The sequence below is a fragment of the Salvelinus sp. IW2-2015 genome, linkage group LG30, assembly GCF_002910315.2.
Source record: "Salvelinus sp. IW2-2015 linkage group LG30, ASM291031v2, whole genome shotgun sequence".
Classification (NCBI taxonomy): Eukaryota; Metazoa; Chordata; class Actinopteri; order Salmoniformes; family Salmonidae; genus Salvelinus; species Salvelinus sp. IW2-2015.
Window position 1 is genome coordinate 19,032,202 of NC_036869.1, and position 133,458 is coordinate 19,165,659.

Consider the following 133,458-nt stretch of genomic DNA (forward strand, 5'->3'; position numbering starts at 1 on the left):
ACCTTAACGCCCACCCTAGACCCACTTCAGTTTACATACCGCCCCAACAGGTCCACAGATGACGCAATCGCCATCACACTGCATAATGCCCTATCCCATCTGGACAAAATAATACCTATGTAAGAATGCTGTTCATTGACTACAGCTCAGCATTCAACACCATAGTACCCTCCAAGCTCATCATCAAGCTGGAGGCCCTGGTCTCAACCCCTCCCTGTGCAACGGTCCTGGACTTTCTGACGGGCCGATAGAAGTAGAAACAACATCTCCACTTTGCTGACCTTCAACACTGGGGCCCCACAAGGGTGTGTTCTCAGCCCTCTCCTGTACTCCCTGTTTCACCCACGACTGCGTGGCTACGCACGCCTCCAACTCAATCATCAAGTTTGCCAGATGGACACAACAGTAGTGGCTTGATAACCAACCAACAACGACGAGACGGCCTACAGGGAGGAGGAGTGGGCCCTCGGAGTGTGGTGTCAGGAAAATAACCTCACACTCAACGTCAACAAAACAAAGGAGATGATCGTGGACTTAAGGAAACAGCAGAGGGAGCACCCCCCTATCCACATTGAYGGGACAGCAGTGGAGAAGGWGGAAAGTTTTAAGTTCCTGGGCGTACACATCACAGACCAACTGAAATGGTCCACCCACACAGACAGTGTAGTGAAGAAGGCACAACAGCGCCTCTTCAACCTCAGGAGGCTGAAGAAATTTGGCCTGTCACCCAAAACCCTGACTAACTTTTACAGATGCACAATCGAGAGCATCCTGTCGGGCTGTATCACAGCCTGGTACGGCAACTGCACCGCCATCAACCACAAGGCTCTCCAGAGGGTGGTGCGGTCTGCACAACGCATCGCCGGGGGCAAACTACCTGCCCTCGATGACACCTACAACACCCGTTGTCACAAGAAGGCCAAAAGGAGGACAAGGACATCAAGGACAACAACCACCCGAGCCACTGCCTGTTCACATCGCTATCATCCAGAAGGCGAGGTCAGTACAGGTGCATCAAAGCTGGGACTGAGAGATTGAAAAACAGCTTCTATCTCAAGGCCATCAGACTGTTAAATAGCCATCACTAACTCAGAGGAGGCTGCTGCCTACACTGAGACCCAATCATTGGATACTTTAATAAATGGATCACTAGTCACTTTAAAACAATGCCACTTTAAATAATGCCACTTTAATTATGTTTACATATCTTACTTTACTCATATCACATGTATATACTGTATTTTGTATAAAAATCTACTGCACCTTGCCTATGTCRCTYGGCCATCGCTCATCCATATATTTATATGAACATATTTTTATTCACCCCTTTAGGCATTGTGTGTAGTAGGTAGTTGTTGGGAATTGTTAGATATTACTTGTTAGATATTACTGCACTGTTGGAACTAGAAGCCCAAGCATTTCGCTACACTCGCATTTTAACACCTGCTGACCCAGTGTATGTGACCAAAACATTTTGATTTGATTTTACATGCTGACCACACCGCTCACATTACATGCACGATCGTTACAAAATAAATGTACACATACATGTTATTCAATCATTACACACACATAGCTCACGCACGTCTGCATAGCCAGGCGCAAAAATTTGGGATGCACCGATATGACATTTTTGGCCGATACAAATATCCAATATTTTCCTTGCCAAAAAAACTGATACCGATAACCGATATTAAAAATTTTAGCAGACTTTTAAGCTTTCTAGTACAGTTAAATAGTTAACACACACACACACACATGGACGCAGCGGTCTAAGGCACTGCATCTCAGTGCAAGAGACGTCACTACAGTCCCTAGTTCAAATCCAGGTTGTATCACATCCGGCCATGATTGGGAGTCCCATAGGGCGGTGCACAATTGGTCCAGTGTCGTCCGGGTTTGGCCGGGGTAGGCCGTCATTGTAAATAAGAATTTGTTCTTAACTGACTTGCCTAGTTAAATAAAGGTTACATACACACACACACACACCACACTGACCAAAAAGTTATTTTGTTGGTATTTACATACATCCCCATTACCAGTAAAACATAATCAAAACCTATTTCTTTCACTTACTTGAGTCGTTTCATTCTCAACCAGGATTTCATCATGCATGTCAAGCAGTGAAGTTTCAGCTCTGTCTGTCCGTGGCCTCCCTTCCTTTGTGCGCACTGTCACTGTGTCCGTTTCCATCTTGTCCAGCTGTGTATGTAACATTTCACGTAAACCCTGTTTCTTGTCTGYATCGAAGTAGCGGTCCTTGTACCTAGCATCGAGCATGGTGACGACACAGTAAAGAGGCTCAGAGAGAATGCCACCGAATCGCTTGTTCACAGCCTCGAGTACTTTTGTAAGTTTTAACCCAACGGTCTGTGTCGGCAGTTTTGTTGAGCAGGCGTTTCAATGCTATGACAGAGGGTATCACATCTGCTGCAGACACAGTTGAGCTTATTTCTCGAGTTAGTTGTTCGAACAGAGCTAGGAGTGTTCATGTTTCCAAGTGTCAAACATGTTCTCATTTGCCTTTGAAATGGCAGCAGCGGTATGAGAACCAGCGCATTCTTGAGCCTTCAATACCTTCTTTCCTCRGGAGGAAATTCTCRTATGATYCACTRTGCTGTCAGACTCATAATGATCATGGGRCTGATATCGCTGGTCCAAATGTCAGTTGTGAAGCTAATAGCAATGACGCTTATGGATGTGAGTTTCAACAATACTGTGTAACTCCGGTAGGGCAACATCTGAAAAATAGTGTGTACCGGGGCTCGACCAGTCGACGAAGGCCAACATCATCAAAGACAGAGGACGGTTGATTGTCAAGGGCAATGAATTCCATTATCTTGACGTTAATGGATTTCGCCTTTGAGTTSTCTCACTGAAACTTTCTTACTCTTTCAAATGACTGCTCGACTTGAACTTGTTTAGTTGTTGGAAGTGTGCGCTGAGTATCTTTCTGCTTTTGTTCTGTGTAGCGCTGTATTTTTTGTGGCGTCATTACGTTATCTACTTACGTTATATAGGTATGCACGTCAGCTTTGACATCGGTTTTGCACATCGGCGTTAAACTAGACATCGTGCCGATGCCGATGTTGGCATTTTTAGCTAATATCATCCGTTTCCGATATGCTCACCGAAATATCGTGCATCCCTAGCTAAAATAGAACTTGGTTCTATTTCAAATCAAATTCAAATCAAATKTATTTATATAGCCCTTCTCACATCAGCTGATATATCAAAGTGCTGTACAGAAACCCAGCCTAAAACCCCAAACAGCAAGCAATGCAGGTGTAGAAGCACGGTGGCTAGGAAAAACTCCCTAGAAAGGCCAAAACCTAGGACGAAACCTAGAGAGGAACCAGGCTATGAGGGGTGGCAAGTCCTCTTCTGGCTGTGCCGGGTGGAGATTATAACAGAACATGGCCAAGATGTTCAAATGTTCATAAATGACCAGCATGGTCAAATAATAGTAATCACAGTGAACAGGTCAGGGTTCCATAGCCGCAGGCAGAACAGTTGAAACTGGAGCAGCAGCACGGCCAGGTGGACTGGGGACAGCAAGGAGTCATCAGGCCAGGTAGTCCTGAGGCATGGTCCTAGGGCTCAGGTCCTCCGAGAGAAAGAAAGAATTAGAGAGAGCATACTTAAATTCACACAGGACACCAGATAAGACAGGATAAGTACTCCAGATATAACAGACTGACCCTAACCCCCCGACACATAAACTACTGCAGCATAAATACTGGAGGCCGACGATACCCCCGGACAGGGCCAAACAGACAGGATATAACCCCACCTACTATTTGTGACGCTTGACGTGCTGCAAGTCCCGCCTCTCCCATCTCCTCATTGGTTTTTAGGAGCATATACCCACGTGGGTGATTGAAAGATGAACTGAGGTCCACACTCCAGTTCAGTTGGTGGTGGTAATGCACCTTAAAGTTGGTTTCCAACAGCCATATAAAGTCCAAAGAAGAAGAAGCCTGTGGATTAATTGTCGGAGTAGAGGACCTTGTGCATTTCAGGTCAAATAATAACCCAATGATTATATCCCAGGACAAATTAGCTAGCACCAGCAAGCTAGCTAGCTAACTTGCCATAAATATTTCATGCTTATCGACCTGCCCCCAAATTAATATAGTTGGTTCAGAGTTAGTTTTGATATTTCAACCTGTATGTCCTGATCGCGTCTGGTGTGGTTGGACAAAATCAAAATGCGTGCGATGGCGCACGCGAACGCACGAGCACGAGTGGTCTGGTCAGCATGTAAATCGAAATGTTTGGCAGATAGCCAAGTAGCAACAAACAGCACAACAGCACGGAGACAAGTCCGGAAGTTGATGGCGGGAGTGATTGATTCGTGTTGGTCCACACAGAGGATGACAACAAATCCAAAAGAAYGGAGCCTTCAGAAAGTATTCATACACCTTGACCTATTCCACATTTTGTTGTCTTACAGCATAAATTCAAAATTGATTAAATATATTTTTTGTTCACCCATCTACAAACAATACCCCATAATGACAAAGTGAAAACATGTTTATAGAAAAATGTAATGCAGAAATATCTCATATTTGGCACCGATTACAGCTGTGAGTGTTTCTGGGTAAATCTACTGTATAAGAGCTTTGCACACCTGGATTGTACAATATTTCCACATGATAATTTTTTTAATTCTTCAAGCTCTGTCAAGTTGGTTGTTGATCATTGCTAGACAGACATTTTCAAGTCTTGCCATGGATTTTCAAGCCGATTTAAGTCCAAACTGTAACTAGGCCACTCAGGAACATCCAATGTTGTCTTGGTAAACAACTCCAGTGTATATTTGGCSTTATGTTTAGGTTTTTGTCCTGCTGAAAAGTGAATTTGTCTCCTAGTGTCTGTTCTAAAGCAGACTGAACCARGTTTTCCTCTAGGACTTTGCCTCTGCTTAGCTCTATTCCGTTTMTTTTTATTGTAAAMAGAACCTCCTTATTCCTTGCCRATGACAAGCATACCCACAACATGATGCAGCTCCTACCAGGCTTGAAAATTTGAAAAGWGGTACTCAGTGATGTGYTGGATTTGCCCCAAACATAACACTTTGTATTCAGGACATTAAGTTAATTTCTTTGCCACATTTTTTGCAAGCAGGATGCAGACAGAATGCATGTTTTGGAATATTTKTATTATCTACAGGCTTCCTTCTTTTCACTCTGTCATTTAGGTTAGTATTGTGGAGTAACTMAAATGTTGTTAATCCATCCTCAGCTTTTCCTATCACAGCCATTAAACTCTGTAACTGTTTTAAAGTCACCACTGGCCTCAGGGTGAAATCTCTGAGAGGTTCCCTTCCTCTCCGGCAACTGAGTTAGGAAGGACACCTGTATCTTTGTGGTGACTGGTTGTATTGATACACCATCCAAAGTGCAATTAATACCTTCACCATRCTTAAAGGGATATTCAATTCCTGCTTTTTAATTTATTTTTTACACATCTACCAATAGGTGCCCCTCCCTGGTCTTTGTGGTTGAATCTGTGTTTGAAATTCACTGCTCGACTGAGGGACGTTACGGATATGTGTATTTGTGGGGTACAGAGATGAGGTAGTCATATAAAAATCATGTTAAACACTATTACTGAAGTCCATGCAACGTATTATGTGACTTGTTAAGCAAGTCCTGAACTTATTTAGGCTTGATTACTTATTGACTAAAAACATTTMATCTTTTCATGTTTAATTCATTAGAATGGTCCAGTGAGTGTGTGTAGGGTCAGTGTAAGCGAGTCAGTGCAGATAGTTTGGGTCCCATGAATTGACTATTTAGTAGTCTTGTGGCTTGAAAGTAGAAGCTGTCTCGGAGCCTGTTGGTCCGAGAGCCGATGCTCCGGTACCGTTTGCATGAAGGTAGCAGGATAAAGAGTCTATGGCTTGGGTGGCTGGAGTTTTTGGCAATTTTTCRGCCCTTCTTCTGATTGCCTGATAAAGAGGTCCTGGATTGCTGGGAGCTTGGCCCGGTTGGCACACATGTGTCTGTGTAAAGGTTTTAGATGGCACTCCTTCAGAGTTTTCAAAGTTCTTCATAAATATAAAATGTAGAGCAGAAGTACTTCTCTGTAATGTGGAATATGGAATTATGTCTGACATCACCAGTTCTTCAGCAAGTTAGTTCGTATTCCTTTCTCTCTATTCCTTAACATCTTTCAATATAGCAATATTCACTTACGCATATGCACTATCAAGGTTTCCCTTTACTGTGGGAATTGTGATCGAATCAACACAATATTTGCCACTTTCAATGCAACCTACCGAAACAAAACAAACTATGCAAGACTTGTCGTGGCTGAATCAGATTTAGCTATGTAACATAGATAGATAAGATGTTATCAGACTTTGTATGCAAAACTAGAAATGCAATTTGCAAAGTCATCCGCGGAGAGGACGGAGGGGGTGGAGGATTGAGGAGAAGATGGAATAGACTATCCTAGGGTTAGAGGCAGAAGCTTGAAATTTAGAGTGGTAGAAAGTGGCTTTAGCAGTGGATACAGAGGAAGAGAAGCTGCCTGCAGCTAGGGCTGTGGCGGTCATGACATTTTGTCAGCTGGTGATTGTCAAGCAGATAACTGCTGATCTCACGGTAATTGACCGTTAATTAACAAACACATTTAGCATTTCCTGGCTTCCACACATAGCCTACAAGCCACTGATAAAGACCTTTGGAAGATCTACATTTTAAAACGTCTAATAAATCAATTTAATATAGCCTACACATCACAATAAATCCAATGTTTATTTTAGACAGGTCTAAAGAAACATGATACGAAGAAAATGTGGTCTATTTCAGAAGAACAGGATAGCATACTCTGAGTTGTCCTTATGTTAGGTCATGATCTGGCTGTGCCATATGGTTGTGGGCTACACTACTTCATTTAGCAGACAAGATTTGTTTAGAATTCTGTGGCATTATTTTATAGTATGAAGAATACAATTGAACATAGCTGAATAACACTTTTAATACATTCTAAGGCTGCATGACACGACTCTAATGATGATTTGAAAAAAGTTGCATTAAAATGCACGAGCTCTGCTTTGTTTCTTTATCAGGCTGCACACACTTCATCAGTCTCTCATTCACATTTTGACACTTGATAATGCCTCAAAATTCCCGGTGGCATCCCACTTGTGTGACCGTAATGCCCCCTAAAAAACTCCATGCCTTTTATAACCAGTGGCCGTTGTTCCCTTGGGCTGAATATAATCATTATAATTCCCTTCTCCCGGCTGTGTGCTCCGAAGCACTTCTCACTCACATGGCTCTCAGATATCTAAATTCTTATTAGCCAATGCCCGTCACGTGATCGGGTCCTTCTCACAGGCATCTCAGCTCCAATGTAGGCTGCAAATGAAGACAGACCCATCGGGGACACAACTGTGCGCGTCTTTCTTATCGAATTCAGAGGTGCATATAGAAGAACTGTCCACATGTAGTTTTCGTCAGCCAACAAGATGAGTAGGCCTAACRAACAGCAAAAGCACTAACTTATGTCAATCTACTCTCCCCCATAGTACAAAAGTTGATTTATTATGTGCGAGAAATAAATATTCCAAACATAGTCTTGGACAGTTTTCTGGCATCATGCCTAGGCCAGCATCCCGGRGTTGCGTCATCACTGTTGACGTTTTGACTGGTGTTTTGCGGGTACTATTTAATGAAGCTGCCAGTTGAGGACTTGTRAGGCTTCTGTTTCTCAAACTAGACACTCTAATGTATTTGTCCTCTTGCTCAGTTGTGCACCGGGGCTTCCCATTCCTCTTTCTATTCTGGTTAGAGACAGTTTGCACTGTTCTGTGAAGGGATTAGTACACAGCGTTGTACGAGATCTTCAGATTATTGACAATTTCTCGCATGGAATAGCCTTCATTTCTCAAAACAAGAATAGACTGACGAGTTTCRGAAGAAAGGTCTTTGTTTCTAGCCATTTTGAGCCTGTAATTGAACCCACAAATGCTGATGCTCCAGATACTCAACTAGTCAAAGAAGGCCAGTTTTATTGCTTCTTTAATCAGAACAACAGTTTTTAGCTGTGCTATCATAATTGCAAAATGGCTTTCTAATGATCAATTAGCCTTTTAAAGTTATAAATTGGATTAGCTAACACAACATGCCATTGAACACAGGAGTGATGGGTGCTGATAATGGGCCTCTGTACGCCTATGTAGATATTCCATTAAAAATCTGCCGTTTCGCTACAATAGTCATTTACAATTAACAATGTCTACACTGTATTTCTGATCAATTTTATGTTATTTTAATGGACAAAAAATTAGCTTTTCTTTCAAAAACAAGGACATTTCTAAGTGACCAAACTTTTGAATGGCAGTGTATGTATAAGGTATCTGTTTATTTTAATCTTTATAGATTTGCTAAAATGTAAAAAAAAAAATAATATATATACAGTGGGGGAGAACAAGTATTTGATACACTGCCGATTTTGCAGATTTTCCTACTTAAAAAGCATGTAGAGGTCTGTAATTTTTATCATAGGTACACTTCAACTGTGAGAGACGGAATCTAAAACAAAAATCCCGAAAATACATTGTATGATTTTAAGTAATTAATTAGCATTTTATTGCATGACATAAGTATTTGATACATCAGAAAGCAGAATTATATTTGGTACAGAATCCTTTGTTTGCAATTACAGAGATCATACGTTTCCTGTAGTTCTTGACCAGGTTTGCACACACTGCAGCAGGGATTTTGGCCCTCCTCCATACAGACCTTCTCCAGATCCTTCAGGTTTCGGGGCTGTCGCGGGGCAATACGGACTTTCAGCTCCCTCCAAAGATTTTCTATTGGTTCAGGTCTGGAGACTGGCTAGGCACTCCAGGACCTTGAGATACTTTTTACGGAGCCACTCCTTAGTTGCCCTGGCTGTGTGTTTCGGGTCGTTGTCATGCTGGAAGACCCAGCCACGACCATCATCAATGCTCTTACTGAGGGAAGGAGGTGTGTTGGCTAAGATCTCGCAATACATGGCCCCATCCATCCTCCCTCAATAAGCGGTGGCCGCTCGTCCTGTCCCCAGTTCTGCAGAAAAGCATCCCAAAGAATGAGTGTTTCCACCTCCATGCTTCACGGTTGGGATGGTGTTCTTGGGGTTGTACTCGCATCCCTTCTGTCTTCCTCCAAACACGGCGAGTGGCGTTTAGACAAAAGAGCTCTATTTGTTGAAATCATCAGACCACATGACCTTCTCCCATTCCTCCTCTGGATCATCCAGATGGTCATCGTGCAAACTTCAGACGGGCTGTGACATGCGCCCTGCTTGAGCAGGGGGACCTTGTGTGCGCTGCAGGATTTTAATCATGACGGCGTAGTCGGTGGTTACTACATGGTTTTCTTCTGTAGACTGGGTCCCGAGCTCTCTTCAGGTCATTGACCAAGGTCTGCGGTGTAGTTCTGGGCTGATCCCTCACCTTCCTCATGATCATTGATGCCCACGAGGGTGAGTCTTGCATGGAGCCCAGACCGGGGTGATTGACATCATCTCTGAACTTCTTCTATTTTCTTCTATTTTCTAATAATTGCGCCAACAGTTTGTTGCTTCTCACCAAGCTGCTTGCTATTGTCCTGTAGCCCATGCCAGCTTTTGTGCAGGTCTACAATTTTTATCCTGGATGTCCTTACACCAGCTCTCTGGTCTTGGCCATTGTGGAGAGGTTGCAGTCTGTTTGATTGCAGTTGTGGACAGGTGTCTTTTATACAGGTAACCGAGTTCTAACAGGTGCAGTTAATACAGGTAATGTAGTGGAGAGGAGGGCCTTCTAAAGAAAAACTAACAGGTCTGTGGAGACGCGGAATTCTTACTGGTGGTAGGTGATTAAATACTTATGTCATGCAATAACATGCAACTGAATTACTTAAAAATCATACAATGTGATTTTCTGGATTTTTGTTTTAGATTCCGTCTCTCACATGTTGAAGTGTCCTATGATAAAGAATTACAGACTCTACATGCTTTGTAAGTACGGAGGAAACCTGCAAAAATCGGCAGTGTATGAAGGTATTGTTTCTGCCCTGTATCTTAGTTTGCAGACATTGGTCATTATGGGGTATTGTGTAGATTGCTGATTCATTTTTTTGAATACTTTCCAAAGGCACTGTACCTAGGGGCGTGGCTCAGAAAATCAGTCAGCATCTGGTGTGAACACTATTTGCCTTATGCAGCGCGACATCTCCTTCGCATAGAGTTGATCAGGCTGTTGATTGTGGCTTGTGGAATGTTGTTCCACACCTCTTCAATGGCTGTGCGAAGTTGCTGGATATTGGTGGGAACTGGAACCCGCTGTCGTACACGTCGATCCAGAGCATCCAAAACATGCTCAATTGGTGACATGTCTGGTGAGTATGCAGGACATGGAAGAACTGGGACATTTTCAGCTTCCAGGAATTGTGTACAGATCGTTGCCACATTGGGCCGTGCATTATCATGCTGAAACATGAGGTGATGGCGGCGGATGAATGGCATGACAATGGGCCTCAGGATCTCATCACGGTATCAAATTGCCATTGATAAAATGCAATTGTGTTCGTTGTCCGTAGCTTATGCCTGATCATACCATAACCCCACCGCCATTTTGTGGCACTCTGTTCACAACGTTGACATCAGCAAACCGCTCGCCTATACGACACCATATACGTGGTCTGCGGTTGTGAGGCCAGTTGGACGTACTGCCAAATTCTGGCGGCTTATGGTAGAAAAAGTAGAAAAAGTAACATTCAATTCTCTGGMAACCTCTCTGGTGGACAATCCTGCAGTCAACATGCCAATTGCAYGCTAGCTCAAAATTGTTGACATCTGTGGCATTGTGTTGTGTAACAAAAACTGCACATTTTAGAGTGGCCTTTTATTGTCCCCAGCACAATGAGCACCTGTGTAATGATCATGCTGTTTAATCAGCTTCTTGATATGCCACACCTGTGAGATGGATGGATTATAATGGCAAATGAGAAATGCTCACTAACAGGGATGTAAACAAATGTGTGCACAGAAATAAGGTTTTTCTGAGTATGGAACAGTTCTGGGATCTTTCATTTCAGCACATGGGACCAACATCCTACATGTTGTGTTTATATTTTTGTTCAGTTAGATGAATCACTGTACCGAGTGTTGAAAGGGTTTCCTGACTGTGACTGAAATGGACCTGTTCCTTTAAGCATCACTCCAAGATGTGCATACCATCAATCAATAATATGAAGCTAAGAAAAAGCATTTGTATACAACCACGACAAGCAAATTACATGATAATAACATTGTTTCAAAAGTTTGTGTTCTTGGTTACCATGGATGTGAATAGTGACAGTGGAGCACATGGATGTCATAAATCAACCAAGAAGAAGACAAGGACATATATTTGTATATATAGTGTATGTGGACACTCCTTCAAATTAGTGGATTTGGCTATTTCAGCCACAGCCATTGCTGAAAGGTGTATAAAAATGAGCACAAAGCCATGCAATCTCCATTGACAAACATTGGCAGTAGAATGGCCGGTACTGAAGAGCTCAGTGACTTTCAACGTGGCACCGTCATAGGATGCCACCTTTCCAACAAGTCAGTTTGTCAAATTTCTCCCCTGCTAGAGCTGCCCCGGGTCAACTGTAAGTGCTGTTCCGGTCAACTGTAAGTGCTGTTCCGGTCAACTGTAAGTGCTGTTACTGTGAAGAGGAAACGTCTAGGAGCAACACCGATTCAGCCGCGAAGTGATAGGCCACACAAGCTCACAGAACGGAACCGCCAAGTGCTGAAGCACGTAGCGCGTAAAAATTGTCTGTCCTCGGTTGTAACAAACTACCGAGTTCCAAACTGCCTCTGGAAGCAATGTCAACACAAGAACTGTTCATCTGGAGCTTCAGGAATTGGGTTTCCATGCCCGAGCAGCCGCACACAAGCATAAGATCACCATGCGCAATGCCAAGTGTCGACTGGAGTGGTGTAAAGCTAGCCGYCATTGGACTCTGGAGCAGTGCAAACGTGTTCTCTGGAGTGTTGAATCACGCTTCACCATTTGGCAGTTCGACGGACAAATCTGGGTTTGGTCGGATGCCAGGAGAACGCTACCTGCCCCAATGCATAGTGCCAACTGATAAGTTTGGTGGAGAAGGAATAATGGTCTGGAACTGTTTTTCATGGTTCGGGCTAGGCCCCTTAATTCCAGTAAAGAGACATCTTAACACTACAGCATACAATGGCATTCTAGACGATTCTGTGCTTCCAACTTTGTGGCAACAGTTTGGGAAGGCCCTTTCCTGTTTCAGCATGACAATGCCCCAGTGCACAAAGCGAGGTCCATACAGAAATGGTTTGTCAAGATCGGTGTGGAAGAACTTGACTGGCCTGCACAGAGCCCTGACCTCAACCACATCGAACACCTTTGGGATGAATTGGAATGCCGACTGTGAGCAAGGCCTAATCGCCCAACATCAGTGCCTGACCTCGCTAATGCTCTTGTGGCTGAATGGAAGCAAGTCCCCACAGCAATGTTCCAACATCTAGTGGAAAGCCTTCCCAGAAAAGTGGAGGCTGTTATAGCCGAAGGGTGGAMCAAATCCATATTAATGCCCATGATTTTGAAATGAGATGTTTGAAGAGCAGGTGTCCACATGCTTTTGGTCATGTAGTGTATATAAAACGAAATCAGACAAGATCCTATAAGATACCAGGAGTATCTTAAGAAACAAAAAGATACCTCAAAACAAAAGAAAGTGGTGAACTGAAACCCATCTCACAACTTTCCCAGTGAGGAAAAAAAGGGGGGAAAAGGAAGCAACGGAAAATAAACCAATGTAACAGAAGATCAACTATCCAGAAAAGAGTGGTTATGGAGTCATACCTGTCAAGGAACACACCACCAAAATCACCTGAAGTCTTACAGCTACACAATGATGACCTATCTGCCTCTCAAATAACTCCAAATATATGTGATTGTTTTGGCCCACAGACCGTGATAATTCAACAAACAGAGGCAGACAAAGCACAGCCTTCCACTTCAACCTGCACAGCATGACAGCCATCTCCCAGAGCAAATCAGCCCATTGCAGACATATATGAGGGACTGATTGGAAAGTGGTGTGTTGTGAAATAGGATGAAGATCCTTACCCTGGAATTATACAAGATGTTGATGCAGAGAGCTGTGCTCTAGTCAAAAGTCATGTGGGAGCCAACCGATTATTTTGGCCAATGAGAGCGGACATTGTACAGTATGGTACCAACCAGGGAATGTGCTTGGGCTTGTCCCTGAGCCTCGTCCAGTGACAAAACGGCATGTGATGCTTGATGGCGCAGTGTGGGAGGAATTTGGTCTCGTTAAGCAATAGAGTGCATTAAGGGCAAAACCTAATCTTGCATGAGCACACACCTGTCTCATGAGTCTGAATCAATAGACTGCAGCCAGTGAACCAGTCATGTKTTTAATGTCCAGTGTTTCCAACCTTGTACGTGTATTTATGCCTAATGTATTGAATCCCAAATTGTTCTAAAATATGCMGTTTTTTGAGGTTTTGAATGGTCTGTTTTATATCTTCAATAAAATTAAGCATGTTCAACTGTGACAATGTTTAATGGAATTTTCCATCGGTTGTTTTATATGAAATGTAATTTCCACCACAGTAAGTCAGGAAAGGGTGTATTAAATTACAATTGATTTTGATGATTTTTCCCATATGTGAACCTTATATGTATGTTCTTAAGATATTTCCTAAAATAATGTAAAATATTAAGATTTTGATTAGGTAAATACATGTTTCTGAGTATCAAGGCATATATAGACATTTAGACATGACAATGATGAATACATATAATTAAAATGTACAAATAGTAAAAAAAAATATATAAAACACAAATGTCATGTGAAATGTTATATAAAACACCTTAGGCACAATTTCGGTAATTTCCTTTTCAACTAAAATAGCAAATTTTATGACGTGGAAGTAATGACATTTCCTCTCAGGTATTTGGGGAAACCAATACAAATCTTTATATTTTTTTTAAGTATGGTCTCAGCCCCTATTCTATCTTGTCTACAGACAGAGTGAAGAAAATATTCAGATAGATAAAAAGCAGTTTCAACGTTTCATTTTCTAAAGCATTTAACATCCAAAAGTGCTCGTATTTGCAAATCAACTATGTATCTGTCACTGTGGGGACAAAGACGCTAACCAAATTCCCATATCGATCAATGTGATACAATCCTTTTCCAAAGCGTCTGGTCTATACCTTAACATTAATAAATGTGAACTCATAGCTGTCAAAGATTGTGTGACACCTTCATATTATGGTATTCCAGTAAAAGAAGAACTTACATATTTAGGCATAACCATTACAAAGGATCAGAAGTCTAGAGGCTTACTAAATTTTAACCCTCTTATTAAAAATACCCAGAAGAAGCTAAATCAATGGCTACAGGGGACTTATCTTTAAAAGGTAGAGTCCTAATAACCAAGGCCGAAGGTATCTCTAGACTAACATATGGCGATCTATCTTTGTATCTTGACAGTAAAATAAGCAAGGAGATAGACCAGATGCTTTTCAACTTTCTTTGGAGAAACCATACCCATTACATTAGGAAAACTGTTGTAATGAACACTTATGAGAATGGTGGACTGAATTTTCTGGACTTTACTACTTTAAATAATACTTTTAAGATCAATTGGATAAAACAATTCCTAAGAAGACCCACTTCTATCTGGAATTTTATTCCTCATCATGTCTTCTCTACTTTTGGTGGCCTTAACTTATAATATTGACAAAATTCCAGTGAAACTTTCTGCTTTTCATCGGCAGGTTTTCTTGTCATGGTCCTTAATTTATAAACACAATTTTTCTCCACACAGATATTATATATGGAATAATCGGGATATATTGTATAAAAATACTTCTTTGTTTTTAGAATATTGGTTACACTAATGTAAATTTACTAACAAAAAAACTAATTTTCTTACCCTACAAAAATAAATTGAACTGTATTTTAAGACAGTTAAATACTCTACTAACAAAAAAGCTGTTAGAATTGTAAGTGTATGTATGTCCCTTAAGGTCCTTGTGTAATTGTAATGTGATATTGTACCCCGTAGCTCGATTGTCCATTATATATAATCTATATATACTTGTGTTCCCTTATGTACTTTCTGTATTGATTTTTTGTTAATATTTTTTTTTTACAAAAATAAAAAAAAGACTGATGTGCTAAAGTCTGTGCTAGCGAAACAGTCCTCTAATTTAGCGTTTGCTTCATCAGACCACTTCCGTATTGAGCGCGTAACTGGTACTTCCTGTTGGGGTTTTGGCTTGTAAGTGTTAATCAAATTTGACAAATGGAGGGCGAGCTTTATATTCTTCTCTCTATGTGGAGTATAATTGATCTAGAGTTTTTTCCCCCGCTGATGATAAAATGTAACAAAATTTAACTCATCTTCTGGACTGTTTTACTGATACATTTTAATCAAACGTACTTCGGCAAGTTAGTTCGTATTACTTTCTATTTATAACTTATTTGGCAATATTCAGATTCACAGCACGACTGCAAAGAAACCCACCTGGAAATCGACCATGTTTTCTTGTAGATGACGTCATGACGCCACGTCGAAGTAGCCAGCCAAAGAGGGAGTAGTCCACCACTTTGTTTAGGCGACCAAAGCTTTTGGACTTAGCTACTAACACTAATATTAACCTTGTATTATCTAGTTTACTAGTTGCTGTAGACTACTATCAAAAAACTAGATCGACAATGTCATTGGCAGACGATGTCGGATGGACATGGTCCGCAGATGAGACAAAGGCGCTGATCTCGGTATGGTCAGACGAGCAGATTCTTCTGAAGATGGAGCAAACGTACAGAAACAAACATGTTTACAGCGAGATTTCGGAGCGGCTAAAAGACCTTGGTGTCAAACGGACGTGGAAGCAGTGCCAAAACAAGATTAAGGCCTTGAAGTGGAGATACAGAGAAACACTGAGAAACCCAAGCAGTAGCCGACCGTGTCCGTTCTTTTCTGAGCTGCACGAATTTCTCGCCGCCATGCCTGACATGCCTGAGTCCAAGGAAACTGACGAGGAGGAAGATAATGGTAAGAAAATCAGGTTACATTAATAGTTTTCACTGTCAGACTTGACAATTGTTTTCTTAACTAAATGGATAGCCAATTATTTAAAGAAATGTGGCGCTATATTAATTTCAAGAATTCGCAGCCCAATTCTGCTATTTTTTTCAATGGACCAATCATAACAATCTCAAATATATATATATATTGATGTGTAAAGATCTGATGTTAATGGTCAAAAGACCAATTAGTGGAAAAAATATAAAAATTGAGCTGCCTGTGTAAACCCTGTCACACAACTCAACATAATAATCTTCAAGAGTTTAAGGCTATGTTTAGACAGGTTACACAGTTATGATATTTTTCCCACAAATTGGTGTTGACCAATCACTTCAGATCTTTTTTTTTACATCAGATCTTTTTAAGAGCTGATCTGAGTAGTTAATTTTCACAAATTAGTGAAAAAAACATCCGTATTGGGCTGTTTGTAAAGAATGTAACCTGTCCCCAGGCTTAATTGGTATCACATATAGGTTCGATATGGCAAGATGGAGCCGACAGACATGGCAGCTCTGCTTCTAGCTCCTAAGCAACTTTGCAGATTTGATTTGTTGAGCGGCTGGTGGAAATTCGTCCTCTGTCTTCCCCAAAACCCAAGACACACACACATTGAGAGGCACAGTGTGCACGCAGCACCCCTGGGTGGATTAAGTGCCTTGCTCAAAAACACAACAGMAGGGCCCGGTCGGAAAAYGTACCTCAATGCAGGGATGGGATGCACTCCAAATTTGCCCTATATCCAAACTGATACATTGAAGATTTATATACTGCTAGTTTTTATGGAAAACTGCCCTTTTCGTCCTCATGCTAGCTAGCAGTAGTCACTGCAACCATTTTGCAATGGCATTGTCAGCCAATCAGCTCCTTTGTTGATCAACATGACGTGCCATTCCTAAATGGCTGGTGTGGCTACTGCTAGCTAGCATTAAGGCGAAAAGGTACGTTTTCTGGAAAAACTAGCAGTATTTCAATCCTCTCGATGTAAGTTATCAGTTTGGATATAGATACAATTGTAGTGGCACATCCCATCCCTGCATTGAGGTACATTTTCTGACCCATATCGCACACCGGCTCCGCAATGTTTTAATCTAACCACGACTGCGTTCCGACCCCAGTGCAGTARTGTAAACAAGTGTAACGGTAGGATCAGAATTTGCAGGCTAACAAACAGCTGACTGAATTACTACAATGCAGCAGCACACAGGAATATAACCTCTAACCCTGCAATAATTTCAAGTTTTAGGGTGAGTTCATAAATCCAGATTCAGAGCGTTTTGCTGAAGCACCAACGCTACCTGGCTAAAGTTGGCTAGCTTGCTACTTTCAGACATAAGAGAGAACATCTCACTCTGACCATTTTACTTGGCCTAGCAGAGCTGGTTGRGCTGTTTTCATGTTATCTAGAGCATTGGTGACTAACTGTGCTGCTGGCAACAATTTCATAGTTTTTTTGCAGACGTTTACTGACACCGGTCATGTTCAACGGTTGTTGCACATTTGTAAATTCATCCGTTATTCTGCACACTGAAATCAGAGTAGATGGCCAAAGGGGTTTTACGAACGCACCCTTAAAATCACATGCACAATTACAGTGAAAAATGCCTTTCTTGCAAGCTCTAACCCCAACAGTGCAGTAATCATAACAATGTAATACAAAAATAGCAAGCTAGAACAAAACACGCAATATATAGAAATAAGAACACGATAAAGTAAGCAKACTATATACAGGGTCAGTTCCAGTACCATATTTACAATGTGAAGGGATACCGCATTGATAGAGGTAGATAGAGGGGTAAGGTGACTAGGCTAGGCATCCGGATATATGATCAACAGAGGAGCAGCAGCGTATATGATGATAGTCAGTATAAATGTGTGTGTGTGTGTGTGTGTGTGAGCAAATGATGGAGTAAGTGTTTGTATATAGAATGTTCATTCAAATTATGTTAACTAATGCGGCTCATGCAATGGAATATATATATATATATATATGCAATGGAATATATACTTTTTTTTGTAATGTCAGTGGAGTTGAATCCAGAAATCGCAGCACATATTTTACTTCCTGCTTTGCTGCTCTGGGTACACTCGCAATGGCCGCCAGTCCACCATCATTGAATTGAATGTGGACGTCCATTGTATTTCTATGGCAGCACATGCAGTCAGGAGCAGAGGAGAGGACAAAATATGGGTCAACGTTTTTTGAACCGTTATTATGGTGACCTCGGTCATTTGGCTGTCCAATTACAGTCTTCCAAAATTCCATGACAGTCACAGCCCTAATTGGATTAAATGTTGGGTATTTCAAAACTGAAAAATAAGATTCTCATCCTCCGAATACGGATTTGGTAATCCAGTCTGACCTTTATTCAGGATTAGGTTAGGTTGGTTTTAAATGCAGAAAATCCATATAATCTTGATCCCACTGGAAAGGTGGATTTAGAAAGTAGAAAGGCACTACTGTGATATTTCTTGGTAATTAAGGTGGGGAGGCTTAAAAAACGTTCTTACATCTGAAAACCAAAGCTTCATTATGTTCAATTGATTGCAGTATAGGTCAGTTGTTATATTGAGAAGTGTCAAATAAATGCATGTAGGCTACTTATAAGTGAAATGCAGGCTCTATTATTTGTAATCTTAGTTGCCTTCATTCATGTAGTTAACTAATTTCTGTTTCATTATGCCAGTGTAGAAGTAGGAACATAACCTGTCCAGTAGATAGCTAGCCTCTAGGCTACTGCCACCCACATTTAGCTACGCAGCAGCAAAACCACTCCATGACGTGTACAATCTGATAATCTGTATGTGGCAATTGCAATAAAAGATGGCCTGGAACGTCAACAAATGTTTTCTTTCCTACCAGGTCTTCCTCTGTCGTCTCTGCGTCTTTTGGTTCCTCCACTGCGGCTGGTGTCGGCAGCTCTATGGCAAGTTGTTCAGCGGAGAGACACAATGGACTACGGGTTGGTGGAGGAGTTTGTCACCACTGTGTTGGAGATGATCCCTGATCTGATGAGTTACAGAGAGAAAGTACAACTCATCATGGGKCTGCGAGCACAGGTGAGAGATGGAGGGGTATGACTGAAGTAGAACGTRGGGTGACATTTGTGTGCATGCAGGGCTCCCTTGAGAAAGAGACCTTGGGCTCAATGGGACTCCTGGTAAAAGTAATGGTAAAATAAAACAAATCCGGTTACACTTTACTATAAGGTTCCACTTGTAAAGAGGTTATAATTATGTTTTTAACATTTCATCATTTGTAAATGCATTATAAATCATGAACAAATAGTTATATCGCATTGGTCAAAATAGTGCAATAACTGGTCTGTGTTTGCCAAATAGTGAGCCAATATTTACATCTAGTTATTAACAATGTTTAAATGCACTTAACAAATGCTATAAGATTAATTCTTATGTACCATCATGCAGCCTTCTATTCAATAGTTGCACAGTTGAACAATTAGTTATTTGCATTGGTGCTCTGTCCCAGGAACAGAAGAGGTTGGTTTTYATGATGTCTTGACCCACATTTGAAACCGTGGCCAAATTTACATTCATATTACATATTACCGCTTACCAGATTATATCAACACACTTACCACTTCTCTGTGATAGTCCAAGTATGGGGAAYGCTCTGGTGTGAAATGGTAACCGTAATACTTTTGTTTGGTGAAACAGTGGAGGTATCTTCTCACAATGCTTAATGTTTTGATCTTCATACCCACCATTCATTGACTGAACAAGTTTAGTGTCATCTTCTCTCATGTACGGTACCAGTCAAAAGTTTGGACACACCTACCCAGGGTTTTTCTATTTTCTATTTTCTACTTTGTAGAATAATAGTGAAGACATGAAAACTATGAAATAACACATATGGATTCATGTAGTATCTGCAAAAGTGTTAAACAAATCAAAATATCTCTTGGCTTTCTCTCAACCAGCTTCATGAAAATGCATTTCAATTAACAGGTGTGCCTTGTTMATTTGTGGAATTTCTTTCCTTCTAAATAATCAACAGGATTTCTGTATCCGAAAGTGAAACAAATTGTGTAGAGAATGTACCCTCTGAAATGTTTTTTCTTGTGAACGTTACTTTCGCGCAATCTCTTCTTTCTGGCCTTTGCACGCTTTTCATAGCCATGTCCATCCTGATTCTTCACGACGCACTATGGGTGCAATGCACTATGGGTCACATTATGGGTGCGTTCGTAAATTCACTCTGGAKTGCCAGAGAGAGCTCAGAGTGTGCTCTGGGCGTTCGTAAATTCGGAGTGTTTCGCTCTCGGAGCGTTTAGAGCACACAATGGTCGCTCTGGCCTAGGAGAAGGGTTGATCCAAGAGTTCTGACCTCACAAAGGCAGTCAAGCTAACGTTGGCTAGCTTGCTAGCTACTTCCAGACATAAATGAGAGARCACCTCACTGACCATTTTACTTGCCCTAGCAGAGCTGGTTAAGCTGTTTTCATGTTATCCAGAGCATTGSAAACTGTRCTGCTGGCAACAATTTAATCAAGCTTTTTCCCCGATGTTTACTGACACCGGCCATATTCAACGGGTGTCGAGCGTTTGGTAAATTCATCAGTTATTCTGCCCTCTGGCACACAGACGAGAGTGCTCGGAAATCGGGGAGWTMGCCAGAGTGAATTTACGAACGTGTCAACACACAATTCTGGGCACGTTCTAGGTCGTCTTTATTTCAAGCMCGTTTCACAGATGTGCACATCTCACAAAGTCATGGGAATTTCTCCGAAACCAGCAAACCACACCAATAATATGGCTTGAGATCTTCAGAGGAGGCTTTCATCCCTGGAATAAATAAGTGTACCAATTAATCATCAAGGTTTCAAATGTGGGGCTATTGGTCTGAAAACAAACCATATGGGTGATCTGTGAGGAATGAGGATTCAGTAATGTCCTGGATGTAAATTTGACCAGGGCGTCGGGGTTTCAAAGGTGGGTCAAGACACGTTATGAAAACCAACCTCTTCTRTTCCTRGGACAGAGAAACAATGCAATCACACCCAAAAGTGAGAAAATAACTATTGTTTAACTGTGCAACCATTGAAAAATAAGGTTGCATGATGATACATAAAGGTTCAATATTATACGCRTTTGTAAGTGCATTTACATACTRTGTAACACTTACWTTAACRTTCTTATACCATACTCACTGCCAGATTGGTTTGCATCTAAAATGCCTCRGTGTTACCTGTTTGTTGTTGACAGCTGGTTCTGGAGTTGTGTCGCTCTGATAGTTCAGCCGACCCRGAGACCATCCAGCCACACCTGAGCAGGATGAGGACCTGCATCATCACTCATAGAGAAAAGGAGGTGMGTGCCACTCAAGTGATCAAGCCTTGTAACTCTGTTGGCTAGGTTCACTTACTAACTGTGTTATGTATACTTGCTGTAGATAGATACAGAGGTGGAGGCATCGGAATCCAACTTCTTGGAACTCGTCCAAACTCTTCTCGATGACCCAATTGAGAGGGACCACTTCTTCCAGGTTGGTGTGAGAACAATGTTTCTGCTGAACAGACATTTAAATCAGAGGTGAACTGTACAGCAGTGTGTGTACAATCTGTTCCACATCTTATTCCATGGAAGTCCTCGTTACTGGCTTACTCAGTAATGCTGAACCCCAACCTGCATTAGCTAATATTGAGTTGWMTAGCTACTAATGATGTCAATAGGATGCCTCACACTCAATTAAGGYATTCGTTTAATCTGTTTTACACCACTCAGGTGCACTTTAATGTTTCCTCTAGGATGTTTTTCCAGAAGAATTCGGGCCCAGGTATGACGCAGCACTGCAGACTCTGATGTGGGAGTTCCTCATCAGGCTGGAGAAGTTGCTTCCAATGCCAACCTTTCAACAGGTAGATGCAATTTGGGAAGAGCCAATAGTGGCAACCTTGGCCGATTTTGAGTTGTTGTTATATTGCGGAGTCTACCATACCTTACTTTTGTCATTTGGTCAATTTAATTTGTTGCTAATTTTAAACCACCTCCCCTTCAGACTGTATCATGGCTCAGACCTGCCCCCTCTGTGCTGAAGGAGTGTGCACATTCTGTGACTCAACCTCAGCCTTTGAAGACTCTTCTTCAGCACAACAGATGCCATGGCCATTTGTTCACTAATGGTAGGCTTTTTCCCAGCTCTGTTTTCATACAGTGGCAAATAAGTTTTTCATGGCGTTTTTAAATGTAACGAGACTAACAGGCTGCTACACTGGACGTGTAACTGTTGTAGAGACGCTCCCATTTGTTTTGAAAGGAATCGTGGGCGTAAGCAGCGAGGCCTCTGGGGGAATTTATGCTTTGTTTCTATTTTCAAGATATTGATTTAGTAAACATCTGAGGGATGGAGTTGGAAAAATGTAACCACTCTCATATTCACAGACAAAGCTATGGATACAAGGACTGACCATCCATACCAACATTTTAGTTTTAACCATGATTTGAGGCTATAAAGTAAAACAAACGTATATTTTCATTTTGATAGGCTACGGCAGTTGAACTAAGCTCATGAGGCATTTACTAGTTATATTCTTCAAGAATCATATATCATCATAGCATATATCATTTAAATCCAAAAATGTATGTAGCAATCACAGGCAGACTAAATATTGATMTTTTTCCCAATGTTTCAGCTCCTTCATCTGGTGCCGACGATCGTATCCTCTCTTCACTGTCTCACTCGCTCTCAGAGAGGATAGAAATGGACATTGATGAAGCACGCTCGCATAGCCAGTCTTTATCCACATGTGCATCCAGAAAGGAAAGGGACACTTTGATAGAGCAAGTTAATGTAGAGAAGGAGCTGGGGATGAGTTTGGACACGGTTCAGAAGGCAGCGGAAATGGTGGATGGAAGAACAGAGGAATGGGGAGAGAACGACTATGAGGAGAGACTGCGACATGACTTGGCTTATGATGTTTTAAAGGTAGAGATTGTAGATGGAGAAGACATGTCCTCGACATCATCGATGACAGCAGACGACGTCGGATGGACCTGCTGGACACCTGAGGAGACAAAGTCGCTCATCTCTGTATGGTCGGATGAACAGATTCTTCATAAGATGGAGCAAAGCTATAGAAAAAAACATGTTTACAGTGAGATATCGGAGTGTCTAAAGGAGCTTGGTATCAGAAAGACAACCAAGCAGTGCCACAATAAGATAAAAGCCTTGAAGTGGAGATACAGAGAAACACTGAGGAACCCAAGCAGCCGACCGTGTCCTTTCTTTTCTAAACTGCACAAATTTCTTGCCGCGGTGCCTGATATGCCTGGGTCCAAGGAAACTGGCAAGGTTTCAGATGGAGGAGTCATGTCTTTGGATCGGGATGAAGGGCCTTCTGTGGCTGCCGAGTTGGCGCCTCAACGTGAGAAAATGGTTTCCAGAAAAGTGAAAGGCAAGACACTCCCCGGAGAGCAAACCAAAGAGAAAAATGAGGATGAAACATTTTGCATCACTCAAAGTGACAGCAAGATGAAAAGCCCCCCCAAAAAACATTGTCGCAAACAGATGGTTGAAGACATGTCTTCTACAACATCGGCAGACAATGACACACGGACCTGGACCCTGGAGGGGACGAAAGCACTGATCTCCGTGTGGTCAAACAAACAGGTTCTTCAGATGATGGAGCAGAGTTACCGAAAGAAACATGCGTACAGTGAAGTTTCAGAGCGGCTAAAGAACATCGGCATCAAAAGGACGTGGAAGCAGTGCCAATCAAAGATGAAGCACATGAAGCACAGCTACAGACAAGCACTGAGGAACCCAAGCAGTAGTGGCCGAGCAACCTGTCCGTTCTTTTCTGAACTGCACACGTTTCTCGCCAACATGCCTGATATGCCTGATTCCAAGGGAACTGGCAAGGTTTCAGATGGCGAAGTCGTGTCTTCGGATCAGGATGAAGGGCCTTCTGTGGAGTTGGATCATCGACATGAGAAAAGGGCGTCTAGAAAAGTGGAAGTCAAGGCACTTCCCGGAGAGCAAACAGACGAGAGAAAAGGGGATGAAAGTGACAGCAGAATGAATAGTGGAAGAAAACAACAGGTGGTTGAAGACGTGTCTGATTTAGAACTTCAGCCCGTAGTGCTGCTGACCCAACTTGATGACAACAGTCATATGACAGGTGAGTAAAACATAATTAAAGAAAATATTTATATATTTTTGACATGTATGGAAGGTGTGTTTGTGTATAATTCATTCCAAGATTTAAGTTAGTGGTGTGTGTGTGTGTGTGTAGAAAATGTATTCCAAGGCTCAAGTTAGGGGTGAGAGTGACATCTGTAACCTTCTAACAATGGTACTTCTCTCTTCCAACACCAGTTGGCGCTCCTGGTCCTGTTTCCCATACCACAGAGCAGTCTCCTAAAAGAAGCAAGCGTGCCAAAACGTGCTCCTTATGTGGGAAGAGTTTTGTTGAAGCGAAGGATTTGACAACGCACATGCGAACTCACACTGAGCAGAGCCCTCACCAGTGCACCCAGTGTGGGGAAGGCTTTGACCATCAGGACGACTTACAAAAACATCAGCAGCAGGAGTGTGAGGAGATGATGAAACGACAGGAGGTCAATGAACACCAGCATGGAAAGAATGACAGGATATCRGGACAGTCCAGTAATGCAAGTAGTGATCCCAAAACATGCCATCTATGCCATAAGACTTTTGAATTTCAATATATGTTGAGAAGTCATCTTATCATATTTCACAAAGGCAAAATACTTTTTAAGTGTCCTCTTTGTCTGAAGGGTTTTGCCTTCCTCYGTGATTTGAAGAAACACCAGAGTAACAAAAGAGGTTGTCCTACAAGTGAAGCCGTCAAAAAAAGGAAGGAGCTAAGATCAAAAAGCCCTTCTGCTCGCATCATTCCAGAACTTTCCTTAAATGCAAATAATKCCAAAACATGCCCCGTATGCCATGCAACGTTTTCACAAACGTCTMGTTTGAAAAGCCACTTTCTTCACCATCACGCCTCMGACAAAAGCCGCTTTAAGTGTCCCAGTGCTTTGAAGGCTTTTGTATCCCACAGTCAAAGGAAGAGACACCAGCAGAGCARAAGAGGTTGTCGGTTAGAGAGAAGTCACAAACATGGGACTAAGCCAGCATGGTCACTGGCTCCAAGCGGAAAGAAAAATGACATTCCTCAGCCTTCCAGTACAGCAACCCAGGAACCACCGATCTCTCAAGCCCCCACCACTACAGCACAGTCCTCTAATAARAAGACAATTCCTAAAGCATGTCCTCTATGCCATAAGACTTTTAAATTTGAAGCTACGATGGTAAGGCACATTGCTTCACACCAAAAGGAAAGTCTCAACAAGTGCCCTGACGTCTTGAAGTGCACATTTTGTGACGAGATCTTTTCTCAGGGCATGGACCTGAAGAGCCACTACAGTCGTACTCATCAATTTACGGGACCGTTCCCCTGTCCTTCTTGTCAGAAGACTTTTGTTTCGTTAACTGAGCTGCGCTTACATCAGAGAAATGAGTCCACTCCTTACCAGTGCTCAGTGTGCCAGCGACTATTCCGAACACAGTACACYCTGACTATTCACGAGCGAATTCACACAGGGGAGAAACCATTCCTCTGCGCTGAGTGTGGAAAGGGTTTCCGGAGTGAAAAACTACTGCAATCACACTCTAAGAGTCATGTCGAGGGAAAACCCCACGCTTGCTCCACTTGTGGGAAAAGGTTCCAGAGAAAAGAGCTATTGAAACAACACATGTTGCATCACACAGATGCTGCTTTCATCTGCCCAGACTGTGGGAAGAAGTTTTTCCAGTTGGTATGGTTAAGAAGGCATATGTTAATGCACACTGGCGAGAGACCGTTCCTCTGTGACCTCTGTGGAAAGGGTTTCAAATCTACGGCTGAATTGAGGATACACACCCGGACACACACTGGAGAACGGCCATTCAAGTGTCCAGAATGTGGCAAAGGTTGTAGGCAGAAGAGTGAGCTGCAGGAGCATCTGCGGAGGCACACAGGGGAGCGGCCGTATCCATGCACAGTGTGCGATAAACGCTTTTATGTCAGCAAAGATAGAAAACGACATATGCTCATACATACTGGAGAGAAGCCGTTCAAATGTCAAGCATGTGGCATGGCTTTCAACCGTAAAGCACTTTTGAGGGTACACCAAAAAAACAAGTCGTGTTTATATAGCCACACAAGTCCCCTACATTACACTCCCCTACATTACACATCATTGTAATATTTGGGGATTTGTGTGGCGTGATCAGTGTTGGAATTCATTACTTAGAAARGTAATCTATTGTTACAGTTAAGAAAATTAATCTTGTCAAGTTACGATATTGTTGCATGAAAAGTAATATATTACATATTACTTGTTGTGATTGTGTTTCTTTTCTTCCGCTGTCCATTCAATACCACGAAGCTCCACTATAGRCCTACCTGTATCAGATGAGCAAAGCCACACCTAAGGCGCTATCCTAGGTGCTGAATCCTTCATTCACAATTACAATTGATAGCCTGATTGTCACCCATCAGACTTGTGAATTTAATCTGGTCTTTAGACTGCATCTATTGTTATTATGTGTGAAATTATGTTCAATATAGTTTAGGTGTAGTTTTGATTGGCCGTTAGTCAAYTGTCGGGTGAAGGAAGGGCAGCGTGGGGGAAAAAAATACATGTCTTCCTTAAAGTGCTTAGAACACACTCTTGATTGTAATATCGAAATTMTAACTTCAGTCAGTGTGTTAAATAGACTTATTTAGGAAAGGTCAAGGACAGAGGAGGTATGACTTTATTACRATGCATTTTGTGTAGGGTTTATATGACACGGTTTGCATTCACCTTCAGCAGGTTAATGCGCCGGTTATTTGAAGTCATCCTTGTTGTCACTTGATAGCCTGTATTTAGTGGCTTTAATGTACATTTCGTTTCGTAAAGCTGCCTAAATGTTTATGGCCAATAGGCCTATTCCTTTGTATATTAAAATATWATTTTGTTGTGATCAAACATTGGATTTATCAGACATTTTGATTCTTTATATGGACATTTTGTAAGAACACTTGGAAATATTGTTTAGGCATGTGCATCTTTTGTTTATTATCTTAATGCCTATAGATTTCTCCTCTTTCACGCATTTCTGGAACTTAGGCTTCCAGCTGTTGTGCCTTTCTGCCTGACCTCCAGATGCTATTTCAGATTTGATGTGGTCGAAGAGATCAATGCTTGCTGCCTGTGCAGAGTTTGCATTTGACTAAAACGTTGTCCTCTTTCTCTTCGACTAAGTAAAAGTAATGGGAGTATTTTCACAAGGAAAAGGATAAGCAGGGTAACAACACAGCTGCCATCTATCTATATATATATATATATCTATGTATATCTCAGCAAAAAAAGAAACGTCCTCTCACTGTCAACTGCGTTTATTTTCAGCAAATTAACATGTAAATATTTGTATGAACATAAGATTCAACAACTGAGACATAAACTGAACAAGTTCCACAGACATGTGACTAACAGAAATKGAATAATGTGTCCCTGAACAAAGGGGGTCAAAATCAAAAGTAACAGTCAGTATCTGGTGTGGCCACCAGCTGCATTAAGGACTGCAGTGCATCTCATGGACTGCACCAGATTTGCCAGTTCTTGCTGTGAGATGTTACCCCACTCTTCCACCAAAGCACCTGCAAGTTCCCGGACATTTCTGGGGGGGAATAGCCCTCACCCTCCGATTATACAGGTCCCAGACATCCTCAATGGGATTGAGATCCGGGCTCTTCGCTGGCCATGGTAGAACACTGACATTCCTGTCTTGCAGGAAATCATGCACAGAACGAGCAGTATGACTGGTGGCATTGTCATGCTGGAGGCTCATGTCAGGATGAGCCTGCAGTAAGGGTACCACATGAGGGAGGAGGATGTCTTCCCTGTGACGCACAGYGTTGAGATTGCCTGCAATGACGACAAGCTCAGTCCGATGATGCTGTGACACAYYGCCCCAGACCATGAYRGACCCTCCACCTCCAAATCGATCCCGCTCCAGAGTACAGSCCTCGGTGTAATGCTCATTCCTTCGACGATAAAAGCGAATCTGACCATCACCCCTGGTGAGCCAAAACCGCGACTCATCAGTGAAGAGCACTTTTTTGCCGTTCCTGTCTGGTCCAGCGACGGTGGGTTTGTGCCCATAGGCGACGTCGTTGCCGGTGATGTCTGGTGAGGCCCTGCCTTCCAACAGGCCTACAAGCCCTCAGTCCAGCCTCTCTGAGTTTATATACTGAGTATACCAAACATTAGGAACACCTTTAATTTGTAAGGGAATGAACTGTACAAGGTGTCGAAAACATTCCACAGGGATCCTGGCCCATGCTGACTCTAATGCTTCTCACAGTTGTCGAATTGACTGGATGTCCTTTGGGTGGTGGACCATTCTTGACGGGAAACTGTTGAGCTTGAAAACCCCAGCAGCGTTGCGGTTCTTGACAAAAACCGGTGTGCCTGGCACCTACTGCCATACCACAGGTTTTCAAGTCCGGAGACTAAGATGACCATTGCAAAAKGGCTTTCAAAGGCACTTCAATCTTTTGTCTTGCCCATTCACCCTCTGAATGGTACACATACACAATCCATGCCTCAATTGTCTCAAGGCTTAAAAATCCTTCTTTAACCTGTCTCCTCTTTATCTACACTGATTTGAAGTGGATTTAACAAGTGACATCAATAAGGGATCCTAGACTGACCAGGTGAATGCTATTTCATGGGAAGAACATGTTTTGTACACAATGTATAACACACAGAGATATGATGAAAGTAAAGGACTTGTTACTTGAAAAAAGTAACTATTGCTATATTTGAAGACAACTCGTTATATTACTCCGTTACGCACAAAAGTAATATATTACGGTAACACGTTACCTCCAACACTGGCCTTGATGAGCATTAGCTTGATGTTTTTATAGCATTAATGTCTTGTCTTTATTGAAGATAGCATCATTGTTGTTATTCCAAGATAAATCACTCTGTGATGTTGGAAGGGTTTCCTGTCTGTGACCGAACTGACCCTGCATTTCTTTTTTGGGTACCTAAATAAAAATGTAATAAAGGATTATTCTTGTTATTGGGAGGTGGGGAATATGATTAAATGGTTTATAAGCATAGCCTATATCCTGTAAGCGTAGGGCAAACAGCTAGTATAATCAARGCTCAGGAGCAATTCAAACTACAGTGGGGTCTGAAATTGACGCCTTTTGATAAAGATGAGCAATAACGACTGTTTAAAATAAATCATTTAAATACTGAGCTATAGTGTGCACATTGTTTGGTTGAAAAATTATATTTTATACTAATACAATTGCTCAGGTAAAGCCATTTTGTTTAACAAGTAAAACATGTTTTCTCAAAGGTAGGGGTCAAAATGATTGTGAGGATAACGACACTGAACATTTTTCTAAAATGTTTTATGAGTTGGAGAACACATTGGGAGGGACAACGGGGGGAAAAGGTGATTAGAAATTATGCAATCAATTAAATTGATAGAATTAGGAATTAGAATGGAACAAATCTTATGATGGTCCAAAGGTCAGCCATTTTGGTCAGGGAGKTGGTCAACCGTGGTTTGCCAGTGCTGTGATAAGATATTGTGTAAAACAATGGATGTGAAGAATTTATCTGCACTGTATCAGTTTTAGAGGAATGATTCCATTAATTTATTTAACTGCCAATATGCCAAAWTTATATTCAAACTATTCAGTCAATCCACAGCCATACACTGGCTGAAATCAGTTGATAGTACTTAGACAAGTTGTAAATGCAACAAGTACTAATATTGTATTATATAATAGCACTCTCAGCTTTCCAAGAAAACAAAATCTGAGACATTTATCGTCTGTTTTCATATTTTTGTTGGCTATTTACACAGAAAATGTGTATAAAAGCCGTATAAACTGTATTTATAATCAGGACAATATTTTAGGTTGACCTTATTTCCGTTAAATACGTGTCTGATACATCACATGCTTTACTTTTATTTTCCTGCATAATAAAAGCAGGAAATGCATCACCTATGCCTCTACTGCAGCGTTTCCTAAACTCGGTCCTCTGGACCCTAAGGGGTGCACATTTTTGTTTTTGCCTTAACACTTCACAGCTGATTCAAATGATCAAAGCTTGATGATTAGTTGATTATTTGAATCAGCTGTGTAGTGCTAKGGCAAAAACCAAAACGTGCACCCCTTGGGGTCCTGAGGGCCGAGTTTGTGAAACCCTGTTCTACTGCCATTCATTCTATTTAGACTGGTTTTGGATTTCTCCCTGACCAAGATTACTTCCATTTTGGCCCCATTATGGAACTTTGATRGATTATGACAGCTCTCTGGTAATATAATATGATTTCTAAGGATAGAACCCACAATCTATCTGCAATATTAAAGCTGATCTGCTTATTTGTGGATTTTGATGTGTGCTTGGGGTTATTGTCTTGCTGGAAGATCCACTTGTGGCCAAGTTTCAGCATCCTGGTAGAGGCTAAAATGACCTGTTACTGGGTGAAGTTCATGATGCCGTTGAAGTTTTATCAAAAACGACGGACTTCAGCACACAAAATAAAGATTGCCATTACACAGGACAAACATTGGTACGAGGTAGGCATTAAATAATGTATTTTTTTATATTTTTTACAAGTATCAACTAGTTGATGCTGTGGCGATTTTAGCATGCCAATCTTGGTGGGACAACAAAAAAAAGTGGGATGAATGCCAGCAAAGCCACAACACTAAACAATACACTAATTGCACTATAGCGGTGACAAACGGTACCCACAAACTGTTAGGGTCTACATAAAGCTGTCCCAACACCTTACCACTGCTACACCTGGCTATCAGCGGAGCTTTGTCTGGCAGCGAAACAGTTCATTCTGCCTCATTTACTGCCTTTAAAAAAAACATGGCTGACTTGCTTAAACAAATGTGGTTTATGCTGACAATAGAGATGTACAARCTATGGCATAAGGGGACAACAAGCAGATAAGTGKCAATCCGTAATTTYGATTAAGACATTAATGAGCSAGCCAGGACAGACGTAGTCAATAYAATYATTTGTTCAGCACTTTTGAAATGTACAGCRACAGAATTCAGAACATGGGCCGTTCTTACAGTGTTCTCCCTGTACACCAAGTCAGAACCATAGGATAAATAAAGGGGGCATAAAATCAGACATTGAAAGCTCTTACAAAATTCAATGATTACATTTCTCAAATACAGGTTATAGGCTACATGTGCACCACCAAGTCAGAACAGTAGGCRAAATTAAAAGGTAAAAATAGACCAAATTMTTACGGTGAGGCACATGGGCTACTAACAGCTTACTACACAACATACACTTAGTATTACTTTCTTAGCTACAGTATACATATCTCCCTGGSATATTACATAATTTATGCAGCAGCATACAAGACATTTTTGGACTCACCTTGTGCTGTACTCACTTGAACAGGAAGGTGGCGCGGCGGGGCTTCGTGGGCAAATTTTGTCATCAAACTTTGTCAACAAAGTCTGTCATTCTCTGGACTTATGGCCCGTTCAAGACAACTGGGAACTCGAGAGAGAGAAAAAAAGGTTGAATCATGATGATGTCAGTGATCTTCAGGTCGTAGCTCAAGAAACAGGCCCAAGTTCTGAATTTACAATTCYGAGTTGGATGAACGTTCAAAACGTATTTTCCCAGTCGTAGCTCATTTTCCCCAAGTTCCCAGTTGTCTTGAACTCACTAAAGTCAGATTTTTCAGTTCTGAGTTAAGTTGTTTTGCGCGTGGCACACATCATGTGCTGTCTCTTATACACATCTAGATGTGTATAAGAGACAGAATCAAAGCTAATGTAGAAATAACTGCCAATGACCTTGAGCCTTCTTGGATGGGCACTTCTAATCTAACTCTATGGCAGCACCCAAGGGGCTTGAATATTCGAGCTTAGACTTTGCGGTACCCTTAGAGTACCCTTAGACTTGGCGGTGACGCTGTGTCCCCATGAGTGACAGAACACTGAGTCAATCACGGCGCAACGCTCTGTATTTTCAACTGGCTTGCCACACCACCACAGAAAGCACTGCGCTAGGCTGAAACACCTGCATTTTGGAGCTGCCTTACTCAAGAAAACAAAAAAGAGACCATGTTTGTATGCAGCTTTATTAACTCAATGATATATATATTTTTACATTGTTTGCAAACTGATATGTGACACGTGTAACAGTATAACTTTAGACCGTCCCCTCGCCCGAACCAGGGACCCTTTGCACTCATCAACAACAGTCACCCACGAAGCATCGTTACCCATCGCTCCACAAAAGCCACGGCCCTTGCAGAGCAAGGGAAACCACTACTTCTAGGTTTCAGAGAAAGTGACGTAACTGATTGAAACGCTTTTAGCGCATACCCGCTAACTAGCTAGCCATTTCACATCCGTTACACTCACCCCCCTTTCAACCTCCTCCTTTTCCGCAGCAACCAGTGATCCGGGTCAACAGCATCAATGTAACAGTATAACTTTAGACCGTCCCCTCACCCCGACACGGGCACGAACCAGGGACCCTCTGCACACATCAACAACTGACACCCACGAAGCGTCGTTACCCATCGCTCCACAAAGGCCGCGGCCCTTGCAGAGCAAGGGGAACCACTACTTCTAGGTTTCAGAGCAAGTGACGTAACCGACTGAAAGGCTGCTAGCTCGCACCACCGCTAACTAGCTAGCCATTTCACATCCGTTACACACGTATTAATGCCAAAATAACATGCAAAACAGGAAATGTGCTAAAAATGTGGGGCTCAAAACCCCCACCTGCCTTGAACGACGGGTTGCCACTGAGTGGCGGAACACTCTTGTAGCCGCATCACGCTAGAACCCTGTATAAAAAGTTAAAGTAAGTGATGCCTGGCTTGCTAGCAGAAAAAATGTTGCAAACGATTAAAGTGTGGCTGTTGGTAGAATATAGTCAGCTTATGATTCTGTAACCTTTTTCGTCCAATTCCGAACAGGAAGACAATTGTCTAGAGACAAAAATACCTTTCCAAACTGTAAGCATGATGCATGGACATTATGTAGTTAGTCAGTGTAGTGTTCTCCCAGGTAGGGGCCTGCTCCCGCCATTCAAATAGATCAGTCCTGGGAGAGATCCTTTTGTGCCACCTAGTGGCGTAATGGTGAATGCCTATCAAGCAAAGTTGGCTAGGCGATTAAAAAGCTTTGCAATTGATTTAGGCAGGCTACCAAATGTGACACTGCTGCGCCACCTATTTCTCTCTGGAGTTGTGCCTTTGCTCTCCATAATAGCCAAAACTAACTGGCTGGCTAACACATAATACAGAGCAGATAAATTATTCACATTCATTGTTTTACACAATATCTTATCACAGCACTGGCAAACCATGGTTGACCAACTCCCTGACCAAAATGGCTGACCTTTGGACCATCATAAGATTCATGACCATTCTAGTATTCTAATTCCATCAATTTAATTGTTTGCATTATTTCTAATCCTCCTTATTTGGAAATCAATCATGTTGTCTTTCTTTACTATTATTCTGCCTTTTTACAGTGAGATTAGATTGGGGGGAGGTATACAGGTCTTAACAGAGAGAAAAAGACAAAGGACATGTGGATATCAAAAGACAACTATAATACCAAACAAGTTGGTTAACATGACAAAAAAATGACCTATCATATTCATTTGAAAAACATAGAAGATTGGAGAAAATAGGAGGGAAATTCATTCAACATGGGCCAATCTAGGGGTTGTCATTGGTAACAATATTAATTTCCCCCTATGTTCCAGCTTGATCCCTTTCCCACCCTCTGCCTCTTTGTTTCTCCTTAGTCCCCCCCTTTCCCCCCTCAATATACACTACCGGTGAAAAGTTTATTCAAGGGTTTTTCTTTATTTTTTACTATTTTCTACATTGTAGAATTAAAGCGAAGACATCAAAACTATGAAATAACACATATGGAATCATGTACTGTAGTAACCAAAAAAGTGTTAAACAAAGTGTTATGATTTTTATGAATAATGACTAAATGATGTATACATTTAACATTGAACTATAACTAACAGAATTCTACCCTGTCACTGTATGATTGTATGACATATATTAGAATCATAAATCTAAATCTGATGTGTGTAGTTTTAGTCAGAATTAGAACAAGGACTTTTTGTTCCTTTTTAGTATGTAAGCAGGGTGCAAGTGTGAAACAAATGATAAGAGGAGCTATCGACAGACAAGCTGGACTACTGTGTTCCTTACAGGACATTCTGTCTCCACCCAGGGAGGGGAGAGACCTTGGGCTTGTAGTAGATTGTATAACAGGTGGCAGACAATGTATGAGAAGGAGAAGACTTGTGAACTATATTGTCATTGTTTCTGAGAGGAGGAGGGACATTTATGATGAAATGTGGGGTATATAGACCAATGTACAGGAAATGATAAGCAGAGCTCTCTTAAATAAACATGCTGACTATTGTAGACTGGCCTCTGTCTGTTTCATTTCAATAAGAACCTTACAAATTCTTAGTAACAGACAGAGTAGTTTAATTGAAGTTCAGTTTATGAACATTGAGAACAAAATTCTCATGACACAAATCAAAATATATTTTATATTTGAAATACTTCAAAAAAGCTACCCTTTGCCTTGATGACAGCTTTGCATTCTCTCAACCAGCTTCAAGGTAGTCACCTGGAATGCATTTCAATTAAAAGGTGTGCCTTCTTAAAAGTTMATTTGTGGAATTTCTTTCCTTAATACGTTTGAGCAAATCAGTTGTGTTGTGACAAGGTAAGGGGGTATACAGAAGATAGCCCTATTTGGTAAAATACCAAATCCACATTGTGGCAAGAACAGCTCAAATAAGCAAAGAGATATGACAGTCCATCATTACTTTAAGACATGAAGATCAGTCAATACGGAACATTTCAAGAACTTTGAAAGTTTCTTCAAGTGCAGTCGCAAAAACCATCAAGCGCTACGATGAAACTGGCTCTCATGAGGACCGCCACAGGAATGGACAACCCAGAGTTACCTCTGCTGCAGAGAATAAGTTCTTTAGAGTTAACTGCACCTCAGAAATTGCAGCCCAAATAAATACTTCACAGAGTTCAAGTAACAGACACATCTCAACATCAACTGTTCAGAGGAGACTGTGAATCAGGCCTTCACGGTYGAATTGCTGCAAAGAAACCACTACTAAAGGACACCAATAATAAGAAGAGACTTGCTTGGGCCAAGAAACACGAGCAATGGTGGAAGTTTTGAGATTTTGGGTTCCAACCGCCATAGCTTTGTGAGATGCGGTGTGGGTGAACAGATGAGCTCCGCATGTGTTTTTCCCACCGTAAAGCATGGAGGAGGAGGTTAGTGGTTAGTGGGACTATCATATGTTTTTCAACAGGACAATGACCCAACACACCTCCAGGCTGTGTAAGGGCTATTTTACCAAGAAAGAGAGTGATGGAGAGCTGCATCAGATGACCTGGCCTCCACAATCCCTCAAACTCAACCAAATTGAGATGGTTTGGGTTGAGTCGGACCGCAGACTGAAAGAAAAGCAGCCAACAAGTGCTTAGCATATGTGTAAACTCCTTCAAGACTATAGAAAAGGATTCCAGGTGAAGCTGGTTGAGATAATGCCAAGAGAGTGCAAAGCTGTCATCAAGGCAAAGGGTGGCTATTTGAAGAATCTCAAACATATTTTGATTCGTTTAACACTTTTTTGGTTACTACATGATATCATATGTGTTATTTCATAGTTTTGATGTCTTCACTATTATTCTACAATGTAGAAAATATAAAAAATAAAGAAAAACGCTTGAATGAATAGGTGTTCTAAAACTTTTGACCGGTAGTGTATTAGAGAAGTCCATACAGTCCATAAGCCCTCTGGGATAGCACATACATTGGACTTTGAAGGGAAAACACACTTACAAATGGGGGGTGAAGAGAGACAAAAAAGAGAGTTGGAGAAAGTGCCAACAACAGAATAGAATAGATACTTTATTGTCCATTTTACATCAGACATTTATCGATTTGCTGTCACAATACCAAACCTGACACACCAACACACACCCACAATGTCCAGAGCAGCACAGCGTCAGCCACAGAGCAGCGCCGCCAGAGCAATTGTAGGGGTTAAGTACCTTGCTCAAGGACACAACGGCAGAGAGCGACGTGAAGAAAGAAGAGGGAGAGGCACTGTGCCAACGTCTACAAGAGCATGGTGGTTTTGGATGGAAGGCATCGGTAAGAAGAGAGGGATGAAGAAGAGGAGGAGTAGAGGGAATTGAGGGTGGATTTGGCTTCATTCTGGTATCTCATCTTGCGCTTGTTATCCGTCCCTGAAGAGACCAGCTCAATAATAGAAATACACTGCAGGGAGAAGATGAGAAAGAGACCATGTAAGTATCACAGAGTAAACAGTTGTTTCCTACTTTGGACATCAGACTACTAGGCTACAGCAAAACAAAATGACATGCGCATGTGTTTCACAATTTCACAAAACTGTCTAAAAACATTTTCCCATATGTTGTTTTGTGTGAGAATCGAGTGAAGCAGACTTCGTCTGTGAGTGAAAATGTAGATATATATGGTACTTACAGAAGACAACTCCAACGCATATGACTCCTAAGATTGCCATTATAATCATCATCTGAAAAAACAATATAAAGCCTTCAAATATACTGAAATAGCAACCTTCAAATATCTAAAACCACTTCCATATTCTCTCTAACACATTTCAATATTAAACACATTTAATAGCAAATAGCAAATGTATATACTGTACTCTATACCATCTACTGCATCTTGCCATCTTGATGTAATACATGTATCACTAGCCACTTTTATATGTTTACATACCCTACATTACTCATCTCATATGTATATACTGTACTCTATACCATCTACTGCATCTTGCCTATGCCGTTCTGTACCATCACTCATTCATATATTTTTATGTACATATTATTCATTCCTTTATACTTGTGTGTATAAGGTAGTTGTTGTGAAATTGTTAGGTTAGATTACTCGTTGGTTATTACTGCATTGTCGGAACTAGAAGCACAAGCATTTCGCTACACTCGCATTAACATCTGCTAACCATGTGTATGTGACAAATAAAATTTGATTTGATTCTTAATCAATTATTGTTTTTAATTTGGAGAGAGCTGAATCTAAAATCCATTCAACATTACTCTCTCATCATGACAGCTGTAACCTCGCTCTTTACATATATACTACCGTTCAAAAGTTTGGGGTCACTTAGAAATGTCCTTGTTTTTGAAAGAGAAGCACATTTTTTGTCCATTAAAATAACATAACATTTATCTGAAATACAGTGTAAACATTGTGCAGATTTTAATGGAATATCTATATAGGCGTACAGAGGCCCATTGTCAGCAACCATCACTCCTGTGTTCCAATGGCATGTTGGGCTAGCTAATCCAAGTTTATAATTTTAAAAGGCTAATTGATCATTAGAAAACCATTTTGCAATTATGTTAGCACAGCTGAAAACTCTTGTTCTGATTAAAGAAGCATTAAAACGGGCCTTCTTTAGACTAGTTGAGTATCTGGAGCATCAGCATGTGTGTTCGATTACAGGCTCAAAATGTCCAGAAACAAAGAACTTTCTTCTGAAACTCGTCAGTCTATTCTTGTTCTGACAAATTAAGGCTATTCCTTGCGAGAAACTGAAGATCCTGTWCAACGCTGTGTACTACTCCCGTCACAGAACAGTGCAAACTGTCTCTAACCAGAATAGAAAGAGGAGTGAGAGGCCCCGGTGCACAACTGAGAAAGAGGACAAGTACATTACAGTGTCTAGTTTGAGAAACAGACGCCTCACAAGTCCTCAACTGGCAGCTTCATTAAATAGTACCTGCAAAACACGTCTCAACGTCAACAGTGAAGARGCGACTCCGGGATGCTGGCCTTCTAGGCAGAGTTGCATAGAAAAAGCCATATCTCAGACTGGCCAATAAAAATAAAYGATTAAGATGGGMAAAAAAAAACAGACACTGGACAGAGGAACTCTGCCTARAAGGCCAGCATCCCGTAGTCGCCTCTTCACTGTTGACGTTGAGACTGGTGTTTTGCAACTTCACRCACCCATTCCACAGGGCACAGTCAACAGCCTGATCAACTCTATGCAAAGGAAATGTGTCAAATGGTGGTCACACCAGATACTGACTGCTTTTCTGATCCACACCCCTACCTTTTTTTTTAAGGTATCCGTGACCAACAGATGCATATCTGTATTCCCAGTCATGTGAAATCCGTAGATTAGGGCCTAATTAATTTATTTCAATTGACTGATTTCCTTATATGAACTGTAACTAAGTAAAATCTTTGAAATTGTTGCATGTTGCTTTTATATTTTTGTTCAGTGTATATTGCTCTCAGTTGCTTCTCTCACTCCCACCATTATTTACAATGTACAGTAAGTAGATGCAAAAAGGGCTTTATAAATAGATTTCATTGATTGATCGATAGATACCGATCGATAGATACCGATCATTAACAGATCAAACTGTCGTGCGTAGGCTGGGATTCAAGCCAAGGCGCGCGTTATAGAACAGCCCACTGGAAATGTCACGGATTCCTCCGGAACGTTCATAATGCACACCTGTCCCCGATTCCCACTGATTAGCATTTGTATATATGTGCCCTTTGGTTTCCATGGTGCTGTCGATTATTGTTACTATGTCCGTTGGTGCGTGTGAGTACCTGTGCTGTGCGTTTTGGCTYTCGTGCCCTTGTGGAWTGCGCAGATGATTACGGGTCTCGTCCCGTTTGTTAATCATGGTGTGCTTGTGTTATTTATTCGAGGTACTCCTCGCTCTTTTGTTTGGGTTTCAACCCTGTGTGTTGTATACKTGTTTGGTCCTCATCCCCGTGCCTGTACACGGCACGCTGTAATTTSGGTAAAGAAATAAAAAACTATATTACGCATTCCTGCGCCTGTCTCCCATTCATACCAACGTGACAGGAAAGCCAACAATGCACCTTTTTTAAAGGCAATTTCCCCAATATTCGCACCCGGTAAACAGATGCACATGTCGGTTCAAGCGTAAATTACCTTAAAAATACTGATCTATAACACCCCTTTGGAATCACGTCCATAGTATCAACAAATAGCACTAATGTGATACTGCTGCAGTACGTCACATGGGTTATGTGCCAAGAGGGTGTAAGCATGACTATGACACCACTGCAAGCCAATGACCTAAACAGGCACACCTGGGTGATGTAGTTTATGCCTGTATGGCAAAGAATGATTTGATTTCAGAGAGAGACGTTAGCCGTGATGAATATTATATTAGAGCCGGCTCTGTAGAGCATAAGAGGGGAAAGAAATACAAATCAACTACGGGGCTGCAGATCAGATGACTGAGATTAGGAGAGAAACAAGTGGAGTGAGAGTGAGAGATGGAGGGAGTGAGGAAGGGTGGGAGAGTGCATGACAGGAAGAGAGGAATAGAGGAAGCATTAGAGTGAGAGGAAGAGAGGGATGAGCTGTAGGKGTTACATCACGAGTCGAGCCACAGCTGGGTTTTGGGTTTTTAATCTTGCATCACACTGTAATCCAGATTGGGATTTCTAACCCCTCCCCCTCCTCAACGGACACACATGAATGGACTGACAACGGGACAGCCATCTGTGCTCAAAAGCAGAGGCGGGAGGGGGAGAGCGGGGTTTGGGGGTTGGTTGAAGGTTTATAAATTCATGCTGTGAGAAAGATGGATTGAAGGAAAGTTGGATAGAAGGATCTACATTTTKTATATAGYAAGRGCTCTATTCAATCCRTATCGCGGAAGTTCRGCGTGATTGAAATGTAAAGGCAATGTTCCTGCGTTAGCGACTGCATTTGCGATGAAAAACGTTGCAATTGTCGGCCCAATCGGAAATWACCTTCACATTTCTATTGCGCAATCTGTAACGCTTCAGCGATCCAGATTGAATAGAGCCTKAAGTGAGGTCACAGGAGAACAGAGCAAACAAAGGGCTAAAATGGTAGTTGTAAGTACGAAGAGTCACAGACTGGCAGAGTTATTCCTCCATGTACAGGGACATCATGTGTATAAATTGTCTGAGCACTGTGGAAATACCCCAACGCCTTGTCATAATATACAGCTAGTGTGTGACTGCCATGGTGTGGYGGCCTGCACTATGGAAGCCTAAGCATAAAACAGCAAACTCACTTTATAATTAGAGTGACCCGTGTAAAGGTTGTATTACAAATAACTCTTGCTTGTGTGAAGAGTTGCCTGAGACCTGAAGACTTGTGTTAGCCCCGTGAGCTAAAGCCTAGGCTTTTACTAAGAGGGTTAACACAGACATGTGGCGTGTAGGAGAACCGGGTTTGAACCCACTCGGTTACATACACAGACATACAGACAGACAGACACACAAACCTTGAGGTTTTTCCACCARTACTTGTTCTTAAGCTTGGCAGCGCTGCTCTCAAACTGTGAGGCCCCAGCCTGCAAAGCATCGGCCCTGTCGTCCAGCTCCGACAGTCTCTGATCCCTCTCCAACACCTTGTCCACGTTCACACGCATGATGTCTACTACCTGTAGGGGACAGGGGTGGAGTGGAGAGGAGAGGACAGTCAACATTGTATTCTTGTTCATGAAGAAACCTACAGGTAATTGCCAAAATAAAGGAAACACCAACATAAAGTGTTTTAATAGGGCGTTGTGCCACCACGAGACAGAACAGCTTCAATGCACCTTGATCATACATTCTACAAGTGTCTGGAACTCTATTTGAAGGATGAGACACCATTTTCCCACGTAAATTCCATCATTTGGTGTTTTGTTGATGGAAAACACTGTCTCAGGTGCCGCTCCAGAATCTCCCTTAAGTGTTCAATTGGGTTGAGAACTGATAACTGAGAYGGCCATGGCATATGGTTTACATCGTTTTCATGCTCATCAAACCATTCAATGACCACTCATACCCTGTGGATGGGGGCATTGTCATCCTGTGGGGGCGTAGTCAAGGCAACCAAAATAATAGCCTGCCCAGCAATTTTATGTATGACCCTAAGCATGATGGGATTTTAATTGCTTAATTAACTCAGGAACCACACCTGTGTGGAAGCACCTGCTTTCAAAATACTTTGTACCCTTCACTTACTCAAGTGTTTCCATTATTTTGGCAGCTCCCTATAGAACATCTGCAGTGGAGGCTAGCATTGCMCCTAACAGTCGAGAAATCAATTCTTACTCAATATAAATAATGTGAACTTTTAACTGCCAATGTCACTAATGTACAGTAGACGGCCAGGAAGGGACAGAGTCGGCATTGCCCAATGAGAAGGTAATCAATCACGTCTTTTCAGAATGTAAATATCAATGTCACAGAGAGTTGAGGACAGTCAGCATTAGTTACCCAATGGTCAAGGAATCAATTGACTGAGTAGAAATGATGTGAGCCTCCACTACAATTGTTGATGCCACAGGTGGTGAGGATAGTCAGCATTCCTGAATGAACGGTCAAGAAGTGAGTTATTTCAAAACTAGTGCACCCACATCCAACAAACAGGTGYGGCGTATAAACAATGCCATAGGAAAAATAAGAATACCTGCATAGCACACGCTGGTTGAATGATCCGGTATTTCATTAGCAAAGTGTTTACCTCTGTGGGCCCTCTTCATCCTCAGTATGAGTGATTAGAAAGGATGTGTAAATCTCATACAGATGGCCAGAGAATATTCCAGGGGGTCTCTCTCTGTGATCAATGTTTAGGCCCTTGTAAACTCTCACTGACTCATCCCTCTTTTCTTCGATCATTCTTCCTTTTACGGACCACTCATCCTTTATTCCCTTCCTGCCTCCCATCACCTTGCCCATCTCCTCCACTTAGGACCCCGCCCTCCCATCGTTCTTGACTTTGATTCTCTCAGGAACAATTTTCATCTTTCGCCACACAGCAATAAAGAAAACGCAGTATCGTTTATCCCTTCATTCTTTCCTCTCTTCTTTCCCCTGGCTTTATCCTTTCATCCACCCCATCATTATTGTTTCACCCTGACCTTCCACACGGTCTTTATAATTGTTCACTTCACATATACGCATTCTGTACATTTTTGMCAAATAAAGGTTGTTTACGCGACTGCCTAAATGAGTAATCGCACTGACGTATCAAAAGAACAACACTTCAAAAACGGTCCTCTTCTCTGAGTCTTACCTCGTCCACCTGTGCCTGCGTCTGCTGCAGTCGTCGGTTACTGGTGAGGTTGGGGGCTGGGGCTGGGGGGCCCCCTTCTCCCTCAGGGGCCCCCGGGGTTCCTGCATCTGTGGTCGACCTATGTAGAGAGAGGCATTAACTTACTAACAACAACTACCAAAACCCCACCAAAACTGGTAAGGAAAATTTATGATAAAAGTATGTATTATGTATTATTTGTGTATCTGTTTGAAATGTTATTGCATTGTCAGGAGCTAGTAACATAAGCATTTCCCTGCACCCGCATAGACTTTGATTTGATTTTGATTTGATCTTGCTAAGCCATACAGTATAGTAAGTAGGCAATACTAGCAATGGTGTCTAAGTGAAGAATAACTTAACTGCTGAAGTAGCCCTCTTCAAACACTAAGGACTAATAAGCACACAGACTGAATGAATACGAAATATATCGGCTATGGTAGAAAATGATACATGGGATGTTTAAACTACAAAAGCCAATCATAGAGGCCTGTTCTCTCATCATGTCTGAGCCACATCCTGAGCAAACAACCACTCTGGTTTGATTTGGTACAGAGTCTGTATTAGACAGGCTTGATTTCCACGAGCAAAATGGAGAGAGATTCGAGGGAAATAGCCGTGAAGGCTGCTCTTTTCAAAGATGGATGCATTTTGCTCCAGATAAACAAGCCAGGCAAGGTGCTGTACCCTAATTATTGAGTAGATAACAAAAAAAACTATAAAACAGATATTTTTTTAAATATTACAACAGCTAGCTTCATAAAGAAGATGGATGATGAATATTGACTGAGTCATTGTGAAGGAGTCATTCTACTGTTGATATGGTGAGACTGAGAGACATGTAGCCTAATATTAATTTGCAATAGGCCTACTTTCTGTGATATATTTTACGTTTGGGTAAACTATTCGAATCCTAAAATGAATATATAAGAGCAATTAACTATTTCAACAGATGTTTAGTRTAGCAGTAAAACAATCCATAATTGCAATTAGTTGACATCGCTAAAACAATACAATTACTCTAACATCCTTAAATAAGTATTCAAAACGCTGTAGTCTATATCTCTATCGGACACATATTATCATATACATTTAGCTGAACTAAAAAACTGGATACAATTCCGTTTACTCACATGTCGATGGTAGCTGCTTTATAATATTCCGCGGTCAAGGGGGAGTAGGGAGTGGGGGCACGAAAAAGACAGAGAGAGATATAGCTACAGTATATTTGAGAAAGTAGTACTATCCACAGGCAAGGGAACGACTGTTTCAATACTCCGTAGAAATCCAGCCGGTTTCTGTCACTTTTGTCCAATTTCTTACAAACTCTCTGCGAGCCGACGCCTGTGGAAAATGTCGACGCGTCTTTGACGCACAACTCGCAGTCTACACAGCGATGGATGTAACGGTCCCAATCATGGTTGCAAAAAAATATTCKGTATATTTTTTATATATATTATTTTTTACAACCATATGCAGTACCAGTCAAAAGTTTGGACACACTTACTCATTCAAGGGTTTTTCTTTATTTTTTACTATTTTCTACATTATAGAATAGTAGTGACCACATCACAAGAATGAAATAACACATATKGAATCATGTAGTAAYCAAAAAAGCGTTAAACAAAATATATTTTAGATTTTAGATTCTTCAAAGTTGCCACCATTWGCCTTGATGACAGCTTTGCACACTCTTGAAATTCTCTCAACCAGCTTCATGAGGTAGTCACCTGGAATGCTTTACCAACAGACTTGAAGGAGTTCCCACATATGCTGAGCACTTGTTGGCKGCTTTTCCTTCACTCTGCGGTCCATCCTCATCTCAATTGGGTTGAGGTTGGGTGATTGTGGAGAACAGGTCAGCTGATGCAGCACTCCATCACTCTCCTTCTTGGTCAAATAGCCCTTACACAGCCTGCAGGTGTGTTTTGGGTCACCATCAAAGCACCCCCACACCATCYTACCTCCTCCTCCATGCTTCACGGTGGGAACCACACATGCAGAGATCATCCGTTCACCTACTCTGTGTCTCATAAAGACACGGCGGTTGGAACGAAAAATCTCTAATTTGGACTCGTCAGACAAAAGGACAGATTTCCAAAGGTCTAATGTCCATTGCTCGTGTTTCTTGGCCGAAGCAAGTCTCTTCTTATTATTGGTGTCCTTTAGTAGTGGTTTCTTTGCAGCAATTTGACCATGAAGGCCTGATTCACGCAGTCTCCTCTGAACAGTTGATGTTGAGATGTATCTGTTACTTGAACTCTGTGAAGCATTTATTTGGGAGGTACAGTTAATTGCCGATTTCTGAGGATGGTAACRCTAATGAACTTATCCTTTGCAGCAGAGGTAACTCTGGGTCTTCCTTTCCTGTGGCGGTCCTCATAAGAGCCAGTTTCATCATAGCGCTTGTGTCACGCCCTGACCATAGAGAGCCTTTTTATTCTCTATTTAGGTTAGATCGGGGTGTGACTAGGGGGGGTGTTCCTATTTTATTTCTATGTTGGCCTGGTATAGGTCCCAATCAGAGGCAGCTGTTTATCGTTGTCTCTGATTGGGGATCATATTTAGGCAGCCATTTCCCCWCTGTGTTTTGTGGGATCTTGTTTTTGTGTAGATGCCTGTGAGCACTCCAGAACGTCACGTTTCGTTTATTCTTTATTGTTTTTTTTGTGTGGTTCACTTCAATAAAATATGTGGAACCCAGATCCTGCTGCATGTTGGTCCGAGTATGCGTCCAACGACGTTCGTGACAGAAGATCCCACCACAACAGGACCAAGCAGCGTGCCCAGGAGGAGAGGGTATCCTGGACTTGGGAGGAGATATTGGATGGGAAGGGATCCTGGACTTGGGAGAAAATCCTGGCAGGACAGGATCGCCTTCCTTGGCGGGAGACGCAAGGGGAGAAGGAAGGACAGCGACAATGCCGGGGTTCGTGACCACAGAGAAAGCCCAAAACACAGCTCAATTTTTTAGGGGGGGGAACACGGGGTGGGTGCCGGAGCTAGCGGTCGAGCAGCGGAGAGGGCCAGAGCCTGTGTGGGAGTTGATAAAGGAAGGTAATGAGAGATACCGGAGAGAGGTTTAGGCAAGGAGTATGCTGCAGCGCAGGCGCGCTGRACAGTGCCTTCTCAGCCCGGCACCATCTGTGCCAGCTCCACGCACCAGGTCTCCAGTGCGCCTCCACAGCCCAGTACGTCCTGTGCTAGCTCCCCGCACTCACCGTGCGGAGTGTGTCATCGTTCCGGTACAATTTGTGCCGGCTCCACACACTAGACCTCAAGTGCGCCTTCCCAGTCCGGTACGTCCTGTGTCTCCTCCTCGCACTTGCCCTGAWGTGCGTGTCACCAGTCCGGTGCCACCTGTGCCGGCTCCACGCACCAGGCTTCCGGCGACAATCCCCAGTCCAGAGSTTCTGGCGACGGTCCCCAGTCCAGACCTTCCGGCGACGGTCCACGGTCCGGAACCTCCTGCGACGGTCCACGGTCCAGAAGCTCCAGGGYAGGAGCCTTCCTCTGCGCCGGTGCCCAGCCCAGGCACGGCGGCCAGTCTCGCTCCATGGCAGGAGCCTTCCTCTGCGCCGATGTCCAGTCCAGGCACGGCGTCCAGTCCCGCTCCATGGCAGGARCCTTCCTCTGCGCCGGTGCCCAGTCCAGGCACGGCGTCCAGTCCCGCTCCAAGGCAGGAGCCTTCCTCTGCGCCGGTGCCCAGTCCAGGCACGGCGGCCAACTCAGCTCCATGGCCGGAGCCTTCCTCGGCGCCGGTGCCCAGTACGGAAAGTTCTTGAAACTGACCTTCRTGTCTTAAAGTAATGAAGGACTGTCATTTCTCTTTGCTTATTTGAGCTGTCCTTGCCATATTATGGACTTGGTCTTTTATCAAATAGGGATATCTTCTGTATACCAACCCTACCTTGTCACAACACAACTGATTGGCTCAAACACATTAAGAAGGAAATAAATTCCACAAATTAACTTTTAAGAAGTCACACCTGTTAATAGAAATGCATTCCAGGTGACTACCTCATGAAAATGGTTGAGAGAATGCCAAGAGTGTGCAAAGCTGTCATCAAGGCAAAGGGTATCTATTTGAAGAATCTCAAATATAAAATATATTTAGATTTGTTTAACACTTTTTTGGTTACTACATGATTCCATGTGTTACTTCATGGTTTTGATGTCTTCACTATTATTTTCACTATTATTCTACAATGTAGAAAATAGTAAAAATAAAGAAAAAACCTTGAATGAGTAGGTGTGTCCAAACTATTGACTTTTGACTACTGTATATATTTTACAACCATATATTTTTATATATATTATTTTAAAAACAAAACTTTTTAGAACCAAGGTTTTGGAGCTACAGTATATTGTCGACTATTGCAAAAATATAGTGAACGAAAATGGAAGCGATCACTTGCTTGTCGCCAGAAGAAACGTGCGGTCTCTCTCTCAGAAATGATAATTCCATTAAAAAAGACGACAGTTGCTCTGACTTGCCTTTGTGAACCTCAAGGGATAGCCTACTGCTTTGTTTTGTTTTTCTCGGATCAATAACRCTTGAAAGTAAACCATGTCAGTGTCTAAGTAAATCCACTGCAAAACASAAATGGAGCTCAACATAAAGTGTTTGTGGGTGTCTGTGTTCGTGGGTCTACTGGCCGCTTCAAGCTCATGCAGAAGCAAGAAATACAGTGTAGGCAKCAGATCATGATGAAGTTGAGCTCAGCTGCTGCAGAGGCCACTTAGCAGACATGCTTTCGAGCAATGTCTCCTCGGAGTCCACAATGACTTCAAAGTTCACAATACAACAGTTTTCTTTTCAGCCAGAGGGCACAAAGGGTTACTGGTACAGTGTTTAAATGCGTTGAACTGGTAAATGAATGTTTTTGCAATGGGATTGTTCTCTGTTTTAGTGCTGTTTTAGTGCTCACTCGTTGATTTGCTTTGGTGCTTCCTCCTTTTTACATCATTTCATTCTTTTAGGAAAGTCTAAATGGAAGTCTAAATGGAAGTCTAAATGGAAAGCGAATTATGAAATCATTAGGGAGTGTGCCTAAGGAAAACAAATGACTGCCATAGAAATGAATGGAAACAAATAAAACTCCAGGGACCACAGTCTCCTTCAAGATATTTTATTCTGTACACCACTTCCATTAATACATAGATTGTTTTCCTATTGTTTCCAGATTCCTGGAGGTTGTGATGTTACACAGATACATTGTATACACAGTCCCAGATTAATTATATTGGTCTCAACAGAGTACAAGTCTTTTTTTTGCAACCACTTAATCATTATAACGTCTCTATACAATGCTGCTGTTTGACAAATTCATATTTGTAAGTCACCTGCATTTCAATCATGTTGACCGATATACACTGAGTGTACAAAACATGAAGAACACCTGCTCTTTCCATTACATAGACTGACCAGTCAGGGGTGGGCAATTCCAGTCCTCGAGGGCCTGATTGGTGTCACAGTTTTGCCCCATCTAACACACCTGACTCCAATAATCACATAATCATGATCTTCAGTTTAGAATACAATTTGATTAATCAGCTGTGTTTGCTAGGGATGGAGAAAAAGTGTGACACCAATCAGGCCCCCGAGGACTGGAGTTGCCCACCTCTGCGTGAACGCTATGATCCCTTATTGATGTCACTTATTAAATCCACTTCAAATCAGTGTAGATGAAGGGGAGGTGACAGGTTAAAGAAGGCTTTTTAAGCCTTGAGACAATTGCGAMATGGATTGTGTATGTGTGCCATTCAGAGGGTGAACGGGCAAGACAAAAGATTTAAGTGCCTTTGAACGGGGTATGGTAGTAGGTGCTAGGCTCACTGCTTTGTGTCAAGAACTGCAATGCTGCTGTTTTTTWAACGCTCAACAGTTTCCCGTCAAGAATGGTCCACCACCCAAAGGACATCCAGCCAACCTGACACAACTGTSGGAAGCATTGGAGTCAACATGGGCCAGAATCCCTGTGGAACGCTTTCGACACCTTGTGGAGTCCATTCCCCGACGAATTGAGGCTGTTTCAATATTAGGAAGTTGTTCCTAATGTTTTGGTATACTCCGTGTATATCATTTGAGACTGGAAATGTAATGTTCAACTCTTTCACCACATATAATCGTAATTCTTACACAGCTGTTGCTAATATTCATATTTCAACATTGACGTTTTCAAAAGTTTACTTGCTGAGCTTCTGTACACAGTTGCATGACGAGGTATGGTAGTCTATTGATGGCTATGGCGATGCAAGTTTTAAGACTGCTTTTGGTGTTGTTGTTTTCTTCTGTACATTCTTCTGTGTTTACTCTTTTGCGGTAAAGATGAGAGAATTTACTAGGCAGACATTCAAGTTTTATAATATGACAGATATGTTTTGAATCCCCAGAGAGGCGAACAAGTAAACTCTGAAACATTCTTGCAATACAAGACCGACAGCACTAGACAGAGGTACATGCACACCAACAAAGCTGGTCTTAGAACACCCAAAGACACTCCCTATACAATGGCCACCGTTTCATTCATACTGTCTGAAATCGCTTTCTGAAATCTCACATGCATTCCTGGCTTCTCTTACATGGATTTGTCTTCTCAGTGTACATTGACATGTTATTTACATTCAGTAACAGCTAGTACAGGTGTTATATGTTTGCATTTTTTATACAGTGTTTCCCATTACTGTTGAATATAGATCCTTTTGTGCAACTTATATGTGGAGATGTACAAACTGTACAATATAGAAGGGGGGGGGGGTATTTACAATAGGCTTTCAGACATCAATAAACAAAGGAGCGGCTCGATTCAATCCGGAGCGCGGACAATCTGTGTTGTAGTGTGATTGAAATGTAAAGGTCATTTCTGATTGAGCCGACACATGCAGCGTTTACCGTGAATGGAGTCTCCGCGAAYGCGGAGACATTGCTTTTAAATGTCAACGCTGATCTTCTGCGCCACTGATTTGAATCRAGCCCTAGATATGATTGTTGTTTACGTTTTCTCCAACTGTAAACACTGAGCATGTTCAAGTGCAACGAAACTGTGCAACATCCAGACACAAAACCACAGATCTCACAAAGCAGACGGTTAAACACACTAGGTGGTGTGCCCGTGTTCAGATAATGAAGGTCTCACGTGCTACATCAAACATGTCACAGTTTGAGTGTCCTTGAATGAGCTCCTAAAGACGTTATTCACCTGCTAGCAGTATGTTAGATTGTCCTGAACAGGACCAACATCTACTGCAGCCTACTTGTYCCTTTGTCCACAGCCTTTAAACTCATACCTCCTTGGCTGTCCATTTGAAAAGTGCACCAAGATGCCAGTCTGATTCGCCGTTGATTGATCAGAGAGCTTTTTTWAAGTTCAAGATAAAGTCACTGCTGGCTGGGGTTTGATACGCTAGCATTGAGCRTGTGCTTTTGTAGGACTTGTTTRTGTGGGTTGTGATATCAACACTATCCATGGGTCTAATGCAGTATGCTTCTATGTTTGCTTATAGTTTGGAATCACAGCAATGTGCACGACAGTGCAAAGCTAACGGTACCAATTTTTTACTTTTAACTCTAAACTTTATAGCAATGGCTTTTGTGAATTATCTTTGCGAAACTACATAATATTATCCCCTGCATTTCATATTAAAAAAATCTATCAACTATCATACTTTCTTTATAGTGATTTTAATATAAAATAAATACATAGCTATCTGAATTTCAATGACGACTGAAAAAGGGCTGAAATAAATGAATCAAGTATGTATGAATATGTAATCAAATAAAGTAAATAATAATAAATTCAACATAAATACAAATGTTGTGAGCTTCTGTTAATAACATGTTGTGTATATACGAATGTTGTGAACTTCTGTTAATAACATGTTGTGTATATACGAATGTTGTGAGATTGAAGGATGTAAAGCCTTTTTAAGCAATCTTTCTACAGGTTTCCTAGAAGTGGTATCCATACTTTTAAAAAGGGAAAATAGATCATGAGAAGGACATTAATTATAAAGAAAATACATTTTCATAGATGGCTATCAACAGCTAGGTCCTTTCGCTTTTGCAAATTGCAAATGCTCATTTTGTTTGACTGCAACAGACTACTAGATAATTACTTATCCTGTGCAAGTAGTTTGCWAATTTTTTTGTTTGCCTTCAAAAAGTCAGCTGTGGTTTCAAATCTGTAACTGCAATGTAACATAAGGCATTTATTCCACAAAAACTGTGTGCAAATAGTTTTTGGTTGGACCTTGCTACGAACAGCAAGATCAATGTGCAAACTTAACAAAAATGTATATATTTTGATCGTTCATATCATATAAGAAGAGATATAAATAGCACAATGTTAAGAAATTCATTGAAATGTTTTTAAGTGCCATTTAGTCCTATCCTCAGATTAGGTGTTTTAATAACCTGAACCACAAGAGGGCAGTGGTGACATATGGCCCTGGAAAGAGTCTGCCGGTTTTACATAATTGATGGGAAAAATGTAAACAACAGCACTATCCAGACTATGGTACATCTACAGGGTATCATCAGTAAGGGTTAGGACTTCCTCCATGGTAAGTGAGGGACCGTACCACTATTAACCTGTGTTTCACAGTAGGGTTCATCACTTTCAGAGTCTGCGGGTGGGGACGCCTTTTTCCACTCCTTCTCTCCATCATCAGAGTCTTCCATTGCCGCAGTAACGAGAGGGGGAGATTTCCTGAAAGGGAGACAGAGAGGTGGAGTCAATACAACAGGCAATGAATGTCCTCGAGACAAGATGACTCAACGGTCCGTATTCATAGCCTGGTCCCAAATCTGTTGAGCCGTCTTGCCAACTCCTATGGTCATTGGAGTAATAATGACCATAGGAGATGGCAAAACAGCACAAACTAATCTGGSACCAGGCTACCATACTCACAGACGGGTCAATGTAACGATAGTACAGTGAGGTACAGTGTGGCTAATGACAGTACCTGTATTCTCCATTGTGTATACCTGTCTACAATCTTGTGTGTTTATCGCTGCCATTGTATGATGTACTTATCCCTCTGGCATAGTGAAATAGAATATTGTGCTTCTGTCACTAGCATTTCTGTCTGTCTAGTATTGCATAGACAGACCTACATCCACGTCTCTTTAATATACTGTATGAAATCTATCAGTACAGTTGGGAGAATTAAAGAGTTAACCTGAGTGCCAAATCTAGGTCAAAAAGGCTCATTAGCTTCTACCCCCAAGCCATAAGACTGCTGAACAATTAATCAAATGGCTACCCGGACTATTTGTATTGACCCCCCCCCCCCCGTTTATTATCCATGCATAGTTCCTTTACCCCTACCTACATGTACATATTACCTCGACTAACCTGTACCCCCGACTCGGTACCGTGCCAATGTGACCACAGACAGTGTGGTGAAGAAGGCACAACAGCGTCTCTTCAACCTCAGGAGGCTGAAGAAATTTGGCTTGTTACCTAAAACCCTCACAAACTTTTACAGGATACCTATGGCACCCATCCTGCCGGGCTGCATCATCGCCTGGTACGGCAACTGCACCGCCCATAACCGCAGRSCTCTCCAGAGGGTAGTGAGGTCTGCACAATGCATCACTGGGGACAAACTACCTGCCCTCCTGGACACCTACGGCACCCAATGTCACAGGAGGCCAAAAAGATCATCAAGGRCAACAACCACCYGAGCCACTGCTTGKTCACCCCGCTACCATCCAGAAGGCGAGGTCAGTACAGGTKCATCAAAGCTGGGGCCGAGAGACTGAAAAATTGCTTTTTTCTCAAGGCCATCAGACTGTTAAACAGCCATCACTAACACAGTGAGGCTGCTGTCTACATAGAGACTTGAAATCATTGGCCACTTTAATAAATGGATCACTAGTCACTTTAATAATGCCACTTTAATAATGTTTACATATCGTGCATTACTCATCGCATATGTTTATACTGTATTTTATACCGTCTATTGCATCTTGCCTATGCCGCTTGGTCATTACTCATCCATATATTTATATGTATATATTMTTATTCCATTCCTTTACTTAGATCTGTGTGTATTAGGTAGTTGTTGTGGAATTGTTAGATAACTTGTTAGATATTGCTGCACTGTCGGAACTAGAAGCACAAGCATTTCGCTGCACTCGCAATAACATCTGCTAACCATGTGTATGTGACCAATAAAATKRGATTTGATTTGATASCGGTACCCCCTGTATACAGCTTCGTTATTGTTATTTTATTGTGTTACTTTTTTTACTTTAGTTTATTTAGTMAATMTTTTCTTAACTCTTATTTTCTTAAAACTGCATTGTTGGTTAAGGGCWTGTAAGTAAACATTTCACGGTAAAGCCTACACCTGTYGTATTCGGCACGTGACAAATTAACATTTGATTTGATTTTGATTTGACATCTTGCTATCTTTTACCTCTTTCTGGTATCAAATACCAGGGTATCTCTAGGTATCGCTAGGGTATCTCTAGGTATCTCTAGGGTATGTCTAGGTATCTCTAGGGTATCTCTAGGGTATCTCTAGGGTATTTCTAGGTATCTCTAGGGTATCTCTTTGACCGATTGGATATCTCATACAGGTATCTCATACCTAGGATATCTTTTTGAGCGTTTAGGGTGAGTGTTCAGCACCATGTGGAGGTGTCTGATACCTGTCTCCACTCTGGGTGATGAGTCTCCTGCACGTCTCCATCTGCACGTCCAGGCCTCGCTTCATGGAACACATCTCCATGTACTCGTGCAGGTGTCTGTTCATGTCACTCTTAGCCGTGGCCAGCTCCAACTGTGGAGACGTAACGTAAGACAATCCATACTGTAAGTTTGCTTTCTGGTTTAAAGTGTCACCACAAAAATGTTGGAGTGGTGAGGGGCAGGATCTTTGCAAAACCAAAAGGCTTCAGTCGTTTGCATAAATCTGACTTGTTTATTTCCATAATTTAATCATCCCCGGGAAACGTCTATGTATTTATGGCTCTGTTTACATCTCTGCAGGCGTATAAATAGCCTTATCCTGCAGCAAAGTCCTCATTTGTACAAACTGCAGGCGGACAACTGTGGTACTTATAGAGAAGGGCTTTGTATGTTTGAGTGTGTCTCACCTCGATCTGGTCGATTGTCTCCTGATATTCCTTCTCTCTAGTCTGGAAGAGGGACTCTGTGTCCTTTATCACCTTCTCTATGGACTCCTCCTGCTGCGTGGTGTGTGTGCGTGTGTATGTGTGTGTGCGCGTGCGTGTGAGAGAGAGAGAAAGAGAACACATTGTTTTGTGCTTATTTGCCTAATATACATGAGATAAAAGGAACGTCAATCAGTATATGGAAATGCAATATACTGCCAATCCATTGCATAAGTACAGCTCAATTCCAAAGTGTCTCTATTGCCCTGCCTCTCTCTGTGTGTGTGTGTGTGTGTGTGTGTGTGTGTGTGTGTGTGTGTGTGTGTGTGTGTGTGTGTGTTTGTACCAGCGTATCTAATTTACACTGTGATCACGGATTCAGGACATGCCAATGTCACAGTCGTACATGCAATGTGTAAAGTAGGACACAGACACACAGATATGGCAGTCCAACCATAAGAATGATTGACAAGCAGGAAGTACAGTGGCTTTGGTTAAAACATGCCCTTTAACACAGTTCTGGGATCAGCTTACCCTAGCCAGCTCCTAACATTAACCATTACAGTGGTAAATACAAAACTTAGATCAGCCAGTGACTAGTGGCAGGTATAGTGGCTTACCTCTCCCTGGGTCTCCACTGCTCCCAGAGTGTATCCTGGAAAATCCTCCCACAGCAGCAGAGTCTCCTCAGTCTCCTCCCAGGCCAGGCTGTCACAGTCGTCCTCAAACTCACACTCCCTCCTGCAATAGTATGGCTTACTAGTTGTACATCTATTTATATACTAAACAAAAATATAAATGCAACATGTAAAGTGATGGTCCCATGTTTCATGAGCTGAAAWAAAAGATCCCAGAAATGTTCCATACGCACRAAAAGCTTATWTCTCAGATTTTTCCTGCTAGTGARAATKTCTCCTTTGCCAAGATAATCCATCCACCTGACAGGTRTGGCATATCAAGAAGCTGATTAAACAGCATKAYCATTACACAGGTGCACCTTGTGCTGGGGACAATAAAATGCCAGTCTAAAATKTGCAGTTTTGTCACACAACACAATGCCACAGGTGTCTCAAGTTTTTAGGGAGYRTGCAATTGGCATGCTGACTGCWGGAATACCAGAGCTGTTGCCAGAGAATTGAATGTTMATTTCTCTACCATAAGCCGCCTGCAACATCGTTTTAGAGAACTTGGCATTARATCCAACYGGCCTCATAACYGCAGACCACGTGTAACCACRCCAGCCAAGGCCCTCCACATCTGGCTTCTTCACCTGCGGGATGGTCTGAGATGAGACACCCGGWMGGCTGATGAAACTGGGTTTTCACAACCAAAGAATGTCTCCACAAACTGTCAGAAACCGTYTCAGGGAAAGCTCAACTGCGTGCTCGTCGTCCTCACCAGGGTCCTGACCTGACTGCAGTTCGGCATCGAAATCAATTTCAGTGGGCAAATGCTCACCTTCGATGGCCACTGGCACGCTGGAGAAGTGTGCTCTTCACAGATGAATCCCGGTTTCAACTGTACTGGGCAGATGGCAGACAGCGTGTATGGCGCTGTGTGGGCGAGCGGTTTGCTGATGTCAAAGTTTTCAACAGAGTGCTCCATGGTGGYAGTGGGGTTATGGTATTGGCAAGSATAAGCTATGGCCAACGAACGCAATTGTAKTTTATCGATGGCAATTTGAATGCACAGAGATACCGTGACGAGATCCTCAGGCCCATTGTCGTGCCATTCATCCACCGCCATCACCTCATATTTCAGCATGATAATGCACGGCCCCATGTCGCAAGGATCTGTACATAATTCCTGGAAGCTGAAAATGTSCCAGTTCTTCCATGCCCTGCATACATTGAACATGTTTGGGCTGCTCTGGATCGACGTGTACGACAGTGTGTTCCAGCTTCACCAATATTGAGCAACTTCACACAGCCATTGAAGAGGAGTGGGACAACATGCCACAGACCACAATCAACAGCCTGATCAACTTAATGCAAATGAGATGTGTTGCGCTGCATGAGGCAAATGGTGGTCACACCAGATACTGACTGGTTTTCTGATCCACAYCGCTACCTTTTTTTTTAAGGTATCTGTGACCAACAGATGCATATCTGTATTCCCAGTCATGTGAAATCCATAGATTAGGGCCTAATTWATTWATTTAAATTGACTGATTTCCTTATATGAACTGTAACTCAGTAAAATCTTTGAAATTGTTGCGTGTTGCATTTCAATTTTTGTTCAGTGTAGTTTACTGGCCGACTCTGGTCCGCTCATTGCTTACAAGTGACAGACTCTAGTCCTGGTGATGAGCAGTGTGCAAGCTTTTTATCCAGACACACTCTTAACAGTCCTGATTCAAATAATCATGGTCTGAAATTTAGAGTGGCTCCCCAGTTGTGGTGTTTGAGACTTTATCAGACCTCGATCGCTGACCATTTCCACATAGTTAGGACTCACAGCTGGTTCAGCATCCTCTGCATCTCCTCGTTGATCTGATTGGCTGACGTGCTACACGACTCCTCATCCTTGCCCCTCTCGCTCTCAGAGATGCTGGTTGGTTCATCCCCATCACCGCCTTTAACCGACTGGGCCGCCTGCTTTCGGGGCCGGCGAGTCAGAGTGGAAGGAGGTGTGGCCATCTGCTAGATAAAGGTGGAATAACAGTGTAATAGCAGTGTAATAAAGGTGTAATTAACATGAGTTGCCCTAGAAGATATGAGTGGACTTGCTTCCACAGAATCGGTCATGCTGTARTTATACCAATCGACGATTGCTCCAACAGATCTAGAATCAGCTTACCTTGGGAAAATCCTACACTTACCCATTATGGTGGTAAATGCTAAACTGATCTCATATCAGTTTGTAGGGGCTACCTAACATATAGTTAGGTGTATAGTTGCCTATAAGCAGTCCTGACCTGGAAGATCTGGATCATGTCCTCACAGTTCCTCTGCTGGGCCACATCACACAGGCGAGCCGTGATGTCGATGCGTCTACAGATGTCCATGTCCACCTTCATGGCCTTCTCCTGGATCTTACTGTCCAGATCCGACAGGTTCTGATAGAGAGAGAGAAGGAGAGGAGAGTGAGTGACCCCCGCCAAAGGAAATATGTGTTCCCAAATCTTATTTGTATTTTAAAATACATTTTTGAAGTAAACCGCACCAATGAGTTACCAATTAGAGATGTTCTACAATTTTATAACTCAAAAGTGAGTTGGGCAAAATTCCTATTCTAAGCCATCTCTCATGGGTCTACTTTTGAGGTATACAAAATCTCAACAACTTGAGTGAGCTATTCCAACGTTGCTATGAGGGACTCACGTTGCTCATTAGGCCTTTGAAGAGGACCAACTCAGCTTTCAGCTGTTTCACCTCGAGGGCCAGCTCATCCTGACACACCTCACTCTCCTGGAGATCCTGTCCACACACACACCACACACACACACACACACACACACACACACACACACACACACACACACACACACACACACACACACACACACACACACACACACACACACACACCACACAACAACACACACACACACACACACACACACACACACACACACACACACACACACACACCTTATTTGCATTGCATGTATGACAGAACATAACTGATTATAAGTATGCATAATAAATAGAATGGGTGGTGTATTGAACAGTTCATTTGTAGTTCTTTCCAGCTCAAGTTACACAACACACTCTCTACCTCTCTACTACTGCTTTCCAATCAACCCAGCTGATCTGAGGTGGAATCATAATGTTCGTGTGATGTGAAATATTAAAAGGGGTAACCTGCAGTTCAAACAATAACAAAGCAGTCGCCCACTTCTATTTTGGGTTCTGAGGGGGTTTGACTGTTGAACTAAGCTCACGAGGCATTTATATACGTTTTGTTTTTCAAGAATCAATGGCCATATATCATTGATTAAAACATGTATGTAGCAATCGCAGATTGCCCTTTATCATTGACACAGCTAAGGGCTTACCTCCTCCAGCTCAGCCACTTTCTCCTGGAGGTCCACTCTGAATGTATACTCTTCCTCCCATCTGTTGAAACACACACACACACACACACACACACACACACACACACACACACACAGTGATCATATAGATGAGAATGGAGATGGATGAGGAAGTCATCACCACAACATCGCACTATCATCACTGTCTCTTCTGGGGACACAACTTCCAATTACACACCCAATTTTAGCAGTTCAATCCCACAATCACCATTATTTTCTATTTAGGCTATTCTAGTACCTCAATTTTCCCGACCATCTGTGACTGAGGGTAGATAACGTTGTCAAAGGCCAAAATGTCTCACAAATAGTATAATAGTAACACTGGATCGAATCCCCAAGCTGACAAGGTAAAAATATGTYGTTCTGCCCCTGAACAAGGCAGTTAACCCACTGTACCCTGGTAGGCCGTCATTGTAAATAAGAATTTGTTCTTAACTGACTTGCCTAGTTAAATAATTGTTAAATAAAAAATAAATGTAAAAAAGTTACAAATAACAGATAGAAACCAGGCAGATAGCCAAATACCATTTCCTATAGGCTACAGTGTTGTGCTAATGCGGTTCAAWTAACCAATAAGGCCCGAGGGTGTGTGGTATATGGCCAATATACCACAGCTAAGGGCTGTTCTTCTGCACGATGCATTGCAGAGTGCCTGAACATAGCCCTTAGCCGTGGTATATTGGCCATATATCATAAACCCCAGAGGTGCCTTATTGCTATTATAAACTAGTTGCCAACCAGTGGAGGCTACTGAGGGGAGAATGGCTCATAATAATGGCTGGAACAGCACAAATGGAATGGCATCAAACACCTGGAAACCATGTGTTTGGTGTATTCAATACCCTTCCACTGATTCCGCTCCAGTCATTACCACGAGCCCATTCTCCCCAATTAAGCTGCCACCAACTTCCTGTATTACCAAAATAATTAGACCAGTAAAAATACATGTTTTGTCATACCCATGGTATACGGTCTGATATACCACAGCTGTGAGCCAATCAGCATGCAGGGCTCGAACCACCCAGTTCATTCTGAAGTTTGATGGAGTTTGTATATCCACGTTGTGTGCCTAATCTCCCTTACTCAGCTGTGTTACGGAACAGGACACCACGCAGTATGCATATAGAGCATCCTGCTGCAACACCTACTGAAGGTGAAGTGGCCTAACCCAGGAGGGCGCATTGTGCCATAGTCCACGTTGCCTATACACACTGTTATCAGTCTGCTCAAGTGTGGATGCAGTGTATAGGCCTACAGTAGCCTGTTGTTAACAGTATACTTGGGTAGCCTATGCTGTAAGTTCAACCTGGTCTCATAGCATTTTGTATTATTCCCTACGTAAATCCGAGACACTCCATTTAGTATGATATGTTATGTTTCGCATGGCATGTATTACATTGCGGATGTCCATCACTCATTTCGTATAATATGTTACGAATTACAATACGTACTATATGTTACGAATTTGCAAAATTATATAATATGTTAAACTTTGGGTAGACGATCGCATTATATGCCCACCCATCCACCCAGACCAACTACTCTTTTATCCCACAGGCCATAAACTTTTTAAAATCTGCACATCAAATTAAATAATGTATATTTATTGCTGCATTTTTACACAATGAACTTAATCCTAGTAAAGATTCCCTGTCAGTTATGCCACTTTATTTTAAGAATGTGAAATGTCAAAATAATTGTAGAGAGAATGATTTATTTCAGCTTTTATTTCTTTCATCACATTCCCAGTGGGTCGGAAGTTTACATACACTCAATTAGTATTTGGTAGCATTGCCTTTAAATTGTTTAACTTGGGTCAAACATTTCAGGTAGCCTTCCACAAGCTTCCCACAATAAGTTGGGTGAATTTTGGCCATTCCTCCTGACAGAGCTGGTGTAACTGAGTCAGGTTTGTAGGCCGCCTTGCTCGCACACGCTTTTTCAAGTTTCTGCCCACACATTTTCTATAGAGATTGAGGTCAGGGCTTTGTGATGGCCACTCCAATACTTTGATTTTGTTGTCCTTAAGCCATTTTTCCACACACTTTGGAAGTATGCTTGGGGTCATTGCCCATTTGGAAGACCAATTTGTGACAAAGCTTTAACTTCCTGACTGATGTCTTGAGATGTGCTTCAATATATCCACATAATTTTTCCTGCCTCATGATGCCATCTATTTTGTGAAGTGCACCAGTCCCTCCTGCAGCAAAGCACCCCCACAACATGATGCTGCCACCCCTCTTCACGGTTGGAAGATGTTCTTGTCTTGCAAGCCTCCCCCTTTTTCCTCCAAAACATAATGATGGTCATTATGGCAAACAGTTCTATTTTTGATTCATCAGACCAAGAGGACATTTCTCCAAAAAGTACGATCTTTGTCCCCAGTGCAGTTGCAAACTGTAGTGTGGCTTTTTTATGGCGGTTTTGGAAGCAGTGGCTTCTTCCTTGCTGAAGCGCTTTCTTTAGGTTATGTCGATATAGGACTCGTTTTTACTGTGGATATATTTGATTTTTTTTGTTTCTAAACCCCTGTTTTTTTTCTTCCCAGCATCCTTTCCACAAGGTCCTTTGCTGTTGTTCTGGGATTGATTTGCACTTTTCGCACCAAAGTACGTTCATCTCTAGGAGACAGAACACGCTCTCCTTCTGAAGCGGTATGAGGCTGCGTGGTCCCATGGTGTGTTATACTTGCGTACTATTGTTTGTACAGTATAAACGTGGTACCTTCAGCATTTGGAAATTGCTCCCAAGGATGAACCAAGACTTGTGAGGTCTATTTTTGGCTGATTTCTTTGATTTTCCCATGATGTCAAGCAAAGAGGCACTGAGTTGAGAGTAGGCCTTGAAATATCCACAGGTACACCTCCAATTGACTCAAAGTTGTCAATTAGCCTATCAGAAAGCTTCTAAAGCCATGACATAATTTTCTGGAATTTCCCAGAGTTTAAAGGCACATCAACTTAGTGTAAGTAAACTTCTGCCCCACTGGAAATTGTGATACAGTGAATTATAAGTGAAATAATCTGTCTGTCACAATTGAAAAAAGTACTTTGTCATGCACAAAGTAGATGTCCTAGATCGTTGTAACTATAGTTTGTTTACAAGAAATTTGTGGAGTGGTTGAAAAACGAGTTTAATGACTCCAACCTAAGTGTATGTAAACTTCCGACTCCTGTTTTGTTGTCACTGTTTTTAATGTTGTTGTTTTTTATTGTTGAACCCTGACTGCACAACAAATTTCCCAATTGGGACAATAAAGATAACTTGAACCCTACTTTCGGTTTTGCCTTAGGTATACACTGTATAAGTTGAATGGAAAATGAGGTTACATTCTATTCTAGCTTCCCACAGCCCCCTGGAGACTTATTACACAAAAATTAATTGTATGTTATTGTATTTGTCACGACTTCCACCGAAGGTGGCTCCTCTCCCTGTTCGGGCGGCGCTCGGCGGTCTTCGTCGCCGGCCTACTAGCTGCCACCGATCTCTTTTCTTTTTCGTTTGGTTTTGTCTGTCTTGTGTTCACCTGTGTCTAGTTTAGGCTAATCAGTGGGGTATTTAATCTCGCCCTACCCGCTAGGTTTTGTGCGGGATTGTTTGTGTTACTGTCGTTGGCTTGGGTTGCGGTTTTCCCAGTTAAGCAGGTTTATTTTCACGGGACTGTTTTTCCCGCACGTTAGTTTAGTAGAGGAGTGTGTTCCTCCGTTTCGACTAGACTGTGTTCCTGTTTTCTAGTGGCTGCTTTTGTGGTCCTGTACCTGTTTTGTTGGTGGACCAGTAAATAAAACGCTCTTCTTGAAATTCTTGCTCTCCTGCAGCTGACTCCACACCCACCTCTCAGGATACTGACAGTATTGTTATGAGACAGATCACATGAAAAACAACTAAGGCAGATGATTGGAAATGTTCCCATGTTGAACAATTTGACCTTCTCAATAAAAGAGAATTAGATGAAGGTGTTTCGATGAAGGCAAGGCATAGAGGCTGTTAAACAGAGAGTTGTCTTGTTGCCATTAACATTCAGACAGTGGACGATAGACTGTAGCGAAGGTTACTGGTGTCATTTAGTGATGTCAGCGTCTTCTCACAGATGCTGCAGAAGGCGAGTGCTCGTATGCGAGGGGTGAGAGAGAGAGAGAGAGAGAGAGAGAGAGCGAAAGAGAGAGGAACAGGGAGTTTGTGAGTGTAAGAGAGAAATCGAGTGGGAGAGGGTTCAAGTGAAAAAAGAGAGGGAGTGATAGAGTGTGAGAGGAAGAGAAAGTGGGAGCGAGAAAAAGAGAGAATGATGTGAACAGCCGCTAGTGGCACCACTAGCGGTCACAGGTTTCAGTACAGTGCTGCATTGCAGGTGGTGAGACGAAACGCAGATGGGCGGGAGAGGGAGCGCGAGAGAGAGAGAGATAGAGGCCATGTGAGAGAGAGAACCCAGTGTACTGTTGAGTTCTCCCCAGCCAATTCAGCCCTCTCTAGATAATCCTCCTATTGGATAAGAGATTGGCCAGTGCTGTTCTTTTAAACGCTGTGATTAACCATGTTTGAACTATGATCCCCGACCAGCCTATAGCGAAGCCTTGTAACGGCATATCACTTGGGAAGTACAGGGGCAATTTGAAGACAAAAAGTAGAGTGGCTGAAACACTTCAAGATTTCCAGAGTAACCGGAAGCCATCATATGGAGGAGGATGATGATGATGATGATGATGATGATGATGATGATGATGACAAAAACAACAACAGAACAGATGCCTAATTTCAACTCAGTTGTAAGATAGTAGTATTTTGGCAGCATGATCATAAGCTGGACAACCATACAGCCTGTAATATAGCGCTGCCTTATATTTCAAGATGCGTACGCAAATCATGTAGACCTTGCATGATTATGTAATGTTCTTTTCTTGTGTTCTGGGGTGTAATTTGGTATGAAGAAAGCAAAAACACACTACGGTTGATTAGGCTCATATCAGGCTACTGTTAGTTCAGATACATTCCACCCCACATTTGTAACAGGAGAACCCACTGTAARTTGATACAAACCTTAATAGACAATATGTCTAACTCAACGTTTTTGATTGTTTTCTATGACAAGACCACTTTTATAATCCTATTCTGACAAGACTTCGGCAGAAGGACACAGGTGTTATGGTATCTGTAACTATAAAAAGGATCACTGATTAGTAGAATCCGGTGTGTAATTAGAGCAGGGCTGGGGGGGGGAAGCCTGCACACCCCTTCACTCTCCAGGAGGAGGGTTGGTCAATCCTGGGGTAGGGGTGTTGCCCTAATAATGGTGGGATATAGAGACAATAAATGACATCACACATCAGGCCTACAGTTGACAATAACATAGGCTTAAAGCCCCAGGCCTTTAACTATAATGGTTAGACCGCTTCATCCATACCTGCGTTTATACTCATCCCTCTCTCGTTTCACCTTGCCCAACACGTTGTACAGGGCCCGTATCTCAGGGGTGATGGTGTCGATTTGTACACCTACTCCGTCCGTTTGGGCACAAGGCACACCCATGTCTGTAACGCGCGACTCCCTCCCCGCGCCAAACCTGCGGTCGTGGTTGTAGGACCAAACGGTGCCGGGAAGGAACCGGGGAGGCGGGTTAGTAGACATACCAGTCCCAAAACGGACATATTTCTCGTTAATGTTGGATATAGTCTCGAAAGGATCAGTAGGGGTTAATAAAGGACTGATGGAAATATGTGGAGTGAGTTGGTTGGAATTGAGGTTGCAATTCGAGTCAGTCAGAGTCGAGTTCCTAAATAGTGATTTGCTGTTGGACTCAAAGACGGGAGTTGTAGGTCTGTTGAGTGATGGAGAGAGAAGCCCTCCGGGCAGGTATGCAGAATTATTGACGTTCTGGAGGGGGATATGTCCAGGCCTAACTGCGATGGRCCCTACGAAACCAGTCTGGACTCCCATTTCCTTAGTCAATGGCTTTTTCCTGTGTCCTTCTCCTGAATTGTCCTCGTTATTTTCCAAAGCCTGCTGAAGCTGTTTCTCTAAAGCTTTATTCCGACGCTCTAGCTCATGAACTTTAGCCAAAAAGCAACGGAAGCGCAAATTCAAGGTCTTGAGAACACTGATGTTGGAGCCCAAGTCGTTACGCAGGGCCATCGCTGCGGGGGGCGGCGGCGCACGGTGCATGTTGTTCAGGTGCAGATACGCGAGTCCCGAAGGTGGCAGCGCACTAAATTCCAGGCCAGATAGCCCATCTTGTCCAAAGCCAGTGTGCTCACCCAAGATGAAGCCTGAGTCAGATGCACCGTATGAGTCTAGGCCTGTCATGGAAGAATCCAAATTGCTGCCCATCTGGTTATGCTGCTGTTGCTGAACCAGGTACGCGTTCTCTCCCAATAACGGATTCATGCTTGAGTATGAAAACCTGAAATGTTCAAAATCCGGCATGAAAACAGWCTTCTTAATTTAGCTTGAAAGCTAACTCCTGATGCAAATAATAGCCTTACTTGCTCTATCCCTAATAGCCTTGCCCTGTGAAGACTTAGCCTATGCGTCCTACCAAGACAGAATAAGATAACTGAACTAAATAAAATAATTKATAGGCTATTGAACAAGTAGAATATTCCACGTCTTAAAATTACACCCGTCRGTGACTGAAAAAGCCGCAGCAATCAAGCGGTGAAGGCTACCTGGCTGGCCGCAGCGCAACTACTAACTTTGGCGTAGGGATGGATGTCTGCCGAAGTAACAGTACAGTCAAGACCATGGCCAGGCAGAAATAAACAAGCTACTGCGGGTTTTAACTACCGCCATGACTAGAGTAAACGCGCAATCACCTACTGSTTGGCTTGAGTAAATTCTCGACACGTTTCATTAATATCACATTGTGTGTTTATTTTACCCTACACGTRAGTAATATCAATGGCATTATTGTCTGTAAGTCTAACTTTGTCACCMTTATTTCAATCAATGTTGGCTCACGATTTAGGAGTTTTACGGCACCCTCAGCAACCCTTGGGGACGTCAGAGAGAGCCCATATTGACGTTGCCTGTAAGGTTCTCTGCTCATAATGTCTAGAAACTATGGGCTACTGGCTTACTGAAACTTTTGGACTGTGCTTTGTGCAAAAGTAGGCCTACACCTAGTTGAAATGTATGCTACACATGCTCCATTACACAATTTCCTGTTGTTTGATCGAGGAGGGCTGAAATATGGTAAAATACATTTGATTTTATTTGACAACCTTATTTGACACATACATAAAACAATAGAGAACATACTCAAAAAAAAGTTGAATGTTGTCAATTGGATCAGTGGAGAGAAAGGCTAAACAGACTTGAATTTATGGATGTTGGTATCTTCTCAGTGGTTGTATTCTGCATTCTGGTAGCATAAGGAAGGGCATAAATCAAAGATGTAGTTGGTCTCTTCTCAATAGTAGCTATGTTACCATGGTCCTGTCCTGAGCGAGTGAAAGGACAGAAACAATCAACTTAAAGAGATCGTTTTCTACAGAAAGCCCTGTGAAGTAAACAATGCATAGAATGCGTTTGCCACGCTTCTCTAAAAACATCCCAAAATACCTTGTCGATACTTAAATCAGACTTCTATTGCCACAATATCCCTCCAGGAGATCTGTGTTCATCTACGTGTATGGAACATAACTTTTCCCAAAGATTTTTAGTATATGTTTTTACTCCCAAGCCATACATAGTTTACTTCATWGGGCTTTCTGTAGAGCCTGTATTTTAAACAAGTCGTCTGTATTTKAAATAAGTTAGAACACAAACCAATTAGGATTGCAGTAAAAACCCAGAAAGCTATCCCTTTAAGTCGTAGTTAAAGGTATGTATATTAATTAAAGGTGAACTCATCTTCCACAGTGACAATGTCAATCTGACCTACCTGTGTTAGTAAAGTAGACAGAGGCAGTTAGAGAGCTGGAATGGAGGAAAGTGTTTTTTCCTCAACATCTTTCTCCTCAACATGCCACGGTTTTGTCTTTGCACTGACTTGTGGATGTGGCACTGGTAGGAACAACTGTAGTCGGACTGGAATAGGTTTTCCCAACATGATAATCCTCCTCTATGAGACAGAGGAAGATAGAAAAGTAGAGCGAGAGATGGGGCAGGGAAACCCATTTAGCCTTCAAATTTAAAGCCACAATCTGTAACTTTGGCAGCAAGATGAAGACAAAGTACTTGCTCTCACTTCGAAAGCACTTTCACCCATTTTATGTAGCCTAATATTTAAGACTTCACCAAATGGTAAATAAGAGATTGCGAGGACCGTTTTAACAAGTTACAACAAATATATATTTTGAAGAAATGCAAATATGKAAATAAAAAATGTTATATTATAGCCTTAAATATTGGTTTGGGATTGCCACAAAACTGCACCTCACCTCWATTATTTTGTAGTGCCTTTATAAGGCTAATGGGCCCTCTCAAATTGTCCAAAGGTAAATAAAAGTAGGTATTTCAGGGCCTCCCAAGTGGCGCAGCTCTTCTTGAGTTGTCTGGCTCACGTCACCTGTTTTTCCTCTTCCAAGGAACCAAAAATAAGTTCATTCTTCTTCTTTAGAAGTCAATGCACCACTGTACATTTCTTGTTGCCCTGGGAATGGTTGCTCTAAGCAGAAGGGTTGCTTCACAAAAACAGTTACACCCATGTGTAAAAGTGATATCTCAAGAACAAGAGATTCTGGATGACAGTTAAAATGACTCAGCAACTGCTACCTTTCACTACCTAKCTGTCAGTGATGGTCAGTACCGTTTCACGAGAATGGCCTTATTTCTATTACAGCATGTTGGATGACTCATTCAAAAACAGAAATATACAAACAAGAGTAAATAAACCTAACAGACAGGGGTATTACAAATCGAGATACATTTTCAATCTGTCAAAAACTTTAATGGTGCGTATTTCTTTTTTGTTTTTACATTTAATGATCATTTCAAAATAATATTTRAATTCTATCTTCAACAATGTGAAGAGGGGTTTGTTCTCTGCCCACTTCATTTGATGGATAAAGAATCTTCCATGAAAGATAAACAAACTAACAACGAAAGTTAAATCAGGGTCCATATCATTTGGATCAAAATTAACATTAATAGTCRTTTCTTTTAAAATAAACTCACTCCAAAATATTCTGATATAAGAATAGTCCCAAAATAAATGGTCAAGAGTTTCTGGGTCACAACCACAAAATACACATTTGTTATCAATAGCTATTTTAAATCTGTGTATTATAAAGGTCTTTACAGGGTAGATTCTATGAATGAGTTTGTATGAGACTTCTTTCACCTTATTAGATATACAATATTTACCAGACAACGAGACTTTGTTCCAGTTCACTTGTYCTAGGACTGCATTCCAGTACATTTTAGCAGAGGGAATAGTAACATATTGACATAGTTTCCTTATATAAATGTTATTATATATATAGTTTAAAATGTCAAATCCTTCTAATTGTATTGAGGCTACAAAATCCTCAACAGTTGCACTTGGAGTATTGTTATATTCTCCTAAAAGAAGAAGAACACCTTTGGGACAGCTCTAACAACTATTTGATACTCCTCMGGAGTGAATGTAACATTGTGTGTTCTCATAAATTCCGGATAATCATATAGTTGTCCATCATTATTCAATAATTGTTTAACCCAGATAATGTTGTTGTCAAACCAGTTCTGGGAAAAATAAAGACATGTTTTTGTATTTTATGTCTTTATTATTCCAGATTGTATACCTATGAGGRGGAAAATTGTGTTTGTACATGAGGTTCCAAGTTAGAAGTACTTGTTTATGAAAGTTTGCAAGCTTAATAGGGATTTTACCCATATMAAAGTTGCATTTGAGTAAGAATTCTAGACCACCAATCTRTTGGAATATTAAATGAGGGATTATATTCCAAATGCAATCCTTACTTCTTTAATAGTTTTGTATCCATTTGATCTTAAAGATTATATTAGAGGTTTTAAAATCCAGAGCATTCAACACCATGGTGCTACTCTACRGAGTGCTGTTGAGGCWACTGTAGACCTTTGCAAAATAGTGTGTTTTAAATCTATTTGGTGACATGTGACAATATTTAGTATAGCTTGATCTAAAAAGGTTCACTTTAAATGTTTTACCATTTTAATTTTGGGGAAATTCACTGAGGATGGTCCTCCTCTGAGGAGCCTCCACTGCTAGCTCTTGAAAATAAATAGTTTAACCATTATCTTGTCATGATAATTAAATGAGTATACTATAGGTGGAAGAAGGTTCCTGYTGTCAGACTGGAGTAAATGACTGGCAGATTTTGGCATGCCATTCATGGTCCAAATGCTTTGTTTCACAGCCTCTGTGCAGCTTTAATGAAATGTACCATGACAAGTCTGCTAGAATGTACCATGAGAACACTTCAACAACAGAAGACGACAAACACTTCACAAACAGAATACTTTTATTGTGTGACCGAGTGAATTAAGGACAGAAATATTTTGCAGGCAAAAACAAGACTCCATCTTCTGAACAGAAATGTCACTTATTTTAAACCTGTTGCCATGTACTTTGYTACCGGTTCTTTCTGGCGGTGGACTGGTGGGATGTCCGTTCAGGAGAAGGAAGATGGCATGGGATGTTGGTGGTGTGCTGTGGAGACTTTACTCCTTGACCTATGCACATGGCACTCAAGGAGTAAAGGAGTAAAGGTAAAGGTCAATATCACGGTTGCTATTGCCATACTCATTGTCGTACCTATGGGAGAGGGAGCGAGAGGAAGGAATCTTTATAATGTATATATACACTCAAAATTACTACATATATTGTGTGTGTGTGTGTGTGTGTGTTTGTTTAGGTCTGGATACATACCATGAGACCAGCTTGACAAAGTGGTCATTGAGTGCAATGCCTGCGCCGGCGTCGGAGATTGAGGAACGTTTGTCACCGTTGAAGTCAACAGGCTCATTACGTGAAAAACAGAAATGTTTTAGTTCATATGACCTTTAGGTTCAGCGCATAAGAGCAGGGAAAGCTTGGGCCCTGTTCAAGTAGTCTTAAAATGCATCCTTCCTTATTTCCTTCATTGTGGTACTCACTGACATGATTAGGGACTGCAACACAGACCCTTGCTTACACCTATCAAATCATGTTCGATCAGTGATTTCTATAAGTATGGAAGGAATGGTGCATTTGATAGTATTCAAGCAGAGTCTTGGAATGGGAAAATATTTAGCTGGTCCTCTGTGTATCCCAGAATTCATTTCATGGGTCCTTTGGAGGCCTCCTTGATGACTCTCTTGATCTCTTCATAAGGGGCCTGAGGCAGACAGGAGAAAACATTACATGTAGAACAAGAATGTACCTAAATGGAAACAATTKACTATGTATTAAGTGCCTGTTGTSTGTTACGTTTACAGTAACTAAAGGAAAGGTGCAAAAACAAGGGTAGCTTGTAGTTGGGTTGGGTGGTCAAGGGGAATTAAGTAGAGCTACTCTGAATTCCTGTTTTTTTACCCCTTTTTYGTGATATCAAATTGGTAGTTACAGTCTTGTCCCATCGCTKCAACTACCCTACGGACTCGGGAGAGGTGGAGGTCAAGAGCTATTCATCCTCCGAAACAYGACCCTGCCAAGCCGTACAGTTTCTTGACACACTGCTCGCTTAACCCGGAAGCCTGACACATCAATGTGTTGGAGGAAACACCATCCATCTGGCGACCGAAGTCAGTTTGCAGGCGCCCGGCCCGCCACAAGGAGTTGCTAGAGCACGATGGGACAAGKACATCCCAGCCGGCAAAACCCTTCCCTAACCCGGACGACGCTGGGCCAATTGTGCGACGCTGGATCCTCATGGGTCTCCCGGTCACGGCCGGCTGTGACACAGCCTGGGATCAAAGAGTAGCGCTACTTGTGTAGAACATCTTGTATTTCAATAAAATACCCCAAAAAGTGTAKAGAGGTGACAAGACTTACGGCCTTCTCAAGACGGACAGTCAGGTCGACCACGGACACGTTGGGGGCGGGGACACGGAAGGCCATGCCGGTCAGCTTGCCGTGGGTCAGAAGGTTCAGTTAAATTTACATTCTGGGATAATAAAACAATGACAGCCCTGCCACTTGTTTTTATATACAGCTGAGGGATGGGGCTATACATTTTTTTTCATGCTTTCGAATATTGAGACGCGCCCTTAGTGAAAAGGACTATACAAATCCCATCCATTATCACTATGGTCATAAAACCTCCATTACGAAACCAATGGTCCTGGATTGGTTTTTACCCATTCAGCTCGGGAATAACCTTGCTCACCGCCTTAGCGGCGCCRGTGGAGACAGGGATAATGTTCTGGCTGGCACCACGTCCATCTCTCCACAGCTTACCGGAGGGCCCGTCAACAGTCTTCTGAGTGGCTGTGACGGAGTGAACTGTGCTCTGGGGAGGAAACAAGTGATATGGATGCTAGTCTATGCAGGGTTTTGTTTATTAGGCACCAAAAGGAAGAAAACAGGAAGTTACTATCTGAAATTAACCACATTTTCTTTTTCTGTTGTGTGCTCTGATAAACAYGACTCAGGACTTGTGCAGAGCAAAAACATGAGCGTTGTTAGCATGTACCTTAATCGAGATGTCAATGTTAGCATCAGTGCTGACCCACTTTTATCACTACATCCCAGTCCGTGTGATAATTGTGCTTTTTAACACAATTAACATCCGTTCTTACCATGAGACCCTCAATGATGCCAAAGTTGTCGTTGATAACCTTGGCGATGGGAGCCAGGCAGTTAGTTGTGCAGGAGGCGTTACCTGTGAGGACATGACATCATTATCAACATAATCTATATCCTCCCACTAGGAAAAACCCTACATCATTTCAACTGTATCGTCAGCAGCACGAAATCACGCCTCCACCCACCTTTGACCCACATTAAATCCTGCCTTTCCGAAGTAAAATAGTTTCCYCTGTTACCCAATCTGAATTGTTTTCTTACCTCGAGGAGTTATGCAGCTGCCATAGAATTTGAATATAAGGYTTATGGAAAGCAATGTAAAATAAACAATGCATAGAATGAGAGTACATTTWTCTTTACAAAACCATTGTTGAAAACAGTTCTGCTCCACAATCTGTCAAACACAGGACCTTGTTTAGTGATATTGTCCCAACGTTTAATTGAAGTGTGTGAGCAATTGTAGGATGTTTTTAGGCCATGTTTCACACTCGCATTCTCAGTAAGACTGAGGGATGATTTTTGTCCTGCTGGAACTGAGTGACTGTGTGCGTCTGTTTCAGCAATTGTTTGTACATGTGACATGTCACCCTGTGGCAGGAATGTTTGTACATGTCACACTGCTCCTTTAAAATAATGTCATGGGTGGAGGGAGAGGGGCTTACCTGACGACCTTCAGGGAGTTATCGTAATGATGGTGGTTGACACCCATCACGAACATGSGGGCATCRGCGCTGGGGGCGGAGATGATGACTCTCTTGGCACCTCCCTGCAGGTGAGCCTGTGGGGGTGATGGGTGGGGTGAGAGGTCAAAGGGTATGTTTGTGTAACAACAAATACACAGCATCAAGGCTGCCTTGCTTTGTTCAGTCGCATACACCTGATGATATGCAAAATCGTCAGTCTGTAGGCAAAAATGAAGGTATCAATGTAAACAATTTACAGCATAAAAATACATACAGCATTGTGCTCACTTGCTGCTCACCCACAACCTTATAGCCATGAAGTCTTATATATATATATATCCACCAAATTCAAGTATAGACCATTGTCAATATGACCTACTGCTAGCGAAGAGGTACTTACAGAGGCCTTGTCGATGGTGGTGAACACACCGGTAGATTCCACAACATAGTCAGCTCCAGCCTCGCCCCACTTGATCTGGGAAGGGTCCCTCCTGAAGATGGCAAAGAGATAGAAGTTAGGATTATACCCTAAAACTAGTGTTAGAATTACAGAGGTAAAGAAAAGGAACAACACTTACTCATGGAAAACTGGGATGTGGAGGTTGCCAATGATCAGCTTGCCATTCTCTGCCTCACTTCCCTGTGCTTCCAAACACCGTGGGTGGAGTGATATTTGAACATGTAGACCTATTTAACAGTGGCAGGGGTAGAGAGCTGGTCAGTGGTATTACATACAATCTYTAGGGAGGTGTTGAATATGTGTACAGTAAACTTGTGCACCTGAGATATTTCTTGTTTAACCGAAACAAACCTGACCCACTCAACGTCTGACTTCAGTGAAACAGGTTTATATTTCTCAATTTATTTCAATTTTCGTACTCTTTAAATTGTATATTTGTCAGTATATAAAGCAGTAGCAGATAGTTTTACGATTAATCCCCATGTATCCATATGACCACACCATACCAGCAGGTGGCAGCAGCCCTATACTGACAGCTCTACAAGGCCTGTCAACCTTGACTGATAACAACACTTGACATTTGCAGCCCAGAGCCTTTGTTTATGCCTAATATGGYTGGGTTTGTGCTGCGTGCTGACCCATAGAACAGACAAGTGCGGGTTGAGGACACAAATTGTAGAAGCAGGGAAGGGACAAGGCTGGTCAGTGTAACACGGACTCAACAGAAGACCACTTATGTATGAAAACAGTTCAGCAACATGGAGTGTAATTCCCCTTTAAATGCCCAGTTGCAGCATAACTTGGGTGTAATGTTCAGTGGAATACATACTGTATGCACGGTATGCACCGTTCCCTTTACTGTTTAACTCGAGCAGACTACTGATAGGCCCACATTAGTCAAACACTGTCAATGCTGGAGACTTCAGTTGTCACCACTCACAAGCGATTGAGAAATGTCTAGATTAGACTATTCGCCATATTGCAGACTCTTGTAGCCAGCTAGTGAAACGATATAGAGAGAGCTAGATAGACCAATCAAGTCCACCGACAGTGGAAGATCAAATCTTTGTGATTGAGGAGTTGGTGTGACGATCGTTGTTCTAATAGAACATATTGGAACGTTGCCCAGTGACACAAGCAGACAAACCCCCAACTAAAATGAGTCCTGCACACAAGGGTCAATGTATGGCCCAGCAAAATAGTCAAAGTAGGTCAGAAAGGAGTCAGTGTACAGTATGTCAGAAACAGTGGAGGCTGCCGAGGGGAGGACGGCTCATAATGGCTGGAACAGAGACGAATGGAATAAAACTGCGAAACCAGGTATTTGATACAATTCCAACTCTTCCGTCCCAGCCATTACCACGAGCCCGCTCTCCACAACTAAGGTGCCACCAACCTCCTGTGGTCAGAAACAACACAGGGCGAAAACAAGTGTTTAGTGACAGTTTGGTCAAAGTCATTTTGTTCTGTGCCCGCTTTCCCAAAAGCCTTAAGGATCCTATGGTTCTATGATTAACTTAGCCTTAAGATGCTTTTGGGAAACCTGGCCCAGGYCAATAAATTTAAATCATAACTATACTCCACAAACCATTTKTCAATGGGTCAACAAGATTGGCTTTGCCGGAACTGTGAACAGKCAGCATGATCAATTAGTCAGTCATTACGAGACATTTAGTTACCATACYAAGGTTGATCAGCAGGAGTGAAATATCCAGCTGCAAGGCACAGCGTTTGGTCTTTCAAGTAGGTACAGTTAAACATTCAGGTTGATTTGGGGAAAGGGCCTATCAAAACAAACGTTCATCTTCCTGTGGCTCAGTGACAGCTGCAGATTGGTCAAATAAAGGTTAGAGGGATATGATTGGTCTAACAGCTCCTCCAAACAAGTCTCAGTGTGACCTCTGAACTTTAGCTGAGAAGGTTAGCAGGATATTATTAGATGGATAGCATAAAGGAATGTGACAGCTGAGGAGAGATACAAGAGTGTTGCAGAGAGGCGGTTGGAAAGAAGTAGAGAATGGTATTGGCCAGACCAGGGTCTTATTCATTAGGGCACAAGGTGGCAAAAAAAATTGCAATGGAAAATGAAAAGCAGCATCTTATTGGACAAGTTCAGGTAATCCCTTCTCATTTCGTCCTGTTTGCTTCCGTTTCGTTTCTAGTGAAAACTGTACAACCCAGGCTTGTGAACTTAAGAGCAAGCACCTATGGTATGTACAGGACCTGTCTCTTATACACATCTAGATGTGTATAAGAGACAGGTATTGGCCAGACCAGGGTCTTATTCATTAGGGCACAAGGTGGCAAAAAAAATTGCAATGGAAAATRAAAAGCAGCATCTTATTGGACAAGTTCAGGTAATCCCTTCTCATTTCGTCCTGTTTGCTTCCGTTTAGTTTCTACTGAAAACTGTACAACCCAGGCTTGTGAACTTAAGAGCAAGCACCTATGGTATGTACAGTACAGAAGTGCAACACAATCCAGGATCTGTCCTGTGACCCGATCCTGTCAACAGCCATTCCTTATGTTCTCTTTAAGATATTCAATTTTAAAAATGCAATTTTAAATATGCCATATACATTTTCCCCCCCCCAATGACAGAAGCAGACACACCCCCWACTAAAAAAGGAGTCCTACACACAAGGGTCAATGTACGGCCCAGCAGTTTGGCCAGGCTTGTGAACTTGAGAGCAAGCACCTATGGAACGTACAGCACAGAAGTGCAATGCAACCCAGGGTATTATCTTGTCACTCGATCCTGTCAAGTTTGTCCTTCTGTTCTTTTGAAAATATATMATTTTAAAGGTACATTTGCACACAAAAAAGCAACTTCACCATTTTACCTGATATGGTCTAGACCTCTGAAAGTTAAAAAAAATATATAAATTTAAAAAAAAAAATATATATAATATAAATAAAAATATATATAATAACTTGTTTTACTTTAACTGTACTTGGTTATATTATGTATGAGGCAACATTTTAATAAGCAACTCAAATCCTCTAGGTACATCACTACATTAAGCATCACTGATTAACAGTCACTATAGAAAGAAACTAGCAGTGATAGATACTGATCTATTTTGTGGCATCTATAGAATCCCCAAGAATTGTACAGTGCAGACATTACAATCACTTCAAAGAGCCCATTTAAAATGTYTTGCTCCCCTAAAATATTCAACTATGCATGCCAGGTAATTTATTCTCTCATCTACACCAATTGTAGCCTACATCTTTTCAAATTGCAGTCATACAAGACAGCTATTCAAAACGCCAGGTAGGACTTCAYCTGCCGAAGTGCAAACTGCCACATGTAATCAACGCATAATTGTATAATTAAATGTCAAGTTGGCTACGAAGGCATAACGAGCTAAAGAAAGTTAAAAAATATATTTWAAAAATAACAAAATACAAAATGTAAAAAATACAGTTTGTGCGTTGCTCTGTCCACAATGTTGGCAAGGTGTGTTCGCAATTTATGTTCCTATAGGGTACATGGACACGCCCCCGCGTGAACACAAACTCATGCGCGCACGCCCCTTCAGAATGTCAAGCCACAGATGGACAGCAGAGCCAACTGGTCGTTGTCCCAATCGACTTTAATTTKAATTACAGAACAGGACATTAATTTGGATGACACCCCCCCACTACTGATGTGGTCGTCATGGCAACATTGCGTATGTAATGAAYTGGATGCATCTTTGCAAAAAAGAGGAAGATGGGCAATTTGTATTTAGATTGATTTGATAGTTGGATAACAATTGGATTAACCAATTGTTTAACTTTAAYTTAATTTAAAGGCTATAATCTTCGGGGAAAAAAACATTTATAATCTTTGGGGGAAAAAAATTTAATAATATTTTTTCAGGGCATTGGGTGTGCTTGGCTGCAATATAGTATGTTGCAATTAAAGGCAGTTGAAAGAACATGGGATGAAGCCCAATGATAACCGTGTGTCCATCAGTTGGCCTTTTGCAAAGGTAAGACCACAAGTACACTAGGACTAGTTTACAGTCAAGGGCGCTCTTCTCAAGTTCAGAGTATGACACTTTGAGCAGTGCTTGACTTGGGCAGGAGCTCACCGGAGCTGAGAATCGGCACCTCAAATGTTCTACTGCTCAAGCTCCTGTTCCTCTTACAGAATATTAGCTCAAAAGTATTGTGGAGCTCCTGCACCTAAATATAAACAGTACCAGCACCAAAAATGAGTTCCCAAACCAATTTCAGTCCAACTCAAGCATTGACTTTGAGAAATGAAGGGGCATGTGATGATCTGGTGCACTTTGCTATGTGATATCCTTCATGAGGTTTAGGATGCCTAATGCAGCAATATAAATTAACGTTATCCTATATTCTGAGAATTTGGATGTAAAGGGAACTAAAGTGTTGGGGGTTCTATATTACTTAAGAACCTAGGCATCAATGTTCTCAGGACCAAAACAAACCTGGAGAGAGAGAGAGATAGAAAGAGAGAGAGATATATATAGAGAGAGCAGGAAGTGTGTGAGTCCATGTAAGAAAAAATAAGAGGAGTCACTGGTGGTTGACATTTACAAGACCCTCTAAACCCCCCTTCCCCTCCCCCATGTCAATGGCTCAGGACCAAAAGAAACCTGGAGAGAGAGAGAGACAGAGAGAGACAGAGAGAGAGAGAGAAAAAACAAAAACAAGAGTCACTGGTGGTTGTAATTTTTTCCAACAATCGTTTACATACAGATTATTTCACTTATAATTCACTGTATCACAATTCCAGTGGGTCAGTGGGATCGAGGATAGCGGACGTGACTTGGATGGTGAGTCTCTTGAGTCGCTATGCCTCACACCCTCGTTCCTCACACTCTTCCTCCTGTTCTACTGTCCGTTAAGAAAACCTGTTTAGGCCCCCGAATGACGCAGCGGTGTGCTTGAGGCATCACTACAGACCCGGGTTCGATCCCAGGCTGTGTCACAACCGGCCGTGAACGGGAGTCCCATAGGGCGGCGCACAATTGGCCCAGTGTCGTCCGGGTTAGGGTTTGGCCGGGGGTGCTTTACTTGGCTCATTGCGCTCTAGCGACTCCTTGTGGTGGGCCGAGCACCTGCAGGCTGACTACGGTTGTCAGTGTTTCCTCCAGCACATTGGTGCAGCTGGCTTCTGTGTTAAGCGGGCGGGTGTTACGAAGTGTGGGTGTTTCGGAGGACCTTTCGCCTCTCCCGAGCTCGTTGGGGAGTTGCAGCAATGAGACAAGATCATAATTGTATTGCAATTGGATATCCCGAAATTGGTTAGGAAAAGGGGGTAAAATAAAATAATTATTTAAAATATTAAAAACAGTTTAGAGCTATGCTGGTAAGCTCTGACACCCACTTCAGCTCTTTCTCAAGCTCCCCGAAACTAAGCCTTGCTGCAGAAGATAGCAGAGACATAAAACAGGGGGATGGTGAGCTTCCCACTGTGCCCAGACTTCTAGGTTTCTAGATATAACAATAATATATTATTATTAATAGTAATACACTGACACGTACAGTATCTCAAAGTGCTTAAAAATCTAAACAAAAAGCAAATTCAAACATACTGTAGCATACAAAAACAGAAATATGAGATCAGGAAGGGAGTTGAAGCAGTTTGTCTTTGGAGGAACGGAGCATCTCAGCCACCTGTAACACTCTGTAACTCTCCGTGACCTGAATGACCAGGCATCCCATCGGTCCCATTACAGCCTGCCCAGAAAATCTCCTCACCTCTCCCGCTAGCCACGGTTTCCCGGCAGCAGTTCTGAGTCTCAACACCTGGCACCCTATCTTCTGAGAGGCTCTCATAAAGTTGAGTGCATATTCAACTGTAAGTTCGGCATTGCTGTTCCCATTCTTATTCATTGGGTCGAGTTTGTATTGCTACCTTTATACAGTCCTTTGTTATCTTAACGTGATTGTTTCTCTACTGTGCTATTGATAGTGTGTTTATTATTCAATTTCATCTGCACTTCCATTTCATACTTATTCTTCCTGTTGTTTTCATTACATTCATGCATATAATCCTACTTCTGTGTCAGGAGGGTGTTTTCTGATCACAGTCTTATCACCCAGCAGAGGAATCTACGGTGGATCCAGAATTGCTGCTGGAGGTTGGACAAGGGCCAGGCACAGATCCGGGGAGGGCTTTGGCAACCACTGCTGGTGCCGGACAAGACTCCACAGTTGGAATCTTCTAAGGTTTCCGTCCAAGTCATAATATGTCTCAATTAAAGCCAAAGGCAAATGTTTACATAGTGATTTGGATATGGGCTATTTGGCTGAAATACCTCTGGCATCCTTTACAGTAAAGCCTTTCAACTCCGTTCCTTCAGGGTCAGATGTTGGCAATTCCTCCAGCACCACTCTTCATACCATCACTCATGACGCATTTGACAATTGAGTTATTTAGCAGATGCTCTTATGCAGAGCGACTTGCAACCACATAGCTTAGTCATTGCATGTAGACCCTTCTTCAAAAGGTTTGATTCGTTCGATAAAACCCACATTTCCGTTTAACGACACACCACTTTTAGGATGTTATTTGAGCTTTCAACATCATGTCTCGACTAGACTGAACTTGGGAGATTTTGGGGTATTAAATTTGATAAATTGATGAGTAACAATACGACATTTGCTGCATAGTCAGTGTCCCTGCGGATATTATCACTCACTGAATGGAGATGAGTGATTCGACTGTAGCTTGTTCAACTTGCACCCTACAGTGAGCTTCAAAAGTATTGGGACAGTGACACATGTTTTGCTGTTTTGGCTCCGTACTCCAGCACTTTGGGTTTTAAATTATTCAATGACTATGGGGTTAGAGTGCAGACTGCTACCGCTATGGTTAATCCTGAATGAATCGTGAATAATGATGAGTGAGAAAGTTAGACGCACAAATATCACACCCCCCCCAAAATGCTAACCTCCCCTGTTATTGGAATGGTGAGAGGTTTGCATGTCTTGGGGGTATGATATTTGTGTGTCTCTTAACTTTCTCACTCATTATTCATGAATAATTCAGGAATATCTGTAATCATGGTAGCATCCACATGAATGTAGAAGTGTTTAGAACCATATTCTATTTTTATGTACGATAATAGTGTCTCCAACATGACACAATACATTATTTACCATTCATTTCTATTGGGCACAGAATAATCTGAAACGCAAACAGCAAATGCATCCAACAAGTTTGTAGTCACAAGCTTGATGTAATCATTGCGTGCTAGGAATATGGGACCAAATACTAAACGTTTGACTACTTTAATACATATACTGTATAAGTGAATTTGTCCCAATACTTGTGGTCCCCTAAAATGTGGCAACTATGCACTAAAAGGGTTGTCATTTCTAAATGGTTCACCCGATATGGACAATCTGCACTTTAACCTCATAGTCATTGTATCTTTTGAAATCCAAAGTGCTGAGTACAGAGCCAAACTACAAGTTAGAACCAATAGGGCCATGGTCTGCCCTCTTCATGGACTATAAGTTAGAACCAATAGGGCCAAGGTCTGCCATCTTCATGGACTATAAGTTAGAACCAATAGGGCCATGGTCTGCCCTCTTCATGGACTACAAGTTATAACCAATAGGGTCATGGTCTGCCCTCTTCATGGACTATAAGTTATAACCAATAGGGTCATGGTCTGCCCTCTTCATGGACTATAAGTTAGAACCAATAGGGCCATGGTCTGCCCTCTTCATGGACTACACGTTATAACCAATAGGGTCATGGTCTGCCCTCTTCATGGACTATAAGTTAGAACCAATAGGGCCATGGTCTGCCCTCTTCATGGACTACAAGTTATAACCAATAGGCCATGGTCTGCCCTCTTCATGGACTATAAGTTAGAACCAATAGGGTCATGGTCTGCCCTCTTCATGGACTATAAGTTAGAACCAATAGGGTCATGGTCTGCCCTCTTCATGGACTATAAGTTAGAACCAATAGGGTCATGGTCTGCCCTCTTCATGGACTATAAGTTAGAACCAATAGGGCCATGGTCTGCCCTCTTCATGGACTAATAAGTTAGAACCAATAGGGCCATGGTCTGCCCTCTTCATGGACTACAAGTTATAACCAATAGGGCCATGGTCTACCCTCTTCATGGACTACAGTTAGAACCAATAGGGCCATGGTCTACCCTCTTCATGGACTACAAGTTAGAACCAATAGGGCCATGGTCTACCCTCTTCATGGACTACAAGTTATAACCAATAGGGCCATGGTCTACCCTCTTCATGGACTACAAGTTATAACCAATAGGGCCATGGTCTGCCCTCTTCATGGACTACAAGTTATAACCAATAGGCCATGGTCTGCCCTCTTCATGGACTACAAGTTAGAACAATAGGCCATGTCTGCCCTCTTCATGGACTACAAGTTATAACCAATAGGGCCATGGTCTGTCCTCTTCATGGACTACAAGTTATAACCAATAGGGCCATGGTCTACCCTCTTCATGGACTACAAGTTATAACCAATAGGCCATGGTCTGCCCTCTTCATGGACTACAAGTTATAACCAATAGGGCCATTGGTCTGCCCTCTTCATGGACTACAAGTTATAACCAATAGGGCCATGGTCTACCCTCTTCATGGACTATAAGTTAGAACCAATAGGGTCATGGTCTGCCCTCTTCATGGACTACAAGTTATAACCAATAGGGCCATGGTCTGCCCTCTTCATGGACTATAAGTTAGAACCAATAGGAAGGTGGTTTGTTGGAGGGAAAAGGATGCTCAGTTCATAGTTGAGGGATAACTACATTTTTAAAATTCAGTTTAACCAACTCAGGGTTAGCTTTGAGTTCAGGGAATATTTAAGTGAAAAGTACAGCAATTATTTTCCGTCTAGAGAAGACGTTACAGTATCAATGTAGCTTTTATGTTATTTAAAATGGTTATAGTTCCCAAGTGTAAATGGTATCAAAAAGCTTTTGAGGAGCAATTCAACTTCACATTTCAACGTTGGTTTGGCGTTTGGAGCTTAAATGATTCCAGAGCAGTGGTGAATCCAAAATGTATTATTATAGCCTATGGAGCTTTWATGCAAATGTAAATAGTTATAGGTAAAAACTGATAAATTGAATGTTTGAGTTGGTTTGGTGATTGTGACTTAAACACAAGCACATTTGACCCTGTTCGCTTACTCTTACTTTCACATGAAATGAAAACATTCAGACAGGTTATGGATGAGCATACAGTGCCTTCAGAAAGTATTCACACCCCTCAACTTTCTGGCGCCTATGTGCAGTGTGGGCATGGGTGAACGGTGGGTTTGGATGGTGGTTGGGCCTTCTTTCGAAGCTGCCGCTTGTCTTCTGCAGCATGGCGGAGAGCTTCTTCGTACCGGGCTACTCCCTCGTGGACAGTTTCCCTCCACGTCGACCTCGCTTTTCCAGTGTCCTCCCAGCTGTTCAATATTACTGAGCACTGAAGCTGACATGTCGCAGTATTCTGGTGAATTTGTCAGGGCAGCCAATGACAATCAGCCAGAGGGCAAAGCAGTTCAGAGTCAAAGGCTTTTTAAGGTCTAAATGGTTGTTTTTGTTCCTGGCATTTTTCTTGCAGTTGTGCTGTGAAGCTCATGTCTGGTGCCAATTGGGGTTTTGCAAAGATGAGTAAGTTCCTGCATACACACCAAGAGAGCCCCTTGACATAGGTCAAGTGTGATGGTGTCGTGGATTGAGCAGCAGACACTTGAAGTCTGGACACCACCTGAGGGATGGTGTGAAAAAAATGTTAGATTTGACTATTTATGACTGAGGCACAGGACATGAGTAAGGAAAGCTTGGGCCCTTTTCAATACTCCTAAAAATGCATCCTTACCTCCCTTTCTTGAATCCGACATGGTGAACGCAAAGGAAAGCTTACATCAATCCAGGTCAGTGATTTTTCCCAAAATTACCAGGAAGTGTTTAACTTTGTGAACTGTCGTTAAGCATTGCTTTTTATCCGCAACAAGTTGTGCAAAGACAACTGGAGGGAAAAGCACATTTTATTAATGTGGGAATCTGTTGCCAATTTGATGGAAACCTAGCGTTTAAGTATTGAAGATGGAATTTGTTGATTTAGTAATTGAACCAACCCTGACCCTTGACACTAAACGTGTAGAAAATACTGAGACTTGCTTGGCTACCCAGACGCCTTGCTCCAACCAAACGCTATGCCACGCCCACAGACGTTACGTTTCCTACAATGAGTCTGGATCCGAGTACCTCCTTAAATCCGTCCAATTTCATTCTGCTACTCAGTTCTGGATCAGTCAGGCTAGACTTACAAGATGGGTTGTCAGGTCACACAGACAAGGGGGGTCCATGGAAGGCCATGCTGGCCGGCTTGCAGGGCAAAATTAAATTTAGAACCACACTAAACAAATGTCCTAAATTTAAACAAAGAATATGTAAAATACTGTAGTTTATTTTAAGTTAAACCCTTTTTTACAAGTCACAGCAGTCGGGTACGTCAACTACTTCAGACCAGCTGCATCTCCATATGACTGATTTAGAATTGAGATTTCACCCGAGTGAAAAGCAGTACACAAATCCTATCCATCACAGGTGATAACCTATTAGGGACCCAGTGGTCCTGGATTGATTCATACCACAGYCTTAGCAACAGGAGTGATGTTCTAGCTGGCGCCTCTCCAGCTTACTGGAGTGCCCGTCTGTTCTACGGAGACGTGAACTGTGGGCTAGGGACGTTAGTCCATGCAGGGTGGTTTATTAGGCAGCAACTGGAATTAAACTGATGTATTTCCGTTGCAAAAAGTAAAGATAATCAGAATGCCGTTGAGCGCCGTAATGAAAATGTGCTCTGGAAGAACGAGGACAGTTTTCACAAACGGGACTTTTATTGTCTGACAGTGCAAAAATAAGCCATAGTGCAGTAAAAATATCCTCTTCAAGCAAAAATCACTCAGTCATCACACTAGTGACATTATGAAAATGTTGCCTTGGAGTTGCCTATAGGCTCTTTTTCTCTGGCGGCGGATTGGTGGGATATCCGTTCAGAAGGAATATTTCACGGGATGTGGGGGTTCGGAGTTGTGGAAGCTTCACTCCTTGGAGGCCATGTGCAGACACAGGTCAACGACACGGTTGCTGTAGCCAAACTCGTTGTCGTACCTATGGAAAAGAGAAGTTAGCGAAAACACAAAACCCTACAAATTACAGAAAAGGCTATACTAATTCAATGATTGTTGTAATTCGGTGCCAGCACACCATTGATTGTATCTGGGTGAGCGACTTAAACCCATGAACTGCATTCAACAATGTGGTCCAACAGAAGTCATTCATTTTCAAGGTAGGCAGTCCTGTCCTTTTAGCACCAGCTGCTACACTAGGCATTGTTTGCCACAAGTTAAAATTGTCCCCCAAACCACACTTGTTGCATTTCACCACCCCACAATAACAGGACATTTTATTTAATAAGTTATTGTGTTTACAATTTTTTTGGCCTGGTTTAGATCCTGACAAGGCATCAACTTGTTGATTGAAACTCAAATTAAAGGGAAGTTGATGTTACTCAAGGCTCTGCTCATTATATATACACTGACCTTGGCAAGGTTATAACAGCACATTCACTGCAATGCGAACAATACACCGCTGTACATCTCAATGAAACATTGAGTCGGTGGACACCTAGTGAGCGATTGCAAGGGTGTGTAGGTTCCTGCATACATACCATGAGACCAGCTTGACAAAGTGGTCGTTGAGTGCAATTCCTGCACCGGCGTCAAAGATTGAGGACCGGCAGTCACTGTTGAAGTCTGTGGACACCACCTGCAGGGGGGGGGCACTTGGAGCTTAGACATTTCCGCCTGACTTTGAGGCCCAGGGCATTAGAGTTAGGAAATGTTGCCTGTTCTTTAAGTGTGCACTACATCCAGTCGATGCATTCTAGAACTACCCAGTGGTCAAATTGTCAACTAATAATCCCTCATTCAAATCAGATGGGCTAGTTCTGGAATACATCAAATACAAATGGCTGGGGACTTAAGTTTGAGGAAACTGATCCAAACTGCACSTTTTGGTTTTTGCCCTAGCACTAGACAGCCGACTCAAATAATCAAAGCTTGATAATGAGTTCGTTATTGGAGTCAGCTGTGTAGTACAAAGCAAAAACCAAAACATGCATTGGGGGGCCCCAGGTCAGTTTGGTAAACGGATCTAGACTAACCTAATAATTGTTTTACTCATAAGGAATAGTATACAAGTGCACACTAAGAAGAAAAAAGACAGATTGGGACGGAGTTAGTGGGGAAATTTACCTGGTCCTCTGTGTATCCCAGAATTCCCTTCATGGGTCCTTCAGCAGCAGCCTTGATGACCTTCTTGATCTCGTCATAAGGTGCCTAAAGCAGACGAACATGTTAAAAAAGGTACACCATACATATATGAAGTGCCCGTTGCTGTAATGCCGGTAACTTATCCCAAACTCCCAGTTTAACCCTAGTAGACAAGCAAAAGTATTTTTTTTTAAAGTGGTTGGAGACTTACAGCCTTCTCAAGACGGACAGTCAGGTCAACCACAGACACGTTGGGAGTGGGGACACGGAAGGCCATGCCCGTCAGCTTGCTGTGGGTTAGAAAGACCAAGGTTCAGGAGCCACACATTACAAAATTCAAGTATTAAAAAACAACTTGTCACTAGTAAAAAAGGGCAATATAAATCCCAGCCGTTATCACAATTGTCAAAACTGTCATTAAAGTGATCCTGATTGGTTCATACCCGTTCAGCTCGGGGATAACCTTTCCCACGGCTTTGGCGGCACCGGTGGAGGCAGGAATAATGTTCTGGCTGGCACCACGTCCATCTCTCCACATCTTACCGGAGGGCCCGTCAACAGTCTTCTGTGTAGCTGTGACGGCATGAACTGTGCTCTGGGGGGAACCAGTGGTAGGGATGTTAGTCTAGGCCTGGTTTATGGAGGGCACCAAAATTAAATGGATATGACATTCCAGAATCTACAATTTGGAATTGTTCATACCTCAAAAGTAGTAAATTGATAGACGCCCATTACTCATCTCAATACTTTTATGATCTGAATTTCAGTGAAATTGATAATTCATTGATATACTAATAAATGAACGAGGAGGGTTTGGATAGATTGATACACTAATTTGAAAATTTGATTTTGAGCAGTAAAGACCTTTAATGTTCACACTGATAATGTAAATGCCAAGTACACACTTTACTACTGAACAAAAAAAAAGTTCMTTTTTCAGGACCCTGTCTCAAAGATAATTTGTAAAAATCCAAATAACTTCAGATCTTCATTGTAAAGGGTTTAAACACTTTTTCCCATGCTTGTTCAATGAACCATGAACAATTAAACATGCACCTGTGGAACGGTCATTAAGACAACAGCTTACAGACGGTAGGCAATTAGGTCAGTTATGACAACTCAGGACACTAAAGAGGCCTTTCTACTGACTCTGAAAAACACCAAAAGAAAGATGCCCATAGTCCCTSCCTTAGGCATGCTGCAAGGAGGGATGAGGACTGCAGATGTGGCCAGGGCAATACATTTCAATGTCCGTACTGTGAGATGCCTAAGACAGCACTACAGGGAGACAGGACGATCAGCTGTTCATGCTCGCAGTGGCAGACCCCGTGTWACACCTGCACAGGATCAGTACATCCGAACATCACACCTGCGGGACAGGTACAGGATGGCAACAACTGCCCGAGTTACACCAGGAACGCACAATCCCTCCATCAGTGCTCAGACTGTCCACAATAGCCTGAGAGGCTGGACTGAGGGCTTGAAGGCCTGTTGTAAGGCAGGTCCTCACCAGACATTACCGGCAACAACGTCACCTATGGGCACAAACCCACCGTCGCTGGACCAGACAGGACTGGCACAAAGTGCTCTTCACTGCCAAGTCACAATTTTGTCTCACCAGGGGTGATGGTCAGATTTGCGTTTRTCATCGAAGGAATGAGCGTTACACTGAGGCCTGTACTCTGGAGCGGGATYRATTTGGAGGTGGAGGGTCCGTCATGGTCTGGGGTGGTGTGTCACAGCATCATCAGACTGAGCTTGTCGTCATTGCAAGCAATCTCAACGMTGTGCGTTCCAGGGAAGACATCCTCCTCCCTCAWGTGGTACCCTTCCTGCAGGCTCATCCTGACATGACCCTCCAGCATGACAATGCCACCAGTWTTACTGCTCGTTCTGAGCGTGATTTCCTGCAAGACAGAAATGTCAATATTCTGCCATGGCCAGCAAAACCCGGATCTCAATCCCATTGAGCACGTCTGCGACCTGTTGGATCGGAGGGTGAGGGCTATTCCCCTGCAGAAATGTCGGGAACTTGCAGGTGCCTTGGAGGAAGAGTGGGGTAACATCTCACCGCAAGAACTGGCAAATCTGGTGCAGTYCATGRGGACATGCACTGCAGTACTTAATGCAGCTGGTGGCCACACCAGATACTGACTTAATTTTGATTTTGACCCWCCCTTTGTTCAGGGACACATTCAATATTTGTTAGTCACATGTCTGTGGAACTTGTTCAGTTTATGTCTCAGTTGTTGAATCTTGTTACGTTCATACAAATATTTACACATGTTAAGTTAACTGAAAATAAACTTAGTTGACAGTAAGACGTYTCTTTTTTTGCCGAGTTTACATTCCAGTAAGTACTGCACTTCGACAAAGTCAAACACTGAAGGAAAATCTGTTCTTACCATGAGACCCTCAACAATGCCAAAGTTATCGTTGATAACCTTGGCGATGGGAGCCAGGCAGTTAGTTGTGCAGGAGGCATTGCTGTGAGGACATGACATAATTACTATCATACCAGCACAAATGTTAAATAAGAATTGTGCAACAAATGTATTGAAAACTAAGCTTAAATGCACTATTTATTGAAATTGAAATAGTATTACCTCAGGACTGAGGGGTAGGAGTCTAAATAAAGCACACTAAGATAGTTTCAGCCATTCCATGTACACATTATCTTTTGGCCATAGGGAATTACCACTGCTCTTTTAAGATGCAAGGAAGGGGGAGGCTTACCTGACGACCTTCAGGGAGTTGTCGTACTTCTCGTGGTTGACRCCCATCACAAACATGGGGGCATCTGCACTGGGGGCGGARATGATGACCCTCTTGGCACCTCCCTGCAGGTGAGCCTGTTGTGGCAGTTGGGGTTAGAGGGCAAAGGACATTGTGGAATAGCAAAGCCAGTGAATGAACCAGGCCAGACAACCTTTGGGCACAGAGTTAAAAACCCAGCTATGTTAAAAAGCAGGTAAAAAAAATGGTGTTAATGTGAAGTGGGGTCACGGCAAAACATGCCTACCAAATTATGCCTGCTCGCCAATATCCCAAACTATATAAAAATGTGACCATGGCCTTCCTACTGCTAGTGAACGGATGTTCTTACAGAAGCTTTGTCGATGGTGGTGAACACACCAGTAGACTCCACAACATAGTCAGCTCCAGCCTCGCCCCATTTGATGGCAGTGGGGTCCCTCCTGAAGATAGAAGTTGGGATTGAGAGCCACAAACCTAGCATTCAATTAAAGATATCAAATGGTTCCATTTGGTGTGAAACCCATAGGCATCCTAACACAAGTGGTCTAGACCGATCAAGCACTCCCAAGCGTCAGCCTTGGCACGCCMAAGAGTCAATGGGGCAGTTTCCCAGAACCAGGGAGAAATTTCCATTGAAAGTGCTTTTTAGTCAACTTCTAAACTTAATATGGGTGCAGGAAAGCATCCAAATGTGTAATTTGAACTAATGTACTTAAAAGAATAAGGAAAACCCACTCATGGAAAACTGTGATGGTGAGGTTCCCAATGATCAGCTTTCCACCCTCCTGCTTCACTTCACTGTGCTTCCAAACACCGTGGGTGGAGTCATACTTGAACATGTAGACCTATGGAACAGGGGCAAGTACAGTCAGTCACGGTACAGTAAAAACCTGAGGTTTAGTTTACATTTTTTTAAAGTGTACTGCACTTTATGCAGTATGAAGTTCTCACCATGTAGTCCAGGTCGATGAAGGGGTCATTTATGGCGACAACCTCAACTTTTCCACTCTTGGCAGCAGCACGGGTAACCAGGCGCCCAATACGGCCAAATCTGATAAGCGAAATCAGATCATTTTACGATTAATCCCCATGTATTCATATGACCATACCAGCAGGTGGCAGCAGCCCTAAACTGACAGCTCTACAAGGCCTGCCAACCTTGACTGATAACAACACTTGACATTTGCAGCCCAGAGCCTTTGTTTATGCCTAATATGGTTGGGTTGGTGCAGCGTGACGAGAAAGTGCGGGTTGAGGACAAATTGTAGAATCAGGTTAGAGAAGACCGATATGTAAACTTGGTTGGCCTGTGCAGTTAGTGACATTACCAACCAAATGCAAATAAAAGTTATCGTAGTGTTTAAACTAGATTAAGACACATTGCCATCAGTTGTGTAGGTCTAGTTTCAGCATAATGTCAGTGAAGTGTTTAGCGCAATCCACATAGGTGAAATAACTTAAGTCTGATGGTTACTGTAACTCAAGCGGATTACTGACAGAACCATAGTCAAATACTGAATGCAGGAGACTTCAGTTTCAGTTAGTGGTTGAGAAATGTTTAAGGTCAATAATAAGGCATATGAATCTAGATGACACAAAGTAAACTGGATTGTAGTCTAGAATTGTTTTCAGTCTTAATTTAAAAAGATAATGTCAGTTCTGGGCAGCTGAAGTATTAACTTCCTTGTAGATACCGTCAGCAGTCAATTAGTGCAGAGCTGTCTTGTGGTATATAGATATATATATATATATATATAGAACAATCAAGTTCACAGCGTGGATACTAAAACTCTTGAGGATTCACTGTCATGAATTGTGATTATCGTTATGTTTAAACGCATTTGAACTTTGTCCAGTGACGCAAGCCGACACACCCCCAACTACAAGGGTGGCCTGTTCACAAGGGTCAATGTATTGACCAAGAAAGGACTCAGTGCGTCAGAACAGAGTAAAAACAAAGTGAAAAACAAGTAGCCCATTTGGTAACATTAGGAGGTAAACAGTTGGTGTTCTGGAGCAAAACCCTTGTTATCCATTCCCATGAACAAGTCCTGTTCTAGTCAATTAAGTTGTCACTCAAAACACGTCCATGACATCGGTTGAGGGAACTGAACAGTCAGGAGGATTTATTGCACTCCGTGATAAGAACGTTTAGTTTCTACACTGTATAAAGGTCAATCAGAACAATCTCATGTTAGTGTTTCCGGTTTAATATGTTATAGGTTGTCTTGGACTTCATGTTTATTTGAGAAAGGGCCCATCATATCCAACTTTAATCTTTGTGCAGCTCAATTATTCACAGTCATTGGGCTCCCAAGTGGTGCAGCCATCTAAGGCACTCTGCAAGAGGTGTCACTTCAGTCCCGGGTTCAAATCCAGGCTGTATCACATCCGGCCGTGATAGGGAGTCCCATAGGGCGGCACTCAATTGGCCCGGGTTTGGCTGTCTTTCTAAATAAGAATTTGTTCTCAACTGACTTGCCTAATTAAATAAACCCTTACATTTTAAAACTATATTAACTTACAGCCATCTATTGGCCAAATAAAGGTTAGAAGGATAGGATTGTCTAAGAGCTCCTCCAAACAATCTGAGCTCTGAACTTTAACAGGGTATTATTAGATAGAATAAAGACATGACAGCTGAGGAGAGGATTTCTACAGGAGTGTTGCAGAGGCGGTGTGACACCCAAACTATAAATAAGTAGAGAATGGACAGGGGAAGTGTCCAGACTTGGCGTATGAACTAGTAGCTACAGTATGGCTGTCCACCACCTTGGTTCCAAAGTACACAAACTGTATCAAGGGATTTGTGCAATGCAAGCTAAGGTCTCTTGTGACCTTTTACAACTTGGTTATCTAGCTTTGATACAAAAGTCAAATTCAGCCAGTGTTAAAATATTCAAGACTATTTAAGCTAAATATAACAAACGCAACTTACCCATTGATCCCAATCTTCACCATTTCGCCTGATATGGTCTAGTCCTCTGAAAGTAGAAAGTAGTAATCTTTGCATCACAAGTAATATGAGCATAATGCAACATTTGAATTAGCATCCATGTCAGTGTTACCCAAACTAGTTTTATCTTCCACCCTAGCAGTAGACCGCTGATTCAAATGATCAACTCATCAAGTTGATCAGGCTATTTGGATTAGCTGTGTTGTGAAAGCAACGAAAAAGTTAACTAATTGGGTTCCCCAGGACTGAGTTTGGGAGACGGTGTACGTCAATCAAGTCACTGAATAAGAGTCATAGAAAGAAGAAAATATTAAAATTGCCATGAGAATCTAGTCTGTRGCAGCGAGTCATTTATTAATGTAGACAGTTGACCAAACAGTCTTGGAAACCGTTGAAAGAAAAATGAAGTGACTAAATATGCATGCCAAAGAAAACATTTAAAAAACGATGCGCAAAGTAATAAAAGAAAGCAATTAAAAACGCCAGATAAGCCTAGGCCTACAATGAGTAGTGCGTAAATCACATACAATAAACACATACATGAAACTGTCAATTAAAGTTGGTTTTGAAGGAATAACAAAGTTTTAAAGTACCGTTCTTGTATAGCCTCTGTCTGTCCACTTGTTTGCAAGGGGAAGCGGTGACGAGGAAAGGTGCGCTCGCATTTTATCTTCCCATTGAGTCCTTGGACACGCCTCCGCGTCCGCACGCCCTGTCAGAATGTCAAGGTCGTTGTCGCTTATCAATCGACAAGGAAGTACAGAACTAAAAACCTACACCATTAATTTGGACGGTGGGTGCATCTTGGCAAAATCATGTTTTAAATAATTTTCAGTCTAATTTTATATTTCATTCATTTACTAATCAATTAAAATGGTGGGTTTGGATGGATTTATTAACTCATTTGTCAATTTTTAATACACATGGACTAAAAGGCAATTTATTATTGATCTGGCAATACAWTTCTGGAGGTGTGAAGGTGGAGGTGTCATAATACCCATAAAACCTAGCCTTCAAACAGGGAAATGGTTCCAATTGTTTTTCCACCATTCATTTTTTCCCATAGGGAATATTAGAAACACTTAAAATAAGGGCTGTGTTTTGTGTAGGCTTACCCTGGCGTAACATTTTGATAACCATGTAAATCTCTCTCGGACAACGCRACATTTAATGTCATTTAAAATGACATTAATTGACGTAGTCAATATAACAATTTGTTCAGTACTTTTGAAATGTACAGCGACATAATTCAGAACATGGGCCGTTCTTACAGTATTCTCCCTGTACACCAAGTCAGAACCGTAGGATAAATAAAGGGGGCATATAAGCAGACAAAGGAAGCTCTTACAATATCCAATGATTACATTTCTCAAAAAGATGCTATAGGCTACATGTGCACCACCAAGTCAGAACAGTAGGCTGAATTATGAAGGGAAAAGGGACCAAATTATTAGGGTGAAGCACATGGGCTACTAAAAGCTTACTACACAACATACACTTAGTATTACTTTATTGGCTACAATATACATATCTCCCTGGAATATTGCATAATTTATGCAGCAGCATACAATACCTTTTTGGACTCACCTTGTTGTGCTGTGCTCACTTGAACAGGAAGGTGGCGCGGCGGTTCTTCGTGGGAAAATTTTGTCATCAAACTTTGTCATCAAAGTCTGGCATTCTCTGGATTTGTGGTGCTTTCAAGACAAATGGGAACTCTTAAAAAAACAAGGTCGAATCATGATGACGTCAGTGATCTTTAGGTCAGAGATGTAGAAAGAGGCCCAAGTTCCCAACTTGCCATTCCGAGTTGGATGACCGTTCAAAACATATTTTCTCAGTCTGAGATCGTTTTTTTCCAAGTTCCCAGTTGTCTTGATCTCACTGAAGTCTGAGATTTCCCATTTCCGAGTTTCCAGTTGTTTTGAGCGTGGCAGAAGTAATGCGTGAATGACAGCATGGTCAATGTTGAATGTGTATCCTTTTTAGCTTGGAAAAGAGACCCTTAACCCTAGACTTGGACCACACGCCCACTCCACTGAATAGCAGGCTAGTGATTGCTTTGCAATGCTTGCAGTTAGCCACTGATTCCTTCCAAACCACTCATTGTTGAATTAGCGATTTCCAACTTGTTGTGTAAAGTTTATGTCCAATGGTCGATGAGCGCCGATACATTTTATCTATAATTTCTCTTCATTATTTCTCTTCACATGACAAGGATTGAAAAGGATTTGCCAGTARATTGTCAACTTGATTCATGATGTTGATTGCTAGCTTGCTAGCTAAGATTTTGAAAGTATGACGTTGACRTGATCAGTCCAATCAAAGCTACTGTAGATATAATGTGATTTGACATCATTGTATCTGTGGCCAATGACCTTGAGCCTTCTTGGATGGCACTTCTAATGTAACTCTGTGGCAGCACCCAAGAGGCTTGAATTTTCAAGCTCTACCCGTAGATTTTGCGGTGACGCTGTGTCCCCATGAGTGACCGAACACTGAGCCAATCACAGCGCAACTAAAGAACATTACCAACCCCTAAACTCCATATTTTCCGCTGGCTGCCCCACCACCAGAGAAAGCACTGTGCTAGGCTAAAACACCTGCATTTTGGAGCTGCCTTACTCAAGAAAGCAAAAAACTGACCAAGTTTGTTTGCAGCTTTATTAACTCAATTATAATTTTTTACATTGTTTGTAAACTGATACGTGACACGTATTAATGCAAAAATAACATGCAAAACCCTGAATGACGGGTCGCCACTGATTATGACTCATACTGTGGTACTCTACTGCGAAGCCTCCGGAGGTTTTGCAGAGGCCAAATCAAGCGCCATACCACATTGCCGTGTGCTTCCCAAATGTTTTAACACTGCGGCGGCTGTATTGACATGATTGGTTGATGCTAGGTGGGGGYGGGAGGTCCTGTATAAACACAAACTCACTTCCTTGACAACTTCCTTCACAACAGCTCTGCTCTGCTACACAAAGCGAAAGAAGTATGAATGCCCTGACTTCTGCAGAGGCCAAATTGACGTAAATGCTGTTCGGCCACTGCAGATATTGGACTGRCCATGCAGAGCCTTTAAAAGGAAGACTCAGCCAAATTAAGTTACCAGAGGCATGCCTGCCAGATCTTACAATGCCTGTAGGCAGGTCCGTCGTTTCTGGGCCCGCCCTACCGAACCTCCTTGCTTGTCCAAATAAAACATTGAAATATTGATCATTTATTTGACCAAGACACGTGCCGACAGAAAACSCATCAATCTTAGTTAACGTATCCGAGCGAGCAAAACAGTGCCCCTCTGTCTAAGTATGTGTAGACTATGTATCTGATGCTTTTTGGCAGGAATGAAATGCTTTTTGACATGTCCCTCCCACTTTCTGAAATTGCATTTTTGTCCCTCCCAGTTTAATAATTGGAATGTAAAGAGCGTCTGCTAAATGACTTAAATGTAAATGTAAATGTAATACAAAACGTGGCAACGGTGTGCTTTAGGACCATGTGGACGCCTCCGAGCAGTCAGGAAGGCTGTTTGGAGTGTTTATCCGACTAGATAAAAAATTCAAACAGTTATGTCCCCCCCACATCTAAAACCAAAGTTGCGCCCCTGCTTTTTGGACCAAAAGAGTATGGAATGTCATACTATTACTGGCAGACAGCATAAGATACATGGGCTACATATAGAGGGCACTGTTTCTCTTGCTCGGATGCTTTCTCCAGTGACATAGTTTCAGCAGAGAGGAAGAGACAAAATGAGTTGTCTCACTCTCACCAAAAGCTATCCAGAATAACCCCAATGCGTTTCTATGGGCGTAATATGCAGACCTAAGCTTGTCGCCTGCCCTCCCGCCTTTGGGACTAAGACTTCCATTGTTAGGGAGGAGACATGAAMATTTGTCAGTGATACGCATCTAAAATATGTGTGAAGATAATGCCTTCAGTATAATGTAAAATTTGATTTGAAATGTTGCAACAAGAAGAGGAGGGGTGTGTGGAAAACATATGGTGTGTCTCTCTCCAGAATGCAGGCACTCAGCTCTCCAGAATGTGTTCAGCTCTCCCACCAATTATTGTACATTCATTGTTTCATTGTGTGAATTGGTTGCCCTATGAATTTGTTTTGTTTTTTATCAATTCCCCATTACATACACTACCGGTCAAAAGGTTTAGAACACCTACTCCTTCAAGGGTCTACATTGTAGAATAATAGTGAAGACATCAAAACTATGAAATAACGCATGGAATCATGTAGTAACCAAAAAAGTGGTAAATAAATAAATAAATATTCTATATTTGAGATTCTTCAAATAACCACCCTTTGCCTTGATGACAGCTTTGGACACGCTTGGCATTTTCTCAACCAGCTTCACCTGGAATGCTTTTCCAACATCCCAAACCATCTCAATTTGGTTGAGGTTGGGTGATTGTGGAGGCCAGGTCATCTGATGCAGCACTCCATCCCTCTCCTTCTTGATAAAATAGCCCTTACACAGCCTGAAGATGTGTTGGGTCATTGTCCTGTTGAAAAACAAATGATAGTCCCACTAAGTCTAAGCCAGATGGGATGGCGTATCGCTGCAGAATACTGTGGTAGCCATGCTGGTTAAGTGTGCCAAGAATTCTAAATAAGTCACAGACTGTGTCAGCAGCAAAGCACCCCCACACCATAACACCTCCTCCCCCGTTCTTCATGGTGGGAACCACACATGCGGAGATCATCCGTTCACCCACACCACGTCTCACAAAGACACGGCAGTTGGAACCARAAATCTCCAATTTGGACTCCAGACCAAAGGACAAATTTCCACTGCTCTAATGTCCATTGCTCGTGTTTCTTGGCCCRAGCAAGTCTCTTCTTATTATTGGTGTCCTTAAGGAGTGGTTTATTTTATTTATTTAACTAGGCAAGTCAGTTAAGAACAAATTCTTATTTACAATGACGGCCTACCAAAAGGCAAAAGGCCTCCTGCGGGAACGGGGGCCTGGGATTAAAAATAAAAAATAAATACAATGTAAATATAGGACAAAACACACATCACAACAAGAGAGACAACACAACACTAAATAAAGAGAGACCTAAGACAACAACATAGCAAGGCAGAAACACATGACAACACAGCATGGTAACAACACAACATAACAGCAACATGGTAGCAACATAACATGGTAGCAGCACAAAACATGGTACAAACATGATTGGGCACAGACAACAGCACAAAGGGCAAGAAGTTAGAGACAACAATACATCACACAAATCAGCCACAACTGTCAGTAAGAGTGTCCGTGATTGAGTCTTTGAATGAAGAGATTGAGATAWAACTGTCCAGTTTGAGTGTTTGTTGCAGCTCGATCCAGTCGCTAGCTGCAGCGAACTGAAAAGAGGAGCGACCCAGGGATGTGTGTGCTTTAGGGACCTTTAACAGAATGTGACTGGCAGAACGGGTGTTGTATGTGTCGGATGAGGGCTGCAGTAGATATCTCAGATAGGGGGGARTAAGGCCTAAGAGGGTTTTATAAATAAGCATCAACCAGTGGGTCTTGCAACGGGTATACAGAGATGACCAGTTTACAGAGGAGTATAGAGTGCAGTGATGTGTCCTATAAGGAGTGTTGGTGGCAAATCTGATGGCCGAACATYTAGCCGCTCGAGAACACCCTTACCTGCCGATCTATAAAGGATGTCTCCGTAATCTAGCATGGGTAGGATGGTCATCTGAATCAGGGTTAGATTGTCAGCTGGGGTGAAAGAGGAGYGATTACGATAGAGGAAACCAAGTCTAGGTTTAACTTTAGCCTGCAGCTCTGATATGTGCTGAGAGAAGGACAATGCACCGTCTAGCCAWACTCCCAAGTACTTGTATGAGGTGACTATCTCAAGCTCTAAACCCTCAGCGGTAGTAATAACACCTGTGGGAAGAGGGGCATTCTTCTTACCAAAACACATGACCTTTGATTTGGAGGTGTTCAGAWCAAGTTTAAAAGGGTAGAGAAAGCTCGTTGGACACTAAGAAAGATTTGTCGTAGAGCATTTAACACAAAATCTGGGGAGGGGCCAGCTAAGTATAAGACTGTATCATCTGCATATAAATGGATGAGAGAGTTCCTACTGCCTGAGCTATGTTGTTGATGTAAATTGAGAAGAGTGTGGGGCCTAGGATCGAGCCTTGGGGTACTCCCTTGGTGACAGGCAGTGGCTGAGACAGCAGATTTTCTGACTTTATACATTGCACTCTTTGAGAGAGGTAGTTAGCAAACCAGGCCAAAGACCCCTCAGAGACACCAATACACCAATACTCCACAAGAATGGAATGGTCTACCGTATCAAAAGCTTCGGACAAGTCAATAAAAATAGCAGCACAATATTGCTTAGAATCAATGGTGACATCATTGAGAACCTTTAAGGTTGCAGTGACACATCCATAACCTGAGCTGAAACCAGATTACATACCCGAGAGAATACTATCGACATCAAGAAAGCCAGTCAGTAGATTACTGACAATTTTTCCAACACTTTAGATAAACACGGCAAAATAGAAATAGTCCTATAACAGTTAAGATCAGCTTGATCTGTSATCACGTCAAAGGGTGGCTACTTTGTGCAGAGGGTCCCTGGTTCGCGCCCGTTTCGGGCGAGGGGACGGACTAAAGTTATACTGTTACATTGATGCTGTTGACCCGGATCACTGGTTGCTGCGGGAAAGGGGGGTGAGTGTAACGGATGTGAAATGGCTAGCTAGTTAGCGGTGTTGCGCGCTAATAGCCTTTCAGTCGGTGACGTCACTTGCTCTGAGACCTTGAAGTAGTGGTTCCCCTTGCTCTGCAAGGGCCGCGGCTTTTGTGGAGCGATGGGTAACGATGCTTCGTGGGTGACTGTTGTTGATGTGTGCAGAGGGTCCCTGGTTCGCGCCCGATCCGGGTCACGGCACCAATCTAACAGTATAACTTTAGTCCGTCCCCTCGCCCCGAACCGGGCGCGAACCAGGGACCCTCTGCACACATCAACAATAGTCACCCACGAAGCATCGTTACCCATCACTCCACAAAAGCCGCGGAGCAAGGGGAACCACTACTTCAAGGTCTCAGAGTAAGTGACGTCACCGACTGAAAGGCTATTAGCGCGCACCACCGCTAACTAGCTAGCAATTTCACATCCGTTACACTATGATGAAACTGGCTCATATGGGGACCATCACAGGAAAGGAAGACCCAGAGTTACCTCTGAGGCAGAGGATAAGTTCATTAGAGTAACCAGCCTTAGAAATTGCAGCCAAGATAAATGCTTCACAGAGTTCAAGTAACAGACACATCTCAACATCAATTGTTCAGAGGAGACTGTGTGAATCAGACCTCCATGGTTGAATTGCTGCAAAGAAACCACTACTAAAGGATACCAATAATAAGAAGAGACTTGCTTGGGCCAAGAAACACGTGCAAAGGACATTAGACCGGTGGAAATCTGTCCTTTGGTCTGATGAGTCCAAATTTGAGATTGTTCAAACCGCTGTCTTTGTGAGACGCAGAGTAGGTGAACAGATGATCTCCGCATGTGTAGTTCCCACCGTGAAGCATGGATGAGGTGGTGTGGGGGTGCTTGGCTGGTGACACTTTCTGTGATTTATTTAGAATTCAAAGCGCACTTAACCAGCATGGCTACCACAGCAATACGCCATCCCATCTGGTTTGCGCTTAGTGAGACTATCATTTGTTTTTCAACAGGACAATGACCCATCACACCGCCAGGCTGTGTAAGGGCTATTTCACCAAGGAGAGTGATGGAGTGCTGCATCAGATGACTTGGCCTCTGCAATCACCCGACCTCAACCCAATTGAGATGGTTTGGGATGAGTTGGACCGCAGAGTGAAGGAAAAGCAGCCAAAAAGTGCTCAGCATATGTGTGTACTCCTTCAAGACTGTTGGAAAGCCATTCCAGGTGAAGCCGGTTTGAGAGAATGCAAAGATGTCATCAAGGCAAAGGGTGGCTACTTTGAAGAATCTAAAAAAAAAAATTGATTTCTTTAACTCTTTTTTGGTTACTACATGATTCCATATGTGTTATGTCATAGTGTTGATGTCTTTACTATTATGCTACAATGTAGAAAATAGTAAAAATAAAGAAAAACCCTTGAAAAAGTAGGTGTGCAAACTTTTGAATGGTACTGTATATATAATAAACATAACATTCTTAATAATCTCCACCCTTAAACACCTTCCACATACAGGTAACTGCCAAAATAAAAGAAACACCAATATTTGTATTATTTAACTAGGCAAGTCAGTTAAGAACAATTCTTATTTACAATGACGGCCTAGGAACAGTGGGTTAACTGCCTTGTTCAGGTGTGGAACGACAGATTTTTACCGTGTCAGCTCGGGGATTCGATCTAGAAACTTTTCAGTTACTGGCCCAACGCTCTAACCACTAGCCTACCTGCCGCCCCAGAAAAGCTTCAATGTACCTACGCATTAGTGTCTGTAACTCTGGTGTCGCATCCTTCCAAAATTCTTCCACGAGAAATTTAATAATTTAATCCACTCGTGCCTAGTGGATGGTGGTATAGCCATTGTAGCCAAAATAATGGGCAACTGGGCCTGCCCAGCATTTTTATAAATGACCCTAAGCATGATGGAATTTCTCAGAAACACCTGTGTGGAAGCACCTGCTTTCAATATACTTTGTATCCCTCATTGACTCGTGTTTCCTTTATTTTGGCACATGTATTTTATATGATTCACTAGTGTCATATGAAAAAGGGAAGACAGACACCTTCTGGAATTTTGGAAAGNACTCGTGTTTCCTTTATTTTGGCACATGTATTTTATATGATTCACTAGTGTCATATGAAAAAGGGAAGACAGACACCTTCTGGAATTTTGGAAAGCACAGGACATGATAGAGCAGTGATGAGACTTTTAGCCGGATTGAACACTGCACTGGAGTGGGGGTGATGGGGTTTGAAATAGTACAGGGATTTTACACTTAGGGAATGGGCCAGCTGTGTACAATGTTGGAATTATGAAGTTATTTGATGTCTACCAAAATAACAGTGGGTAGAAGGAAAGAACATCTTAAGACTGATAAACTATTGGAGGACTTCAGATTGATATTCTGTCAATACTATCCATGCAAAGATGTGTCTATCTTTCTTAGACATCTCGCACATTGGGCCCAAAAAATATTACAGGCAGGAAATACAGCAGGAATACACATCCCTAAGCTAATGAGAATAGAGCAACTTCTAGAAACAAATGTCATTTTACTATTTTTTTTAAAGCTTTATTGCTTAATGGAAAAACACCAAACAGCACCCAATGTTTCAGTACAGTATTCAATTACACTTTGAATACAAAAAGTAAATGTCAACAAAATACATTTTCATTAGTTTAACTTGAAATAATATTCTTGAGGCACCAGTCAAAACCTACTGAGCAAAGTATCAAGTAACTCTGATACTTTTAAGCACATTTAAATTGTTATTCTTACAGTAATGATCAATAAGGCTCTTCATAAACAMAGCCAGTCAAAGATATGCCTCTCCATAATAGAAATATACAGGACATTGTTGAATGATGTGAGTTGGGGCCTATCAAAATGTCCATATATATTTGAAAGTGTTAGCATTTAGATTCCTTTAAGCAATTCCATTTCCAGCGCACTCATTTTGTGCAAACAACCTGCAATTCAGGTCATTGCTGTTTAGTGAATGTGCGAGAGAAATTCTGTCCAGTTTGCGTCCGACTGCATTCTGAACTAGGACATCTGGATCTGTATATTCTCATTGAGTCAAATCTATYAACTAAATCAATGACTCTGCTTAATCAATAAATGTTCTGTCCCCCAAAGTCTGATATGGAAATAACCAGGGATGAATTAAGAGAACAGATGGGAAATAAAAGAGTTAACACTTGTGATCCGCGTTTATCAGGGCGGAATAGTGTTCAGTATAAAAGCATCCAGTAGGAGTCGCTGTTACAGTCTGTCATGAAGCAACCGAGTGGCTGAGAGCCATATAGAACCACCGGCTGTAAAATAAGGGTATACGTCCCTGTATTACTCTGCATATTAAAGCATTAAAGCAACCGCCAAAAAAAGTTCCAAAATAAAATGCAACATAATAGTCATGATTGRGGAACGTCTGTAACTTCACCTCTGTCAAATGTCCTTCATTGCTTCTTTCTGTTTAACAAAGAGAATTATACAGGATAACAGACCGGAAGGACCYKARKRSKGGGGGGGGGGGGGTCGTGTTCATTAGACACTGAACTGAAGAATATGGACTGATACAGGGAAGGGGCTACTCTGGACTTGTCCAATAGGAAATGCTCATTTTGGTTTTGCGTTTGAAAACAATTTGCGACGGTGTGACCTATTAAACATGACCCTGCGGAGTCCATGTTAGGATTTATGGAGGGTTTCCCCATGTTCCAATACAAACACTGAACCCTCCTTTGTAAACTCTAGCGTTATGATTGTTGGTTATGATTGTCTCTGRGTTCATTTTTTCTTCCTCTCCTGAGTACACCTTGGACAGTACCTGGGCGTAAGAAATGATAGAGAGGAAAAGAGAAAAGAAAGGGTGAGAGATAAATGGTGGTACGTTCAGGGTCTTGATCTCTTCCATGTTATAGGTGAAAAATCCATATTTTCCAATCCTAAATTCCTGATTTCCATCTCTTCCTTGACTTACCATTTTCCTCTGGGTTTTGTTGTCAGCCCCACGCAGGCGAAGTGGAACCACTCAATGGAGCACTGCAATGAGTCCAACACAATACATTCTGCTTAGTATTCCATTAGTGCCGGGAGAGACTTTTATAATGCTTTACTGCCCTCTAGTGGGCCAAAAGGAACTAGTCTTTATTTAGRTTTTACTTAATTCATCTTTGATTGAAGTGCCAAAAATTCCAAAGCCATCGCTCATTTCTAAACACTATTTTATAAATCAGACTTTTAGGTAAAATCACRCATTCATGTCAATGTGGTATTTTTTGTAGGAACATTCTAGTGCCCAGATATCAGGTTAGGATTTGGATCATAGTGAATAGTTGACCCAATCAGGGTTGGGGTTCATTTCAATTCCGTCATCTCAGGACGTGATGTCATTGCTTCTCTCTATGAGAAAAAAAGGGAATTGGAATGTCAGTTTCCTTCCTGAATTGAAAGAACTGACCTCAACTCTGGACCTAGTGCTCATGTACCACTAGATCGTCACTGGCAGAAAGCTGTGGACTCACGTCTGTGTTGTCACAGCCGATCATCTCTCCGTAGGACACTTGGTGACACAGGCAGTAGGTGGGCTCGTTGGGGTCCACGGGCATGTCCAGCACGTCCGAGGGGTGGACGTTCCCAAAGTTCACTGTAGGGGCTGTGAACTCAGGCCTAAGGACAACAAGGGAAGACAATAGGGATGAATACTGAGAGGAAGAGATGTACTGCATCAGAAGCTGCTGCMAGATACRGAGTGAGAGAAGACCAGAACAGCACATTTCGGGTTAGGTTCACGGGAGTTATTTGAGTGGAGATGAAAATGAGCTGTCTTGATTATATCTGGTACAAAGTAGTGATGCACTGATATGACATTTTTGGCCCAATACCAATAACCGATATTTTAAATTTTAGCGGCATTTTAAGCATTCTAGTACAGCATCGTCCAGGCCGTCATTGTAAATAAGAATTTGTTCTTAACTGACTTGCCCAGTTAAATAAAGGTTACACACACACACTGACCAAAAAGTTATTTTGTTGGCATTTACGTATGTAAATGTAAAACATAATCATAATCAAAACCTATTTATTTTTTAAAATCTATTTTTCCTTTATTTAACTAGGCAAGAAGAACAAATTCTTATTTTCAATGACGGCCTAGGAACAGTTAGTTAACTGCCTTGTTCAGGGGCACAACGACAGATTTTTACCTTGTCAGCTCGGGGATTCGATCTTCCAACCTTTCGGTAGCAAGTCCAACGCTCTAACCACTAGGCTACCTGCCGCCCATGTTTAGTTGTTCATTTGTTCAGTCGTTTCATTCTCTACCAGGATTTCTATGGAACGCTGTTTGGGTCTTTGCGTGTCAAAAAAGATATACGTCAAGTGTCAACTAAGTGTGCAAATTGGACTTTGCGGCTAGCCTTCAAAAATAAAATATGGCATAATTCTACTATTTGTATTCATTTGCATCACTGTCAACAACATACTTTTATTTTGAAGGCAAACCGCAAATTTCACTATTGTGCCTAATCCTTATTGTGGCTAGCTTCACAACACATAACCCGGTCTGGTCGAGCCTCACTAGCCAGATGAAGCTAGCTGGCTGCTTATAACGTTAGCTTTGGGCAACAGGGTTAAGTAGCTGGCTAGCTATTTATTTTCATGGAACTGAAGTTCAATAGGCAAACAACAATACTTAGTCACAAGGATTCCTAAATCATTGCTAAGAATAATGAAAATGACTGCAGTTTCTACTGGTCATTGTTTTCAGGYTGGTTGTATTGGTGCTAGCTATGTACCAAGCTAAAGCTAGCTACCCCAGAAGTTGCGGTCGAACAAATAATGCTTTATTACCAACGCGGTATTGTAAACACATCGTTTGTGGCCGGTGTTTGCAGACTTTTTTGTCCAGCTTTGACAGTGCTACTGTATCTTTTATGACACGCAAAGACCCAAACRGCATTCCATAGTATGTATGTCGTGAAGCTAATTGCAGTGACGCCATTACTGTRTAACTCCRGTAGGGCAACATCTGAAAAATAGYGCACTTGGTAGTGTGTACCGGTGCTCGACCAGTCGGYGAAARCCAACATCAACCACGACAGAGAACGGTTGATTGTCAAGGGCAATGAATTCCATTATCTTGGCTTTAATGGATTTCGCCTTTGAGTTGTCTYGCTGAAATTTTGTTACTCTTTCAAATGACCKCTCGATCCACACAGCAGACATTGTGTGGGCTAGGTTAGGAATGCTGTGTTGMACGTGTAGCGCTASATTTTACATGGCGTTATTACATCATGTACCTACGTTATATAGGTATGCACGGTAGCTTTGACATCGGTTATTAACATCGGGCYCATACCGATGTTGGYATTTTTAGCWAATATCGTTMGATTCCAATATGTTCACCGATRTATCGTGCATCCCTAGTACAAAGCATCAGCCTATGAAACGTATGTTTTAAGTGTACATACGCTTGTGTTAGTTTGACTTTCTTCTGTCCGCTTTTGGGGCTGCAGTCGTCGTCTGACTTCACCTTTAACCTTGTGCGAGCCACCTTCTTCTCTTTTGGCCCCCTGAGCTCACCTGAAAAAAGACAAAACTCTTTAGGCTATGGWCACATTTGGAGCTTACCTGGGTTGTTTATTAAGCACCAAACAGAAGAAAATAGGCTAATAAAATAAATAWGGAGGGACTCCCTGGACTTGTCCAATAAGAATAAGCAAATGTTTGTTTTTGCTAAATGTTTTCCATTRCATGCCATAATGAACATGGCCCAATTCACAGCTATCTATAGGGTTGAACGTCAATGAGACAACACTAAAAAGTCACATTTGGGTTGAAGGGACAAAATTGAATGAAAATGAACAGAACTTACTCTTGATTCCTTTACTGGAGGTTGAGTCATAGTCTGTGCTCTCAATCTTTTTCTCCTTCAGGTCTGCCTCGAAGCGGGCCAGGTCTGTGTCCAGCCTGCGAATGTGTTTGTCCACCTGAGGGGTCACAAKGAATAACAGGACACTGACTGAGACATTACATGTAGAAACAACAGACATCTCAACTTGCCTAGGCTAACTAATCACAGTCGAAGCAGAAAGTAGTCAACATTTCCATTTCCAGCTGCATCAAACATGCTAATTGAGAATATAACACACATTTCACTATGTAAAGCTTACCTGCAACCTGAGGTAACCCTCTCTCYAAAGAGCACCTTTCCTTTCCTCATTACTAGTATGGACCCCAAGCAGCRCTTCTATTCCCATTCTACTGTATCCATCTTAARGTCCTACTCACCATCTCATAGGTCTGCATGGCCAGTTGGACCTTATCATCKCCAAACTCTTTACACTTGCCATATGACTGCTGGATCTGCCGGAGCAGGGAGAGCTTCTGCTCAGAGGAGAGGGTGTGTGTGTTTGATGTGTACTCACGAGCCAAAGAGTCTATCTGCCCTTTCAGATCTGAGAGAAAGAGATTAATTCATTTATAGTTAATTGTGGGTACAACCATCACATGGGCTACATGCACACTGACTTCWGACTTTAGCCTAGACACTCTGGATAAGTGTTTTCTATTTACCTGTTATGATAACAGCAACAATCATAATATCAGATCTGTGTGAGAGTCTCACCCTCTGTCCGTGTGTCCAGGTCTCTCATAAGAGTGAAATTCCTCTGTAGCTCAAACGGCAGATTTTCTATACCTAGAAAAACAAGGTTGTACAGTGTATCACGTTATATACCGGTTCCAAATCAAATACACCAGTATCATCAGTGTCAGTGGGCTGCAACATTGCTAGCTTCTTGKGTGTGTTAGGTAACGTTACTAAAACTGTCAATGCTGGTCTATAAATATGTATAACTGTTATTACGTAAACGTGAGGATASCACTGAATAGAACCCTACGATACAACAAAGTAATTTAGAATCGATCAAGAACGGTATAATTATGCACCACTTTGTTAGCTGGCCATCTAGCTAACTTGGGTTGCAGGCGCGCTAACTTAGCTAACGTAAGTTAGCTTTCTCGCGTGCTCTTTGTCCCTTGCTCTGGGCTTTTTTATGTAGTAAAGTTAGCTAAACCAGTAACTGGGCTTCTTGTCTCCTCAAACCCTGGTACTGGTTCTGGGAGTAGCTATGCGTGCATGTAAAACAAAAATACACAAACAAATTCCATTACACAATATTTTTGTAGGATTCTACATTATTTCATGAATAWAACATAAACAAGGAAAACTATCTTACTGTCAAGGTAATGTTCTAAATACATTCCCGCCGCCATCTTGAAAATAATAAACAAAGGTTTTTCTGGTCTTCTTCTTTTATGAGGTTTAACGGCGGTTGGCATCCAATTTGTTGCATTACCGCCACCTACGAGACTGGAGTACAACTCCCTTATAATTTGCTTGGAAAATAAAAATKTACTAAATAAATACCCTACCATCTAACACTACACTCACTAATTTCAAAATGATATAAAATAAAATTAACACCACCCTACTCTACTAATTAAATGTATTTATTCCTACCTCATGCCATCACACCCTGTAACTCTTCTGATGTCAAGTCTCGCACACCCAAATACCTCTCTGCAGCTGCCACCACAACCTMAATTTTCTGCGACTTCCATTCCATCCCTGCAGTACAGTTGATAACCATTGTTATAAATGCTAAAAATCCCACCGTGAAACCACAAATGGATCAGCCAAAAGGCAAGAGGCCACTTTTTCCATAAACTTCCCTCCTACTGTCACAGACTCATCTTTTTGCTGATCCTCGGTGCATACCTCGGTCTCCGATAACTTCACCACACCTGCCACCTCCGATACTTCACCCTCATTCACTTCCATTTCTCCTCCTGTCTTCAGCTCCCTCTGCTTACACTTTCTAACGTTCTTCTTTAACAAACCATCTCCCCTTTTCCACCATTTTTATCTGACTCAAGCTCACCCTCTTCTTCCCTCTCTCTCTTAGACCTCCTCTCCCTCTCTTTTCCCCTCCATCCCTCCTCCGTTTTCCAAGTATACGTCTCCTTATGATAATACTGCACTACTCCTGACAGCCATCTTGTTCTTGCTTTCTCTAAGGACTCCATTTCCGCTGAGGTGTCCGTTCTCGTTCTTCCGGTCAGACATGAAATCCAATTCTTCTTCTCATTCTCCTTCTTCTGGGTTTAAGGTGGACTACATCCTAAAAGTTGTATTGCCGCCACCAACTGTGCGGAATGAAAATAAAAGATTACAAAAAACAAATAAATATGGATAAAAATACTAATTAACTACCCAAACACACTCCTCAAAACGCTCCCTACTTCATCTGTTAAAAACAATAATCATGTATAGTCCCTCCACAGGCCTGGGAAGGCGTCATCTTCAGACGCCAAAAACACTTGGAAATCTTCCACTGGGAAGTCTGCTGAAGCCACAATGTCCAATTTCTTTGATGTCCTTGCTACTTGAGCCACAGTTGCAATGAACACCATTAAATCCACTTCCTTWACCTACAGCATGTCCAGTTCTCTTGATTGACAAATAGGCCTATTCACTATGGGCTGTTGTCCATTCACTACCATTTCTTCAACATCACTTGTTCTCTCAAWTCTTTTGATCGCTTCCGCATAGGAGATCCGATGGAGCGCCTAAATGCCACCTCAACCTCCTTCACCCTTACAGGACATGCCACGACCTCTGGGCCATGATCAGTGGTGTAAAGTACTTAAGTAAAAATACTTTAAAAGTACTACTTAAGTAGTTTTTTGGGGTATCTGTGCTTTACTATTTTGATTTTTGACAACTTTTACTTTTACTTCACTACATTTCTAAAGAAAATGATGTACTTTTTACTCCATACATTTTCCCTGACACGCAAAAGTACTTGTTACATTTTGAATGCTTAGCAGGACAGACAATGGTCCAATTCACACACTTCTCAAGAGAACATCCCTGGTCATCCCTACTGCCTCTGGTCTGGCGGACTCACTAAACACAAATGCTTTGTTTGTCAATTATGAGTGTTGGAGTGTGACCCTGGCTATYTGTAAATAAAAAAATCAAGAAAATTGTGCMGTCTGCTTTGCTTAATATAAGGAATTTTAAATTGTTTGTACTTATACTTTTGATACTTATGTATATTTTAGCAACTACATTTACTTTTGATACTTAAGTCCAGGATCCAGTTGCAGGGGGGTTTGCTGAGGAGTATTTATGTCTGTAATAAAGCCCTTTTGTGGGGAAAAACTCAGTGAGTGGGCCTGGCTGCCAAGACCCTCCCAGGCCCATCCATGGTTACATCCTTGCCCAGTCATGTGAAATCCATAGATTAGGGCTTAATTCATTTCTTTCAATTGACTGATTTCCTTATATTAACTGTAACTCAGTAAATCTTTGAAATTGTTGCATGTTGCATTTATATTTTTGTTCAGTGTATGTATATATATATAAATAAAATACCAACACAAAATTAAACAAATAAAGCATTAAAAAACAAAACCACCAAACTACMAAAAATAAAATAAATCAAACAACTTCACTGGTAAAAAATAAACCGATCTGATCCCTACACAGGCTCAAGGGGAGCCTGGAGGGCGGGGCGTCCTCCTGCGCTAGTACCACTTGCAAGTCTTCACATGTAAAATCCTTAAGTCTCAAAAACTTTTCTTCCGCAGCCACAATAATGTCCAATTCCTTAGACTTCATTTGAGACTTGAACCTTACAGATTATAACTGTGGAAATGCTGAAATCTTCTTCTTCTTCTTCTTCTTATTTGGTATTATGGCGGTCCGCAAACAAATGTTATAGGTGCAAGCCGCCACCTTCTTTATTGGCGGCCTACTATTCTGTAGTATGAATTCATTACACTTAGTCCCTAAACATTTTATATGGAGATTGGCAACCAACTTTAAAGGGGCAATCAGCATGCATGCCTCAGGAGCTTAATTCAACTGTCGTACATCATCAGAACATAAAATATAAGCTTTTTTTACTCCATAGTTAGTAAAAAAAGTAAATATAGGCTCAAAACGTGGTTAAACTACAATTTTGATATCATGGATAGTCAGTCCTTGCATCCATAGCTCTGTCTATGAATTTGAGAGTGGTTACATTCCTCTAGCCCTATCCCTCAGCTTTTTACCAAAACAGGGGCGGGGAGTTCGCTTTGTTTTTGTTTCAATTGCTGATTGCCACTTTAAGGTGCAGTATGGCCAGCAACTCCATGATGTATAAAGATAAATGATAGTTGTTGTTTTTGTCAGCGCCACCTTAAACTCAGGAACACTAAAAGCTGCTCCTGTCCTCCCTGTTTTAGGGTCCTTAGATCCGTTAGTGAATATATTCAAGAAAGCATAGTACTGTGTTCTTAAATGTTCACTTACAACTGAATCTACTCCTTCCTCAACATCTCTTACCCTCTCAGGCAACCCTAGGTATATCATTGGCTGAGGGAGCAACCAAGGTGGAATAGCAGGAAGAGGCTGAACTCCTTCCCAAACAATCCCAATCCCATTTCTTACCTATCCAGCCAGAACTTGTATTCAGATCTCGTTCACGCTCCCAGCACTCTAGGAGCACCTTATCTGYGGGATGTGTAACCTTATATCCTTGAAGATTTACCCAATATATCATGGTTAGTTGTTGTCTTCGCAACTTTAATGGTATCTCTCCCAACTCTACGTGCAGCGTTGCCACCGGGGAGGTCCTGACTGCTCCACAACATATTCTAGGTCTTGTGCCTGGATTACATCAAGCTTTTTTAAAGATGTCTGAGCTGCTGATCCGTACGCTACACTACCATAGTTCAGTGATCAGACAGGGAATGAAGTTCGGGGGAACCCAGTAGGGGACACCCCTTTTCATTTTGTGCCACCAAATAAGGTTTTCATACATTTAATGTATAATAAAGATATTCTATTGCATTTAAAAAATCCAAAAAGTTAAACTATTTTATGTGGGCCTATTTTTTCCYTTCAGTAAGCTATGTTACAAACGAGATGCAACATGCATTTGTCTAAGGAAGAAAATAATATAAATATGATCTGAAATACATACCTTTTTGTTATAGAACGGAAATATTTATATGTAATTGGCAAAAATATAATATATATCTAAATTGAGAAACTAAACCTCAGATGAAGAGGCTATTCCTCTTCATCTGAGGGATCCTGATTGATGCATATAGACCTCCTTTCTGCCACTTAACTCTGGCAAACTGTAATTTCTCCTTGTGCTGTCCTCTATGCTAGAATGGGATTCTAATCAACTCAGCGGAGCCGTTCAACAGCTGGCAGGAAACCAGACAGGGTGAATGGAATAATATGGTCAGAGGATGCAGAGGAGACACCATTTGGTTTGTCCATTCGTTCATTCATTCATTCATTCATGCAATATTCATTTATTTATTATTCGGGGCACTTCAAAATTACAAAGCATTCTCTGAGTGTGTGTCACCAATAGGTGGCAGTGTACTATATTCTATCACCATCACAATTCACTGTCAGTAAAGAACCTGATGAAATGGAAGTAGTTTCCCCTACCACTGATCCAGAATCAGATATTTGTCAGTCTCCTGATGACTCTGAAAATGACAAGCACTGAGTAAGTAGCAACAAAGGTGAGATACAAGGAATGACCAACTTTTGGGGGCAAAAGCACTCGACCAACTAGAGGCGCAATACTAAGAGAGACAAACGCAAACATGAAGAGGGGTCTTCTTTATCTTTATCTTTATCTCACTTCCCCTGATTCTTTATCTCACTTCCTCTCTCGGACTGTCGTATGTCACTGTCTAAGATGGTTCCAAAATATGCTGTTATTTTGTCAATCTGAAGAGCTTTCATGTAGAAAAACCCGAATTTGTGTGTCAGCAAACGGCACCCCTTGACACTTGATTTGCTAAGCTGAGGAAAAGAGCCAGAGAAATGTAAGAAAATTTCTAGATAAATCTATGGATGCAAGACCTGACAGCAACTTGAAGCTATGGGCTACATTGTTTGTTGACAAGGACTCAAATTACAACAAAACCTAAACAATGATGTAAACCATCCTTATATTTTGGGTTATGATGGTACTGGAACTGACCCTGTATATGCTAACTTACAGTAATTGATCGTGTTTCTCTCATTTCTTATTTGTATATATTTTGTGATTTTGTTCTACCTTACATTATTATTTATTACTGAATTGTTGGAGTTAATGCTTGCAAAAAGCTTGAAACTTMAAATGACAGATTTTACCTTAAAAGTCAAAGATGTAAAACATACTATCTAGGTGTGCTTTGTTAGTGTCAAATAGCTCTGTACCAAAACTTGGCACAGAAATTATGAGAAGAACACAGCTGCAGAGTTGATATGACCACTTGGTTTACGTGGCAATACCCCCTTATCTGGCAGTTGTCCTGCCTTTGCAGCATAGCTTATTCACACAAGCCCTTAGTGAGAAATAACTTTCTTATCATTTTTGATTTCCTTAATTCTGTTATTGTTTTCTTTTTAAACTTTTGGAGTTAGGTTTTTTGTTAGGATCTGGAGTGAAATCTAAAAATCAAACAGTTTAGTAAAGGCAGAGGTTAATAGTACATTTACTGTATATAAAATTCACTCCAAGACAGAGAATGTGCACGTATATGGATCGGTGGGGTGATCCACCAATGATGTCAAGCCTACCGGCCTCCCTGCCCTCTCTGAATCAGATAAAAGGACAGGACCCACTGCTGCACAGCTCACCTATAGTGCCTGCCAGCCCAACATTCTGCACCATGTTCCTGTTCCTCTGCGTTGCCTTTCTCCACAGCCTTGTTCTGGGTGCTCCTGTGCTTTACCAGGGGGAAGAGCTATCCCAAAACTACTGCCCAATGGGCTGGTACGATTTTAACGGACGCTGCTATAGGTATGTTGCTACACCACTGAACTGGCCTGATGCTGAGTCCTACTGTTTGACTCAGGGAGCGAACCTGGTCTCTGTGCACAGTGCGGCAGAACACCAGTTCATCAAAATCCTGATCCAGAGATTCGACCCTGCGGAGAGAGGAACCTGGATGGGTCTGTCTGACATCCACGTAGAGGGGAGGTGGATGTGGTCTGACGGGTCCAAAGTGGACTTCATACCCTGGCATCCATCCCAGCCTGATGGCGGACGGAATCAAAACTGTGTAATAACTAACCATTTTGACCAAAGGTGGAATGATCAAGGTTGCAATTACAGTCACGCCTTTGTCTGCGCCGAACGTCTCTGCTAGCCAGTCATCCGTCAAGATGGAAGGGCTTCCACCCTGAGAAGAAACCTGGTTTTCAATAAGAAATAAACACATTTGATTGAAAATACTGTTTTTATGGATTGCTTATGAATTTGAAATAGAAGTAATGTGATTGCTTTAGCTGTCTTTTTATTGTATCAAGAGGCTGTTATGCTGGTGAATGAGGACCCAAAAGCGACGTAATAGAAACAGAGTCTTTATTCCAGTCTTAAACAAACAATAATTCTCCTGGATATTATCCTAGGTAAATCCAAAACAGGAAACTGAAATCCTCTCGTCAGTAGAGAGGAACGACTGGAGACGCGACCACAGACTGCAGGTCGCTTCAGGAAGGCACAGGCCGTAGCTGACATAGACACCTGCTCACACGCAGCATCTGAAGAANCAGCATCTGAAGAAGGCAAAAACACGACAGGGCGGAACAAGGACACAGAACAGCAAACATCAAACAAGAATCCGACAAGGACAGAAGCGGAAAACAGAGGGAGAAATAGGGACTCCAATCAGAGGGCAAAACAGGGGACAGGTGTGAAAGAGCAAATGAGGCAGTTAGGAGAATGAGAAACAGCTGGGAGCAGGAACGGAACGATAGAGAGAGAGAGCGAGAGAGGGAGAGAGGGAGGGGGAGAGAGAGGGATAGAAAGAGGGAAAGAACCCAACAAGACCAGCAGAGGGAAGCACAGGGACAAGACATGACGATCAATGACAAAACATGACAGAGGCCTTGTATTAAACAATTATGACAAGAATGAAGCAATACCCACTTTTCTGGATTGGCTGTAATGCTGTCGTTGGAGCACAGACACAGTGAGTGAAGTGAGAAATGAACTTTCACAAACTTTAATGTTTTTGGTTGAAAGCCATACACGTAACATTTCCATCTGCAAATAGTGATAAATGTCAATAAAATATAAGTACTAGTGAAGGAATTAAAACGAACTAGATGTGTGTAGAACTTCCTGTTTTGCAAAAACACGAAAACTGTCCAGTTATGCTGATGATGATGATTAATTTTTTWTTTATTTAACCTTTATTTAACTTGGCAAGTCAGTGAAGAACAAATTCTTATTTACAATGACGGCCTACACCGGCCAAACCCAGCCGACGCTGGGCCAATTGTGCGACGCCCTATCACGGCCGGTTGGAATACGGCCTGCAATCAAACCAGGGTGTCTGTAGTGATGCCTCTAGCACTAAGATGCAGTGCCTTAAACCGCTGCGCCACTCGGGAGACCAACATTTATACAATGTTTGTATAAAACATTCACCTGATGTTGCAAGAATGTTTCCCAGAACAAATGTTGTTATGACATTACCTGGGAACCTAATAATTACCGTAGGGGAACGTTCTGTGGTGGTTGTTATAGATGGTGCGTACAACGTTTTTGTGAATTTTAGGAGAAGATTCCAATGATATTTTCTTTAACAAAAGAAAATCTTAACAAAAAAAACAACATTTTGTTATCAAAATKATTTGAACGTCTTTGGATGTTATCATCCTAATACTCAGCTTCATGTTATAAATTAGAACACGCAAAGCCACGCCCCTCAGTTGACGGGGCGCGTCCCGGTTCATCTCATAGACCGCCATTCAAAGTTGGCTTTTTTCAGTGGTCCCTTTGAAGCTTTCAAATAACGCAAAAATGCCCAAAAGTTGCTGTGTCGCAGGGTGTACCTYTAATAAGAGGAAAAACCCAGACATCAAGTTTTTCGCTGTACCAAATCCCCAAAAAGAGCTTCTCAGACGACTGCTGTGGCTCCAGTCCATCAGACGTGAGGATGCCTGAGGGACCTGACTTCGTCACACACCTACCTATGTGGTAAACACTGCATTACAGGTTACAAAAGTCATTATTGTTTACATTAGACAGGGTGTAGATGTGTGTTGTACTGATCATTTGTGTTTTTGTGTATAACAAGGAGAGCTATCCAGCTTTTTTCATATGCTTTCAGTCAACTGTAGCTAGAAGTAATGCTATCTGTGGTACCGTTAGCCTCTTTGCTCACGACCTGTACAGGTCTCCCGAGCGAAGGAGCGTACTAACGTTAGCTATCTCAAGTTCAACAATGTAATCGGCTATAAACAAGAAGGGTAGAGTGAAAGCTATCATGAAAGTTCATTAGCTAGCTTACATTACCTGTCTAAGAGATAGTGAAATGTGTTGTGTTCGCCTGTTGTGTACACAGGATTAAAAGCTGGGCAGGAGCCGAGCTCCCCCACCTTGGCTTGGGTCTAAATTAGTGAGAGCATGCGGTGTAACAAGCCCTAGGCTATTCGTTACAAAATAACATTACAGCCATTGATTTTAGAAGAACATGACTTGCCAGATGCCCTCTCTTGTTTTGTAGCCAGTCGTCCAAAGTGCTGTTGTTCTGCCACCAAATGAAAGACACTTGTCCTCCAGGACTCCACTGCCACAATACTGGACGTACCCATCACATGAGACTCCAATGTAATGATTCTCCTGACAGATTCTGAAACTGGCTCTCGCCACTTTCAACTTGCTGTGGTTTCTTTGCTCCATGATTCTATTCTTTGAACATGTTTTCTTGCTGTTTTAAAGGAAAGTTTTCTTAAAGTTCTGAGAACATGACTTTAAATGGAACCATGAGGAAACCTGCAGAAAAATGTTATGCTGATGTAGTGAAATTCCTACCTAAGAAACATGGTTCTCAAAACGTGTGTGCTAGCTGGGTATCCTGCACCATTCCCAGAATGTTGTGGGAAGGTTATATGCAAAATAACCATAGGACAACCACACTCTCACCAAGCTCTAAGAAACATCTGGTTCTCAGAACATTATTTGCTAGCTGGGAAATGCCTTTGGAATGTGGTTTTCGGGGCATTTTCATTTACTTTAGTGTGGTATTTCCTACCACAGTAACTTGACCTAAACCCAAACCAGACTATCAAATATAAACAAACTTATGCACTTATAGGGGCATTGTTGCARTTTCACACGTTATACAGTAGCAATMTTTTACTTCATTACTGGGAAGAGAGAGAGTTTTACTTTTATAATTGGGAGCATTATTTAGAATCAATAGCAGTCGAAGAGATACAATTTACTCATTAAAATGTCACAACAGTCGGAAAACAAATAGATGTTTCCTTATAAATCCTCCTAATGCTGGAGATAAGGTGAAAGCTTGCAGTGGGGATATGATACAGTCAGAAAACAGTCACAATAGCCAGACTAAAGTGGCAGTGTACATTGCTCACTGGCTGCAAAATGTTGCAAACGGAAGAAAACCTGTTCAAACCAGAAGGTTGCTGTCTCCATAGAGATCCTATTAAATTACTAGAGGGGCGGGGGGGGGGGGCTATGTCATAAACCCTCAAAGTTAAGAATGGTGTGAAAATGGCAGCCATATTGTTCAGGGAGAAACCAAACCCAGTCTAACTGGAATGAATGGCAGTAAGAGACATAATCCTTTTACTTRTGCAGGAAATTAAMGGTAAGGCRTGTGATGTATCAGAAGTGGTGTAATAGAATTATTGTCAACCTAAAATATTTTCATATAATCATAAATACAGTTTATACACACTTTATACACATTTTCTGTATAAATAGCCTCTAAAATATAAATGTCTACATTTTTGTTTTCTTTGAAAGCTGTGATAAAATATCAGCGCTTATTGCATTTACAACTTGTGAAATCCTCAACTGATTTGAGCSAGTGTGTGACTATGGAATGATTAACTCTATTGTTTGGATGGAATGTTGGCGTATTGGCAGTTTGTTTGAAAAACGAATTGAATCATTCCTCTAAATCTGTCTGGGTAGCTAGCTAACAGACATACAGCGCAGATAAATTCTTCAAATTCATTATTTTAAACAATATCTTATCACAGTACTGGCAAACCAAAATGGCTCACCTTTATTCCATCATAAGAAGGGTCATGCCCATTCTAGTATTCTAATTCTATGGCTGACTCCATCTCAGCGCAGCGAAATACTCTACATCCCCATGAGAGTCCTAATGAAACCAGAGTCGTCTACATCAGTCGCCATGGGTGATGGYGTCTGCCGAACCAATAAGCTGGCAAGTAAATAAAACCCTGCTGAATTGCTCCTATTCCACCCAAAGAATTGATTGTCGCCAAGGGCAACCAATCGGTACAGGTGGGGGCCCCAAGTAGCGGCTCTCTGTCTGGATTAGTGGGCTGTCAACAGCGGCAAGGCCACCACATTCATTCTGGCTGGGCACTGTTCCACCGGGCCTGCATTCAACACAACACCTAAAGTGTCACTATGGCTATTACAGTGTGTGTTTTGAGTGGCAGTTGTGAATGCTGTGTGATTGGCTCTTTATAGCTATGGCAGTCAGTCTTGTAGTGAAATGTATAGTACCATATGCTTTGAGCGATCATGCATACGGTTGGTTTCTGATGAGCTGATGCTATGTGGAAAGGGTATTTATTTCTGTTGATGCTTCAGGGCAGCTCGAGCAACCAGATGGTGAAACAAGGGTAAGAAAAATATATTTGGACGAAGAAGCAGACCTGGGCTCAAATACTACTTGAAATAATTTWAAAAACGTTTTCTGTGGTTGATTGAGCTTGCCAGCAACAAAGGAACCAATAGAAAAGTCCCAAACGTGTAAACCCCGCCCATATGGCATTCCAGRGAGGCAAAGCAAACATTCAAAGTATTTGAAAGATTTCAAATAGCATTTGAACCTAGGTCTGGGAAGAACATGACTCTGTGTGAGAGAAATAAAAATAATGTAAATAAGCCTGAAAACATGAACATATGGCCATTGAGGGAAATGGAAGAATCCTAATTAGGCTACCACCATTTAACAATGACAGATTCTTCAAATTAGTTTTGGACCTCGGACAGGCTTGGAAGGCCATGAATGACACGCAGAAGCAGAGAGCACAGTGGAGTTTCCCCTTAACTTGAAACCTAACCAAATTTCTTAATCAAACTTTACTCCAGGTTGGGCCTGAGGAAGAGCAGCTGTGGGGATGGGGATCCTAATAAAATACTAAATACTAAACCCACCCTTAACCCTAACCTCAACCATTGGAAATTCCTTGCCTAAACTTAACCAATCACATTACTTGCCTAAACTTAACCAATCACAGACATTTTTTGCCATTGACGCAGAGCTGCCCTTATAACAAGACTGAATCTGGAAAACTCCAATCTAGGATATGGATTGGATAATGCTGAGAGACGTGGTTTTTAACAAGGGAGCAGAGTGGGGGGATTAAGAAAATGTTCCTTAGAGCGACTTGTCTCAGGCTGAGTCCCAAATGGTATTCTATTCCCTATGGGCACTGGTCCAAAGTAAAGCACTATGTAGAGAACAGGCTCCCATTTGGGACACAGCCTCAGAGTCCTCTTCCCTGCGAGAGAGCAGCAGAGATCAGATGCTTTACCTTCAGCTGTTCGAAGGCGAAGTGAACCTATTGATTAAGCTGTAGTCGCGAGTGTGGGAGGGATCGTTATTTGTCTTTGCTGTCAGCTTTTGAACCTGATAAGCCTTTTGTGAGATTTATATCAGTATGTGTGTGTGCGTGTGTGTGGAATGATGATAATGCCACCAGACTGTGGCCACATATTACAGTGAAGCCAAATGTTTTTTAAATACAAAAATCACCACAGACAAAGACAAAAAGTTGATAAGGAAGTAGTCCTGTGCTGTCTGTCTGTCTGTCTGTCTGTCTTGTGTCTGTCTGTCTGTCTTGTCTGTCCTGTCTGTCTGTCTCGTCTGTCTGTCTGTCTGTCTGTCTGTCTGTCTGTCTGTCTCTGTCTGTCTCTCTGTCTCTCTGTCTCTCTGTTCTCTCTCTCTCTCTCTCTCTCCCTCTTCTCTCCTCTCTCTCCTCTCTCTCTCTCTCGTCTCTTTCTCTCTCTCTCTCTCTCTCTCTCTCTCTCTCGTCTCTCTCTCATCTTCTCTCTCTCTCTCTCTCTCTCTCTCTCTCTTCCTCTTCTCTCTCTCTCTCTCTCTCGTCGGTCAAAGGGAATATCTAAGTAGTGTCCTTCCATGAGACTCAGCATGTGATAGACCAACTCATTGCCAGAATGAGGATTACCCATCAGCCCTTCTCTTGGCATGTTCTCTTGTGATCACCCTCTCTATGACCCACAACTCTCTTCATTGAGGAAGTGATGAATACACACATATGTGACGCATGCATGTGCATAGATAAATATGCAACATATACAGACACACAAGTACATAACATATACACGGAAGACCCATAGTCAACCAGCCAGCCAGCTAGACAACCAGCCAGCCAGCTAGTCAACCAGCCAGCAGCTAGACAACCAGCCCAGCCAACTAGACAACGCAGTCAAGCCAAAGCACCCAGCAACTAGCACCAGCCAAGCCAAGACAACCAGCCAGCCAGCAACTAGCGCAGCTAGTCGGCTGCTGTCGGTTGGAGCTGGCCGACTGACTGGCTGCCAGCACCGCCAGCCCGGACAGCCAGCCAGCCAGTAGCCAACCAGCCAGACAATCAGCCAGCCAGCTAGCCAACCAGCCAGCCAGCCACACAACGCATGTGCACACAGGCACCTACACCGGTACAACACACCGTGTATCCCCGGAAGGTCTACCCCGAGGGTTGGTGATAGAGGGGAGGTACGTTCCGTGACGCCTGGTCACCTCTGCTGGGACACGGGCTGGGGCACCCGACGCTGATGGCCCCAAGTAGAGGAATTAGGGGAGAGTGCCCACCAGGCCGTGCAAGCCACATAGAGGGAAGCACCGTGCACTCATCCGTGGTGAAGACAAGTGAGTGAGCTAATCGAGGGGAACGAGCTCCGGTGAGGCACGAAGCCAAACAATACGAGAAGAAGGACCCGAGCCAACCGCTATGTTATTTTTTGTTTAGTTTATTTTTTTGTTGCAAAGTAAAGTTGTGTTTTCTGACTAGATCTCGGTCTCCTGTGTCCACTCTGCTGCACACTTCAACCCAACACCCCACGGTTTACCACAAAGAATAACAAAACAAACAACACAACACACACACACACACAGCACACACACACGACAACACACACACACACACACACACACGCAACACACACACACACACAACACACACACACACACACACACACACACACACACACACACACACAGTGTAACCACTGTCACGATCGTCGTTAGGTGAAAAGAGAGGACCAAGGGCAGCGTGATATAAATACATCTTCTTTTTAATAGAAGAAGAAACAAAACAACGAAACACTATACAAACTAGACAAAACAACAAACGACCGTGAAGCTATCAAACGAAAGTGCAGACACACGCAACTAACGCCAAACATAGACAAAAACAACACCAAACATCCCCCAATGTCACACCCTGACTAACTATAAATAATTAAAGAAACAAAATAACTAAGGCCAGGGCGTGACCACACACACACAACACACACACACACACACACACACACACACACAGAACACACAACACACACACCACACACACCACACACACACATGCCAGCACACACACACACACACACACACACACACACACCACACACAACACACACACACACACACACACAACACAACAGAGCTATAAATAGAAATATGGCTGTATGTTTTTTTTCTGTATGCAGACCCACGAGCATCCATCCCTGCCTCTGTCTCCCTTTCACCTCTCCTCCTCTGTCACCCTTCCTCATCCCTCCCCCCTCTCTCCTAAAATACTAATTTGTGCATCTCAGTCTCACCACTCCTTAAAGAGCCACTGAACACGCCAATTGGCAAGGGTGCTTTTCTGTTGCTCATTACAAAAACTAGATTTCAGTTTTGGAGGAGTGTTTCCTGACCGATTAAGCCTATTTCAATTACTCAAAATCCCCAGAATGAATCTAAAGTTACTCTAGTAATCTGTCATAAATGTTTTGTGATTTTTCCAAGGATGTTTGAGTTGCACAATCTTACCTCTAAGGTGCTTGGTGCAGTATTTCTCAAGTAAAAAAATGCAAATGTACATTGTCAAATCRAAACCCAACCTGTTGTGAGGCATGGATTTTCCTAACTTTGTTTACATAAGAGGAGATTGACTTCCTGTTTACACTTTGTAGTCAATTTTGACACAAGAATAACCACATAGGCCATTTTCAAAGGGATTCGTAGCTTTTTAAAGGCCGTCGCTCTATAACACGACTCAAAGCCCCCCTCCCCCCCCCGCTTCACTCCTTCCTCCTCAGCTCCCCCTCTCTTCCTCTCCATCTGTCTCTCTCTCTTGGTGTTAGATGAATACTTACCCATAAGTTATTATTTTAGTTATTATATTCTATATTAACCAATAGATGTTTGCGTATTTTAAACATGTTTTATCAGTTTGAACACATTTGACATTTTTGGACAGCCAATGCTGTCAAAGCATTGAGCTCCCTAGGGGAAAAGCCAGTATTCAACGTGTGAGATTTGACTCTGAGCATAAAASCAGAAGCTGAGGGAGTAGGAGAGAGTCCGAGAGCTTAAGGACTCTTCCATTGTCCTCCTGCCTCGCCTCCTCACAATTGAATCCCTTTCTGTGTTCATATGCATATTGTGTGAGTGAGATGGAGAGAGACAGAAAGWGGGAGGGGCAGAAGGAGAGGAAAACAGCTGTACTGCATTGTTAGAGCGAGAGARAAAGAGAGAGGTGGGGGAAAAKATATATACTAGACACTCATTCTTCACACCGGCGGAAGATACAGAGGACATTTSCATTTCATAGAATAGGTCAATATCTCTGCTAAATTTGTGATGCTTAAATAATTTAGAGAGTTGGGATATTAATGGCATTGAAGTAACTAGTACTTGCTTGTCATCTTTCCCTCCCTCCATCCTCCCCTGCTCTCAGACACATTGACTTGCTGACTGACTAACTGGGATGCTCCAGCATCGCAACACTGGACTTTGTGTGTCTCGTGGTGTGTGCCAGTGTGCTTGACGGAGGTAATGAGAGAGAGAGGGAGCGCGCGAGAGAAAAGCAGAGCAAGAGGAGGAGAGAGAGAGAGAGAGAGAGAGCGAGTGAGAGACGTGCACAAACGCACACACACATACGGAGCGAGACGGGAGGAGAGAAGAGGAGTGGAGAGAATGCCTGGCGAAAGGGTGGCGCTTCCTCGCTTGCTGCTTCCAAGGCCTCTGTGAGAGAGAGACACCATGGGCTGCATCGGCTCCCGGACCATCAGTAAGCAGACCCCCATCTTTTCCCCCTTCTGCTTTTCCCCCAGTGACGAGAGAAATGGAAGAGGGTGGGAGTGGGGGAGGTAAGGAGGGCTCTCAATTTCTCCTCTGAAACTGTATGTACGTTTCTATGGAGACGTGTTGGGTTAACCTGGCTCAGCAGCGTCCGACCGAGGCTAGACATACAGGAGAGTTTTTTTGTTTGATCATGGTGAATGCTGAATGTGTGTGGGGACTAGGGAGAGATGGCAAGGCACCAGCATGGCAGTGGAAGTGAAGGCAGGACGTGAGACGATTTGTAGTGGACTGGAATAAGGGGCGACTCGGGTTGACATTTCTGCTTTATATCACGGATGGGCTGTACGACCATGTGCGGATGGCGATAGTTGTGTGTGTGTGTGAGAGAGAGAGAGAGAGAGAGAGAGAGAGAGAGAGAGAGAGAGAGAGAGAGAGATGCAGAAGGTTCTGAGGAGACAGAGAGACTGAACGATGACGTTAGAGGCTGTTTACAATGATCTCAGGGGAGACAGGTGAAAGGAGAGAACGAGAGAGAGGAGAGAGAAAGCGAGAGAGAGGGAGAGAGGGAGGGAGGGAGAGAGAGAAAAGAATGATGAGAAATCCTGTTAGCAGTGTCTGTATGGTGTACTGTTGCACGTATAAATAGTGATGGAGAGAGAGAAAAAAAGGAAAGAGTGAAGCAGAGAGAAAGAGAGCAGACCTCTGAATTTCATTATGGAAGAAGGATTGGAGGGAGGGAGAGATGGATGGAGGAATGGTCATGAGGAAATGGACTGTTAGTTTGACTGTGTGTGTCTGTGTGTCTGTGTSTGTGTGTGTGTGTGTACTCCCTCTTGTTTAACTGCCCTCTTGCCTTGACATAGAGCTAAGGTAACCATTCGCTGTGTCTGAGAAAATCGTAAATGCTCCTCTCCTCTGTCGGAGTGCGTCATGCCAGCGGGTAATACATTGAAGCATGCGTGCGGCAGCGCATTTCAGGTTAAGAGGTACTGTATACAATTGAGACACACAGACACACACACACACTCACTCGGCTGGACTATGACCCGCATTGGATGAGTCATAACCGGTCAAACCCAGGTGTGAGCCCGGGTGCGCTGCACATGTAGGTTAATTGAGGAAAGTTAACGGTGCCCGTAGTTAATACAGCCGGTGTAGCTACATTGAGGTGTATGGCTCAAGAGAGTTTCAGTGGTAAAACTAGCTTCATGGAGCATACTGTTGACTGAATGGAATCACATGGTCCGTGGAACTCGTATGGCCCGTCCAGCTGTGACATAGGCAGTAGTTGATTTCACTGAGCTCGATCCCTCTCCGATTGGATAAGATATTATCGCGAGTGTGTTGTACTGTAGATAGTATAACAGATGAATTAAAACGTGGTGTGTCGTTGTTTGAGGGGGATACATAGGAGAGAGGGATTGCCCTCTTTTTAAACACTTGCCAGTTCCTTTATGAAAACAAATGGAGGCTCGCGGTCGGAGATGACCTTTGATTGTCATTGAGTCTGTGGAGGATGTGTAGCATGTGTATTGAGCGTGGAAATGAAAGCCAGCCTGGCGTTTAAGAGACAAATGAGTGTGCGAAATGTGTGTGTCTGAAAACAAACTAGGGAAGGTGTTAGTGGACGTAGAATTTGTAGCAGGAAACGACACTAGGGTTTTCCCTGTTCGCTGTAAGGGAGTTTTCCCTCTGACTGGGTCTCTCATTTCTCTCTTCATCTCTCTCTCTGTCATGGTTTGCTTCTGTAGTATTTAACACATAGGGTTTTTAGAAAGATGCTGTAACTTGTGTAAAATACCACTATATTACTCCTACCAATACTTACTGCCAAACAAATAAACGGCTTGCTTCGTCGACTAAATAGACATGCCCATGTTAGTGTATCTTATCACGTGCAATGGTCCGTTTGATATCACATGTGAACTGAGGTGGGTTTCTTGTGATTAACTACAACAGCCCATTGCCGCGAGCGCTATTGTTATAATAAGCGTAACTTGCTATAAATAGCATCTGGTATGGAGTGAGGGCGATGGATGCGGAATGGAGGGGAGATACTTACAGTAAATATGGGTCAACAGCGCATCCCCACGTCGTGTTGAGATCCTCTGGGAAACATTCAGAGGAACCATGCCATGTCAACAAGAGAGCATGATCTGATTCTACTGTATCCTACTGCTTTTCCGGTGAATTGCGTAGCCTGCCGAACCTAGTTATTACAGCGTATTCCATTATGTTCATAACGGATGTTGTTCATGATGAATGGTTTGGCAGCTGTGTTTATTCCTAGACTCTGTCATTGTCTGGGAGACAACAGAGCTCTTCAACCGTGTTCACTCAGCATTGTCTTTGTTTGTCCCATGGTTCTATATCAAGGAAGATTAGCATAGCAATGTAAATCTCAGCAGTGTAGCGTGCTTACTATAATGGTTCGTCACAGGCCTTATGAGGCAGTTTATGGCAAGAGGTTATTCGATTTCAAATGGTCACGTCAAATTTTATTGGCGGCGTACACATACACTGAGTGTACAAAACATTAGGAACACCTTTCTAATATTGAGTTGCATCCCATTTTGCCCTCAGATCAGACTCAATTCACCGGGTATGGACTCTACAAGGTGTCGAAAGCATTCCACAGGGATGCTGGCCAATGTTGACTCCAATGCTTCCCACAGTGTCCTTTGAGTGGTGGACCATTCTTGATACACACAGGAAGCTGTTGAGCGTAAAACCCAGCAGCATTGCAGTTCTTGACACACTCAAACCGGTGCGCCTGGTACCTACTACCATACCCCGTTCAAAGGCACTTAAATATTTTGTCTTGCCCATTCACCCTCTGAATGGCACACATACACAAACCATGTCTCAATTGTCTCAAGGCTTAAACATCCTTCTTTAACTTGTCTCCTCCCTTTCATCTACACTAAATGAAGTGGATTTAGCAAGTGACATCAATAAGGAATTATAGCTTTCACCTGGATTCACCTGGTCAGTCTATGTCATGGAAAGAACAGTGTCACGGATCCCTCTGGAACGTTCATAATCCACACCTGTCCCCGATTCCCACTGATTAGTATTTGTATATATGTGCCCTTTGGTTTCCATGGTCTTGTCGATTACTGTTACAATGTCCGTTGGTGCGTGTGAGTACCTGTGCTGTGCGTTTTGGCTTTCGTGCCCTTGTGGATTGCGCAGATGATTACGGTTTTCGTCCCATGTGTTAATTATTGTGCGCTTGTGTTATTTATTAAAGGTACTCCTCGCTCTTTTGTTTGGGTCTCAACCCTGTGTTTTGTATACGTGTTTATTTGGTCTTCGTCCCCGTGCCTTTACATGGCACGCTGTAATTTGGGTAAATAAAAACCCCTATTACGCATTCCTGCACCTGTCTCCCGATCCTTTATACCAGCGCGACAAACAGGTGCTCTTAATGTTTTTATACTCAAAATTATTTTGCAGATGTTATAGGCCTTCATCAATCAATCACATATCTGTCATTGACTTAATTTCTTGTCTTTCATGGGTGGTGAGACATTTAGCAAAGTGGCTTGTGAAAGTATTCACCCCCCTTGGCATTTTTCCTATTTTGTTGCCTTACAACCTGGAATTAAAATGTATTTTTGGGGGTTTGTATCATTTGATTTACACAACATGCCTACCACTTTGAAGATGCAAAATATTTTTTATTGTGAAACAAACAAGAAATAAGACAAAAAAACTGAAAACTTGAGCGTGCATAACTATTCACCTCTCTGATTAATGCCCTCCTTGCCTGGTCCGTGAGTTTTGGTGGGCGGCCCTCTCTTGGCAGGTTTCTTGTGGTGCCATATTCTTTACATTTTTTAATAATGGATTTAATGGTGCTCCGTGGGATGTTCAAAGTTTCTGATATTTTTTTATAACCCAACCCTGATCTGTACTTCTCCACAACTTTGTACCTGAACCTGTTATCAAAAGCTCATTGGTCTTCATAGTGCCGCATGCATGGTGGTGCTCCTTGTTTCGTGGTGTTGCAGATTCTGGGTCCTTTCAGAACAGGTGTATGTATATACAGTCGTGGCCAAAAGTTTTGAGAATGACACAAATATTAATTTCCACAAAGTTTGCTGCTTCAGTGTCTTTAGACATTTTTATTATGGAATACTGGAGTATAATTACAAGCATTTAATAAGTGTCAAAGGATTTTATTGACAATTACATGAAGTTGATGCAGAGTCAATATTTGCAGTGTTGACCCTTCTTCTTCCATACCTCTACAATCCACCCTGGCATGCTGTCAATTAACTTCTGGGCCACATCCTGACTGATGGCAGCCCATTCTTGCATAATCAATGCTTGGAGTTTGTCAGAATTTGTGGGTTTTTGTTTGTCCACCCGCCTCTTGAGGATTGACCACAAGTTCTCAATGGGATTAAGGTCTGGGGAGTTTCTTGGCCATGGACCCAAAATATCGTTGTTTTGTTCCCCGAGCCACTTAGTTAACACTTTTGCCTTATGGCAAGGTGCTCCATCATGCTGGAAAAGGAATTTCTCGTCACCAAACTGTTCCTGGATGGTTGGGAGAAGTTGCTCTCTGAGGATGTGTTGGTACCATTCTTTATTCATGGCTGTGTTATTAGGCAAAATTGTGAGTGAGCCCACTCCCTTGGCTGAGAAGCAACCCCACACATGAATGGTATCAGGATGCTTTACTGTTGGCATGACACAGGACTGATGGKAGCGCTCACCTTGTCTTCTCCGGACAAGCTTTTTTCCGGATGCCCCAAACAATCGGAAAGGGGAATCATCAGAGAAAATGACTTTACCCCAGTCCTCAGCAGTCCAATCCCTGTACCTTTTGCAGAATATCAGTCTGTCCCTGATGTTTTTCCTGGAGAKAAGTGGCTTCTTTGCTGCCCTTCTTGACACCAGGCCATCCTCCAAAAGTCTTTACCTCACTGTGCGTGCAGATGCACTCACAACTGCCTGCTGCCATTCCTGAGCAAGCTCTGTACTGGTGGTGCCACAATCCCGCAGATGAATCAACTTTAGGAGACGGTCCTGGTGCTTGCTGGACTTTCTTGGGCGCCCTGAAGCCTTCTTCACAACAATTGAACCGCTCTCCTTGAAGTTCTTGATGATCCGATAAATGGTTGATTTAGGTGCAATCTTACTGGCAGCAATATCCTTGCCTGTGAATCCATTTTTGTGCAAAGCAATGCTGACGGCATGTGTTTCCATGCAGGTAACCATGGTTGACAGAGGAAGAACAATGATTCCAAGCACCACCCTCCTTTTGAAGCTTCCAGTCTGTTATTTCGAACTCAATCAGCATGACAGAGTGATCTCCAGCCTTGTCCTCGTCAACACTCACACCTGTGTYAACGAGAGAATCACTGACATGATGTCAGCTAGTCCTTTTGTGGCAGGGCTGAAATGCAGTGGAAACGTATTTTGGGGATTCAGTTCTTTGCATGGCAAAGAGGGACTTTGCAATTAATTGCAATTCATCTGATCACTCTTCATAACATTCTKRAATATATGCAAATTGCCATCATACAAACTGAGGCAGCAGACTTTGTGAAAATTAATATTTGTGCCATTCTCAAACTTTATGCCACGACTGTATACTGAGATCATGTGACATTGAGATTGCACACAGGTGGACTTTATTTACCTAATTATGTGACTTCTGAAGGTAATTGGTTGCACCAGATCTTATTTAGGGGCTTTATAGCAAAGGGGTGAATACGTATGCACGCACCACTTTTCCATTTTTGTTTTCTTCATATTATTTGAAARAAGTTCTTTTTTTCATTTCACTTCACCAATTTGGACTATTTTGTGTATGTCCATTACATGAAATCCAAATAAAAATCCATTGAAATTACAGGTTGTAATGCAACAAAATAGGAARAACGCCAAGGGGGATGAATACTTTTGCAAAGCACTGTAGGCCTTCTTCAATTTCCCATATGAAAACACACTGCTGAACATTCTGTTGAAGCCTTGACCTGGCCAGAGACCTGCTGTAGCTTGTTGTGTACTATTTTGCACCGCTCATCTTGTTTGTTATTCAGTTCTATTGAGTGTCTTTGAGATATTGCATTACACAGGAATGCCCCCCAATATTGATTTCATTAAAAGTGCTGACAGACTGACTGACGGATGCTCGGTATTGAGCGGAGCATGCTCACTGTGTCGCATACACCGTACGGCTGATGACGCGAGTTGACAGACGACTCGCAAGGTGACGGACATGGGGCCAAGGTGACTAGTCGATGGAATTTACTTGACGGGTGGTCATGGTTGAGCTGCTACTGACCATTAGAGTGGAAGACTGCTAGTGGTCATAGGAGAAGAGGGGCGAGAGAGGCTCAGGGAGAGGGAAGAGGATGGGAGGAAGGAATTTGGAAGGGTGAGAAGAGTAAAGGAGGAATGGAGAAAAGAAGACAAAGAGAAGCATGGCTTGTGTTAGGGTGGCTAAGTGTTAACTTAATCTCTGAGACATATCATTTGAATTAGTAGCATGTTGTTTTGGTGATTTTTCCTCCAATAATAGTTTGGAACAGCTGTCCAACTCATTTTTTACACAGTAGTTACTCACTGGGAACACACTGGCTGAATAAACTTTGTTCCCACGTCATTTCAATGAAATTGCGTTGAACCAATGTGGAATAGGCATTGAATTGATGTCTGTGCCCAGTGGGTATGTATTTCGGGTCCAATGCTTTTGTATATTAGGTTGACAGTATTTATGGTAGCTCCAACAGTTTTTATCACAAATAAAGTCCCCTCATATAGGCTACGGAAATCGATGCTGAAAGGTCGAGGTGCCATTTCCCCACGTTGTCACTTTGGTTTCAAGCCCTGGTCTTACCGTGGCCATATCTTACCATGATAGTCGCTGCATATGCACTCAGAATAAAAAATGTTCAGTACTATGTCCTGCTAGAACTCCATTTGGCACTGGTACTGGAGCTGAAATGAGTCAGGCTTTGGCCTTCACCCGGAATCAGCGTTAGGGCGTACGTCACCCACCGTGTGTGACAGCCAAGACGCCCTACTCGGCCCCAAGTGATCGCAAAAGACAGATGACGGTGGTCCTTAACATTCCGAACCACGAGATCTGTCAGGAGCGATTGCGGCAGTGGCCGACGATTCTCCCTTCCCCCGCCGTTTGCTTTGATGACCCGCGCGGCTTCTGGCTTTCCGCTCGGTTGGTCACAGCAGGCTAATGCACCCGTAAGGAATTCGCTCAGTGCAGCGAGAGCGGCGAGCCCCTGCTATTTCGCCCACTGCGTGAACCTAGTCCTACCCTTCCCCAGCTCACACAATAGCTCGGAACAAAGCTTTTCCCCCACCTTTGTAATTGTACAGTTGTATCATAAGACTGCTGTGACGGTTGAGACCTTACCTCTCCTCTCAAACGGTTCAATATCTGACTCAGATGTTTTGAATCATCAATGAATGAGGGAAAGGAAATTCTCTACAACGAGACAAATTCTACAGCAAAGTGGAGGAGGCTYAGTTCTCTATGAGATCAAGAGGTCTGCCTGTCTAGTTTACTACAAGCTGTTAGATGACAGTGATGCCTATGAAGATTGAAAACCTCTTGACAGGCCAGGGTGACAAGCGTGGGAAAAGATGAGTGTGTTTGGGCCTGTTTTTTKTGTGCATGTTTTACAGATGGATGGACCTCACACATGAGGTGGTGATCAACTGTGGACACAATTCACTGTAAGAAATATTGTGACGATTGTTTTAACACCAACAAAAAAATATTCACCACCTTCTCATTCCATTGGTTAAGATGCAGGCTTGATAACACACCATGGACACCAATTGATATCATTAAAATATTGGCCTACTGGAACGCTCCCCCTCCTCCTCCTCCTCTTCCTCCTTCTCCTCCTCCTCCTCCTCCTCCTCCTCGTAGTTTTGTCCTTTTTTCTCAGCCCCATCTTGGTATACCCTTGGTTTTCTTTTCCACATTGAGTGCTACTACCTCTTACTCGCCCTCTTTTTTTCGCCCTCTTTCTCCTCGGTTATCTTGGAGTTCCATCAGCTTTAGAGGTCTCTGGTGTGTGAGTGTCTGATGGAGGAAAATGGCCTCCAGGTTCCCCTGTGTRTCAACTCAGCTGTAGTTAAAGTGTTTCAAATCAGATTTTAGAACTCAATTTGACTTTCTTTCATGTTGGATCTATTTCTTTACTGTTTTTTTTGCCTGTTTAAAGGACACGTTCAAGTGTTAAACGTGTTCAGATTTAGATGGGGTCCCTTAGATAGTCATGAAGATGTGTTTCAATTAAGAACTCCCCTTTTAACTGTATACATGTTAAAGTGAGATGTTAGGATATAAAACAATACAGACAAGTGTTTTAAGGATTTTGAATTCAATTAATGACTTTTTTCAGCTTATATCTGTGTGGAGAAGAGGGCACGCAATGCAGTGTCAATTTACAGTATGTGCCAATATAATATTACTTTACTATATTTTCTGTATTTTGGGTATAATAATACAATATGCCTTACTAACAGTTGAATAATAATGAAAACATAACAGATTAGCATTTAATGTGTTTGAATGCATGATTTAGTAGGCCTACTATCAAATGCATCCTAATGATCATGCAGTTGAAATATGACATACCAAACTGTCATTCGAGGCCGTTAAACATAATCAAGTATAGGAATCTAAAGATCTTGGCTTATAATGACACATATTAGTTTTTCCTAATGTGCTAACAGTTGGTGCAAATAATAATCACATTTTAGTGCTTTGTGTGAATGTCAGCATAAATGTTGGAGAGTGCTGTCAGCTCTACTCAGTAATGGTTGCATAAGGCTGCCTTCATGTTCTTCTATCTGCTTTTTCTATCTTTTTTTCTAGCAGCGGACGCTGTTCCTGTACGGAAAGATGGGGAGCAGGTATGAAGGACATTTCGATATACAGTACATTTTATCCCCCTGAAGTGAAATATAATTTGTCTGGATTTTATACCATTCCAGCTCTACTCTCGAGTGTATTTCATATTTATGTCAAATGGATCCTTGAGCCAAGATGGCCATCGAGGAAATGAGTCATTTCATGGTTTCTCATATCTAGTAGTGAAATTGAGCTTGTTTCGTTCACGCTGCTTCCTATACTGAGAGTGCCATGACATAATGTTGCTCAGAGATGGTTTGTATTGAATTTCTCACAGAGGTCACCGGAGCTGGTCTCGAGAGCCAAAACCATTACGGTGCTATATATAATCTCCCACTCCAGGGACATAGCATACGATCCATCTCACTCCTTTACCACTGTTGCTGTTTGGTTTTTCTCTCTTGAAAGAGGCTACAGGGCTGAATTGCAATACACAACGGGTTCTTTTTAAACAGAAAAAACACACTACACATTGACAACCAACAAGACCACCACAGATGTTTAAATACAAAGAAAGCATGCTCTACTATACTTAATATGCGATTTGATATTTTATGGGACCCCCCCCCCCATCCCCCATCCCCCATCCGACAAGTAGCAAAACACAGTTTAATTTAGACGTTGTGATAAATAAAAAAATGTTACCCCATATATTTCTGGATATGGTGGATGAAATCCGTCCAGATTCAGATGAATGAGTTTGTGATTCAAAGATGCCACAGTATGATGTCAACACAGTAGTGGCAGCTGAGCTGAAGGTGGATGCAGCCAGCAGCCTCGTAACACACAAGGTTAGAAAGACAGTATGCACTCCTCTGGACTGGCCAGAGTTTGATGGCAACAACACGATTTGATGGCAACAACTCCTGATGTCTGATTGGTCGATTGACACAAAAGTGCTTCACCGGGGGAAACCTGTTCCCAGAAATCACTGGGCCTGTTGCTAGGAAGAAGTTCCAAGGACGCTGACACCCTGCTGCTCCATGCGCACCCTTTCTGTTAATGATAAATCCTTTCTAGTGACACCCCACACCGCAAGCCCTCGTAAGTAAAGAGTAAGCACTGACCCCGGTCACTTTCTTCAGTGAATAATTCAGCATTTTGTGGGATTCGTTTATCACCATCCCAACTAAAACTGAAACCCTCTGGGCGGCTAGCTTGGACTTCACGGGGATTGCTAAATCACTCTGACAACTCATGAGGTGTTTTATAAGAAGGTATTACAAAGTGAAAAAAGATTCCCTTGCAGTTGCAATACATACTCCTATAGAAACAACAAGAAATGGCAATACAGTCGGGAATGTTTAATTTGGACATTTCAGGCCCTTCTCAAGACCAGTCTCCATAATACATATTCCTAGCAATAATTTACACCAGGCCCCTGAGTATGTGGGAATGGAATCTAAAATGTATCTGTGAATCTCAAATCTAGTCTGTTCAACTAGGTTGGACTGAGCAATACTCATTATATCCAACCAACTTCCAACACCTCTCTAAGGCCAGCCTAATTCTTTATGACAAAATGCAATGGCCAATGGGCATGCTGCAGTAGGGCCACTTAACTGCCTGCAGAAGTTGCTGTTGGCCCTGGCAACTAGGTCAGATTTGACCTCAAGCCTTTCCTTGTTATCATAACATTGGAGTATGATAGGCTTGATGATGATGATGATAGGCCAGATTCCACAATTCTATGATGAGTGTATGCTCTCAGTCGGTATTAGATAGAATGTCGCGACCCGGCCCGCCTTGGGGGAAAACAACCCATTTTTACCTTGTTGATCCTATTGGCTCACAGAAAACACTTGCCCTTTTTCAAACACAATTTTCTTGTAGTATTCTTGTTTTAGCCAATTACAAATCTACATTTAAGAAAAGTACTTTTCGACATTGCCCTGCTCCTGAGAGTTCTCACTTCTTAGAAATACATAATATTGTAGGGCTTCCCTCATGCCTCTTTTTATGGTGGCGCTAGCAGCCTCGTGAGTTCCAGCTAGCTACCGACCAGAACATTAAGCTAACCAAGACCAACAACACAAACATACAGACTATACTAAACAAGTTACATGTCTTACCTTACCTTACTGAAATATTTTCCACACACATAGCATACTTGGACTCCAGGTCCCCACAATTTCCCACTCTCCCATACCGAATAGCCTGCAGCCACAGGGCTGTTCTCGCAGGCTCTATTTCCCTACGTGGGAGCATTCTGAACTGTATGTCGGGATGTTTGACCTGGTTACATTTACACTGAACAACACACTAGCTTTTGGCATGTTTTGTTATTTCTGTATAACTACAAATGTATGATGAAGTTGTCTTTTTTACTGGAAAATAATGTTTGTTTTTTCCTAATTTGTGGGTGTGGTTGAGGGGAATTACTTATGACGTGAATATCGACTTGGCGGATAGCAGGAGAATGACATCACACGGGGCACCATTTTATGTATGGGTTTTCCTCACAAGGGGCACAGTTTCGTCCTATTTCTAAGTACAGTATGTGTTATGATAATATAAGATATTATTAAATTATGAATAATTAGTTATATACTATTATTGGGAGGGAAGCACGACAAACACCAACACTGACTTCAATGGCAATACAACCATTTTTTTGTTTTGTTTTCCGATTTCCAAAGCAGATGGTCAAGCTGATATGAGAGAATCTATTCCTTCACAGACAGTGAATTCTCATATCTAATCTATCCAAAATGTATCAATATTTAAATCCCCCGGCCGCCTCGTCCAAATCTCTCTTCCTCTTTTGATATTCCATCACTCACATTCTTTCTCTTCCTCCCTCCACCCAAATMTTTAGTACTTTACTACCACTGGCTTCGCCCTGCGAATCTTTTGCACACCTTATTTGTCATTTTYTGTTGCTGTCATTGTCGTTGTAGCTGTTCTTCTTTTAATCCTCCTCTCTGTTGCGTTCCCTTTCCCGCCTCCTCTACACACATACCTACTGTATATCTCTCCTGGCTTTCTTCCTCTACCCCCCCCNAAATATGGCTCCCAATCAGAGACAAATGAATGACAGCTGTCTCTGATTGAGACCCAATCTAGGCAGCCATAGACATAACTAGACAACCTAACAATACTCTATCCCATACACATACAACACCCATAGACTAACCAAAACACACACAACATACAATGCCCACCCCAACTCACGCCCTGACCAACTAAACATAATCAAAATAACATAAAAATAGGTCAGGAACGTGACAGCAAGGGAATCAATGTAAATCCTTTGCTAATCTCGCCCTCTTCCTCCTCCGTCCCGCCGCGTGGTTCGGCTCACTCTGTCTGTAGATAAACCAGAGTTTTTGTCCTTCACTCTCTCCCCGTCCCACCTCCCTCCCTCTCTCTCCCCGTCTCTCTAGCTTAGCGTTGCTGCTAATCTACTGTGCTGCCTGTGTTACATAGTATCTCCGGCTGGGGGATAAGAAGCTGTAATAACCTTACCATAATCTACGGTAGCTAATAACGCTAGCTGCTAGCGTGATGCTCCTTTATTTATCAAGCATATGAATCACAGGCCCTACAGGTAGAGTCCAGTGTCTGCACATTGAACTACTGCACCACTGTGCTGACTATTGCTGGTTTGACCAAAGTGCCGATATGATTTGGGATGTGTTGGATAATGTAATGTCAATTTTGCTTAATATGATGGTAGTTGTATTTGATTGTTAAGTAGAATTTACATTTTGCATATCTAATCCTCAACCAATAATATTGTTTTGCCCCCTCTCAACAATCGGCAATTCCTCCCCCCTTTCTCTTCCACAATTCTTTCTTTCTTTCCTCGCCTCATCCCTTTCTACAGCTCTCTATGGAGGACACCACTTCCATCCTGCCTCGTCTGAAGAGGAACTCCAGTGTCTACGGGATCGGTGCTCTGGCTAAGTCCTCACTGACAGGTGTGTCAGGTGTGTGTTTGTCCTGGTAGATGGTAAACCAACGCCATGTTGGCTCCAGACAGGAGGAGGAGATGGAGCCAACATGGGTGCCCTTCCTGTTTCACTCACTTCCTCCCCATTGATATCTAATGCACACGTCAATTTACCACTTATGGACAATTGATGGAATCCAATCAGATTTGAAAAAAAATCTAAATCAAAATCTCCACAGGCGTGTTGGGAAATGTAGTGTTTTGTAGTGTGTTGGCAAGGCAGGTTTATGGCTCTGTGCTTGTCAGTGCTTTGAGTGTATTGTTAGTGTTGTGGTCGTGTCTGTTGCAGTTGAAGTACATTTGATTTGATATCGTGTGTATTTCACAGTCAGACTATATCGACCTTGGAATGATGAAGACCTCAAAAGCATTACTTTCCTTACTCCCAAAATAACTTTGCATAACATTGAATATAAATCTACGATGGATATTATTTTATGAAGGAAATTAGCATTTTTATGAGGACAACCTTTTTCAAATCAACAAAGCTTCAGCCCAGCATATCTGCTTTTGCCCAATGTATTCAGTTCACACTCAGTTGATTTAATTCGATTTGTATTGTTCCCCCAAACACTTACACCGAATGAATAGTACATCCCTCGTTATCGTCAGATATTTGCACTTTAATTAAGGATTTGCAGTGGTGCTTTCTCAGAATTAGGTTTACAGCGAAGGTAACTTTTGTCACATTTGAATTACAAACAAATGCTTAAAGTCTAATGAATCTCGTCTTCTTGATGAATTTCAAAAGTGAAGACTGAATATTAATATGGTTCATGGAGCTCATCGATCAAGTCAACAAGCCATGATGAATAAACAGACAGCTTTTAATAATGCAGTAAGCCCCATCTACATCAACTTCAATCTCCAACCACCCAGATTTGCTAAGAGACATCCATAAAAGAGGAAGAAGCCATTTTGTACTGAATTCTATGCCTTCCAGAAAGAACGCATAACCCGTTAAGCATTTTCCTCGGTTCCTAGCCCATTTCACTTCCTGAGCCCAAATCCGTCGTCGGAGGTGCCATATTCAGAAATTGAATGTGTTGTGAAGCAATATTCCCCCCCCCCCCCTATTCTTTATTTAGGCGTGTCCCGTTCCAT

The 133,458-nt window shown here is 42.3% G+C and overlaps 6 protein-coding genes and 1 pseudogene across 11 annotated transcripts in view; 2 read left to right on the plus strand and 5 right to left on the minus strand.

The window, feature by feature from the left end:
• Positions 1-15,134: 15,134 nt before the first annotated feature.
• On the plus strand, positions 15,135-26,939 carry LOC111955025 (uncharacterized). Its single transcript, XM_023975061.2, has 8 exons — positions 15,135-16,107; positions 19,001-19,197; positions 21,364-21,468; positions 21,551-21,643; positions 21,906-22,016; positions 22,157-22,280; positions 22,791-24,278; positions 24,476-26,939. Exons 1-8 carry the CDS (start codon positions 15,768-15,770, stop codon positions 26,362-26,364), a joined length of 4,347 nt encoding a protein of 1,448 aa, XP_023830829.1. The 5' UTR covers positions 15,135-15,767; the 3' UTR covers positions 26,365-26,939.
• Positions 26,940-34,672: 7,733 nt separating this feature from the next.
• LOC111955154 (vesicle-associated membrane protein 2-like) lies at positions 34,673-43,773 on the minus strand. Its single transcript, XM_023975259.2, has 5 exons — positions 43,506-43,773; positions 42,355-42,472; positions 40,574-40,732; positions 36,756-36,807; positions 34,673-36,527 (listed from the first exon to the last, which is right to left on the minus strand). Coding segments are annotated over exons 1-5 (348 nt in total). The 5' UTR covers positions 43,508-43,773; the 3' UTR covers positions 34,673-36,510.
• Positions 43,774-47,488: 3,715 nt separating this feature from the next.
• On the minus strand, positions 47,489-64,237 carry LOC111954751 (non-homologous end joining factor IFFO1-like). The gene is made up of 9 exons (XM_023974659.2): positions 62,938-64,237; positions 57,501-57,561; positions 56,824-56,919; positions 56,418-56,558; positions 55,958-56,139; positions 54,121-54,241; positions 53,483-53,575; positions 53,036-53,166; positions 47,489-51,083 (listed from the first exon to the last, which is right to left on the minus strand). Exons 1-9 carry the CDS (start codon positions 63,954-63,956, stop codon positions 50,921-50,923), a joined length of 2,007 nt encoding a protein of 668 aa, XP_023830427.1. The 5' UTR covers positions 63,957-64,237; the 3' UTR covers positions 47,489-50,920.
• A 6,642-nt stretch (positions 64,238-70,879) lies between these two features.
• Positions 70,880-76,407, minus strand: LOC111955072 (glyceraldehyde-3-phosphate dehydrogenase-like; annotated as a pseudogene).
• A 5,790-nt stretch (positions 76,408-82,197) lies between these two features.
• LOC111955070 (glyceraldehyde-3-phosphate dehydrogenase) lies at positions 82,198-90,041 on the minus strand. The gene is made up of 12 exons (XM_023975136.2): positions 89,960-90,041; positions 89,349-89,394; positions 87,362-87,461; positions 87,146-87,255; positions 86,760-86,850; positions 86,390-86,505; positions 86,059-86,140; positions 84,097-84,248; positions 83,865-83,943; positions 83,636-83,719; positions 83,050-83,147; positions 82,198-82,490 (listed from the first exon to the last, which is right to left on the minus strand). The coding sequence occupies exons 2-12, from the start codon at positions 89,369-89,371 to the stop codon at positions 82,421-82,423; spliced, it is 1,005 nt and encodes a 334-aa protein (XP_023830904.1). The 5' UTR covers positions 89,372-89,394; positions 89,960-90,041; the 3' UTR covers positions 82,198-82,420.
• A 9,558-nt stretch (positions 90,042-99,599) lies between these two features.
• LOC111955109 (inhibitor of growth protein 4) lies at positions 99,600-104,419 on the minus strand. 3 transcript variants are annotated; one of them, XR_002876071.2, is made up of 8 exons: positions 104,317-104,419; positions 103,704-103,775; positions 103,367-103,533; positions 102,951-103,065; positions 102,547-102,658; positions 100,600-100,744; positions 100,056-100,477; positions 99,600-99,902 (listed from the first exon to the last, which is right to left on the minus strand). XR_002876071.2 is itself a non-coding variant. In XM_023975195.2 (8 exons), the coding sequence occupies exons 1-8, from the start codon at positions 104,417-104,419 to the stop codon at positions 99,863-99,865; spliced, it is 816 nt and encodes a 271-aa protein (XP_023830963.2). In that variant the 3' UTR covers positions 99,602-99,862. The 3 variants fall into 3 exon arrangements, 2 of the variants coding, with proteins under 2 accessions (XP_023830963.2, XP_023830964.1); XM_023975195.2 differs by having other exon boundaries at positions 99,602-99,902; positions 100,056-100,117; XM_023975196.2 differs by lacking the exon at positions 104,317-104,419 and having other exon boundaries at positions 99,602-99,902; positions 100,056-100,117; positions 103,652-103,775.
• A 14,516-nt stretch (positions 104,420-118,935) lies between these two features.
• Positions 118,936-133,458, plus strand: part of LOC111955323 (AF4/FMR2 family member lilli) — a 23,294-nt gene continuing 8,771 nt past the window's right edge. The window contains exons 1-4 of one of the 4 annotated variants that reach the window (XM_023975527.2): positions 118,936-119,477; positions 127,888-127,935; positions 128,364-128,401; positions 132,229-132,322. In XM_023975527.2, the coding sequence (XP_023831295.1) occupies positions 119,450-119,477; positions 127,888-127,935; positions 128,364-128,401; positions 132,229-132,322 (208 nt within the window). In that variant the 5' untranslated portion in view covers positions 118,936-119,449. Of the gene's footprint in view, positions 119,478-127,887; positions 127,936-128,363; positions 128,402-132,228; positions 132,332-133,458 lie in introns of all 4 variants that reach the window. The other 3 variants (XM_023975526.2, XM_023975525.2, XM_023975528.2) reach the window with 3 other exon arrangements.